We start from the raw sequence: 126,659 nt of genomic DNA, 5'->3' as shown, positions 1-126,659 counted from the left end.
ATTTTCCCAGAGCACAGAACTGAGAACATTAGGGACAGCATGAAAATTGTTTCCAAACCTGTGATTTCATGAGCGCTGACAGGGAAATTGTCTATCACAGCCTTTTAGAGAGTGGGCTGGAATACTGAAAGGTTGTGACTTTCTTAGGGTCACAAAGCCAATGTGTTAAGGAGTACTGACTCTAGATCAGTTCTCTATCCACTATGACACGTAGCCCCCTGTTGACACCCAAAAAACAGCCCCAAACTAGGTGACAAGTTATTTCTAGGCTGCTGAAATAAATTCAGTACCTTCATTGTCCTACCCCAAGTCACTCCCACAAACTAAGAGGCAGGCAGCTACCTGTGCTCCTGAAGTTCATTCCCGGACTGGGGAACTGTGTAGGGACAGGGAACACAAAAGACCTTAACTGGGGTCCCTAGGCTGAGATCACGTCTCACTCAACCATCTGGTGAGGTAGGGTAACCAGTTCAGAGTTCAGACCCCACAAAATTCCCTTCTATCCCAATGTCTCTCTGCAAGGACTATGATGGAATCACAGTTCACTACTGCCAGGAATCAGGAATTTCTTCTCTGAAGACTGGGCCCTGGGGTCACTGACTGCCACTGTCACCTCTTCCTTTCTCCATAAGAGAATAAGCTCAGATACACTCACACACCATGTCCAGTCTTCTTCCTCACTGTAACTAGATGAATTCCCCACACCAGATTGGCCTCATACACTTGTTTCCTGTCTCTTCGTATATTAGTATAGCTTCTTTTCAGTACTAGTCCAAAACTTTTTCCTGTGAAACTTTTCTGAACACTACAAAAGATAAAACGGCTCTCTTCACAACTAGCCAGATTCTATGTTGCTACCCTCCCTAGGTTTTGTCCACAGAATTTTCCTCCACAAGTCACTCCATTTCTGGACCTTATCCCATGACCTAGGTCTGAGGGAGGCTCCCCTGAGTTTCTGCTGCTTTCGGTCTTTTGTAATAGCCTGTTAAAGACCTTTTAATCTCTTTCTAATCTAATGCATTTGTGTGCTCTTTCAATCTGGTTTCTCTACCCTAAACTTTTTTTTTTTTCCAAAATTTCATCTACACCCTCACCCCTTGTCATCCTCTAGTTTTACCAGCCCACACAGGTACTACAGACTTTGGTCCTGTTCCTAGCTTTCCATTTGTTTCTCCCAGGCAAACCTTAAGAGTTTTTTTTTTAATTTTGTTTTTAGTTTGGACTTGTGATTTCACTAGAGAACTTTGGATGAGTAAACTCTGCTAATGCAGAGCAGCATTTTCTAGTCTTAAAACAGTAGCCTGGCAAACTGAACGCCTCAAGGTTACACAGCCAGTAAAGTGTCTGAGACAGGAGGATTTGTACCCATGTCTTAACCACGAGGTTGGCCCTTATACCCACTACATCATGTTTCCTCTCTAAGACAAAGGGCATTCCCATATCTAACAACCAATACATTTTGTTGCTCTACACGCTCAGACTGGGAATATTATATTATGTTGAAGGTGCAGGGTTCTTTTTTGGTCACATTTTCGCCCTCTACTTCCATGCCCATAGCAGAGATCCAGTCCCTGCCCTCAAGTTCCTGCTGTCTAATTGAAGGGATGACAGGGCTGCTAAACTGTCTAGTAATAAAGGGAGGAAAACCCATAAAACAGCATTAAGGAAAAGACCTTCAGAGGAAAAAGACCTGCTTTACCTTCCTGAGATTACAGCTTTGTGTTAGCTTCTTCAGGAGAGGTACTGGCCACTCTTCATGGTCATCTTTGGACAAACCTAGGCTATTGTATGTGGGAAGAGCCTCTTAATGTGTCTCTTACACACCTACGGATTTGTGCATTGGAAAAGAGGAACGGGAACAGCTGCTGTGACCCAAACCAATGTCTCAATTCCTTTGGGTAACCAGACTTATACCTCTTCCTGACTCCAGGGCTGGTCTTCAGTATCTTTGGACTCTGGGGTTTCAGATGTGCCAGCTTCTCTTGGCACTCAGAATGGAATGTGTGTGTCTGCCTCCTCACACCTCTGCTTTCTGCCAGAGGCTGGGCCTGGTGGACCTTCATGTGACTCTAATCTTAGGATCCAGGCCTTATGCCTCTTAGGGAGAAATTCTCATCTTGTTTTCTCCCTTTTTTCTTTGTCTCCCCTCGTTCTCTTTTCTGTTCTCTCCTTGTCACACCATACTTCTTCATATCCTCTCTCTAGTCTCTTTTGACTTTCTCTTTTCTCTGGTTCTCCCCTAATTTTCCTTTCTCTTATAACATTTATCACATAGGCCTTGTCTAACAGGGATTTTTAGATAGATCTGGAATGCTCCATTCCCTTTCTCTGGTGGATTAGATTTCTGTCTTTGCGGACAGTACAATGATGATGGCTGAGACTGGGCAACCACTCCACTCCCCTTTCTGAAGATATAGGCAGGGGAATTGGGGTAGAATCTTATCAGAAGTTTGCTGTCCATAGATAAGAGGTAAGAGGGAGAGAGCATTTGGGACAGAAGTTGGGACAAGGGGAAGGGAATTAGTTCCTCCCAGAACTGGAGGGGAATAGCTTAATCTCTGACAATTTGGCTTCCTCTATATACCATGCCCTTATTACACATACTATAACCACAAATAGCAAGCAAACATTTATCAAAGCAAGCAAGTAAACGATAATCACGGAAGCTACAGATTAGGTAATCGAGGACACTGGAGTGAAGGGGACTTGGTCACCCAGGCATAAGATGAAAGCCCTAATGGGAGAGACTGATTTCACCCTAGGAATCTACTACCAGTCCCTGGGGATCTTAGGCATTGGCAATGAATGTACATGTTGATGTGCTAGCTTTTTCTCCCATGCCTGTGACTTCAGAGGCCTCTCCTTTTCCAGAAGTGTCTCCACCCATCAGGAGTAACATCTTCCTACGTGTATGCAGTGTCAACAGGCCCGTCCTTCAGGAGGTAAACCCAGCTAGGTGGAGTAGGGCTGCACTCTGAAGGCATGCCTACATAGATTTCCCCAACTGGCTGGGAATCCAGACAAGGTACTTTGAGTCAGAATCCAGAGAAACATTGCTTATACTTCCACTTGTATGTTTTTCTACCTAGCCAGGGTACACAATTCAAAGCACGAGTTTTGGGTAGATAGTAAGAAGAGTTGTCAGAAAATATTTCCCACGTAAAACATTGTCTGATAAATATCCTTCAGAAGGAAGAGTGGACAAACGTAGACAATACATATGGTCAGGGCCTAGGTGTAGAGGGAGGCCATACCTGTGAAAGTTCCTCTAATATCAGATCACAATCTATCCCTGCCAATCTTGTGCTCCTTTTGTCCATGGTCTACTGGAGATTGGCCAAAGTAGATCTACCTAACATGATGGGACCCTTACTTGTATTTCCCTGACGTGATGGAGCACTCTGGCTGTCCCCCTGCCAGATCCCATCTTCTCTTCCCATCATACAAGTCCTTGATTACATCTTTTACACCTGTTCTTCTTGGTCCCTGTATATGTTGCTATCGACTCATATCCACCCTTCACCTCTCCCATCGTGATATTTTTTAATTCTTCAAACACTTTTACAGTCTGTACTTTGCTATCATATGAGCAATACCATTGGAAGGTTATTATTTTTTTTTAAAAAGACAAATTTTTATGAGAAGCTTGTGGTCATTAAGAGAGCTTTGCAATTTCCCAAAGGCAATCCATTATTCAGTCCATATCTTCCTCTTATTCAACCTGGGTTCAATTTACTGTCTCTCTATAATGTCTGTCTCAGTTATACTTACTGAAGGACAGGCTCTATGGGTTGTCCATCCAGATTTTTCCTATGTGGACTGTCACACCAAATGCCCTTGGGGGATCTCTTCTAGGAATCTCTGCAATGTTCTTCAGCTACATACATACATCTGAAAGACCTCATCAAGACCAGGGAATCCTGCCACCACAGTGCTAAATCCCTTTTGTAAGCATACATCTCCCTTTTTTATGCCTCACCTGATGTTTATGATTTAAGGGTTGATACATAACAGAGCTGTTACTGTTGTTACATGGTCCAAGGAATTCTGAATGATCTTGATGCATGGATGGAGAGATGCCTTGTAAAAACAGCATGGCAAGGTAGTGTTTGTTCTACCTAGTCAAATGCATTTTCATAATCAACAAATAATAAAAAAAAATTGGGCTCTTCCAGTCTACATCTTTTGATTAATTGTGAAATGGTAAGGAGGTAAAAGTTCTTGTTTCCTGGTTGAAGATGTCCTTGATTCATGGTTCAATGACTCTCAAAAGGATTGTGTATGGATGGTGAGTAGACATGTAGGACTATACATAACTATGCTTTTGACCACATCTTTTTATCATTAACAAGGCCTGAGACTTTTTCTATACTTTTGATATCTTCCCCCTCAATCAGCTACCTTGTCCAAGAACATTTGGTCCAATACAACTGCTTTTCCTTCTTTTTCCACTTCTAGGACTGTGATGTTGGGGAAGAGGGAGAGGGAAAAAGGAACAAGCATTTATTGAGCACATACTGTGTACCAGGCACTGTGATAAGTGCTTTACATCTCCTTTATCTCATTTGATCCCCACCACAACTCTGGGAGGAAGGTGCTGTTATTATTTTAGAGTTGAGGAAACAGATTTGCCCAGGGTCACACAGCTAGTAAGTGTTTGAACTCAGGTATTCCTGACTCCAAGCACAGTGCTCTATGCAGTTCCACACTTAGCTGCCTCTAGAGATCCAATAGGGATGGGGCTATTAGCCTTGATGGAGAAAATAGTTTATTGTAATGAATTTTGCAAATATTTCCCATTTTCTTCTGTTTGTTGTCCTTCTGTTTTCTTTTCATTTTTTTTGACAAAAGTTTTTCCTTATGAATTAGAAAACTATCAGCACATATGAACATTTTCCTGTAAGAGAAGGCCAGAAAAAGGTCCTATTAGATGGTTACTCTATTACATAGGCTTGTTTTAAAAAATACTCATCAACATTCACAGAGTGGTACCAACAATGCCTTGCCTATTTTTGTTACCTTCTGAATTTCCTTCTTTCTTTTGTGTATTTTTAAAATAGTTCGTTGATGCTTTTTTCTTTGTTTTTAATCACTATCAGTATATCCTGATACCCCTGCCTCCCAACTCTGCCACCAGCAAATGAAAGCCCTCCCTTATTATACATAAATATAGTCAAGGAAAACAAATTTGTGCTTTGTTGGTTGCTTCTAAAAATGTATGACCTCCCCTTCATCACCTCTATACCAAGAAGAGAGGAGGCATGCTTCATCATCAGCCTTGTGGAGTCCTGATTAATCATTGCATTGGTCAGAGTTTATTTATACACACACACACACATATATTATATATACATACATAGATATACACATTTTTTTTATTTTTCTCCCCAATTACATGTTAAAACAATTTGTTAACATTTGGGCTTTTTTTAAGTTTTGAGTTCCAAATTTAATCCCTCCTTCCCTTCCCTGAGATGTAAGCAATAAGATATATGTTATACATGTACAATCTTGTAAAGCATTTCCATATTAGTCATTTTGTACAAGAATACTCGAATAAAAGAAAAAGAATGAAAGAATGTAGGAAATGGCATGCTTCAGTCTGTATTCAAACAATATCCGTTCTTTTTCTGGAGGTGGATAGTATGCCTCAGCATTAGTCTTTTGGCATTGTCTTGGTTCACTATATTGCTGAGAATAGTTAAGTCATTCACAGTTCATCATATATGTTACTGTGTATGACATTCTCCTGATTCTGTTCACTTCATTTTGCATCAGTTCATGTAAGTCTTCTCAGGTTTTTTTTTAAAGCCTTATTTTTTTTATTGTCAAATTTAGATAGGTAGGGATGAGTAAGGGACCATAGAGAACATTGCATAGAAGGTCTTGATTTGAGAGAGAAGGAAAGGGACGCCCCACCCCCAAGTGGGAGTGACTTATCCAAGGTGGTAGACCTGGCAAGGGAGAGCCAACAAGGGATTAGATCCTTCTTTGGGGTTGGGAGTAAAGTGGAAGATCAGAGGTATGTTTTTGCCTGACCTTGGGGTGGGTCCTGGCTGAATGCTTCAGAGGACAGGAGGCAGATTTTTTGATTTGGAGTTGCTGGACTGTAGGTTTGGATGTCTTTTGGATCTGTCTGGTTGCCAAGGAAAGCAGAAGCTGACCCCTGGTCCAGCTGAATTCTTCGTCAGCTGCTGTCCTTGGTCCTGTCTCCCAGGGCCTAAACACAAGGTCAGCCTGGGCTGGCCCTGCAGGAACATAATTCCAGATGGACACTCCAAATCTCTGGTAGGTGTCCAGCTTCTTATACTCAGATTCTTTAGTCACCTGGGCATAATAGGAGCGCCTCTGGGTTGGGAAGTGCTTGCTGGGGCTTCTTGGGAGAATGTAGGTATTTCCTGAGGGAAGCAGTGAGGACTGAAAACGATACGCTGATTTAGAACAGAAAGAGAAGGCTTCCATCCCTGGCTCTTTCTGAGACTTCAAGCTTCTGGGCTCTTCCTTGGATTCCATTTTAGTTGTGGGACAAAAACGGTGAACAACGACTCAAATCTATACAGGCTTCAATGAGTTGTGAGTGCTAGTCTGCCCCTGCGGCTTCCAGATCTTCAGGGATCTTCAAGTGCTTTATCAGAGCTCCATTCTGAGTTCTCAGATGCTTGGTGTTTCTCAGGTTTTTCTGAAATCATCCTGATTGTCATTTCTTATAGCATAATAATATTCCATTACAACCATATACCACAACTTGTTTAGCCATTCTTCAGTTGATGGGCATGCCTTTGATTTCCAATTCTTAGCCATCACAAAAAGAGCTGCTATTTTTGTACATGTGGGTCCTTTTCCCTTTTAAATTTTTTAAAAATTTCTTTGGGATATAGACCTAGCACTGGTATTGCAGGATCAAAGGCATGCATAGTTTGATAGCCCTTTGGGCATAGTTATTGGTCAGAGCTCTTAAGTATTTCAAATAGTTTTTCTGGTTCTGATCACTCATCGATTCTTACAGGTTTTTCTAAACCTGTCATTTTTGTCATTTCTTATGGGGCAATAATATTCCATTATATTCCTGTACTATAATTTGTTCATCCATTGCCCAGTTGGTAAGATCTTCGCTACAACAAAAATGTACTGCTATAAATATTTTTGTATATCTGGGTCTTTCTGTCTTTGATCTCTTTGGGTTATATGCATAGTAGAAGTATCCCTAGATCAAATGGCATACAAAATTTATAGTCCCGAACTGATTTCCAGAATGGTTAGACTACTGCACAAGTTCACCAACAGTGCATTAGTATGTCCTTCCTCCTACAGCCCCTCCAGCAATTGTCATTTTTCTTTTTTATTTTGGTCACCTTTGCTAATTTGCTAGGTGTGAGATGAACTTCAGGGTTGTATTTATTTACATTTATCTTATATTTTTACTAATTGGAACATTTATTCAAAACATGGTTGTTGATAGTTTGGCAGCCAGATAGTGCATTAGTTAGAGTGATCTGCCTGGAGTCAGGAAGACCTAGCCTCAGATACTTCCTAGCTGTGTTGGCAAGCTACTTAATATCTCCTGCCTCAGCTTCTCCAACTGTAAAATGAGAGTAAATAGCAGCACCTATCTTCTAGGGTTCTTGTGAGGATCAAATAAGACAATATTTGTAAAGCGCTTACCGCAGCAACTGGCACATGGTAGGTACTTAATAAATGCTTGTTAGTTTCCCTTTCCCTCTTTCCTTAAAAACTGCCTGCTCATGTCCTTTGAGCATTTATCTACTGGGGAGTAGTTCTTGTTCTTATATGTTCATATCAGTTCCTACATCTTGGTTATCAGACCTTAACTAGAAAAATTTGCTGAAAAGATTTTTTTCCCAGTTAACTGTCTCCCTTTTAATTCTAACTGCATTGTTTTGTTCATGTGAAACCTTTTTAATTTTATGTTATCAAAATTGTTCATTTTGTCTCCTGTGGTCACATCTATCATATGTTTGGTCAATAATTTTCTCCCTATTCATAGGTATAAACAATATTTTCTTTCCATCTTCTATAATTTGTTTATGACATGACCCTTTATATCTATGTCATATATCCATTAGGTGCTTATTGTAGCAAGTAGTTTAGATGTTGATTTATGCCTGATTTCTCTGACTGCTTTCTAGGTTTTTCCAGCCATTTTTGTAGAATGGTATGAGTCCTTAACCCAGTGGTTTGTGTCCTTGGGTTTGTTGAACAGCATGGTACTGTGTTCTTCTGTCTTGTGTTCTTGACCTGTTCCACTGATCAACTATTTAAATTTTTAACCAATATCAAATTGTTTTGATGATTTCTGGCGTGCAATATAGTTTGAGATTTGTTCCTGCTAGTATATCTTCTTTTCTGGATCTTCAGATAGATTTTCTTATAATTTTGTTTAGTTCTGTAAACTAATCCTTTGGCAGTTTGATCTGGAATCTATTAATTAATTTAGGCAGTATTGTATTTTTTTATTATAGTAGCAAAGCCCAATTATGATCAGTTAATTCTTCTTGTTATGTTTATGTTTCTGCAAAGAATGTTTTGTAATTTTATTTATATAATTCCTGTCTGTGTATTCATAGGTAGACTCCCAATTTTAAAACTTTAAATTATTTTTAATGGAATTTCTTTTCCTCTCTGTTGAATTTTGTTGGTAATGAACAAAAAGACTGATGATTGGGGGAATATTTTATATCCTGTTACTTTACTAAAGTTATTGTGTCTATTAATTTTTAGTTGAATTTCTAGGATTAGAAAGGATATATTGATTGGTTAAAAACATTGCTTTTTGTTTTTATCCTTGCCTTGGTTCTGGTCTTGAAGGTGCCAAAAAGTTACCTGAAGTAATTGCTCCTTCTGGGAAAAGATCTGTGACTGTTAGAGCTTGATTAAAAACCGAATCAGCATCATGGTCTTCTATGTCCAGTATAATTAAGGAGTGTATACCTCCTTTCCCAAAAAGAGTCAGGGAGGCAAATGCTAAGGAGGGAACACTAGAGTGATTTTGCAGGAGCTATTAGGAGTATCACTGCTCAACCACACTTTCTTAGGCCACAGAGAGAGGTAAAAATGGGTTTTATGTGTTTATGTGTGTGTATAAACACACACACACACACACACACACATAAAAATTTATCAAAGGTTCCCTCACACACACAGGTCTTAAAGCATAAAGATGTGTTTATTCCTTTAGGAAAATTGAAGCTGGCCCAAGGATAAGCCATGACCCTACTGGTCTTTGAAAACAATTTCAAGTCATTCAAAGCTTGAGGCATCTCTGAGGAGTTTGAGTTCTGGCAGTTGAGAAGAGAGCCAGCTGTGGAAGAAGAAACTAGTTTTTGAAAGGGAATCACTCATTGACCCTTGGGAGGAAGGGAAAAGAGACTTCTCTCTTCTTCTCCTCCTTATACCATTGACCATAGCATTTTCAAGCAGAGATGCTTGTCCAGCTGGAGACAGTGTTCCCAGAAGGGCCCAAGGAACCTAGCAGAATGGTGTGTCCAGTGTAGTTGCTATGCCCGGAGGAAACAATGTGAGGACACCATGAAAAGTGGAAGGACACTAAGGTCCTGAAGCATGAATGGTCATGGCCAGATATGTTCCCTAAGTATGTGCCTCAATATGTGTGCTCTCTTTTCCCACAGACACTGTGTATTTTGTGGGAGAGTACACCCCATTTTTATATTTTATAGCCACTGTTCTTACAATGCCAGTTTAGTAAATGCTTTTGCTTTAAGCAAATTTTGCCCTCTGGCTGAATATTAATGGTAAAAACATTGCTAGACGATCATGCACTATAGTTTTCAGAGTGCGAAGTCACAGAGTACCTTGAACCTAGGAACGCAATCTCCTAGTGACCCCTTGGGGATCTGTCTTCCAAGGGTGAGTTGAGGGGAAGGGAATAGCCCAAATTCTACACATGGAGTTCCACAGTCCCTGGCATAGGGGAAAGCAAGAAGAAAAGCTTCAGATAGTCTTTCCAGAGTTGGGGGAACTTTTTGGTACGTAATATTGCATATGGTGGGCAACTCTTGATTTTGCTAAAATCCTTGTTCTTTTCCCCTTAAAAATTAAAACATGTAATGATGGGTTAGTTTGCTGAGTAGGAAAACAGGAAAGGAGAAAGGGGATATATTTAAAAATGCAGGAGATATTAAAAAAAGAGCAATAAAAAGATTTTAAAACTACGAATAACCCTCAGATTCCTAATCCAAAAAAAGGCAATTAGTTATTGGCCCAACTTTCAATTACCTACTTCTTTTTTAAAAATTATTTATTTTATTCTGAATTTAAATAAGTATTTCCATAAAGTAGAATGCTATTCCTTTCAAATATACAACAAAGTTATCATGTAACTTTCTTTTTTTATTTTTAAAAAAACATGATTTGGTATTTTTTTATACCAATAACACTTCCCAGTGACTCCATCCTCACTTAAAACTCTTCCTGGTGACAAAAGAAATCCATCCACTGGTCCTGTCTGATGATGTATACCTCATTCTTTATGTATATAGTCCAAACCCTCTTGAGAAGTGGATTGTCAGTCCTCTGAAGGCACAGAATTCTTTTCCAAATTTCTCTGAATTTTTCTGTCACCTTCAACTCAGGGGACTCCCATGAAGACACTGGCTTCATATGGACCCAAGATAAATCCTGGGGGCCCTGACTTTCCATCAAGAGAGTTAGGTTTCCTTTCTTTGGTTGATTTACTCCACTAGTATTAATACAGAGAATCTCTAAAACCAAGTTTAAGTCCCTGCTTGATTCTGAGTGGCAAATTATGCTCAAAGCAGCTATCACTGGGCACCAGAAGTTCCCTGTATAATCAATAAGGCAAGAGGTCAAATGTGTAACTCAGTGTAAGGTCCATGCTCTCCAACCTCATCAAGCTGGTTGTGGTTTGTGTGAGAAATTCATCAGAGGTTCTCTTCATCTCTCCCGACTACATTCTCCTCCAAGTCAAATATTTGCTATCCTGACAAGTCTATTGGTTGAGTTCTTGGGAACTTTGTTTCCAGCTTTTGGTTAGCAGCGAAAGTACTATAATAGATATTTTTGTAGATATGGGACTTTCTCCTCAGTTTTTGGTCTCCTTGGTATATATGTCTAATAGTAATATCTCTGGATCAAAGGGTATATAGAGTTTAGAGACTTTTCTAGTAGAATTCCAAATTGTTTTCCACAGTGAACAGACAGATTCACAGTTCTGTCTTCCCACAGCCCCTCCAACATTTATCATTGCTTTTTGTCATCTTTAACAGTATGACAGGGGTAAGGTAAAACCTCAGAGCTGTTTTAACTTATATTTCTCTTGTTATTAGTTAGTTCAAATGTTCTTTCATATGGTTTTTGATCGTTTACATTTTGTCTTGAAAACTGCCTGGATTGGGAGTGGAGGCAAGATGGTGGCTGGAAAGCAGGGACTTGCTTAAGCTGTCCGCCAGGTCCCTCCAAACACCTGTAAAAAATGACTGAACAAATTCTAGAGCTGCAGAACTCAAGAAATAGCAGAGGGAAGCAGGTCTCCAGCCCAAGAGAGCCTGGATAGTCACTGGGAAGGGTCTATCCCATGGTGCTGTAGCGGAGCACAGCCCAGCATGGGCCCAGACAGGACCAACCAGACCAGGAGTTGGGTGGGTGGAGCAGGCCTTAGGGCCATGAATCACTGAGCTGTAGCAATTACCAGACTTGTCAGCCCACAAATGCCAAAGACAACAGAGCAGATTAGTGGGAAAACTGCTGGATCAGGGTGAGAACTGTCCAGCCTCAGCCCCAGGGGTGGTGGAGGTGGCACAGCAGCAGTAGCAGGAAGCTCCTGTGGCTGCTGCCAGAGCTCCAGCTGTGGTTGCTTCTGGCCCCAAGCCCACTTGGTGGGAGGAATCCAGCAGCGGATCAGAGTGGAAGTGCAGGGAGTGCTTTGCTGGTACAGAGGCAGAGTTCTCTTGCTTTGTACTGCTTGGATCTGGGTCACAGTCCTGGTTGACGGTTCTTGGGGGAGGAAGAGGGCTGGCGTGGCAGAGCTTGCGGTGACAGTGGAGTAGAAGTAGTTCTGAAAACAGCAGTGTAACCCCTAAAGCTTGGGGCAAAGTGCTCTCTACTCTCTAAGCAGTCATACCCTGACAAAAAGTTTAAGGGTCAAGTAGTTGGCTGGGAACATCGAAAAAGGACTCAGACTCAGATTATAGAATCTTTCTTTGGTGACAAAGAAGATCAAAACATACAGCCAGAAGAAGTCAACAAAGTCAAAGAGCCTACATCAAAAACCTCCAAGAAAAATATGAATTGGTCTTGGGCCATGGAAGAGCTCAAAAAAGATTTGGAAAATCAAGTAAGAGAAGTAGAGGCAATAATGGGAAGAGAAATGAGAGTGATGCAAGAAAATCATGAAAAACAAGTCAATGACTTGCTAACGGAGACCCCAAAAATACTGAAGAAAATAACACCCTAAAATAGATGAACCCAAGTGGCAAAAGAGCTCCAAAAAGCCAATGAGGAGAAGAATGCCTTGAAAGGCAGAATTAGCCAAATGGAAAAGGAGGTCCAAAAGACCAGTGAAGAAAATACTACCTTAAAAATTAGATTGGAGAAAGTGGAAGCTAGTGACTTTATGAGAAATCAAAAAATTATAAAACAGAAGGAATGAAAGGAATGAAAAAATGGAAGACAATGTAAAATATCTCATTGGAAAAACACTGACCTAGAGAATAGATCCAGGAGAGAGAAAATTATTGGTCTACCTGAAAGCCATGATCAAAAAAAGAGCCTAGACATCATCTTTCAAGAAATTATCAAGGAAAACTGCCCTGATATTCTAGAACTAGAGGGTAAAAGAGAAATTGATAGAATCCACCCATTGCCTCTTGAAAAAGATCCCAAAAACAGAACTCCTAGGGATATTGTCGCCAAATTCCAGTTTTCAAGTCAAGGAGAAAATACTGCAAGCAGCCAGAAAGAAACAATTTGAATATTGTGGAAACACAATCAGGATGACACAAGATCCAGCAGCTTCTACATTAAGGTATCGAAGGGCTTGGAATATGATATTCTGGAGGTCAAAGGAGCTAGGATTAAAACCAAGAATCACCTACCCAGCAAAATTGAGTATCATGCTCCAAGGCAAAATATGGATTTTCAAAAAAATAGAGGCCTTTCAGGCTTTCTCAGTGAAAAGACCAGAGGGGAATGGAAAATTTGACTTTCAAATACAAGAATCAAGAGAAGCATGAAAAGGTAAACAAGAAAGAGAAATCATAAGGGACTTACTAAAGTTGAACTGTTTTGTTTACATTCCTACATGGAAAGATGATGTGTACAATTCGTGAGACCTTTCTCAGTATTAGGGGAGTTGAAGGGAATATAGACAGAGGGCACAGGATGAGTTGAATATGAAGGGATGATATCCACAAAAATGAGATAAATTTAAGGGGTGAGAGAGGAATATATTGAGAGAGGGAGAAAGGGAGAGATAGAATGGGGTAAATTATCTCACATAAAAGTGGTAAAAAAAAAAAGCAGTTCTGTTGGAAGGAAAGAGGGGGCAGGTGAGGGGGAATGAGCGAATCTTACTCTCATCGGATTCAACTTGGGGAGGGAATAACACACACTCAACTGGGTATCTTACCCCACAGGAAAGTAAGGAGAAGGGGATAAAAAAGGGGGAATGATAGAGGGGAGGGCAGATAGGGGGAAGAGGTAATCAAAAGCAAAAGCTTTTGAAAAGAGACAGGGTCAAGGGAGAAAATTGAATAAAGTGGAACAGGAAAGGATGGAAGGAAATATAGTTAGCCTTTCACAGTATGAGCATTGTGGATGTGTTTTACATAATGATACTTGTGTGATCTATGTTGAATTGCTTGCCTTCCTAGGGAGGGTGGGTGGGAAGGGAAAAGGGGAGAGAATTTGGAGCTCAAAGTTTTAAAAGCAGATGCTCAAGAAAAAGTTGGTTTTGGCATACAGCTGGGAAACAAGATATATTGGGAATGGGGCATAGAAATCTATCCTGCCCTACAAGAAAGTAAGGAGAAAGAGGATGTGGGGGAGGAGTGGGGTGACAGAAGGGAGGGATAACTGGGGAATGGGGCAATCAGAATATATGCCATCTTGGAATGGGGGGAGGGTAGAAATGGAGAGAAAATTTGTAACTCAAAATCTTGTGGAAATCAATGGTGAAAACTAAAATATTACATAAAATGATAAAAAAAGAAAAAGATCCCCAAAAGAAAACTCCTAGGAATAGTCACCAAATTCCAGAGTTTTCAGGTCAAGGAGAAAATACTGAAAGCAGCCAGAAAGAAACAATTTGAGTATTGTGGAAACACAATCAGGATAATACAAGATCTAGCAGCTTCTACATTAAGGGATCGAAGGGCTTGGAATATGATATTCTGGAGGTCAAAGGAGCTAGAATTAAAACCAAGAATCACCTACCCAGCAAAACTGAGTATAATACTCCAAGGCAAAATATGGATTTTCAATAAAATAGAAGACTTTCAAGCTTTCTTGATGAAAAGACCAGAGCTGAATAGAAAATTTGACTTTCAAATACAAGACTCAAGAGAAGCATGAAAAGATAAACAAGAAAGAGAAATCATAAGGGACTTACTAAAGTTGAACTGTTTTGTTTACATTCCTTCATGGAAAGATGATGTTTGTAATTCATGAGTCCTTTCTCAGTATTTGGGTAGTTGAAGGGAATATATATACACACACATATATATGTATATGTATGTATAGACAGAGGGCACAGGGTAATTTCACATGATATCTGAAAAAAAATGAAATAAATAATACAAGAATCAAGAGAAGCATGAAAAGGAAAACAAGAAAGAGAAATCATAAGGGACTTCCTAAAGTTGAACTGTTTTGTTTACATTCCTACATGGAAAGATGATGTGTACAATTCGTGAGACCTTTCTCAGTATTAGGGGAGTTGAAGGGAATATAGACAGAGGGCACAGGATGAGTTGAATATGAAGGGATGATATCTACAAAAATGAGATAAATTTAGGGGTGAGAGGAATATATTGAGAGAGGGAGAAAGAAAGAGATAGGATGGGGTAAATTATCTCATATAGAAGTGGCAAGATAAAGCAGTTCTGTTGGAAGAGGGGGCAGGTGAGGGGGGATGAGTGAATCTTGCTGTCATCAGATTCAACTTGAGGAGGGAAGAACATACACACACAATTGGTTATCTTACCCCACAGGAAAGTAGGAGGAAAGGGATAAGAAAGGGGGGATGATAGAAGGGAGGGCAGATAGGGGGAGGAGGTAATCAAAAGCAAACACTTTTGAAAAGGGACAGGGTCAAGGGAGAAAACTGAATAAAGGGGGACAGGAGAGGATGGAAGGAAATATAGTCAGTCTTTCACAACATGAGTTTTGCATAATGATACATGTGTGGCCTATGTTGAATTGCTTACCTTCTTAGGGAGGGTGGTTAGGAAGGGAAGAGGGCAAAGAATTTGGAACTCAAAGTTTTAAAAGCAGATGCTCAAAGAAAAAAGTTGTTTTGCATGCAACTAGGAAATAAATATACAGGCAATGGGGCATAGAAATCTATTTTGCTCTACAAGAAAGTAAGGGGAAAGGGGATGGGGGAGGGGAATGGGGTGACAGAAGGGAGGGCTAACTGGGGAATGGGGCAATCAGAATATATGCCATCCTGGAGTGGGGGGGAGGATAGAAATGGGGAGAAAATTTGTAACTCAAAATCTTGTGGAAATCAATGGTGAAAACTAAAAATATTAAATAATAAAATAAGTATTTTTAAAAAAAGAAAACTTTCTGGATCTTAGTCTTATCTATTTTTTACCAATTACTTATGTATCCTGTACAAAGTCTTCCCCCAACTAATAGTTTCTTTTCTTACTTTAGCTATGTTAATTTTGTTTGCTCAAATGGTTCTAAATTTTATTTAATCATTATCTTATATTTTATCTTTTTCGATCACCTCTATCCCTTTTTTCTTTAAAAAAAATTGTCTCCTAGCAATAGTTGTGCAAGGTAACTCTCTTCTAATTTTTTTATATGATGTTTTATATTTAAGGGAAGTTGAGGTGCATGTTCTAAGATTTGGTCCAATCCTAAGTTCTGCCAAACTGTTTTCTAGTTTTTGCATAAGTTCTTGTCAGATACAGAATCCTTATCTTAGTAGTTTGTGTTCAAACTCTAAGCTACTATAGTAGATTATTTTGGGGTATGCTTAGCTAATGGGATCTTCTTTTCCGTTTTTTTCTTTTTTTAAAATTTATTTTACCAGAACACAAATACAGAATAGAGAAAAGAAACAAAAACATTTCATAGACGTAAATATTGAAACTTAAATATAAAGTAAGAAAGAAAAAAAGTATGTCATGTGCATAGCAGAACATAAGAGAGGATTCAAAATATGTAACAAATTTTCATTTCAAGAAAACCTGTATGATAAATAATACACCTTGTGTTGAAAATTGTGCATCTTTTCTTTGTTTCCTTGTGTTTTCTTTTGTTCTCTGCTGTGCACTTTTTAACTTTGTTCTTTTTTCCCCTCCCCCCCACACCCCCAGAAGGTTGTAATATAATTTAGATATGTTTCTCGATATATACATACACATATAGATATATACGTACACTTACACATATATGCATATGTATGTAGACACATACTTTCCCAAACATACTCTACTCCTGATCTTTGTTTTTATGTTTGTACGTATTTCTTGTTTTCTATCCCTCCTGCCTCCTCTACTTTACTTCTACCTGCTACCTTGCCCTCCTATTACTTGCCTTTCCCCCTCCAAGGATCCCTCCCCTATCCTCCCATTCCCATTAATCTATAAACACCCTTCTGTACCCCCCCTTTACCTATTCCCTCATTCTCCCCTCTAAAGATCCCTCCCTTGTTCTCTCCCCACTCTCTATGACCCTACCATTTTATTTCTTCTAAATTTACAAGACTTTCGTACTCTTCTAAATATATGTGTTGTTCCCTATTAAACCCATTCCTGATGAAAGTAGGTTACCAGAACTACCAGCCCCCCTCCTCCATCTAATTCCTCTGTATCCTTTCTTCTTCTTGCGTCTCATTTGTATAAAATAGTTACTCTTTTTAGCTGTTCCTAAATGGTTTTACTTTTTAAAATTCATATCATAGGTTTACCCCAATCTTTCTTATGAGCTTGCCAGTTATTAATAAGACATACATTTTATATTATATAAAAGGTAAACAGTCTGTCCTCATGAATCCCTTATAATTAGTCTTTGGTATATACCTTATGTTTCCCTTGGTTCTTGTATGTCGAATCTTCTATTAAGTTGAGGGTTTCTTTTTTACAAAGTCTTGAAAATCTGAAAGTTTATCAAATGTCCATTTTTTTTTCATTCAAAATAATACTTAGCTTTGCAGGGTATGATATCTTTTGCCAGAAGTCCAGGTCTTTTGCTCTTTGATATATTGTGTTCTAAGACCTGCGGTCTTTTAATGTCTCTGCTGCTACGTCTTGTGTAATTCTGATTGTGGCACCCTCATATTTAAATTGTTTTAATCTTGATGCTTTTAATATTTTATTCTTGAACTGGGGGTTTTGGAATTTGACTCTGATATTCCTAGGAGTTTTCCTCCTAGGATCTCTTTCAAGTGGTATTTGATGGAGTTTTTCTATTTCTACTTTCCCGCCTTGTTCTAATGCTTCAGGACAATTTTCTTTAATTGTTTCTTGTATTATTGTATCAAGATTCTTTTTTTGTTCATAACTTTCAGTTAGTCCAATTATTTTTATATTTCTCTTCTTGATCTATTCTCCAAATCTGTTGTTTTTCTTATGTTTCACTTTCTCTTCTATTTTTTCATTATTCATGTTTTGTTTCATTATTTCTTGATCTCTTATAATTTCACTGGCTTCACTTTGCCCAATTCCAATTTTCAAGGTGTTATTTTCCTCCTTAAGATTATGGATCTCCTTTTCTAATTGGTTAACTTTCCTTTCATAACCTTCTTATTTTTCTTGGATTCTTCTTTTTTTTAAAGTTTTTTTCCTCCATCTCTGTCATTTGATTTTTAAAGTCTTTTTAAAAATCTTCTATAAATTCTTTTTGGGCAGGTGACCATCTGATGTTACTCTTTGGGGGTTTCTTTACTTCAGTATCCTCCTCTGAAGATGAACCTGTGTCATCTGTATTCCCACAATAGGTTTCTATGGTTGGATTCTTTCTCCTTTGCCTGTGCATTTTTGGTGGTAATAGCTTGATTTTTGTAATCACCTCTAACCCTAGGGTATGGGAAATGGTTCCTCTTGCCCCAGATCTTCAGTTCTGCCTTTAGTCTGGAACCAAAGCCAAACCTCCAATTTCCTGTAAGTGCCCACAGCCAGGGGCTTTCTGCCTCACTGCTTCTGCACTCACTGGGCCTTTTAGTGGTTCGTTCTCTCCCCCACCACTCTTCACAGCACAGCTGAGTCTGGCGTTCCTCATCAGCAGAGGTTCCCTCAATCATCCAGGGCTCAAACACCCAGCTCCCCTCACTGTCCTGGGGTGAAAAGTTCTTGTGGCTGGGGCAGAGGCAACCTCTCAAACCAACTAACCCCAAGACTTGCCACTTGTTATTTAAGGGACTTGTGGCTTGTGAAAAGGGAACCTAGCCTGGAGGTGTTTAATTTTCACAGGACTAAACTTCTTCCTGGGATTTTTCTTTGGATCTTCTCAAATTGTCCCAGAATGACCCTGGTTATGCCCCTATTCTTCTTTGTCTCCACCCACACTTTGTTGGCTCTAAGGTGCTATTTTAACTCTTTTGTGGGGGAAAATCTTGAGAGCTTCAAGTTTTCTGACCTACTCTGCCATCTTCCCAGAATCCTTTCCTACTTTTCTATTTTTTTAACCAATGCCAAGTAGTTTTTTTTAATGAGCTTCTATTTAAATTTTTTTCTCAATTACATGTAAAAACAATTTTTAACATTCTTTTTTTTTTATTTTGAGCTCTAAATTTTCCCTCCTCCCCTCATTGAGAATGCATGCAATTTTACATAGGTTATACATGTACATTCATGGAAAACATTTCCATATTAGCCATTTTACAAAAGGAAACACAGACCAAAAAAAAATGTAAAAAATGGTATGCTTTGATCTGCTTTCAGACTTCATCAGTTCTTTCTCTGAAGGTAGATAATATTTTTTAAGTCCTTCAGAACTGTCTTGGATCATTGTATTGCTGCAAATAATTAAATCATTCACAGTTGCTCATCATACATTATTGCTGTTACTGTTGTGGAAAATATTATACTATTTTATATCATTTCTAATTTCAACTAGACCCAGAGCCTGAATTAATGAGTAACTGGATGAAGATCCAGGACCTGGGCTTCTTTGTTCTCTCTAAAAGTTTCCTCAGGCAATACCCTTACCTCTGTGAACAAGGCCAGACCATTAAGGACATTACCCTAACCCCAAGAGAGATTACCTTGCTTAATATTCTACAGGTATATACTATGTTATGGAATGTAATGAGACACAGAGACGCTGGGCTGTAGTTTCAACTGACTTTTGTCAACATCCTTTACAACTCTATTCCATTAAGGAAAATCCTCTTCTCGTATCATGGTTAAACATACATGGGGGTCATAAAAATGAGGTCATACAGGCTTGCTAGCTCTGCTAAAATAACGTATATAAGTTTTCTCATTGCTTTGTTCAGGCAGCCAGAGTTTATACTCTGACTCCTTGTACGTACAAGTAAGCTAGCTCTGCTATGCTTTAAGGGAAAATAATAAACAACATGGATTTTTCTATCACCTAGCTCTGTTGTTTCCTTCAACCAAATTTTCAGGTTTAACAGTTATGGTGCCGATGGAAATGATGGAAACGGGACAATGCAGCCCAACCTTGCCAACGCTTTTGGACGCCATAGGATTAACTTTTCCTGGAATTTTGGCCTTGACAAGGTGGGGGTAAGTTGTCTCTCTTCCCAGCTTCCAAAAAGAACTCCCACAAAATTGGTTGAAGTCTGAAAATTCCCTTTAAGCTAGCTCTGGGGGCAGGGATCAGATCTGCAGGCAAACGCACATAGATCCTCTGGAAACACTGATTGATCTAGAAAGTTAACTATGGATCAGTCAAAAACTAGAATTAGAAGTCCAACCGTTCCTCCACTCCCTTCCGTCCTTCCCTTGGAGGCTCTGGTCCTGGGGAGAAAAACTGCACTTTGCTTTTTCCCTCTCCTTCTGCCTCCCAGGAAGGGCTCTGATCCTGAGGGAGGTAACTCTGTTCTGCTACCATTGCCTCCTCTCTCTCCTCCCTTCCCTCCCTTTCCCCCTTTCCCTTAAGGACTCTGTATTTGCCTTCTGCCCTATTCCTGCTTCCTTCCCTTGAAGGCTCTGATTATGGGGAGGATAAATGCATTTTATCCTTACTCCTCGCCTTCCTTTACCTGTCCTAGTCCTCCTCCATTTCCCGTTTCCCCCTTCCTAAGGGATAGGATATGGAGAGTCAGAAAAATCAGGAACGCCAAGGCTTCCCCAAAGACCATAGGGGTGCTAATAGCTAACTCATGAAAGCTTCTAATTCTCTGTTGTTTGAACTCTGAGTTCAGTCTGTATTTGTTCTGTATTTGTTTTGTTAATTGTCTGTTAACTGTCTGTGTGAGAGTGTGTGCTGTGAAATGTCTATACCGTGTAAAATCTGAAACGCAGGTAGCCAGAGAATTCTAAGGCTGCAGTTAGGGAAACAGAGACTCTATTTCCTTTTCAATGTTTGGCCTGGCCAGCCGAACTTGAAAAAAAATAGAGCTGAAACATTTTAGCATATTCTGGGATTGATTATTCATTAAAAGTTTGGAAATTGGTTAGTTGGAATTTTGGGAGAGAACTCCTGAGACTGTAAAATCCCTCCAGGAGCTCACTCTTGCTAAAACACCCTCCCAATGCTGATCACTTAGGTGAAGTTACTTGAGTTACAATCATTGAGATCTTTCACCATTGTCTTGTCTCTGACCGAGCCAGAGCTGCAGTAAAAGTTAGAGCAGCTAAAACAAACTCCTCTCTTCCCAGATCAGATTAGGAGAAGAGAATGCAGGAGAACTGTAGGGAAAACTTAAATCACCCTTCCCCACCTGGCAAAAGGAGGAGAAGGACAGAATTTCACAGACTGACAGTATTCTGACAGTCCTGTGCCCCTGGGTACTTTTGTAGCTCATCCTTTTTGGCAAAGCTTGGAAATGTCACCCAGGTCCTATGCATTCTGCCCACTCTGTCCTCAGCAGCTGCAAACCGCCCTAGGCTCAGTAACTTCTGCAGTTGTGGGGGAAGGGTGAGGTAGATGGATTTGGACTTTCTGACTCCCAGAATTGTCACCACTGGGATACTAGCTTCTGCTCTAGGTAACTTCGCACTTCTGTGTTCCAATTGCAAAACTGTATTTTAATCTGTTTGACCTGTTTCCTGATTTGTAAAGGGAAAGTAATAATGATGGTTGTTACGGGATCAAAATGATAATGATTGTAAAATGCTTAACATAAAGTCTGGTATATGTTAGATACAACATTATTATTATCTCTCTCTGATATAATGTAATTGTTAACTTTTGAAGTGGTTTTTAATTGCCAAAAGTAATAAGCTGAATAATTTCTATATGTGGTAATCTGGAAATGCAATAGATGTCATCTGAAAATTATTGTTTCTGTATTTCTAAACTTGCATTATGTTCCCAAAATTCTCTTAGATTGTGGAATTTGAGAAGACCATTGTGTGGTAAGAAATGATATTAGAGCAATTTTAAGCTGATTTTGATATATGTGAACTGCGTTTTCAAAGGGATGTGATAAAATTTGGAACTGTATTTGGTTATAACAAGTAAATAATTAATAATACTGATATTTAACCATGAGAACAGACTTTCTGTGTGAAAAAGTTTTCTATTATGAGAATATATCTGGTGATTTAAAATTATAGTTTCAAATAATGAGATGAAAGATTCTCTGTGCAAGGAGATTTAGAAATGTGTTCACCTAAATTGATAAATGGGTTGTTCCAAGTTTTAAAATGCATAATTAGGTTTAGGGCACTGTTACATTTCTAAATTGTGTAATTTGACAAACAGATGTATCAGCAATATTGAAAAATGTGGTAATCTTTTACAATGCTAAGAGTATTGGGCCTTAGAAATTAAAATGTTACCACTAGTGATTAAAATAATTCCTCTTATAATCTGGATGTTGTTAGATTAAGAATTGTAGTTAATTAAGAAATTGAGGTTATTAACTGAAACAAGAACTTTTGAAACCATCTAGTCATGAATTCTTATCAATCTTGTGTGGTTTTCTGTGTAGAGGAATTCTTATGGAAAAAGCTTTTTTAAAGTCCTGGTAAACCTTATTATTGTGATAAGGCTAGTTAATTGGGTATGTAATTATAAAAAACTAAGTGTCCTCCACATTATAACACTTTTTGACTAAGGAACTTGTAATATCTAGGAATTCTGGGCAATATTTGAGAATGAGGACATTTGGCACCAACTTAGTTAATGAATTCCAGTATTTAAGGATTAATTTGCTTTAAGGAAAATACTTTTGGAAAATGTTCTGTAAAATCTTTTTGTATAATTTTAGAAGGCCTGCTGAATTTCCACCTGTAAGCCAATTGGTGCAGTTCAAACCTATTGTGAGTTCTCTGAGTTTCTGGGTGAGAACCTTATTAGAATTATTAGAATTAATGCTTATCTATAGAAGCACCCATTCAATGTCTTATTCAAGGTTCTTTTTTGAGTAAGGAGGTTGGAAACAACAGTCTGAATTCCTTACTCCTCCCCGCCCTTAGTTTAGATAAGAAGATTCACCTTAGCCCACCTGTCAGAAGGGAAGGAAAGGGGAGGGGCAACAATTACTGGGATTTGCGTTTTTAGTGAAAGAAAGAACAGTAGGGGTCAGAAGCCTAAAAAAACCTGGCTTTTTAAAGTCAGCAAAAGTGATGCATTTTTAGGATAAGATTGGGTTTTGAGGAGGATGTGGGTCTTAAGGATACAGTTCTTATTAGTGAAGCTTGCCTTCTGATGGAAAAGAACCCACCCTCAGGGGGAGATGAGATGGCAGATCTCTCTAATAAGTGTTCCTTTCTTTTAGAATGAGTTATCACGAAAAACAAATCCCCTTTTTTTTGTGTCTTTGTGTGTTTAAGAAGCTGGAATGGGATTCCAGTATACACAGTTATGACAATGAAAGTACTAACTTATGAGTTGTTTTGTCTTATGGCTGAAATGAAGGCTGAATAGTGGGTTTGAAAGATTTGGAAAGGTAAACAAAGGTTTGATTGGAAATACAAAAGGCAGATAAGAAAGTTTGGGGACAAATTGGAGTTTGCTAAGCCTCTCCTGTCCGGAGAGAATACTAGTTTCAAATTATTTAAACTGAGAATGTGAGAAAGTATTTTAGAAGACAGAAAAGTTATGCAGCTTGATTTGATTTGATAATTATTAGCTCAATGAAATTTGGGACAGTCCTATCTAAAGGATATTTATTTGCTATTTAAGATTTTATGGGACTACAATTTAATATTGTTTTAAGCTCTGATTACAGGTATAGGTCACGTGAAGCCAGTAATGGTATGACAGGCATTACAGACTGAGAATTCTTAAAGGTGGATGTCTACGCCTGGGAAAAAAGTCTTGAAGATGACCTTGGACACAACCTAGGTAGGATCTTCCTGACTCTATTTCTCAATTCTGCTATTTCCTTTCTGAAAAGGAAAATCCCCACCTGGTTACTCCTAAGCCCTGCTTTCAGCATCTAATGGCTATATGATTGGCTGACAGATATGACTCGTGCCTGGAATCAAACAGAGCTAAGGAAGTTCTTTCCTTCTGTTGAGATACATGAAACTGTCCCTCTTTCCTTTCATAGCAAATTTATATTATCAGGAAGTTTTGTAAGCACAATGCTAAATCTACTAGGTAAGAGATGGATATTGGAATATCTCTGAGTTATTATAATAGGATACAGGAATGAATAGCTTACAATTTTAACCTATGTTCATGACCAAATAAAGATCAGAAGGATATAGAGATAACATCCTCCAAAAGGAGGAAATGATTAGACAAAGTAATAAGGCAAAGATGTAATGTGATCAATGTCTAAGAGAAGGAAGGGATAGCAAATTTTGAAAAAGGCAATTCCCCTAAGAATTATATATGGCTGGCTCCAAAATTTATCAATTCTGGAAATTCGAACTGATAAGTATGTTTTGGTAATAAGATCTTAAATTTGGATTTTTGCACAAGGAAATTGTATAAGATTGTTGCCAGTGAAATTGTATCTCCTTTATTAAGGTATCTGTCTGATGATTTTAAAAGGAAGATGAATTCAATTTATGGTTGGACCTTTATATTTTAAAGGACTCTTATACCAGGTACAAAATTTAGGTAAGGTTAGAAACAGTAGATGATATATGAACTGAAATACTCTGAAGTTAAAAAAAAAGGAGAGCCAAATTTAAGTGATTGTACTAAGTTATATTAAGTAAGTCAGAATTGTTTGAGAATTTCTAGATCTGAACCAGAGAAGCAGAATTCTCTTTTACCATCTAGGGACCAGATAACTACAATCAGGCATCTGGGATTCAAGAAAAAAGTGCCACTTTAAATGGATATTGGAAATATGTAACTGGGATACTGAACCATTTATTGTATTTGTTTGAACTTAGCTCTGCGTGGCTGGGACCTATGTTGTGCTGTTTTCCTCTCAATTATCAAATTATATGTGTTCTGGGAGCTCCTGTCGGATCTGATTACTTCTATAGCTGCCAACATGTGGATATGGACTCCTTGATCCTTCACCTCTGATGATTGCCCGTGCTCCTGAGTGGACATCTGAGCCCATAGGACACCTTGCCCTCCAGTTTCAAAAGAGCCTGAAGGGGACAGCATCGGACACAGGCAACCTTCCCAAGAGACTCTGGGCCAGAACCTGTACGAAGGACAACTCCCTTTCTGAGTCCCTTGCATTCCCAAGACTGTTTACCTGTACTTTTGGTGTCTTTGGCTTATTGCCCCTTGCAACTTTCTCCCCCTGCTTGTTTAACTTTACCCCTGGGGAAGATAGAGGTTTTTCCATACCTTAATTGGTCTTCAGGTGAAGCTTTCAGCTTACCTTTGACCAAAAGGAGGAAATGTGGAAAATATTATACTATTTTATATCATTTTTAATTTCAAGTAGACCCAGAGCCTGATTTAATGAGTAACTGGATGAAGATCCAGGACCTGGGCTTCTTTGTTCTCTCTAAAAGTTTCCTCAGGCAATACCCTTACCTCTGTGAACAAGGCCAGATCATTAAGGACATTACCCTAACCCCAAGAGAGATTACCTTGCTTAATATTCTACAGGTATATACTATGTTATGGAATGTAATGAGACACAGAGATGCTGGGCTGTAGCTTCAAGTGACTTTTGTCAACATCCTTTACAACTCTATTCCATTAAGGAAAATCCTCTTCTCGTATCATGGTTAAACATACATGGGGGTCATAAAAATGAGGTCATACAGGCTTGCTAGCTCTGCTAAAATAACGTATATAAGTTTTCTCATTGCTTTGTTCAGGCAGCCAGAGTTTATACTCTGACTCCTTGTACGTACAAGTAAGCTAGCTCTGCTATGCTTTAAGGGAAAATAATAAACAACATGGATTTTTCTATCACCTAGCTCTGTTGTTTCCTTCAACCAAATTTTCAGGTTTAACACTGTGCATATACTGTTCTCCTGGTTCTGCTCACTTCACTTGGCATCAGTTCATGTAAGTCTTTTCCAGTTTTTTGAAAGCAACCTGCTTGTCATTTTTTAACACAATAGTATTCCATCACAATCATATACCACAACTTGTTCAGCCATTCCCCAACTGATGGGCATCCCCTAAATTTTTTGCCCCCCCAAAAAGAGCTGCTGTAAATATTTTGTACATATATGGTCTTTTTTCTTCTTTTAAATCTCTGGGATACAAGACCTAATAGTAGTGTTGCTTGGTCAAAAGGTATGTATGCACAGTTTGATAGCCCTTTGGGTATAGTTCCAAATTGCTCTCCAAAAGGTTGGATCAGTTCACAACTCTACCAACAATTCATTAATGTCCCAATTTTCCCACACCCCTCCAACATCTGTCATTTTTTTTCTGTCATATTAGCCAATCTGATAGGTGTGAAATGTTATCTCAGAGTTGTTTTAATTTGCACTTCTCAAATAGTGATTTAGAGTGCATTTTCATGTAACTATAGGCTGCTTTGATTTCTTTTTAAAACTGTCTGTTCTTATCCTTTGACTATTTATCAATTGGGGTATGACTTGTATTCTTATAAATTTGACTCAGTTCTCTATATATTCTAGAAATGAAGCCTTTATCAGGAAAACTTGCTGTAAAAAAAATTTTTTTTCCAGTTTCCAGCTTTCCTTCTACTCCATTGCCAGAAGTTTTAATGGTTGAGTAATATGACAGTTTGTGTTCTGATAATCAATTATTTAGCTCTTCATTCAGGATACAACAATCCTAGAACTTCCCTTACTGAAACAGGGTGGTTGTTGTTGTTGTTGGTCTTGGTGGTGGTGGTGGGGTGTGTGTGTGTGTGGTGGGGGAGAAGACTGGGAAACAAGGGTGGCATGAAATTATAAAGGGACTTTAAAACTAAAGAGTAGTTTCCATCTGATAAAGAGAAAATGATGTTTCAGAAAGACTGCTGTCCTCGAAATTGGAAAAATGAGAGAGACTGGAAGGCAGACAACCAATTATTTCAGCAAACTTGTGAGTAGAAGAGGGTGTGGACTCAAGAGCTAGTTGTGGGCAATAGAAAGGGACAAATGTGAATGATATCATGAAGGATTACCAAGATTTGATGAAGAACTGGATAAAAATGATGACTGTGTCCCAGATTTCCGCAAACAGACCAATTTTGAAAAATAAATTCCACTTTTAACAAACTTGGAAAAGGAATGTTCTTGTCAGATCATATATACTGATTTTTGATTAAGATAGATAACACAATAGATATGCAACTTTCCCCCTGTCTTTTTTTTTTCCTTTTTGGAGGAGGGAAGGAAAGGCAGTTGGGGTTAAGTGACTCACCAAGGTCATATAGCTAGTGTCAGAGGCCACATTTGAACCCAAGTCCTCCTGACTCCAGGATTGGTGCTCTATTCACTGCACCACCTAGCTGCCCCTTCTCCCCTGTCTTTACCCAACTTCTTCCCTCCCTTTTTCTCAACCTCTTTCCCCCCCACAACCTCCCCATTTCTTCTTTTGGTAGTGCTTGGCTCATAGTAGCTGCTAAATAAATGTTTGTTCATTGATTGATCTTCCTTTCCTTAACATCTCTGGGCCTCCAGACTTTAGTAATGGATGGCCTCTGAGGTCTCTTCCCCCTCTAGAGCTATGATCCTGTAGAATCCTTTCTCCCTCTCCTCTGTCCCCCTTCACTTCTCCATCTCCCTCTCTCCCTTGGTCTCCCTTTGTTTCTCCCTATTTCTCTACCCATCTCTCCCTTCCCTCGAGTCTCTCATTTCCTTCTCTCGCCCTTGCTTTTTCCTTCTCCTCCTCCTTGTCTTTTTCCTTCCTCTCCTCTTCATCTCTTTCTAATCCATCTCTCTTCCCCTGCCCATCTTTCCCCCATTTTCTTTCCCTTCCTCTTTATTCTTCACCTTCTCCCTTTTTTCTTCTTTTCCTCTCTAGAATCTTTCAACCTTCCCTCGCTTCACTTTGTTTTCCTCTTCACTTTCTCCCCGCGGTGGTGAAGGATTGAAGGGTTAGAGATTGTGATTGAGGGAGCCGAGGGAAAAAAGACCCAGGTTGGAACAGGGTAGATGGGTACGTGTGCTTGACTCTGAGCCGCGCTCTCTAAGGTTGAGCTGCCGACACTTTTTTGGAGAGAGAACTCTGGGGCTGAGAGTCCCTCATTTGTTCAGCAGGGTCTTCCAGGCCCCGCCCAGCCGGGTCCCAACCTATTAAATAGCCGCTACTCTCCCTCCTTCACCACAGTGACTCGTCTCTCCGGACGCTATGGGCCGCTATCGTGTCGGTGTGGAAACTGGAAGCTCCGTCTTCGCGGGGTCCAACAACCAGGTTCAACTGTGGCTAGTCGGAGAGCACGCAGAAGAGGAGCTGAAGCTGCGGCTGCGACCCTCCCGGGGAAAGGTCAATGAGATCTGGGGAGACGCGGGCACTGGCGATCCAAAGACCCTTCGGGGGACGCCGGGGTCTGGGAGGAGGTGGTTTCCAAATGAGATTCCAAGAACCGGGAATGCCTGAATCCCAGAGGGACAAGAATTGGGAACCCAAAGTCTCTAGGGTCTTGGGTCTTGGATTTAGGAGAATTCCTAGGTGGCTTTGGTTCGTCCTGTTTTCTGCTTTTCAGATAATTACCCTCTTAGAAAAGGTTCCTTTTTCACTCCCAAATCAAACTATCTACAAAGCGTCGAAACACCAGATCACTCTTTCGCCCCTTTCTCCAGCCGGACGTCTTTCTCTGACGGTAGAGGGTCAGCCCATTCCTCTTGCGCAGCCGTGTCCAAGCATCCCGCATCCCCTATTCACCGCTCCTATTGCTACATAATTTACTCATTCTCACATCCCTGTCTCGGTCCCCCGGTCTTCATTTCTACTCATAGTATCGTGGCTTTCCCATATCTATCTACATCTTCTTACCTTCCATCATCTCTACCTTTCCATCTTTCTCTCCATCTTAGCCCTCCCTTCCTCTTTTCATGTCTGCCTACCTCTCTTCCCCATCTGAGGCTTAACTGGGGTAAGACCTCTTTCCTGGGGCGGGAGAGGGGGGGTGTTAAGTCTGGATGCTGCGCTCTGCCACCCTTCCAGTCTTCCAGGGATTTCACCAGTTTAGCTGGATCAGGGAGCACCTGGGATGAACCCAGACTTGTGGTATGAAGGCATCTGAAATTAGGAGTCGGGTGGTGTGGAGAGGGGAAGAGGAAGCCTGAGAGGGGAGAGAGATCTAGTAGCATCCCCATCCCTATACTGCCCTTATTCAGACACCAGGGAAGAAAGGAGGGAGGAGAACTGTTAGGTTCTCTCCCTGTCGCTGGAACCTTCTGGGACACAAGCTTCCTCCTTTTGATTCACCCACACACATAAAAACACCCGCCGCGCTTTGAGCTTTATGTTTGGCGTACCCCCTTTCACGAGGCCATAGCAGTCCTATTTCGTTTTACATTAACGTTTCTTAATTGACCCTCGAAGATCCCACGGGAGTCCTTGGCGTCCAGTCTCTTCCCCAGGCAACTCTTCGGAGAAAACCGAGAGACAGCTCCTCCCTCCCCTTTCTTTTTGATCGCTATATCCCCAGAATCTACCACAGCTTACTACCTGCTTCCTGAATTAAACTGAATTTTCCCCCTTCCCCTCTTATATCTCCCGGCCGCAGCCACCCACTCCCGTCTTTACTTCGCTAGAAACAGTGAGACAAGAGTAGAGGGTGGGGAGTGGCATGAGACTCCTTCAACGGGATTCAACTCAGTCGCTCTTCGATCCGACCTTTCCTTGCCTTCCCCACCTCAGGTTGAGGAATTCAGTGTAGAAGTCTCGAAGATCCTGGGTCCCCTCCTGTTCGTGAAGGTGTGCAAAGGTCGCCTCCTCACTGAAGACAGCTGGTTTTGCAACCGAATCACTGTGCAAGGTCCGGGGCACAACGGAGTGGAGGCCACGTTCCCGTGCTACCGCTGGGTGCTGAGTGAAGGCATCGTCTGTCTCCCCGAAGGCACTGGTGAGGGAGCAGCGACCTCTCCAGCCCCGTTTTACATTTCCTCCTTACTCTCTTTCATGTACACTGTAAAGTTCCCCAATCTAGACCTGCCTTTCCTGCCCTCAGGCTTTTGGGCAGAGCCGCCCCCAACACCTGCTCTTATCTTTTGCCTGTGGAAATACCTTCCCAAGACCCGGCTCATACCCGTCTTTACCTATTAAGGCCATTTGCGATAAGATGAGAGATAGGTATTTTGCTGCCTTAGACTCCTACGGAGTTTCCTCTGCATCTTTCCTTTGCTTCTATCACACTCTATATCCTAAAATGTCCCCAGAACTTCTCGAAGGCAGGGTCAGAGTCTCTTAATCCCTCTTTGTACCCCGGGTGCCAGGCACAGTGCCTCCCCATCTAATAAGCACGTATTAAGAGGAACTGAATTGGATTGGGCAGAGACGAAGCTGTTGAGGGCAGTAAGGGAGCTATCTGGAGTTGTGAGACGTTAGGAGCAGTATGTGGGCAGACAGCAGAGGACCAGGGAGGAAGCCTGCCATCTGGGGGCAAGCAAGGGATGTTAAGTGAAGACTTTCCTTTGTCCCCCAAGCCCGGACAGTCAGAGATGACCCCCAGGGATTCTTCAAGACCTACAGAGAGGAAGAGCTAAAGAAGAGAAGGAAACAGTACAGGTGAGAAAGGGCAGCCTCTTCAGCTGTGGTCCTTGAGACTTCACCCTCCCCTCAAAGACCTTTTCCCTCTTTTCAATCCTGAGCTCCCTTCCCAAATTACCCCCCACCCCCCACTCCCATCACTGCCCCCAACCCTTTTAGCCATTATATCACCAGATCCAGTCTGCTTAGGCAATGAGCTCAGATCCTTCCCTACTCTGACCTCTCATTCCTGACTAATCAATCACTGCCATTCTGAAACAAACCTCAATTCTAACCCATTAGATCCTAACCACCCAATTAGCCCCCTTCCAATCCTTATCCCTTAAATCCATATCCCCACTTCAACCACCACAGCTGGCACTCCTGGAAGGACAGTGTAATCCGGACAGTCTCCGGGGCTACTCTGTCTGATCTTCCCTTGGATGAGAGATTTCATGAGGACAAGAGAATCGACTTTGAGTACTCCCTGGCCAAGGGGTGAGTGAGGCTGAACCCATAGGTGTCCAGGGTGGTGATGTAAACCTGGTTGGAAGCTGGGTTCTGGATACTCTTATTCTCAAGAAGAGGAGCCTTTCCTTGGCCCCTTCCCTCACCCTCTTCTCCCCCTTCTCTCCTCCCCCTCCCCCCACTCCAGGCTTAAAGACCTTGCCATCAAGGATACTTTAAACATCCTGAGTTCCTGGAAGAGCCTGGAAGATTTCAACCGAATCTTCTGGGCTGGTCAGAGTAGGCTTGCAGGTCAGTGACACCTACCACTTCCTCCTCATGAATTTCATCACACCATCATCATCATTACCATCTTCACTTACCAAGCATTTTTGCGTGAATCATTTCAATTGATCCTTCAAACAACTTTGTGAAGTGGGCAGGCCAGGTTTTATCATTCCTGTTTTATGGATGGTAACTTATCATCTATAAGTGATGGCCCAGAGACGTGGTATGACTTGCTCACAGTCAAAAAGTGGCGGTGACAGAGTCAGGACTCAGTTCTAAATCCAGTGTTACTTTTATTATGCCTCCCTGAAAGCACTCTTACCCAAAGAATTGACATTATTAATACTTAATCTCCAAGGGCTCAGATTTAAACATACATCTGCCACAAGGCCCAGCGCCCAGCGCATCGGCTCTTACACTGAGCTACACAAATCACATAGGAATTTAAAGCTGAGGGGGACCTTAGAGCTAATTTAATAGGACTACCTCTTTTTATAGAGAAGGGAAGAGGGGCCCAAAGAGGGGAAGTGACTTACTTGTTCAAGGTCACAACACCAGTGAGTGGCGTAGCTAGGATCTTTTGATTACAAACCCATGCCCTCCACCCCCCAAAAAAGGAAAGCTAGGGGCTGAGGGGAAGAGCTGGGCTGTGAGAGGCCCTAAGTCCTCTCTTCAACTTAACTCCCCAGAGAAGGTTCGGGATTCCTGGAAGGACGATGCATTCTTTGGGTACCAGTTCCTGAATGGTGCTAACCCCATGATCCTGAGACGATCTACCAGACTCCCATCTCGACTAAAGTTGCCTCTTGGCTCAGAAGAGCTTCAAGCAGAGCTGGAAAGACATCTCCAAGTACTGACCTTCTTTTATCATACCTTTACTATCGTTTACTTTCTCTTCTGCTGCTGTGAAATAAAAAGGAAAAGCCTGGACTGGGCTTCTAGGATCCTAGTTAGTAAAACCTTTGAACAAAGTGAAGCAGATGAGTTGAAGGCGACAATGGAAGGAGTCTTTCATATTATCCTTATAGACAAGATAAAAAGAGAGGGGGACTAGAAAATAGTACAGGTAAGGTAAGTGGGTTTGGAAATGCTTGAATGGCTTCACCCAAAAAATAATTATTAATTGGGTCAGTGTTAACTCGGAGTGAAGTCTCTAGTGGAGTGTGTCCCCAAAGATCCCTCTTTGACCCTGTGACCAACAGTTTCACCAGTGACTCAGTTGAAGGCACTGATGATATGCTTCTCTAATCTGCATAGGATACTCCATTTCCTGTCTTCATGACTTTGCAGGTGTTCATTCCTCGTGCGTAGGAGGCACACCCTCTTTACTTCTGCCTCTTACAATCCCCACTTTCCTTCAAGGCTTCAAGCTCAAACATGAGCCTTTTCTGAGCCCTGCAACTGTTAGTACTGCCCTGTCCCCAGATACCTTCATGTGTGTATGTGTGTGTGACATATATAAAAATGTGCCTTTAAATTTGATATGTTGTTTCAGTAGAGTATAAGTTCCTTGAACATAGGAATTACTTCAGTATTGTTTTTGTATCTCTAATGCCTAGCAAAGTGCCTGGCACATAGTAGGTCTGCAGTGCATGCTCAGTGATTGGTGACCAAAGCTAGAAGGGATAACTAACATGATTCTGTCATGACAGCAACCAAAGAAAGCTAATTCACTCTTAGGCTGTATTAAGCAAGTGTCTTAGGGTTTGTTCTGTGAAATTTGGACTCAGTCAAAAGGTGAAGGTTCCTCCCCCCACCTCCTGGCCCCAAACATATAAGACAAGGGCTTCCTGTACTCTCTTCTGGTCAGGCTATCTATCTGAACTATTCTGTTGAATTTTGAGTGCCATGTTTTAGGGAAGAAATTGCTAATCTGGAAAGGATACAGAGTTAGGCAGCCAGCTTGATGAAGGGTCTTAAGATCATGCCATTTAATGACTGGACCCCAAACTAGGGATATTTGGCCCAAGGAGAGGGCGGAGAAGGGGGAAGAGAGAGACATGTTTGGTGTCTTCAGATATTTGAATATGGAAGTTTGGAAGAGGTGTTAGATTTGTTCTGTTTGTCACTGAAGGGCAAAACAATAAGCAGTGGATGAAGTGGTAGAGAGTCAGATTTAAGCCCAATGTAAGGGAGAAAAAATCCTGCCAAACAGAGAAATCCCAATGTGGGATGGGCTACCGTGGAAAGAGAGAGGTTTTCCCTCACTTAAAATCTTCAGATGAAGGCTATAAATGACCACTTTTGGGGGGATTGTAAAGAGTCAGGTCTAAGCTGCCAACAGCCTTTTGGGTCCCTTCTGATGCCGAGATCCTTTAATTCTGAAGAACAGAGCAGAGGAACCAGAAACAGAGATACATCAAGAGTCTCTGGAAATGAGGGCAGAAAAACCATGGAGCCGATAATTCTTCGAAAGTCTGCATGTGGTGGCCACAGCGGCCATAAAGCCCTTGTAACTGGCCCTGAGGGGACCAAGAAGAAGAAGACAAGCCCACTGTTTAATGGGGGAGACAAGGTCCCTGCTCAGAGAGCAGAATAGGGCTTGGAAATTGGAAGTGGAAATGAGGTTGTATTTGAGAGGAGAGGCTGGGTTTTGAGGAGGGAGAGTTGATTGGAGAAGGCTCCCTCGTAACCTCCACCTTGCCCTCCTCCCTTCTCTACCACCAACAGGCAGGCTCACTGTTTGAAGCAGATTTCTCTCTCCTGGACGGGGTTCAGGGCAATGTCATCCTCTGCTGCCAGCAGTACTTGGCAGCCCCCCTGGTCATGCTGAAGCTGGAGCCAGACGGGAACCTGCTGCCCATGGCCATCCAGGTAAGAAGGCCCAGCTATCCCTTTACTGAGACAGCGAGCGACTCTCCCACACTAACCTTGATTTGCACAGGGAAGGTATTTTCAACCTCAGATGGATAGGATCACCTCGTCCAACCCCTTCATTTTGGAGATGAGGAAACTGAGTGGCAGAGGCAGGATCTGAACTCAGCTCTCTTTCCATTTCCACTGTGGATATAGGGATATAATATAGGGATATCCCAGGCAAAGAAACTCCTACCAATATAAGTGAGGACCTTCTCTGAAACTTAGTTAGAAGGTTAGAGAGACTAAGGAAGTTAAATGACTTGCCCAGGGTCAGTAGAGGCAGAACTCAACCGAACTTAGCCTTCCTGGCTTTGAGGCCAGTTCTCTGCTGGCTAAATCATCCTGTCTTTGAGCACCACCAATGCCTTTAAAGAAGCAGAGAGAGGTGGGATCAAGGGCACAAGGGAAGGGTTTAGTTAGATCTGGAGGAGGAATTCTTCATCCTCTGGGAAAGGAGGGAAGGAAGAGTGGATTGGCAAAAATACAAAGAGATTTTCAGATAAATGAGGAACTACACAATGGACTGGCTTTGATTTTCACCCTAAATTGGAGGAGTAAATCAAAGAGGGAATGGGAAATGCCTTAGCCAATCCACAAAAGCTAAATAAAATGACTGCTGAGTAGAGGTAAAGGCTCCAATGAAGTTAGATCCTATGATGACCTCAAGCACCTGGCCCATCCTCACAGCCGCATACACACACAATGGTCATTCATCCCCTCTTTTCCTCCACCCCCATCACTTTAGGGACCTAGGCACCCAGGATATTCCTTCTGTTCTAGATCCAGCCACCCTCCTTGAGCTCACCAACACCTCCGGTGTTCCTGCCCTCTGATCCGCCCATGGCATGGCTCCTTGCCAAAGCCTGGGTCAGGAGCGCAGACTTCCAGCTTCACCAACTACAGTACCATCTGCTGAGAGGACATCTGATGGCTGAGGTGATTTCTGTGGCCACTATGAGATGCCTCCCGTCACTGCATCCCATCTTCAAGGTATCACCTTCACACAACACTCAGGAGATAACTGCCCAAGTTCCACAATTTTAGGTGGACAGGGCAAGCATTTTATAGGTATTAGCAGGCATATTCTCTGTTTATAAGGAGGTTCATTGAATCAGTATGCAAATGAGAAGCTGGAGATACTTATCTGAACCTTGCGACTTTTGTTTTGTTTTGTTTTGAACAACATTTATCATTTCATTAGTGCTGGATGGTTGGTTCCAAAGTGAAGGCCCACACAGCACATGGTGTATGTAAGATCACTGTTGAGGCTTTGGAAAGAAAAGTCAGATCAGAGGCGGGGCTTGTCCCTATCTCTGGGATGGGATCTCCATCCACAATGTAATGCTGCATCTCATAGAAATAAATGAACAGTAAATGTTTTCAGACCCTCTCTGTGCAATTAGAAGGAACCATGGAAACGACAGAAAATAAACACAGGCTTCCTTCTCTGGGAAGCCTTAAGAAGTGAGGAAAGAGAAGTGAGGAAACTGAGGCCCGGAGAAGGAAGCCAATGTTTGAGGAGATTGGACTAGATGTCTCCTGCCATCCCTTATAACTCTAAAATCTTCTAATTTTTTTGATCATACAATTTCCAGTGGGGACTGTACAAAGGAAAAGAGGGATGGTAGGGAGTGGGGCGAGATGAGCAAACAACAGAAGGTAGAATTAGGTGGGCTTGTCTCACCTGATTCTAGTGATACATGGAATGAAATAGACATATTTAAAATGAGCTTGGAAACCTGGGCAATTAAGAACAAAAAAGATTTATTGAAAACAATCAAAAGGGACCACCTAAATAAACCTAGATTCCTTGGCCCTTTGAGAGATTTTGTCCTTATCATAAATCACTCCTCTGAAAGGGAGTACCCTTTTCTGAAAGACTATAGTTGTGTCCACCTCTGTTTGTCCTTTGGGGCCTAAGTATCCATTCCTTTTCTCTGTTAACATGCACCCTTTTTGCACAATTAGATTCTGATCCCTCATCTTCGTTACACCATGGAGATCAACATCAGAGCCCGGACAGGGCTTGTCTCTAATGGGGGAGTGTTTGACCAGGTATGAGAAGGAATGGGGAATTATTTGACCAGGTAAGATGGAGTGCAGAGGACAAGGTGTGTGTGGGGAAAACAAGTCTTCCCCCCACCCACTTTTTCCTTGCAAAGTGCAGTGTTTGCATTAAATCCCAAAGTGTGAGTTCAGGGAAATCTACATTGAAGTTATATTGAAAACTCAGCCTATACTTTGAGGACACAATAAGAAAATTCTAAAGCGGGCTGATGTTCTTCTGAACTCCAGTGTCCAATGAATGAGGGATGTTCCCCCTAATCTCATTGACTCTGTTCTAGTCAATACCCACTTCAGGTTTCTTTCCTTACTATTGATCTCAAGATTCCTTCTTATTTGAATTTGAACCCTTTTCAAAGGATTTTCTGTGACTTTCTGATGGTAAAGGCCCCCCCCCCCCCACGCCCCCTGCCAACCTGAGCTTAGTCAGTAATCTCCTGATTTATCACTCATGGCCTCAGGCTCATCCCCACTCTGTGTTCAGGTAGTGAGCACTGGTGGTGGAGGACATGTCACAGTACTCCAGCAAGCAGGGAACTGTCTGACCTATAGATCGCTCTGTCCACCCAATGACCTGGCTGATCGAAGGCTGCTTGGGGTACCATCTTCCTACTACGCTCATGATGCCCTCCGGCTCTGGGACATCATCAAAAGGTAGTGAGCCTTTTTCCTTGAAGATCTGCATCTCTGAGGAGCCAAGGAGGGATGAATTGAAATATATCTGTGCAAAGAGGTTAGGGATCAGAGCCCCCCCAGTCCTACATCCACAATTAACCTGGCTATATTTTCCCTTGGTGGGCAGGTATGTGGAGGGGATAGTCCATCTCTACTATGCAGGAGATGAGGCTGTGGAAAATGATCCTGAGATACAGGCTTGGTGCAAAGAGATCACTGAGGTTGGACTACATGGAGCCCAGGACCGGGGTAAGACACATGTCCCTCCCCTGAGACTTTGCATGGACCTACCTCCTCCCTATGAGTTACCTGCTCCGCCTTTGCCCTTCAGGGACCTTCTTTGTCACCCTATCAATTCCCAACCATCTACCTCATATTTCTTCAGCCAGATATATCCCTAGATATACCGCTGTGTCCGCTAGTCTGGGAACATGCTCTCTCCAACATCTGATTGCATAGGATTTTGAAGTCCTCTTGCTCATTTACATTCTAATTTAAATTATATTTATGTTTGTTGTTGTTTCGTTGTTCAGTTTTTACCCGTGGCACACCCAGCCCCTCTATCCTCCACTCTCTCTCTGTCCAAGTTTGTGTTCAGTTTCCCTGACACTGTCTATCCATCTCCCCCTCTGCTGTCTGTCCCCTTTTCCTTTGGCCTTCAGTGTTTCCCGACATCAGGGTCTTTTCCATTGAGTCCCGTCTTCTCATTATGTGGCCAGAATATTTAAACTTCAGCTTCAGTGTTTGACCTTCCAGTGAATAGCCTGAATTAATTTCTTTAAGTATTGACTGATTTGATCTCCTTGCTGGCCAGGGTCCTCTCAAAAGCCTCCTCCAGCACCACAATTCAAAAGCATCGATTCTGTGGGGCTCAGCTTTCCTTCTAGTCCACCTCTCACAACCATACATTGCTAATGGAAAAACTGTAGCTTTGAGTATATACAGGACCTTTGTTGGCAAGGTGATTATATGTTCTCAAGTCACTTCAACAAACATTAAACATTGGGTCCAGGGAAAAAGATGAAAATCTAAACAGTGAGCCCATAAGGGGCTTGCAGTCTATAAGGAAGGATATGAAATATGCACAAATAGGAATGGTATGAGGGAGGGTGATGAGGGCAAAGAAATCACAGAATTTGAGAGTTGGAAGGGACTTCAGCAGAAATCCAGTCCAACCTTTATCCAAAAGGAATTCCCCACCCTACCCTATCCAACAAGTGGTAACATGCTGCTCATTCAACTTCTGGACAGCTCTAATTGTTAGGAAGGGTTCTCCGCCTCCTTTGATATCATGCCTCCTCTGATATCATGCCTCCTCTTGGCAATTGTTCCCCCATCATCCTCATTTCTGCTTCCTGGGTCCAAAAAAGCAAACCTCCTCTACGTGAGAGATCTTCCAATTGACGTTCACACAAAATGGACTCAAGGCCTTTCATCATCCTGGTTGCTTTCTTCTTAATGCTGTCCAGCTTAACAATGTCTTTCTTCAGTGGTGGCCAGTCAAGATGCTCTAGGAGGGAGGGCCACGCGAGGGGATCCAGAAGATTTGTGCTTTTAGCTATTTTATCTTCTCCCCTGGGAGGCAGCTGCAGTATCTTCAGAAACGGGAAGACTCGGGTTCCAGGCTTATCTAAAACATCAACTGGATGTATGACTCTGGGCAAATCTCTTAGCTTCTCACTGTCCCAGACAACATTCTAAAACTTTAACTAGCAGAACAGGGGACCTGCATTGTAAAGGAAGTTTTCCTCACTGGGTGTGCCATATACCAATGAAATCACAAGATCAGGGCCAATTTTTTTCCTTTATTTGTTTGTAAGCCCTTTGAGGGCAGGGACACTTACTTTGTTGCTTTGTATCTGTCAGCTCCTCTAATCATTCCTCAGATAGCTCATCATTTTCAGCCCTGGTTCTATAAAACTCTGCTAGCATAGAAAACTCTGTCATAGGAGGACCAGCCTAACTGGCTAGTTTGGCTACTGAGAATGAACAACTCTTGAAAACTATCTACTAAGGAGCTATAGCTACAGTGGTGAAGGGTCTTTTCACACAGATGAAATTGCAAAATGTAAAATACTGTAGTATCTAGCCCCTAGCACCTCAAGCATTAAGTGCATTAAATACACAGAAGAGAAGCTTAATGTTTATTGAATGAATAATAGTCACCAAAAGACTGGGTCTGTACCCTCCCCCGAGGAGGACCCACCCAAACACTTCCAGATGTTTCCCTAAAGCGCACCCCTACCCATCAATGATTTCCAACCCTAAAGAACCCGCAAATATTCCCAAGACTTCAACAGGTTGCTGTCTCTGTGTGCCTGCCACAACCCCACCCACTCTCCTCTTCTCATTCCTTCTAGGTTTCCCCACCTCCTTCCGTTTCAGGGAGGATCTCTGCTTCTTTGTGGCCATGTGTATCTTCACTTGTACCGGCCAGCACTCGTCTGTCCACCAGGGACAGGTACACATACTATACTATGAAGCCTAGATTGCTTTTGGATTGAGGTGGAAAGTAGAGTGGGGTTGGACAGGAAACTAAGACACTATCTGCCTGGTTCTCTGAGGGACTCTAGACTCTACGCTGTGTTTCTTCCTTCCAGCTGGATTGGTATGCCTGGGTTCCTAATGCCCCATGCACTATGCGTATGCCCCCGCCCAGTGGAAAGGATGTGACGCTGGAAATGGTGATGGCCACTCTGCCCAATGTCCACCAGGCATCCCTCCAGATGTCTTTAACATGGCAACTCGGTCGAACTCAACCACACATGGTGAGGGGATGGGGTTAAAGCTGGGGGGCAGTCTCTGGGCCTCAGTCTAGGGTGAAGTTGTAGTATGAAAAAACACTGGATTTGGAGATGATCTGGGCTTGAATATCAACTTTGACACCTTTATGATCTTGGACTCTCTGAGAAACTAAGCAGACTGGACAAGAAAAAGCCTTAAGGCTCCTTCCAGTTCTAGTCTATGGTCCATTAGGGACACTTGAGGACCTCTTTGCTGCTCTTTGGGCTGATAAGCCTTATTTTTTCTTTCTGGCTCAGGTTCCCCTGGGACAGCACAAAGAAGAGTACTTCTCCGGATCTGAGCCCCGGGCTGTGCTGAAGCGTTTTAGGGAAGATTTGGCCATCCTAGACAAGGAGATCACAGAGAGGAATGCTAAGCTGGAACTGCCTTATGAATACCTGCAGCCAAGCCGAGTGGAGAACAGCGTCACCATCTGAGCCCTGCTGCCCCCTCCCGCTCACCAGCATTCCTTCAGCACCTTCACTTAGGTCCTAGCCCTCTCTGAGCTTCCCTGTCGCATTTCAGAGCCCTGTTCTCAAAGCCTTCAGGCTGGAGGAGAGGGAAAGATGAATAAAGCCTTTCCTGCACTGAAATGAACACTAGGCTTGAGTCAGGAGTATGAATCCTAACAGCCACTTATTGGCTGTGTGATTGTAGACAAGTCATTCAGGCTCTGGCTCAGTCGCCTCTTCTGTAAAGTGGGGATGCTACACCTTACAGGAAGGTGGTGAAGAAAGCACTAGGCAAACCTTCAAACTCCAGAATAAGGCGGGTTATGTCCCAGAACACATCAATCTGAGCTAGAAAGGGGATTAGAAATCATGACCTACCATGAAAATCTTCATTTTAAAGAAAACTAAAGCTGAAAGGAATCACTTAGTCAGACTAAAGCGGCATGGGAGTCAGGAAGTTAGCCCTGGTTTTATGTTTATTTTTTAATTTTTCTACCTCTCCACCTCGACCTAGAAAAGGCCACTCTTTCACACACACGCACACGCACACGCGCGCGCACACACACACACACACACACACACACACACACTTTTATTTACCAGTTCTTTTACTGGAGGTAAATAGCATCTTACTTCACAATCCTTTGTAGTTGATTTGAGTACTTATAACACTCAGAATAACTTAGTTGTTCAGCTATTCTCTCAACAATATTGCTGTTAGTGTGTCCAGTGTTCTCTTGGTTCTGCTCATTTCGCTCTTCATTCTTTCATGCAAGTCTTTCCATGTTTTTCTAAAACCAGCCTTCTCACCATTTCTTACAGCACAGCAGCATCCCAGCAGTATCATTTAGCCATTCCCAAATTGATGGGTAGCCCCTTAATTTCCAGTTCCCCTACTAAAAGGCTTGAGTCTGCCTGAGGAGACTCACTGGACAGCAGTGGGCAGGGCTCAGAGCAACTTTCCTGTTACTCTTCTCGAAGCAGCCATTTTCTCTAGAAGTGATGGGTCACTACCAGGTGCGGGTGGCCACTAGGAGCTTTGCCTTCTCAGGGTCCAGGGGCAGTTGTGGCAGGTCAGGCTGCTTACAGAAATAGAACTGGGGCTGTGGCTGTGGCTAGCTCAGGGACAGGTCAGTGAGGGAGTGAGGATGTAAAGGGGAGTTCCAAGAATTGGGTAGTCTGGGTGCCACCGACCAGGCCAGCTGAGAGAAGATTGGGAAAGAGCTCTGGGCCGGGGATTTTTAGTGCACTGCTATGCTGATCCCAGACTGGAGAACAGGAGAACAAAGAAGTTGGAGGACAAGGGATACCTGGAACTCTCCCATTCTGGGGAGGAAGAAACCTTGAGAGGGCACAGTCATGTACAATGGCCTTCTGGGATACCCAGGAGAGGCCAGTTACCTCGGAGCCAAAAAGACAGAGGGATTGGGGAGGGAACATGGAGAAAGAATGCTAGACTTGGAGCCAGAAGATCTGGGTCCAGAACCCCTGACTTGGCCACTAAGGAGTTAGTTTGTTACTGGAGGGGCCAAATCGCTTTAATTTTCTGGGAATCAGTTTCCCAGAAGGTAAAATGAGGATAATTGGCCTATCTCCCAGACATGATGGTTTTAGAGGAAGTTGGGAAAAGGTGGTATGGGAATGTGACCTGTTCCTTTTGCTCCCCCTGTGGGCCCCTACACCCTTCCTCTCAATTTTTTTAAAATAAATTCTAGGTTTTTCTGGCTTTATAAAATCTACCTTCTCTCTCTCCCTCCCACCCAAATTTCTATCTTTATAGCAAAAGAAAAACAAAATCTTTTTAAACAAATGAACAAACAAAATAAATCCCCAAATTGACCATGTCTAAATCCTGAATCCAACACTTCTCTACCAGGGAATGGGTAGCATGTTTCATCATGAATCCTCTGAAATCAGGGCTAGGCACTCATTGATTGGGCTGATCAGAATTCTGAAATCTTTCCAAGTTCTTTGTCTGTACATTCTTATTGTTATTGCATAAACTGCTCTGGTTCTGCTCACTTCATTCTACATCAGTTCATGTAAGTTTTCTGAGGTTTCTCTGAAACTCTCCTCTTCATTTCTTATAGCACAACAGTATCCCATTAACTCATATGCCCTCAGGTCTTTCACTGTGCTGACTGACCGCAATACCTTTTCTTTGCCCCATTTTGAAAAGCTCTTCTCTGCTGTCTATCACTTATCAATAATCTAGAATTCAGAATTATATGGAGACATGTAACTGATAGAAGCCTGTCTCTAGAAAGGATCTTGGACGTCACCTCAACCAACTCCCACAGTCCTTTACCTGCTGAAATCCTACTCATCCAAGAAGGCTCAACTCTAATACCACATCATGAAGGTTTCCTAGTCCCTGCCTCCCACCTCGGACATGTCCTATTCTCGACACACACACACACAAATATATGTATACGTATACCTTTTATGAACTTATGTCCCTTAAAGAAACACTGTCATTTATTTAATTGAAATGATCCCTACTCTCTAACCTAGGCAGCTCTGATAGTATCTTCCTTCATGAAGGTTTCCTGTCTTCCATCTTGAAAATGTCATTTCCTTAAGATATATACCTCTCAGTGCAGCCAGATGGCGCGGTTGATAAAACACCAGTTCTGCAGTCAGGAGGACCTGAGTTTAAATCTATCTTTAGACACTAACTAGTTGTGTGACCTGGGCCAGTCGCTTAACCATGACTGCTGCCAAAAAGAGAGAGACTTTTCATGAACTTATATTATTTGAAGAAACACTGACATATTTAAATTAAATCATCCCTACTACCCAGCCCAGGCATCTCTGATAGTATTGGAGAGAGAAGGAAACAATTTACACTGTGATTGGCTAATCCAACTTCTTCACTTTGAAAACGAGGACAATGAAGCCCAAGGTCACACACTGGAGTAAGGAGTGATCTGTCTTGAATACTCCCAATCAAAGCTCATTCCTCAAATCCTTATCTGACAGTGGCCCAGCTGAGCGAGTGGCAGAAGCTGAGAATGTGGTCTTCATCCTCTCCTAAGTGTAAGTGATTGATTTTGGGCTTAAAAGTTTTCCCCCGGGGGCAGCTAGGTGGCGCAGTGAGTAGAGCACCGGCCCTAGGGTCAGGAGGACCTGGGTTCAAATCTGCCCTTACTAGCTGTGTGACCTTGGGCAAGTCACATAACCCCAACTGCCCTGTCTTCCCTCCTCGAAAAAAAGAAAAAATTAAAAAAGTTTCCCCCCTATCTCAGGCTGGAAACTGAGACCCAAAGATGGCATGCTTATCAAACTTAAGATGTTACGCAGCAAAGATGAAAGCAGCAAAGAAACAAATTTAGGGCTAATGGAAGGGAAAACTTCCTGACAATGAGCATGGGCCCAATGGGTAACGAGCTCCCCTGGACTGGAAATCTCCAAGAAAGGGCTGGATGAGCGCTGGTTGGGTAGGTGGTACCCATCCCGTACCTTGGGACAGGCTAACCCCTATCTCAGAGAATCCTTAGTTTCCTTCACGGCTCAGCCTGGGTGCCGGCTCCAACGTGAGACTATCTCAGGCTCCTCTCCGCAAGAGAAATATTTGTATTTACTTGTGAAGTTGTATCCTCCCAATGGAGCATAAGCTCCCTGAGGACGAGGACACTTTCATTTTTGTACCTTGTGCAAGGGTAATGATCTGTCGAGTTGAAGTTGAATTGTTTCTTGTTTAAGTGTGAAAGGGGTGTGTGTGTGTGCAGTGCGGTGTAGACAGTTACCTATAAAGCTTCTTTTCAGTACTCCCATACGCAGGCAGAGTGTTTTGAGGTCAATGGACCTGGTTCAAATCTTACTATATGAACAGTACCTCTGAAGCTTCAGATTCCTCATTTATAAAATCTATAAGAGTACATGACTTTGTGAGTTATGATTACAGTTCTCTACCTCCTGATTCTCCTACCTTCCCCTCCACCCACGCCCTAGATGGAGGATTTTGAAGTTGATGTCTCAGAAGACCTGGGTCCCCTCCTGTTTGTGAAGCTTCGTAAAATCCACCTTCTGCTGAAGGATGCCTGGTTCTGCAACCACATAACTGTTTGGGTCTTTGAGCAGAGCATGGAGAAGGAGATAGTGTTCCCCTGCTACCGCTGGGTGGAAGAGGATGGCATCATCTGCCTGCCCGAGGCCACTGGTGAGAAGGGTGGATTCTGGGGCAAGGAGAGAGCAAAGGACTTAGGGCTGGTAGGGAGCTTAGGGGTCATCCACATTATGTAAAGAAAAAGAAACTGAGGCTCATTCACAGAATGTGACTTGACAAAAGTGGGGTGAGGTTGGAGTTAAAGAATAGAAGAGAGTTGCTGAGGAAAGGACCAGAAGGAAGGCAGAGGATGGAAGGGAGGGAAGGCACAAGGAAGGTAGAGTACAGTGAGGAGGCAGGAGGTCAGAAGTAGAAGGAGCTGGAAGAAAAGTTCTATGACAGTTCTATGACATAAAACAGTGGCTTTACCTGGGGACACGAAGAAGAGAACGTGCAGTATGTGATTCTAGGGAGGTGGTAACAGAGACAGGTTGAAGGCCTCAGAGCAGAAAATGTGAAGAATGTGATTTTGGTATGGGAGGTAGGGGAGAGTGAGGGTTGGGCAGGGACAGAAAATATGACATCCAGAACTAGGGAGGGGTAAGATGGGGATAGGAGGCTTGGGGTGGGGAAGCCTGCCCTAAGACTGGGCAGCAGGTAAGAAAAGGGACAGGGGATGGGCTTGGCACAGAAGCAGAGAGGAACAGAAAATGGAGATAAGACTAAAGAAATTGGTGAGCTGGGGTCAGGGGATAGGGAGCAGCTTGGAAGCACACACATGGAGATGGAGCAGGTAAGTGAGACCTTGTTTCCATGCCTCCCCAGCTTGGATGATGAGAAATGAAGGCCAGGGCCTGTTTCAGAAACATGGACAAGAAGAGCTGGAGGAGAGAAGGACACTCTATCGGTGATGCCCCCGACCTCTGACCCCTCAGTAACTTAAGATCTGACTCCTGGGCCCTATCTTATTTACACTTGACTCTTTAGTGGCCTCTAACTTCCACTGACCCTTGATTTTTAACACATCACTGACTTATTAACTTCTGATTCCATGGACCTCCAGCTGGGCCACCTGGAAGGAAGGGTTACCCTTGTCAGTGGATGCAGCATCAGAGAAAGACCTGCCCCTGGATGTGAGATTCCATGAGGAGAAGAAGATTGACTTTGAGGGGACAAGGGCTGCAGGGTAGGAATGAGACCAGAGGTAAAATCTGGGGTTTAGAGTGGGAGTTCCTAGGCACAGTGGCAGATATGAGGGTTGGGGGGGGTGGAATTCAAACATCTAATTCCCCATTTCCTTCCTTTAATCCTTACCCTAGAATGATCGATATCGCCCTTAAATGTCTGTACACCCTCCTGAGCTCCTGGAATAGCTTGGAAGATTTTGACCAAATCTTCTGGGGCAACAAGAGTGCCCTGGCCAGTGAGTAACAGTCCTATAACTTTCCAATCCAGCCCCATCCTCTCTAATGACCCATCCCTGATGTTCTGCATTTCCCCCTTCCCATATCAATAACACCCAACTTCCCCTGAGTACTCTATCACTGCTGTCTTTCCATTGACCATCTTATCCAGAAATGTCCCTAAAGGTGAGGGTGTCCTGGGCATCTGAGGGTGGGGGGGCGGCTCAAATGCTTGGGACCCTAAGAAGAGTCTGAGCATAGAGGCCCCTGGGTTGCTATAAACTCTGTCTTCTGCTCCCAGAGAGGGTGCATCAGTCCCTGGAAGGATGATGATTTTTTTGGCTACCAGTTCCTCAATGGTGTCAACCCCACACTGTTGAGAAGGTCCACCTCACTCCCCATTCGACTTATGATCCCCCCAGGGACAGAGGACCTTCAGGCCCAGCTGGAAAGAAAACTCCAGGTAGCCCTTTCCTCTTGTTCTCCTCTCTTCTCCAATCCTTTCTTCTTCCTTGTCATCTCTCTGATGATACAAAATTAAAAAGGCTTCAAGGAGCAGCTAGGTGGCCCAGTGAGTAGAGTACCAGCCTTGGAGTCAGGAGGACCTGAGTTCAAATGTGACCTCAGACACTTGACACACTTACTAGCTGTGTGACCTTGGGCAAGTCACTTAACCCCAATTGTCCTGCCTTCCCCCCTAAAAAAAGGCTTCAAAGGATCAAATCAGGTTAGTTTCTAAACACATATAACACATTGCCTTAGGTTTAGGGAAAGGAATAGGGTAAAATTACATAAGGATAACTTGATTTTAAGAATGGAGAAACCTCAAAGAAATCCTGGAAAAGCAATGATCTATTAAAAAAGTACAACCGAAAGAGTCAACAACAGTAACCCCTCCTTCATGTAGAACCTCATTTTGGAGGAAATCTTGAAGATACGTAAGATGCAAGAAAAGGGGCAGAAGAGCAAAAGGATTTTTCCAGAGAACTTGGTGTATAAGAAAAACCAGACTGAAAAAGAGGGAACAGATGGAGATGGGGCAGATTAACAAATAAAGACTCTTCATACAGATCTTAGTACTGGATCTCAGTACACAGAGAGACGAAGAGGGAAGGGAAGGGAGTCAAGAGAGGAAATGATTTAAGGAGTTTCCTGGAGGAGTTGGGAGGGGAGGGCCTGGGAGTTTGGAAGGGTTGAAAGGCTGAGAGGAGGGAAAAGAAATTTTGGGAAAGAAGTGAGAAAAGAGGAAGGGAAATGGTAGAAGGTTTGTTTGGGGAGGGACAAGATTGTGCCAAAGAGAGAAACCAAATAGTTTGGGAGTTTAGATTGGGTGTGGGAGATTAGAAGAGAGAGGAGCATGATCATCCAAACAAAGTGGCCTTTAATCTGTCTAAATATAATGTCAATGAAAAGGGCTCTGGAGTCAGAAGACTTGGTTGGTAACCCCTACTTTGCTTTAGTAGCTGTGTGACCCTGGACAAGTCATTTCTCAGTTTCCTCCACTGTAAAATGAGAGGTAGAACTAGATGACCTCCAAGGTGCCTTCCAGGTTTCATACTGTGTGGGTTTGGGTCTAGTTAAGAATCTGGACTTCTCTTTTAGTCTATTATGCTAATCCTTTGACTGTCCCTGGTACTAAAATTGCTGTTCCACATTAAGCTTTGAACCTAGACCTCAGACTAATATATCCCCCAGGAGGGTTGCCTGTTTGAAGCTGACTTTTCCCTGCTGGCTGGAATCCAGGCCAATGTCATCCAGGGAGAGAGGCAACATCTGGCTGCCCCCTTAGTTATGTTAAAGATGGGAAGCTGCTACCCATGGCCATCCAGGTGAGGGAACCCAGGCATCCTTCCACCCAATTCCCTTATTCACACTTCCTCCACCCCACTGCCTCCCCACCAACCCAGAATACAATCATAGACCTAGAAGTGGCAGGGACCTCAGAGGCCCAGGGAAGGTCAGACAGATAGTGAATGTGGGAGCACTACCAGCCCTCCACCCTCACCTGATTCCTCTGTATTAGTTCTTCCTCTCTTGCCTCATTTGTATGAGATAATCGCTCTTTTTACCATTTTCCACACAATTTACCTTTTTAGAATCACCATACTATCGTCATACCATCATACTAACCTCTTCCCCAATCTTTCTTCTGAACTACCCAATTACTTACTAATGACAATCTTAAGCACATGGTTTACATTTCCAAATAGAAAAAGTAAACAGTTTGTCCTCATTGAATCCCTTGTAAATGGTCTTCGATGTTTACCTTATGTTTCTCCTAGATCTTCTATATCAAATTTTCTATTAAGTTCTGGTCTTTTTGCAACAAGATCCAGAAAGTCTGTCAATCCATTTTTGAATGTCCATTTGTTTTTTCATTCACGATTATATTTAACTTTGCTGGGCAAGTTATCTTTAGCTGTAACTCCAGTTCTTTTGTTCTTTGATATATAGTGTTCCAAGACATGTGGTCTTTTAGCGTAACAGCTGCTAGGTCTTGTGTAATTCTAATTGTGGCACCATAGTATTTGAATTGTATTTTTCTTGTTGCTCATAATATTTTCTCCTTAACATGAGGGTTTTGGATTTTGTCTATGATACTCCTGTAGGTTTTCACCCTGGGATCTCTTTCAGGGGGTGATTGGTGGATTCTTTTTTTTCCTATTTCCACTTTCCCCTCTTGTTCTAAAACTTCAGGGCAATTTTCTTTAATTCTTTCTTTTTTTAATCATAGCTTTCAGGTAGTCTGATTATTCTTACATTTTCTCTTCTTGATCTGTTTTCCAGTTCAGTTATTTTACTTATGGGATGTTTCACTTTCTCTTCTATTTTTTCAACCTTTTTATTTTATTACTTCTTGGTCTCTTATAATGTCATTCATTTCCCCTTGCCCAATTCTATTTTTCAATGAGTTGTTTTCTTCCCTAAGATTCTGGATCTCCTTTTCCAGTTGGTTGACTTTATTTTCATAATTTTCTTGGGTTTTCTTGGATAGTTCTTATTTTTTTTCTAATATTTCCTCAATCTTTAAATCAAATAAGGTTTTTCAAGTCCTCCCAAGCTGCCTCCTAACCCAGCTGTGCTCAAGGCTTTTAAAGTCCTTTTTAAGTTCTTCTCTTCTTGGGCAGGTTTGATGTTACTCTTTGGGGTAGGAGAGGTTTTTTTTTTTGTTTGTTTGTTTGTTTTTTTGCTTCAGTATCCTCCTCTGAGAAGGAACTTTTATTCTCTATTCCCATAGTAATCATCTCTGGTTAGTTTCTTTTTTCTTTGCCTGCTCATTCTTAATTGTGTTTTGTTTAAATTTTTAGCAGGTTGTTATTATCACCTCTAGTCCTGGGATATGGGTTGTGGTGCCTCTGGCCTCAGGTCCATCTTACTGTATTTTTTGAGCTTTGTCCAGGACCCAACCTCAGCACTCCTTTCCCCCTCCAAGCCACAGCTAGGACACACTATGCTGGAAATGCTCATGCTCCCTGAGGACCCTCTGGTGGCTCTAACCTTCAGTTCTCCCCTCTGGCCTGGAACTGAAACCAAGAATTCAGCTCTCCTGTAAGTGCCCACAGCCAGGAGCAAACCACCCACCTACTTCTGCACTCACTGAGTGTGTACTGGTTCCTTCTGTCTTTCGAGGCAGCCCAAGAACCACATCTTGGCAGCACAGCTGGGCCTGGCATCCCTTGGAAGCAGAGGGTCTCCCCTGCTCAGATGTCTGATACTCCCCTACACACACACTGTCTGTGAGGTGAGAATTCCTGTGGGTGCAGGTGAAGCTGAGGCTACCTCCCAACCCAGCTGCGCCCAGGGCTTGTTGTTTCAGTGGAGATAGCCTGAAGATGTGTGCACTTCACTCAGGCTGAACCTCCATCCTGGGGCCTTTTCTTGGATCTTCTCCAGTTGTTCCAGGAGGACCACTGCTCTGCCCCAACTTTGTTTATTTTTGCTGCTCTACATTCACCCTGAGATGTTTTTTGTCTTGTTTGTGGAAGAAGTCTGGAGAGCTTGGAATTTCTGACCCACTCCGCCATCTTCCCAGAGTCCCCTCCCACAAACTCTTCCACTATCCACAGATCTGACAGGTAATTTCTTCCATGCCCCACTAATTTGCTTAAGATTTCCTGCTTTATGTCTAAATCATGAAGCCTTTTTGAGCTTATCTTGATATATATTGTGAACTGCTGGTCTGTGCCTAGTTTCTGCCAGACTGCTTTTTGGCTTTTCCAACAGTTTTTGTCAAATAGAGTTCTTGTCCCAATAGCTGGGTTCTTTGGGTTCATCAAACATCAGGCTATTGTGCTCATTTGCTTCTGTATATGGAATTGCATCGATCAGCCTCTCTATTTTTTACGTAGTACCTAATGGTTATGATGATTATAGCTTTGGGTTACTTAGAGTTAGTTTGAGATCTGGTACTGTTAGGTCGCCTTCCTTCCCATTCTTTTTTCAGGGATTCTTTCAATATTCTCGACTTCTGTTCTTCAAGATCAATTTTGTTATTATTTTTTCTGTCTCTAGAAAGTAATCCTTTGGCAGACCGATTGTATTAGCACTGAATAAGTAAGTTGATTTAGACAGTGCTATGAATTTTACTATATTGGCTTGACCTACCCACAAGCAATTAATATTTCTCTAATTATTTAGATCTGCCTTTGTGTGAAGAATGTTTTGTAACGACATTCATATGGTTACTGTGTGTCTCTTGGCAGGTTGACTCCCAAGTATTTTATACTGTCTGTAGCTATTTTAAGTAGAATTACTCTTTCTATCTCTTCCTGTTAGGTTTTGTATGTAATATACAGAAATGCTTATGATTTCTGTGGCCTACAACTGTGCTTGTTTCACTTTTTTAGTTGACTCTCTAGGATTCTCTAAGTAATTATCATCTGCAAAAACTGATCCTTTTTTTGCAAAAGACAACTCCCCTGCCTAAAATATACTTCCTCCTCAATTCTGCCTTATAGCTGAACCTTCAAGGTTCAACTTGGATGCTCACTGTTCAGAAAAGCTTTCCCAAATATTCCAAGTTATTAATGTTCCCTGCCTTCTGAGATATATAATGCTACAATGTCTAGTTTCTCCTTGGTCTCACTTCACTCTGTAACCTGTATTATTGTACTCTATGTTCATGTAGTTCAAGTGATACTTTTGTTTCCTCTTTATCTATGCCTTCTTTTTTAACTTCTCATTCTTGTCTTATAGCATTTTTACTAAAATACTGAATAGCTATGGTGGTAATGGGCATTCTTGCTTTACCATGATCTTCTTGGAAAGACTTTTAGCTTATCTTCATTACAGATCATGCTTGTTCTTGGTTTTAGATAGATAACTACTTATCATTTTAAGGAAAGCTCTATTTATTCCTATTGTTTCTAGTTTTGTTTTTTGTTTGTTGTTATACTTTGTCAAATGCTTTTTCTGCAACTACTGAAATAAACATAATTTTGTTGTTTTATTATTAATATAATTAATCATGTTTATAATTTTGTTAATATTGAACCATTCCTGATATAAATCCAGCCAGGTCATAGGGTGTTATTTTTATGATACGTTACTATAATCTTTCTGCTAATAAAATTTTTGCATCAATACTCTTTAGGGCAACTGGTCTATGATTTTCTTTCTTTCTTTTGACTCCCTCTATTTAGGTATCAAGATAATATTTCTGTCATATAAAGAGTTTGGAAGAACTTCTTTCTCTGCTTTTCCAACAGTTTATGTAGTATTGAAATTATTTTTTTAATGTTTGGTAAAATTAATTTGCAAATCCATCTAGGGAGGGTTTTTTTTTCCTCTAGGGAGTTCATTTATAGTTTGTTCCAACTTTTTTTCCAGGATAAGGTTATTTAGAGAATCTACTGCCTGTTCTGTTAATCTGGGAAATTTTAATATTTTTGTAAATATTCATGAATTTCATTTTAAAAAGTACAGTTTCTTTAAATCACTTAAGCATTATGTGTTATATTTGACAACAGAGAATCCTGGGAGGTCTCTGGGAAAAGCACTTTTCTGCACCTCTATTGCCTTCTCTGTGAAGTGAAATGAAGTGAACGATGCTTCAGGTTCTTTCTAGTTTTTACATTCTAAGGTTCTATTCCTTAGTCCATGAAAAAGAGTGGAGAGAAAGCAGTCAATTGGAGGATTCCAACAATTTTGTAATAATGAGGAAAATGGGTATATATCAAACACTAATTGGTGACCTGGCATTGATGAAATCTCTGAAGGATTTCAGAAATAATATGAGCTGTGCCTTCATGAGGCTCACAATCTAGTTTAGATTGTGGGCCCACAATCCTAACCAATTAGGTACTCTCTCCTTCTCTCTAATGTCTCCTTGTACAATTTCTCCCTATCATTCCCTCTCTTCCTGTTCTTGCTCTTGCACTCTCTCTTTTTCTCTTTTCTCTTTCACTTGCTTTCTCTTTCTTCCTTTACTTCTAGCAGAAGCAGGAATAAACATGGCATAGGTAAAGAGAAAAGTTTGTGGATCAGGCTACCTGAATTGGAGAGTTTGTGTAGTTAACTTCTTCCTCCTTAGGAGGAAGAATATCAGTAGAGATACGCAATAATTCTCAGGAGACAGAATCCTAGAAAAAATCCATAAATCAAACACACAGCAAAAATGCATGAAGCATGGGTAATAGGCAAAATGGTAAATTAGCACCAATGAGACCTGGAGAAAAACAGCTCACGACAAGAACATGGCCATGGAAAGTTACATTTTAATCAAAAGGTGCCGCGTTCCCCCTAGGCCTCTTCCTGGGCCGGGGGTCGCGGGCAGTCCTCCCCGGGGGACCTCTTCTGCTCCTACACCGAGCCTTCGGTCGTCACCGGCCGGCCTGGCCTCCACCCAGACCGGAATTCACCAGACAGAACGCCAGAGGATCTCGCTCACGGTCTTTATTGGTACATCTTCCACGGCGACTGCTCGACTCTGACTCACTTCCCCTATCCCCGTACATTATATAACCTATTGCAGCCAATCCAGTGGCGAGAGCTATAACATTGCCTTATATGGACGGGCTTCATCCTAAGCCGGCACCGCCCAGCGATATACCCGGAAAAGCGTTATACCCGGAAAGCTGTAGTCCCTGCCCCACCCTCCACCCAGCCCTAAGCGGCGTCCCACCCCCACCCAAATCCCAACAATTCACCCCTTAAACTAAAATTAAAAGGAAGAAGGGGAAACATAGGGCAGTGCTCACAAAGCGGAATCAAGATCCAACCAACCTGAGGGGTCCTCCCCCACACCTACGGCCCGCAGGGCGCGGTAACCAACCCGCTGGCGGCGAGAAAGCAGGGAGATGCGGGCGCAAAGAACGCGGACCGCAATAAGCAGGGCGAGGAAGGCCGCCGCAGCAGCCAGGTAGGGCCACCACCGCAGTCGGCGCAAAGGAGCCATTCCAGCAAGGGGAGAGGTAACATTCAACCTTTGAACAGTTGAGAAGGGGGTCGGAGAGAGATGCGTTGATGAGGAGCCAGAAGAAAGGGGGTTGGACGCAAACGTCCTGGGGGGGAACAGTCTGAGGAGTCAAGGTCCAATTTTTTCCCTCTTTCTCCCAAGAGAGAACCGCCGCTCCCGGTGAACGATGAGGAACCCCCAGAGCAGGCGAAGTCCAGGTGTCGGGCACATGGGGCAGAAGTCCTCGAAGGCCTTTGCGACATAGGCAGGGCCATTGTCCGTCTTGATCTCCGTAGGAACGCCGATGTGTGCGAACGCCTGGTAGAGGTGAGCAATAACACAGCGGGCCGTCTCCCCAGGCTGAAAGGAGGCGCTGACAAATCCCGAAAACGTGTCCACTGAGACGTGGAGAACCCGGGAGCCAATGTGCGTCATGTCCATCTGCCAGAGAGCGTTAGAACTGTCCCCTCTGGGGTTGCGAGCTCTTTCCGGGATGCGGGGCTGAAAGGGGGCGCAAGAGGCACAAGCTTTGACAATGTCTCTGGCCTGCTGTCGAGATATTCCGTACAGATGACGGAGAGATCGGGCGGAGAGGTGCCAACGGGAATGGGCCAATTGGGCCGGATCTTCGGAAACCTCATCCGCGACAGCAAGGAAAGTCTCAGGCGGCGACCTGAGGGCGGCGTCCACAACAGCATTCCCCGAATAGATGGGGCCCGCGGTCGTCCGGTGAGAGTGGACATGGAGGAGGTAAACGCGGGCCGAACGAGTCTGCAGAGCCTGTTGGACCTGTGAAAAGAGTGGGTGGAGCGGTACACCGGGAGAAATAAAGGAGTCTGGGAGGCCAGAAACAAGCTCCACGGCATATTTGCTATCTGAAATCACATTAATAGGCGTATCAGGGAACAACTGGAGCGCCTGAAGGATCGCCCACAACTCACTGGGCTGCACCGAGGGATATGGAGAGCGCAGTCGCAAGCACTGTTGCAAATGGGGGATATACAGCGCCACTCTGTGGTCCTTAGAAGCATCGGTAAAAATCTGGGGCCCCTGTACCGGTTGCGGGCTCACCGGGGACGGGGCGAGGGAGATGGGGAAAAGGGGGATGGTCTCCAAGAGTTTGGGCAAAGGGCCGCCGCCCACCGGGACGTCAAGCAGTGTCACCGCCCACGCCCAGGACGCCTGCATCAGTTCAGGAAGGACGGGAACAAGGTACGGTGCGTCCAGGGTGGGCACACAGCCTAGCAACGCTAGGCAGCGACGCCGGGCTGCTATTACAAGGCGAGCCAAAGCGTCCAAGCGCCCCTCCAGCGAGGAGGCCGCGCCTGAAACATAGATCCACTCAATTACTCCATGGGCCTGATACAAGGCACCCCATGTTAATAGGCCGTCTTGCAGGGGCCTAAAATAAACTGTCTTATTTGGCTCATATCGTGTCAGCGCGGACGTGGCTCGAGCAATGATGCGATGCAGTGCATCGCGGGCTGCAGGGGTCCAAGCTCGAGGAAGATAAGAGCGGACCCACTGCACCGAGCCCACAAGTTTTTGAAAATCATTAAGAGTCTTGCAGCGCGCCTCCTGTAGCACAGGAAAGGGGCGCCGCACGGAGGTCTCCCCCACCACCGAGCCAAGATACTTAGCCGGGACCGTAAGTTGGACCTTCTCAGGATCCAGGAACAGGCCCGCACGGTGTAGCGTCCTCCGAACATCTCTCAAGCAAGGGTCCAACAATTGCTGAGTAGGCGCCGCCACCAGGATATCATCCATATAATGAAGAAGGAGAGCTGAAGGGTGGTCCCGACGGACCGGTTCCAGCACCCCGTCCACATGTCTCTGGCACAGCGTAGGGCTGTTGGCCATTCCCTGCGGGAGAACCTTGAACTCGAACCACCTGTGGGGACGAGAAACATTAGTAGATGGCAGAGAGAACGCAAACTTGGGGGTGTCTTTCGGGTGGAGGGGAATGGAGAAAAAGCAGTCCTTTATGTCCACCACGGCCAAAGGCCATCCAGCCGGAATGGCCGTGGGAGAAGGAAGCCCGGGCTGGAGCTTCCCCATTGGTAACATAATACGGTTGATGGCCCGCAAGTCCACCAGGAGTCTCCAGCGGCCTTTTCCACCGCGTTTTTTAATGACAAAGGCAGGAGAATTGTAAGGGCTAGTGGAGGGCCTAATTTGGCCCTGAAGGAGCAGACCCTGGACAATCTCCTCCATTACGACGAGCTTTTGCAACGGGAGGGGCCACTGGTCTACCCACACTGGCGTGGTAGATGTCCAAGTGATTCGGGGTGTGGGGGTGCCCGTGTCACGATCAGTGGCCCTCAAGAGTTTAAAGTATCCGGGCCGGACAAGGTAACCTCGAGCTGTGCAAGGATGTCACGACCCCATAGTGCGTAGGTGAGACCGGGAACGCACAAAGGGCTAAACTGGCCCTCAAGCGCGTCCCGTCTCCAAGTCATAGGCCTGGCGGCCTCCCATGCCTCCACTACTCCTCCCACTCCCTTTACTGGCTTGCCAGCTCGTCGGCGTGGAATTTGAGGAGGCCACTGGTTGCGGGGCAGCGCGGAGCGATCGGCTCCCGTGTCTACGAGACCCCGCACTGGCTGTCCCTCCACCAGGAGGATCATCATGGGGCGGTCCATTGTGATCTTCTCCATCCAAAGGCAAGAATCAGCCTCTGTGTCCTGGAACGGCACTGCCTGAGCGAGGACCTCACCTGGGAAAATATCAACTAGAATAGGGTGTGGGTTAACTACCAGTAACGGGTCACCGGGGGCCAGCACCTGGGTGGGAACGGTATAGCGGGACTGAAAAGGGTTCCCCGTGGCCAGGAGCACTCCTGCTGGCCCTTGGACCGGGATTTCTATTGCCCCCCACGAGGGAAGGGTGGTTGAGTCTCGGGCCGTAAGGACTGGACCCGGGGGGGGGCGAGTTGCCCGCTTTCCTCGGCCCCCCGTGCTCGTTTCCCCGACTCCTGGGTGGGGTTCCTTTGGTCGGAAGCGGCAAAATTTCGCCATATGGCCAGGCTTTCCGCAGCGGAAGCAATTTGGGGTGCCTCGTCCCGACCCGCAGCTTTGTGGACACTGGGCCCGAAAGTGACCCAGCTGACCACATTTAAAGCACCGACGGTCGGATCCGGAGTCCCGGGAGACCGCGAGGCGGTTCAAAGCCTCTACCAGGGCGTCATTTCTCGCGGCCTCCTCTTTCAAGCGATCCCTCCGGTCCCGTTCTATGGCCGTCGCCAAGACTTCCATGGGACAGGGAGGAGCGAGGGACATCACCTTTTCTATCATTTGGTCCGGGGTGGCGTCGGGGGGCAAGGCCGCCAGAGCTGTCTTCGCCTCCCCCCGGAACCCCTCTCGGAGGATCTGCTTAATGATGAGTTCCCGGCCCGGCCCTGCAAACGTGCTGTCCACGTATCTCCGCACTCGCGTGGCAAACTCAAGTGCGCTCTCCCCTGGCTTCTGGCGCATATATCGGCCAGGCCAGCTGGGGTTCCTGCAGAGGTACGCCCCAGCCTTTGCCATGCCTGTTGATGCAACTACCCGCACATCCTCCAGCTCCTGGTTACTAAAAGTGGCCTGTACCCGGGATCACTGTATTGTCCCCGGCCCAACAACAGGTCTACCCGCCCCGGGGGCCCCCCCGTGCGCGCTTGGAGCGCTCTAGCCTCCGATTCTTTGATAGCCTGGAACGCCGTGTAGTCCACAGGGCTCAGGACCCCCAACGCGAGGTCATCGAAATCACGCGGGGTCCAGACTGTGGAGACAGTCATATTAGAAAGAAGGCGCTGTGCCAACGGGGAAGCGGGGCCATTCTCCTGCACCGCCTGCTTAAATTCCCTAATGGTCTTCAGCGGCAGGGGCTGAAAAACTCGGGTACCATTATCCAGAAATAATGGAAATGCCTCAGAGATTTCTGAGTCCACCACCTCTCCGGACCGCATAGCTTCGCGGATCGCGCGAGGTATCAGAGGAAGGTACCCGCCTGATCTATCCCCCGGCTGAGCCGCTCATAGCGGCTTTCGCTTTCGCCGTCAGAGTGGGGAAAAGAGGAAGTAGATCTGCGTTCCTGTTCTGGAGGGCGGGGCAGTGGGCGGCCCTCTGGCACACCACCCCTCCCTCGCGCCTCCCTTTCCCCCCGCAGGAGGGAATCGCCCGCGACTCCTCCCTCGGCCGGAAACCGGCGCCATCTTTGCTGGGTGCGCCCACCGCTCCAAAAAGTCGAACTGCGCCTGAAGCGTGGTAGCAGTTCTCCGAGACTAGTCTTTTCGTCTCTAAAAGGGGCCATTGTCCTGTATGTTCCGCCTGAGGCCGCTCATTTCCCGCCTCCTGCATATCCTCCCAAGGGTACAACGGGGGAGCAGAGGCCGCGGGCCTTGGCCCAGTTACCACCACCTCAGTCAGATCAGTCTCCCCTCCCGGGCCCCCACCGAGCGGCCGGGTCTCCGTCTGAGTCTCTGCCGTGCTGGTGTCCGGAGGAGGCCTGGGGTCGAGCAACCCCTTAATGGCGGCCATCAAGCCAAAGTCCTCCGGAAGAAGAAAACCCGGGCACTGTTTTTGATAAGACAGCATTTGCTGCTGTAAGACCGGAAAACGGTCCGGCTGAAACCCCGAGTGTATGAGCCACGGAGCCACCACCAGCAACTTTTCCACGAGCCGCTTAGCTGCTCCGTGGAGGCGGACAACCCCCGTTTAGACAAAGCAGTTCTGACCTGTAAAGTTAATAAGTCCCGATCCTCTGGCCGCAGCAAAGGGAGGCTGCGCGCTTGCCCCATCTCCGGGCCTTTCCCCGTTACCTGCACGGAGAAGCTGTCTGGTCCGCCCTAGTCGGGCTAGTCCCCCCTATCACCGGGGCTCTTCCGGAACTCTGCAACGGTCCAGCCGTCCTAGGCCGGTCCCTGTTCGGGCGCCAACCTGCCGCGTTCCCCCTAGGCCTCTTCCTGGGCCGGGGGTCGCGGGCAGTCCTCCCCGGGGGACCTCTTCTGCTCCTACACTGAGCCTTCGGTCGTCACCGGCCGGCCTGGCCTCCACCCAGACCGGAATTCACCAGACAGAACGCCAGAGGATCTCGCTCACGGTCTTTATTGGTACATCTTCCACGGCGACTGCTCGACTCTGACTCACTTCCCCTATCCCCGTACATTATATAACCTATTGCAGCCAATCCAGTGGCGAGAGCTATAACATTGCCTTATATGGACGGGCTTCATCCTAAGCCGGCACCGCCCAGCGATATACCCGGAAAAGCGTTATACCCGGAAAGCTGTAGTCCCTGCCCCACCCTCCACCCAGCCCTAAGCGGCGTCCCACCCCCACCCAAATCCCAACAAAAAGGAAAGTGAGAATAGGGAAAAAGGTAAGAAACATATATTAAGGTCCAAACCTGAATCAGTAAAGTATGGTGCTTCCAGTTTGGGGCCGTAATGGAATGAGATGCTCATGCACCATTATTTGACAACAGTAAGTTCACTCAAACGTAGCACATATAGGATACTCAGCAAAGATAGCGCCTAAGTTCAATAGCTAACTTCACCTTCATATTTGGCATGATTGTTCACACGGTCAGAAAGATGTCTTGAATCACAGGGCACAGGGAAATCAACAAAACCTCAAGAGTACTGACTGCTCATAGGCTGGACTCTAATGGGTCCCCCAACTTTTGTGATCATGTAACAATAATTTTGAACATGTACCTCCAAAATATGTATATTTATTTAGAATTTGTATGCATGCATTTATACTATAATTTATATATGCATTAGTACAGTGTGTTAGTATACTAATAATTATGTGTCTTATAAAACACACAAAAATAGAAATACATAAAGGATGAGATAAAGATGGAATAATTTTTAAATCAAAAGGTAGCTACAGGAGTTTACCAAGCTAAGCAAGGGAGTGACATGTTTAGCCCTATACTTCAAGAAAATCCTTTTGGATGATGTGTGGATGGAATGGAGAGGGAAGAGACTAGAAAAATGGGTGTTAGGGGCCACTACAGTGATAAGACTGAGTGGCCCTGTGAGAGGGGGACTGATGCAGGAGATATCACGGAGGGAGAAATGACAAGATTTGGCAGTTTCTTGGCTATGTGGAATAAGGGAGAGAGAAGAGATCGCAAACCTGGTGGACTGGGAGAGCCAATTTCAAAAGCTTCAGGGAAAGTATAGAATAAGATCCCATGACCTAAAAATATATAGGTGAAGCAGCCCAGGGAGGGTAGGAAGCTCTCAAGAATGAAAGAACAAAACAGAAATAATGCCACGGAGGAAGAAAATACTCGCAATATCTCTTTCGCCAACTTGGCCCTTTAAAAGGCCCTTATTTAATATGGAAAATGGGTAGATAACCAGAGATGGTGTCTAGCACAGAATTACCCAAGTCTGATAATGAAAATTAAGGATAACAAAAGGCTTTCCAACAAATACCAAGGACCAGAAGACTTCACTGATGTTCCCTGCCAGACAGCTTATGGGAAGAGACTTTTGAATCTTAAAGGGACAATTGCATTATCATTTTCTTTTGGGTCTCTGTATCTGTATTTACAAAGGGGACTGCACCCTTTGATTTTTCAATGCGTCGATCAATCCTTCCCATATTTAAGGGGGTGATGATTAAGGAGAAAAATTCAGATGAGAAAGGGAGTAAGGGGATATTAAAAATGTGGAAACAAAAATTTGAATAAAAGAAGAGGGGGAAATTGTAAGAAATGGGAGGAGGAGTTTTGTTTCCACAGAACTAAAGGTGTGCTTCCCTGCCCTCCCCCACCCCAGCTTTAGCAGAGACCAGGCCTCAAGGTCGGTCAGGTGAGAGGTCAGAGGCTTGTACGCATGTGCATACTTTTTGAGAAGGCAGTCTAGGGAATTAGAGAGGCCAAACCCACTTGAACCTGTTCAAACTTATCTAGGGTCTGGTCTTGGTCAAGAATCCAGGCCTAATTTGCATATGTTAAAGAGGGAAAGTAGGGGAAGTAAAAGAATATAGTTTAATCCTAAACTAAGACAAGGAAAATCTAATTAACTTCACTTTTGCTTCTGTATCCTTATTATCCTACCTATATAAACTGTATAACCTAGGAAAACTATGTAAAAAAACAAAGATTGTAAACTAACCATGACTCTAGCAGGAGTGGAGGGAATGGTTACCCCTGCTCCTGCCGCTGTATCAGTGTGAGTGTTCCTGTAAGTACTCTCCCGGGAAGTGTAATAAAATACCTTACTCTGGCCAAAAAAAAAAAAAAAAAAAAAAAAAAAAAAAAAAGGCTTTCCAAGCTACATTTGGGCAAAAAGAACCGAAGAAGAGATAGGATTCATGTTTGGTGGGATGATGATGTGGAGAAAAAAGATCTTGGATAGAAAAGGATAAAAAGGGTGAAAAGGACATTGAAACCCAAGGTAAGTAGGGAGATAGTAGAAGACCTTAGGGTTGTTCAGTCATATATGACTCTTCATTGTTTGTTTGTTTTGGAGGGGGCAAGGCAGGGCAATTGGGGTTAAGTGACTTGGCCAAGGTCACGCAGCTAGTAAGTGTGTCAAGTGTCTGAGGCTGGATTTGAACACAGGTCCCCCTGACTCCAGGGCTGGTGCTCTACTCACTGTGCCACCTAGCTGCCCCCATGTATGACTCTTGTCACACCTATTTGTGTTTTTCTTGGCAAAGAGTGGTTTGCAATTTCTTCCTCCAGCTCATTTTACAGATGAGGAAACTGAGGCAAACAGGGTTAACTAACTTACTATCAATATCTGAGGTCTACATTGAACTCAGGTGTTCCTGACTCCTGACTCTAACCTGGTGCTCTCTACACTTCGCCCCCTAACTGCCCCTAATAGGAAAGCACCTACCTCCTTTGGACAAGTTCTATTCACTAGGCCCAGAGGAATGAAATCCCATGGTCCTAAAGACCTGAAAAATGTTACTGCTATACTAATGTTAGTGATGCACAGAAAGGGGAACGGGAGAGATGCTGCAGGCCTGGAGAAGAACAAAGGTCTCAATTATCCAAAGAGGGAAGAGAGGGTAGAAGACTTGAGAGGAATGGACTTAGCTTTCAGTGTGAAGAGGCGTTAGATCTGTTCTGTGTGGCCACGAGGGGGCAGCACCAGGAGCAATGGGGGAAGTGGTAGAGAAGGAAGACCCGTTTCCTTTGAGGTCAGGAAAAGCTGCCTAACACCTAGAGCTGCCTAAAAGGAAATCGTAGCAGGTTTTCCCAAATAGTGTTCTTTACATGAAGGCAGAATAACAACTTACTGGTGACGATACGATATAGAAAGAATATTTTCCCAGATCTGGGTGAAAGACATGTTCCTTGAATTTTCTTCTAACTAATTCTGTGATTATCGAAGACACCCCCAGCCCGCTCCAGCCTGTAAATTCCTGAAATTGACCTCCCCCTTCCTTCCTCCCTCCTAACCTTCTGCCTTTTCGCTCCTACTCCTGTCCACTGTAGGCCACTACATACAGTCCATGTGCAGATCTAATCTTGATTAAAATGTACGAGAATGTATCACAACACAAAGACTTGTGAGTGGAGGAAGTGATTTATACCTCTAAATCCCTCTAAAAGTGAAGGGAGAAATAAAACATTTGATCATGTAATTTCTGAGAGCCAAAATTTCCCTAAATGCACACATCCCAGGATCTTGGCCACCTCATAGGGACACCAGCCCTTATTTCTCTCTGAGTCGTTTGTTTCTTCTACAAACTCTTCTCTTTTCTACAGTTTCCTGTCTCATTTCAGTCCTGTGCTGACTTCGCCACTTTGTCACCATGTGCATCTTCACATGTACAGCTCAGCACTCAAGCATTAATATAGGGACATGTAATTTAGAAATGTGATTCCCTGAAAGTGGGGGCCAGATACATTCCTTTATAGCAGGGAATAGTCTGGGGGAGAGGAAATGGGGCCAAAATTCCTCAGCCTCTGAGTGACTTCACTGTCTCTCTCAACCACAGCTAGACTGGTATGCCTAATGCTCCACGTACTATGAGGCAGCCAACCACAAAGGATGTAACATTAGACATGGTGATGGCTACATTGCCCAACATCTATCAGTCCTGTATCCAGATGGCTACTGTATGGCTACTGAGTTGGACCCAGCCAGACATGGTGAAAGCCAGGGCCAACAGAGGGAACAGGGCGCAGGGATAAGGGAATAGAATTGGCAGCCAAGGGTCTACAGACACAAAGCTTATGACTGTGAGATGACCCTCTTCTCTGTCTCAGATACCCCTGGGTCATCACAAGGAGGAATACTTCTCAAGACCTGGGCACAAGGCTATACTGAACCATTACCAGGAAGATTTAGGTACTCTGGAAAGGGAGATTGTAGCCCATAATAAAGACCTGGACCTGCCCTATTATTAGTTCACATTTTGCTCCTTGGCAACAGTTCTCTCCCACTCCCCACACATGCTTCTCATTCTCTGGTACTGGTGTTCCTGGAAAGAAATCATCCTCCCTCTGCCTCTCCTCTGGGGGCAGGCAGCCCTCCCATATCATTCTTTTTTTTTCCCAGAAGCCCAAAGATGGGAAAGCTCCCAGTGTAACCAGATATGAATGTTCTAGTCCCCTATTCCCAGCTCTGATAATCCCCCTAGCTATAGTATCTCTCTGCTTCTGTGTTCTTATGTCTCTCTGTCCCTCTGCCACAACCTGCAATGAATAAAGGGATTAATCTATATACTTTAAAGCATCTCAACCTATGTTGCTCAGGGAACAAAATAACTGCAATGCTGGTATAAGGCCAGAAACTAGTACTTTTTTAATATCATCAAGAAAGGTGGTATGAGAAATCATAATCAGCTTCTCTGGCTCAAAAGGTTAGAGTAACTTTTCAAATAGACATTCAGGTCTATCATCTATGAATATCCCTAAACTTCTTTTATCTACCATCATTCTATTTCCATCATCATTCTGCATCACCATTATGGGTAACTGGCTCTACAAAGTCACTGCATATGTGTGTATGTATATGTATACATGTGTGTATATGTATGTATGTGTGTCTCAAACACACATATATAATGCCCTTCATCTTGTTCCAAATTTGTGTCTTTCAAGCTTCATGGGGGTACCCTGCAGGTTTGCTATGGCACTTTCATCAGACCCTGTCTTTATGTTTCCAGAATAAGTAACAATTGTTTTGCAGAGCAATTTATGTACTTTTTAAATGTGATCCTCACAACTCTGAGATAAATAATATACTTGTTATTATCCTTACTTTACACATTTGTAAACAGTCTTAGAAGATAAATTACTTATTTGAAGTCAGACACCTACTAAGAATCAGAGGCAGATTTTGAATCTAGGACTCTGAAATCCAAGTACAGTTTGCTTCTCCCAATGAACTATCCTCACTCTCCAATGAACAACTATAAACTTTTAGTCTGCTCACTTTAACCCAAGCTCCTTTAACCCAACCCAATAATTTTCATATTTTATAAAACTTTAAGACTTATGAAGGGTTTTCTTCAAAACAATTTTTGTGAGATGGTATAAATATTATCATCACTGACAGTTGAGGAAAGTGAAGTTCCTAGAAATAAAATAAATAACCCAAAGTCACAAAGTAAGGGGTAAGAGTTAGGACTGTCACTCCGATGACCTGTCCAAACATCTTCCCACTACAGCTACATTTGGCTTTCCCTGTACCATGTCCAAATCTGTTCTACTTTCCCATAAGTTCATTAGCATGAATTGAATACAGAATTCCAGGTGTGGGCACATGATCCTTCTGTAGGAGGGAAAGCACAGGGGAATGGAAAGATTAGTCACTTTAGAGAACTAGGTTCAAATCCTGTCCTCAGACAACATCTGTGTTACAGTGGATTTAATGGTAATCAGGACAGGACTTTTTGATCTTCTCTTTTGGGATGCTGAGGCTACCAAGTGCCTTTAATGAGTCTGGCCTTTGTTTGAATGGGGCAGGTAAAGTGGGATCTTTTTGTTTGGGGGGGTTTCTCAGCACTAAGGCAATCTGGAGTCATTGACTAGAAACAATGTATATGATGTAGTACTAGTGATTGAAGAACTTTCCCACACCCTGGTGTGAGTGATTTCCCACACCCTAAATGCTAAGTTGGCCCCAGCTCTCAGGGTCCTGAACAGCACCTATGTACTGGAAGGTTAGCGTTTGACTTGGGAGGGGGGTACACTCCTTGAAAGAGTGTTAGTGACAGGACTCTGGGCAAGCTGTTGAAACAACCCTACCGGCTTTGATAACCCAGATGTTGGTGCTTCTCATGTAAGTATGCATTGCTATGGACAGACTGGTTTGTGTTATTTGCTCTATTTATAATGTGTGCTTGTAATTTCTGTTCGTATTTGCCCTGAAGTTCAGGCTGATCTTCCTCCCCTGAACGATGTGAATGATATATGTATGTTTAATGAAACTGAGATTGTTAACCCCTTAAAATTGCTTTCCTTAGAAAAGCAGATCAAAGAACCTGTGCTGGCAGCCCTTCCTGTGTACTGTTGTTGTTGGTCTTTCACCCTCACAACAGCAGCTGTGGTTACAGTGGACAAATTACAACTTTTCTGGGCCCAAGTTTCCTCTCTGGTAAAAGAAGGCATTTGAGTATAATGGTGTTTCAGCTTTAAAGGAACTATATGACATTCTCTAATTGATTTTGACGGCCTTCTTGATGATGCCTAGCCTCTCAATTGGGCCACAGAAGCACACTGACTCCAGGGGCTTAGCATTTAACTTTGAGAAATGGTCAGAAGATTCTCTTCCTAGTTCGCAATTAATTCAAACAAGAGGAAAAAAGATCTTTTTCTCTGGCTATCTCAGTCCCTGGCTCTTCCTACACACATCCCTCTTCTCCTGAAATGTCAGAAGGCCCTCTCGGTAGATATCAAAACTTATGCTATTGCCCTCATCAAACAACTAGGCCTACACTACAATCCACCCAAAGCCAAAGATGGGAATGGCCATCACCATCTTGCCCTCCTCCAGAGCTGGGAAAGATCCTTCCCCAGATCCTCCACTTAAGGGATAAGGACATCCCTTAAGGGATAAGTGGACCATTAACTTGCCTCCCAGAGTGCTTACATCCAGGCCACTTGTGACTCATACCATGGTCAGTCAGGTGAATGCCCAAGGTATTCTCATTCCACCCTCAGTTGGACCCTTTTCTTGGGAAGAGGAGGGAGGGATTTGTAATTTCCCTCAAAACCTGGAAAATAAGACTTTGTGGGAGCTGAGAGTGCTATGAATGTGGTCCCTGCCTCCCCTCCAGTGCAATATTTCTCCTTGCCATCTCCTCCTTTGGGAATGGCTGGTCCCCAGAGTCCCCTCCTCTAATCCAGTGCCTCTCCCCAACCCCGGTGCATTTAGCTCACTCTCCCTACCTTGCGGTCCACTTCTCCCTGCCACTGCAAGGAGGCACAGGCTCACAGACTAATAATATCTTTCACTGTAACAAAAAGAAATGTAATATGCAAGAATATAGTTGCCTTTCCTGGCTCAAAATGTTGCAGTAGCTCTCCAACTAGCCTTTAAAGGTCTGTAATCCATGAATATGAACTTAACTTCTTTTGAAGCTGTACTATCATCATTTTGTATCACCAGAAAGAGTAAAAGGTTTTATGCTTTTCTTTTTGTTGCAAATTTGCTTCTTCCAAGCTTCATGGGGGTAACCCTACAATTCTGGCACAATTTTCCAGAATGAGTAACGGCTCACTTTTAACATTTTCAGAGAATTCATGTATATTATCTTGTGATCCTCACAACCCTTAGATAAAAAGAACAATGATTATGCCTATTTTACACATGGGTATACAGACTCAGAAGCTAAGTGGCTTATCTTATGTTGCCCAACTAGTATCAGAGGTAAGACTTGAATCCAAGATCTGGGTTCCAAATCAACTTTGCTTTTTCCACTGCTCCATGCTGACTCTCCAATGACAAACACTAAACCTTTTGGTCTGCTCACAGAGAAGCTCTTCCAAGCCAATCCTTTCATAACTTATAGTGCTTCAAGGCTAAGAAGGTGTTTGTTTCTTAACAACCTTGTGCGGTAAGAAGCCTGTCATTGACAGATGAGGAAATTGACACTCATAAAGGTGAATCAAATTACCCCAAATCACACAGTGAAGGATTAATGGAACCCAGGTCTATTGATTGCCTGAACAGCCCTCTTTCCACTACAGCTACATTTGGCTTTCTCTGTACCAGCTCCAAGTTTGTTCTGCTACATAGGTCTATAAGTCAGAATTGAATACAGTATTCCAGGTGTGGGTATATGATGGTTTTGTACAAAGGAAAGTGTAAGGTACTGGAAAGGCATTCAGTTTAGAGACCTGGGTTCAAATTCTGACTCTGACATCAACTGTTACAACGGACAAACCACATCCTCTCTGGGCCTAAATTTCTTTCCTGGAAAAATAAGGGGGTTGAATTAGATAATCTCATAGCTTTAGGTTTCCAAAGTAGGTGATACAGCCCCCTGGAGAGTACTGGAAAGATCCAGGGGGTGGTAGTAGCCTTGGGTGCAGGGGCGTTGAATAAAAATAAGAAGACAGTGGAAAGACATAAGAAAAGACATCCAGGCGCTGACAGGACATAAGAAAAGAAGATAAGGAAAGTTTGAAAAACCATTTGTAATTGTTTTGTCTATTGCTTAACTGAGTTAAAGTTGTAGTGATTATATTATTTTCCAAATAAACACACAAAATGCAAGTTATAACTGATCAGTGGTTAAGTCTACTGACAGATCTTAACAAGCAGGTGAACTATAGTGCGTTGTTGGGAAATCCAGCATCCATCCAAAGGAATGTGTGTGTAACAATTTGCTTACAATACTATAATACATGGTTACGTGATACAATATTGTATCATCAAAATTTCAATGTAGGAAAAAACCCCACAAATTTACAATAAATTATTCAATTTAAGATGCATCATTTTTTTAAAATTGTATTTTTTAAATGATGCAAATTAAAAAAAACACTAAAGCATGCTTTAAAGCATGATTTGAGGATTCTGGGAAGATGGTAGAGCAGGTCAGAAAATTCCAAGCTCTCAAGATTTTCCCCCACAAAAGAGTAAAGGTCGGCACCTTAGGGCCAACAAAGTGTGAGTGGAGACAAAGAAGAATAGGGGCACAACCAGGGTCTTCCTGAGACAATTTGAGAAGATCCAAAGAAAAATCCAGGAAGAAGTTTGGTCCTGCGAAAACTAAACACCTCCAAGCTAGGTTCCCTTTTAATAACAAGTCACAAGCCCCTTAAACAACAAGTAGCAAGCTCTGCGGTTAGTTGGTCTGAGAGGCTGACGCTGCCTCAGCCACAGGAACTTTTTGCCCCAGGATAGTAAGGGGAGTTGGGTGTTTGAGCCCAGGAACATTGAGAGAACCTCTGCTGATGAAGAATGCCAGACTCAGCTGTGCTGTGAAGAGTGATGGGGGAGAGAAGGAACCACCACAGGCCCAGTGAGTGCAGAAGCAGTGGGGCAGAAAGCCCCTGGCTGTGGGCACTTACAGGAAATTGGAGGTTTGGCTTTGGTTCCAGACTAAAGGCAGAACTGAAGATCTGGGGCAAGAGGAACCATTTCCCATACCCTAGGGCTAGAGGTGATTATAAAAATCAAGCTAATACCACAAAAAATGCATAGGCAAAAGAGAAAGAATCCAACCATAGAAACCTATTATGGGAATAGAGATGAGCCAGGTTCATCCTTAGAGGAGGATACTGAAGTAAAGAAACCCCCAAAGAGTAACATCAAATGGTCACCTGCCCAAAAAGAATTTATAGAAGATTTTTTTAAAAGACTTTAAAAATCAAATGACAGAGATGGAAGAAAAACTAAAAAAAAAAAAAAAAAAAAAAAAGAATAATCCAAGAAGAACAAGAAGGTTATGAAAGGAAAGTTAACCAATTAGAAAAGGAGATCCAGAATCTCAAGGAGGAAAATGACACCTTGAAAATTAGAATTGGGCAAAGTGAAGCCACTGAAAATATAAGAGATCAAGAAATAATCAAACAAAACATGAATAATGAAAAAATGAATTCACCATCTCAAACATTCTTTAAGTCAAGGTGGCAAAGATTTATTACACTTTACAGCAGGCAAGAGTTCTTGGGGAACCTGCAACCTTACATGGGTGCAGGAAAAGTTTAAATACAAGATTCAGGGGTGAAACATGTCAATCAGGTGTTTTAGGGTGGGATTAGGGAGTGGTTAAGGGGTGGTCAGTTCTTAAAGGAACATGTACTTTTTGTAGCTACTGTGCAGGTATCTTACCCAGAGTTCACTGGAAAATAGCCCAAAGTAGGGGGGGGGGGTGACCTGAAGGTGTGGTTTTTGACTGTGAAACATCACCAAGTCAACCAAAGGTCAGGGCTGACTAGAACTATCCAAGTGGCTTCCATTAAATGTCTTGTTAGACAAGATGAATGTAGGGGAGTGTACATTTGACTATGTCTAGGATACATATCAGGAAGGTCAGTAAGTAGTAAATATTGTTGTGTCCCAGTGCACATCCAATTAGCAATACACAGGGAGTCTAAACTAATAAATTCTATAGCTGCAGCTGGTGGCACTATCAGGAGGAGAGATAAGTGTTTTGCTAAGGCATGCTGCCCTTGAACTGGAGAGGGACTGCTAGGGCCAATGTTTTGAAGCTAGGGAGAGATGTGATTTTAGAACTCGATGTGATTTTGGAATTGAGGTCCAGGCACAGGCACCCAAGCAGAGGCTGAGAAGAAATATTAGAATTAGGGTCTAAGCATAGGCACCCAAGCACCCCCATCACTACCATCCCCATTGGACAACCAGGCCTTACAAGACATCCCATCCAAAGACAAAGGTGGGACTTGGTCTCATTCCTCTCCTAAGATGCACTGCCAGACTATGTCTCAGTCCAATTAAGGAATGAGGGAAATTAGGACATCCAAAAAAGGCGCCTCTAACTGGGAATCCAGAGATCCTCTGGATGTTTGCTAGACTAGAAAGGCTGGCGGGCTCACCTTTGGGGTCATGTGACTCTGCAGTCATTCAATCACGTGATGATCCTCCCTCCCTTCTTATTTCGTCCTCCCGTGGACAGTACCTTGGGGAGAAAGATTCACATTTGCCCCCAGACACTGTGGGAGCTGAAAGTCCTGAGACCTTGTTCTTGGCATCCCCTCATTTCAAAGTTTCTCCCTGACCTTCCCTTCTCTGGGAATGGCCAGTCTCTGGTGCTCTAATCCTGCCCCCTCCCCAGCTGGAGAGGAGTTTCTTCCACGCTGCAAGCCCAGAACTCCCTACAGCAGTTCTTCATGAGTTTTGGGTTTTGAGGTCCCGCTCCCGGGTGGAGGACCCTCTTCTCCCCCAACCTCGCCCCCTAATCCACTCCCACCACCCACCCTATCCCTTCCAGTTTCGAGCTCTGCCCCTCAAAGCCCCGCCCCTGTCCCACCCTCATCCTCCGAGTTCTGGCCCCGCCCCTCCTGGCTCAAGCTCCGCCCTCACTCACGCCCCTCACGTATTCCAGCTAAGCACGGGGAGCTTGAATTTGGTTCCCTGAGATCCCTACTTTGCCTCAACTCCAACACTTCCTGCTCAGTCTCTCCTCTGCTGTGGGCCTGGCCTGGAGTGTGAGGAGACCAATAGGAGGCTTGGAGGGAATGAATGATTGAAACTCTTGGGGTGGGACGGGAGAGCATTTGCTAGGAATCAGGGCAGCAGGTTGGGGGTCACGAGAAAGGAATAGCGGAGAGGCAGGATGAGACTTTGGGAAACTAGAGATCTAAGGACTGGGGTTAGGCAGCAAGCACTTATTAAGTGCCTACTATGTGCCTGACACTGATAAGAGCTGGGAACACAAAAAAAGGCAAAAGATATTTTCTATTTTCTTGGAGGGAGGAGAAGGCAGGGCAATTGAGGTTAAGTGACTTGCCCAAGGTCACACAGCTAGTGTGTTAGGTGTCTGAGGCTGAATTTGAACTCAGATCCTCCTGACTCTAGGGCCCTGTTTTACTCACTGTGCCACCTAGCTGCCCTGACACATCCTGCTTTTAAGGAGCTCAGTCTAATGGGATAAAGTTGAGATTAGGATGAAGGAAAGGTCTGGGGAGTTTGAGTTTATAAAGTAGTTCCTTGAGCTGTAACTTGCGCGCTACAGTGGCGAAGGATCTACTACACGGATGAAATCACAAAGATTTAAAATACTACGGTCTCCATTTACTAGTACCTAATGCATCAAGTGCACAGCAAATTAGAGGAGTTCAATTAATGTTTGTTGAACGAACCTCAAACTGCTTACCTTCTCAATGAAATTGCCTGCCTTCTCAATGAGGGCAGAGAGGATGGAGAGAATCTGGAACTTAATATTTTTTTAAATGGTTTTATATTTTAAAATGTTTTTCTATCTAATTGAAAAAAAATTAAAGTTTCCCAAAAAATGAATCTTGGATACTAGCCAACAACAACAACAACAAAAAAACCCCCCAAAAAACCAACCCCAAAACAAGGATCTATACCCTTCTCCCTCCTTAAAGAAAAACCCTCCCTAAAATAAAGTTAACCTATTGGGAAAAAATACAAAATCTTAAGGAAGAGAATAACTCCTTAAAAACTAGAATTGGGTAAGGGGAAGCAAATGACATTATAAGACACCAAGAAATAGTAAAACTAGAAAAAATAGAGAATCTGAAACATCTCAGTAGAAAAACTATTGATCTAGAGAACTGATGGAGGAGAAACAATATAAAAATTGGAGAAGTACCTGAAAGTTATGATAAAAAAATCTGGATACAATATTACAAGAAACAATTAAGGAAAATTGCCTTGAAGTTCTAGAATAAGAGGGTAAAGTAGAAATGGAAAAAAAAATCTACTATTCACCACCTGAAAGAAATCCAGGAGGAAAACTTACAGGAATGTCATAACCAAGTTTCAAAACTTCCAAGTTAAGGAAAAAATATTGTAAGCAACAAGAAAAAAATTTAAATACTGTGGAAATACAGCTAGGATTTCCCAAGACCTAGCAGCCTCTACTCTAAGAAACTGTAGGTCTTTGAAAATTATATTTAAAAGAGAAAAGAGGTGGGGTTGTACCCAGCACAGTTGAGTGTAATCCCAAATGGAAAAAAAAAAGGATATTTGATGAACTGAAAGACTTTCAGGTATTTGTAACAAAAAGATCAAAACTCAATGGAAAATTCAATATAAAAAATCCAGAAAAAAATATACGGGAAACCTTAAAGACTAATTGTAAGGCACTCATTGAGATCAAAGTATTTACTTATTCTATATATGAAAAAAAATGTTACAAGTATTCTCAAAAGTGTCATCCTTACTAAGGTAGTTTGAAAGAAAGGTTGGGACTGAGTTGTACAGGATGGGGTGATTCTAAAAAACAAAACTGGGCAGGAAAAGATAAAAGGGAGTAATTATAGTATAAAAATAGGACGTGAAAGGAAGAACTAACACAGAGGAAGCAGTTGGGGGTGGAGGGTTGGTAACACTGGAACCTTCCTCTCATGTGGGTTGAAGAGGAAACAACATGTACCTTTGGAAGGGTGTAGAAGCCTTCTAAACACGTACATTAGTGAGAAAACTGGGGGACAAGGTGGGGAACTTTTAGAGGGTGTACAGATGATAGGGACTGGGAGGGGGAACTCTTGGAGGGGTGGGTAGGATGTGGAGTGGGAAGCTGAGGGGGGAGAAGATAAGGTAATAAGATAAAAAGAGAGGCTAAGAAAGAAAATAGTGAGTAAAAATAAAATGGAGGGAAATTCACAAATAGTAATTAAAACTTTGAATGTGAATGGGATGTTTATAGCAGCTCTCTTTGCGGTGGCAAAGAACTGGAAATTGCAGGGATCCCCAACAAGAAAGGCATGGAGAGTTGTACAAAATAGTGAAGAGCAAAGTGAACAGAACCAAGAAAACACTGTATACAGTAACAGCAATATTATTTTGAGTGACTAAGTCACTTTGACTATTATAAATACGCAAATTAAAAATAAAGCTACCTGCATCCAGAGGAAGAACTGATAGATGTATAGAATAATTTTATATGCATATGTGTATACATATTTACTGTGAACCTCTGACCACATCATTTTGAACCCCCATCACCTGAGAAGGGCCTAAAACCTGGATTGGCCAATCAGGGCAAAGACATTTTGGTCCACTCTGAGCTTAACCTACTACAATGCCTCGCATGCTCTGGCATAACAGACATGTTTTGTTTTACTCTCTGAGTGAACCCCAAATGCTCCTTCTTGTGTCAGCAACTGCAAGACCAGATGAAGCTGATCAAGAGCATTCTGGGCAGGACGCCTTGAACCAGACACTATCATGAATAAGAGGGCTTTTTCTTATCTTGGTTTTGTGGATATGTGTTATAGAGGGGTGTGTGTGTGTGTGTGTGTGTGTATGGTCATGTTAATGATAAAAGAAACACAGACATTCTGGATCTATAATTTCAATGGACATGCTCCTATCTAATTGTCTTTATAATCTATCTGATTCAGAAACTCCTTTCGCATATAATGGTTAACACATATAGAAACTATAGAGACTATAATTTTGGCTGACATAGGCATCCTGTGCCAGGAAGGAAGGGGGTGGCGGGGTGGGGCGGTGTTGTTGAGAGGGAATTACTCCAAAGATATAAGATCCCCTTTGGCTATCTGTCCTTGGGCTCATTTCCTACAATGAGCTCCCATGCATATCTTTATATATATGTTCCTCAAGCTTGAAGACAAATAAATGTGCACATGCAGCCTAATTTTGTCTGTCTTCCTTAGAATGAACTCAGTAACGGTGGACAATACATATATATACATATATACCTATTTGTGTCTAATGGTAGCCATCTCTAGGGCAAGATGGGAGGGAGGGAAGAAAAAAGGGAGAAAAAAGAAATTTACATAATAACATTATTGTATATTTAAAAGGAATAGCAAGTTGTACCTAATAGATTTGCACTTTCATGTACAATCATCTTTTTATTATACTATGTTATAGAAGTGCTGGTTTTATTCCATAAATTAAAAAAGAAGCCAACACCTTCCAAATACTTCCCTAAACTGCACCCTCCATCATGTTTCCAAAGCTTCTACCAAATTTAAGAAACCAGAACAGCCCCAAGATTTCAACAGGTTGCTGTCTCTGCGTGCCTGCCACAAGCCCATCCAGACTCCTCTTACAGCCTCTACACCTCTCTTCCTCCATTCCGGGAATGGAGTTCTGCTGCTTCTTCACTTGTACAACGTCATTAAGTCAGGCTGGGAAAGGGACCTGCTCATGGACTGAGGTGGAAAGTGGTGCCAGAAAGGAATCTGAGAGAGCATGTGTTTAGTTCTGAGTGACTCCGAAGATTCTTCTTTCTGTTCCCTCCTTCCGGCTGGACTAGTATGCCTGGGTTCCCAATGCCCCATGCATATGGCCCCACCCAGCACAAAGGATGTGACACTGGAAATGGAGACAACCACTCTACTCATTCGGCAGGCATCGCTTCAGATACTGAGTCAAGTTTAGCCATGGCAAGGGGACGGGCAGTTCAAGTTGAGGACCAGTGGCTGGATCTAAAGCTCAGATGAAAAGTGCAGGACAAAAGTCTCTCTCTACTCGGTCCTCTAGCAGCTAAAGTGATTTTCCTCAAGCTCAGGTGCCATGTCACACCCCCACCCCCATACACACACTCCATAAACCATAAACTCCAGTGGTTCTTTATTACCTCCAGGATCAAACAGAAAATCCTTGCTTAACTTGGGTCTCTTCACTCCCATATTTCCAGTCTTCTTACACCATGTTTTCTACCACATAGAGTTACACTGGCATCCTTGCTGTTCCATGGACAAGATAGTGTAAGGTCCAGGCATTTTCTCTGGCTGTTCCTGAGGCCTGGAATACTCTCCCTCTTCATGTCCTGAATTTCTTCAACTAATTTCTTCAACTAATTTCCCAACTAAAATGCTATCTTCTACAGAAAGCCTTCCCAGCCATTCTTAATCTTAGTGCTTTCATTCTGTTAATTATATCCGATTTATCCTGTACATATTTGCTTACTTGTTTCCACTGCTAGATTATGAGTTCCTGGACTTGAGTATCTTTTGCCTTTTTGCAATTCCGGTGTTTTTAGCATAGTGTCTGACACTTAATGTTTACTGACAAATGCTATGTTTGGAATGAGTTATGGGCTCAACTTGGTACTTCTGTGGTCTTGGACAAGTCCTCTGAGTCTGAGTTTATTCTTGGAAATGAGGAGGGACTGGCTGGACCAGTGAGGGGTGGGGTAGGGGAGGGGAGGAGAACTGGACCAGAAGGAAGGCTTTAAATCTAAGATCCCTTTAGGGAACTTTTTGCTAGTCTTTTGGGCTGATATACTTTTGCTATCTGGCTCAGGTTCCCCCGGGGACAGCACAAAGAATACTTCTCAAACTCTGGGACGCTGGCTGTGCTCAGCCGTTTTAGGAAAGATTTGGATTCCCTGGAAAAAAGAGATCATAAAGAAGACTGTTCAGTAAAACCTGGCCTACGAATACCTGCAGCCAAGCTGAGTGGAGAACAGTGTCACCATCCAAGCCTGCCCCACCCAACCACGCTTTCTCAAGCTTACTAGGACTCCCCCTAAACTTTCTTTAAGTTCTAGACAAAGACCTGTTTAAAAAAGCCTCCGTGTTGGAGGCAAGGGAAAGATAAATAAAGCTTTTGCTTTATTTTGCTGAAATGAACACTAGACATGAGTCAGGAGTACAAATCCTAACGGTCACTTACTGGCTGTGTGATTTTTAGACAAGTCATTTAGGTTCTCTGACTTCAGTTGCCTCTTCTGTAAAGTGAGGATACTACTACTTATGGGAGGATTGTGAAGAAAGCACTTGGGAAAACCTTAAAATCCTAGAAATGAGAATTATGTCATAAAATATAGACAGTATTTGCTGGAAGGGGACATAGAAATCATCATGTCCTACTTCGAAAACCATCTTAAAATAAAAAACAAACAAAAAACCCAAATACAACCAAAACTTAGAGAACTCAGTCAGACTAAAGGGAATTGGGAATTGGGAAATTAGCCCTGGTTTTTATGAGAAGAAACTAAGGCTATTTTCTTTCTGGCACCCATCGGATTGTCTATTGGCTCCCCATATCCCCCCAAAACAAAAAAGGCAGGTTTTCTGTTCCTGATAACCAAGGACTCTTCTTTCTCATTCGGGCCTTCCTAATCATATCCAAAGAAACCCCAGACATCCCCCCCTCCCTTCCCATTTTCCGTGGCAGGTTCAGGCCCGTCCCCCTGGGTGGGGAAAGTAGAAGCTCTAGGAGACTGAGAAGGGTGGGGACTGTAGGTACTCAGGCCCATATGGGAAGAGCTCCTTCACTAAAAGGCTTGAGTCTGCACTGAGGAGACTCACTGGACAGCAGCGGCAGGGCTCTGGGCAACTTTCCCCTTTCTCTTCTCAAAGCTGCCAAAGCCTCCATGAGATGGGTCGCTACCGCATACGCGTAGCCACTGGGAGCTTTGCCTTCTCAGGGTCCACCAACCAAGTGCAGCTGTGGCTGGTCGGGCTGCGTGCAGAGGTGGAACTGGGGCTGCGGCTGCGGCCAGCTCGAGGACAGGTCAGTGAGGGGGTGAAGACGTGAAGAGGAGGTCCGGGAACTGGATAGTCTGAATGCCACGGCCTCAGACAGCTGAGAAAAGGTCAGGAGAGGGTTCTGGGCCGGGGATTTTTAGCTTGCTGCCACGCTGATCCTAGATTGAAGGACAGGAAAATGACCGAAGTTGGAGCATAAGGAACACCTGGAGCTCTCCCATTCCTGGCCAATGGACTTGAACGGGAAGAAAACTTGAAAGGGTATAGTCATGAATTATGGATGGCCTTCTGGGCTCCCCAGGACAGGCCATTTACCTCGGAATCAAACCGTGGAGGGGTGACGAACAGGGGAGGGAACAGGAAACGCTGCCAGACTTGGAGTCGGAGGATACGGGTTAAGATGCCCCTACTCTGCTACCAAGGTGGCCAAATCGCTCCACCTTTCTGGGAATCAGTTTCCTCTCGGTAAAATGAGGGAGACTGCACTACATACCAGACAGACTTGTGACAGGGGAAGTTCTGTAAAGTACTGGGGAAACGTGACACGTTCCTTGGCCCCTTTCCCACTTGTTCTTCTCTTAGAATTTTAAAAATGACTTTAGTAAACAGAAACCATTTTTTTCTCTCTCTCATTCCACACCGCCCCGCCCCCCCACACACACACATAAAAAGGAAAGAAAAATAGGCAGAGTCAAGCAAACCAATTCTTAAATTGGCCATATCCAAAACACAGGTCTTAATCTTCATCCTGAATCCAACAAATCATGCGTCCTCTGAAATGATGGTTGGTTAATCAGTTTTTAAGTCTTTCCAAGGTCTTTCTCTTTACAATGTTGCTACTGTATACTTTTCTGGTTCTACTCGTTTCTTCTGCATCAGTCCATACAAGTCTCCCCAAGTTTCTCTGAGTCTCCAACATTTTTTCACAGCACATTAGTATTCCATTACATTCATCCATCCCAAAGTCAGTCTCTTTGATGACTGATCTCACTGCCTGGCCTGAGACCATTGTGAAGAGCTGTCCTCTGGGGGTTATCACTAACAAATGTTCTAGAATTTATTATTTATAAAATGTGCATGCAGTGTGTATCACAGATTATCTCTAGAAAGGATCCTAGATGGTATCTAATCTAACTCTCATATTCCTTTTACCTCTTGAAATCCTACTCATTCATCAAGGCTCGGCTCCAACACCACATCCTTCACAGGCTTCCCAATCCGTCTTTGCTTCCCCCACTGAACTTGTTCTTTCTCCAGACTAACCACTTTTCATAAACTTATGTCACTTAAAGAAACATTTTCACGTTTTATTTAATTGTATTGATCTCAACTACTCAACCTAAGTATAATCCTATAGCATCCACAATAGCACCTAATGGATACACAAAATATAAGACATGGAAAGAACCTTAGAGATTTAATTCAATTGGTCAAATATTAAGTACCTACTACAAATTTACACTGTGGTCATCTAATCCAACTCCTTCAGTTTAAAAATGAGGAGAATCAAGGCCCAAGCGCATATATGTTGTAAGGGGCAATCTGGACCATCTGATTATCTCCAACAGTAAGATTGTATGAACAGTAAGTTCATTCCTCATGTCCTTATCTGACAGTGACCCCCAGACAGGAGACCAGGGCTCTGGGTTGCATAGTGGACAGTTACCTGTGAAACTCCTTTTCAATACAGAGGCAGAGTGTCTTGACATCAACAAACCTAAGTTCAAATGTTACCATATTTATGGTAAGTCCCATATTAGGCAAGTCCCTTAACCTCTGAAGCTTCAGATTCCTCATTTATAAAATCTATAAGAATACATGACTTTGTGAGTTATGATTACAGTTCTCTACCTCCTGATTCTCCTACTTTCCCCTCCACCCACACCCTAGATGGAGGATTTTGAAGTTGATGTCTCAGAAGACCTGGGTCCCCTCCTGTTTGTGAAGCTTCGTAAAATCCACCTTCTGCTGAAGGATGCCTGGTTCTGCAACCACATAACTGTTTGGGTCTTTGAGCAGAGCATGGAGAAGGAGATAGTGTTCCCCTGCTACCGCTGGGTGGAAGGGGATGGCATCATCTGCCTTCCCGAGGCCACTGGTGAGAAGGGTGGATTCTGGGGCAAGGAGAGAGCAAAGGACTTAGGGCTGGTAGGGAGCTTAGGGGTCATCCACATTATGTAAAGAAAAAGAAACTGAGGCTCATTCACAGAATGTGACTTGACAAAAGTGGGGTGTGGTTGGAGTTAAAGAATAGAAGAGAGTTGCTGAGGAAAGGACCAGAAGGAAGGCAGAGGATGGAAGGAAGGGAAGGCACAAGGAAGGTAGAGTACAGTGAGGGGGCAGGAGGTCAGAAGTAGAAGGAGCTGGAAGAAAAGTTCTATGACAGTTCTATGACATAAAACAGTGGCTTTACCTGGGGACACGAAGAAGAGAATGTGCAGTGTGTGATTCTAGGGAGGTGGTAACAGAGACAGGTTGAAGGCCTCAGAGCAGAAAATGTGAAGAATGTGATTTTGGTATGGGAGGTAGGGGAGAGTGAGGGTTGGGCAGGGACAGAAAATATGACATCCAGAACTAGGGAGGGGTAAGATGGGGATAGGAGGCTTGGGGTGGGGAAGCCTGCCCTAAGACTGGGCAGCAGGTAAGAAAAGGGACAGGGGATGGGCTTGGCACAGAAGCAGAGAGGAACAGAAAATGGAGATAAGACTAAAGAAATTGGTGAGCTGGGGTCAGGGGATAGGGAGCAGCTTGGAAGCACACACATGGAGATGGAGCAGGTAAGTGAGACCTTGTTCCCATGCCTCCCCAGCTTGGATGATGAGAAATGAAGGCCAGGGCCTGTTTCAGAAACATGGACAAGAAGAGCTGGAGGAGAGAAGGACACTCTACCGGTGATGCCCCCGACCTCTGACCCCTCAGTAACTTAAGATCTGACTCCTGGGCCCTATCTTATTTACACTGTGACCCTTGACTCTTCAGTGGCCTCTAACCTCCACTGACCCTTGATTTTTAACACATCACTGACTTATTAACTTCTGATTCCATGGACCTCCAGCTGGGCCACCTGGAAGGAAGGGTTACCCTTGTCAGTGGATGCAGCATCAGAGAAAGACCTGCCCCTGGATGTGAGATTCCATGAGGAGAAGAAGATTGACTTTGAGGGGACACGGGCTGCAGGGTAGGAATGAGACCAGAGGTAAAATCTGGGGTTTAGAGTGGGAGTTCCTAGGCACAGTGGCAGATATGAGGGTTGGGGGGGGTGGAATTCAAACATCTAATTCCCCATTTCCTTCCTTTAATCCTTACCCTAGAATGATCGATATCGCCCTTAAACGTCTGTACACCCTCCTGAGCTCCTGGAATAGCTTGGAAGATTTTGACCAAATCTTCTGGGGCAACAAGAGTGCCCTGGCCAGTGAGTAACAGTCCCATAACTTTCCAATCCAGCAATCCAGCCCCATCCTCTCTAATGACCCATCCCTGACGTTCTGCATTTCCCCCTTCCCATATCAATAACACCCAACTTCCCCTGAGTACTCTATCACTGCTGTCTTTCCATTGACCATCTTATCCAGAAATGTCCCTAAAGGTGAGGGTGTCCTGGGCATCTGAGGGTGGGGGGGGCGGCTCAAATGCTTGGGACCCTGGGTTGCTATAAACTCTGTCTTCTGCTCCCAGAGAGGGTGCATCAGTCCTGGAAGGATGATGATTTTTTTGGCTACCAGTTCCTCAATGGTGTCAACCCCACACTGTTGAGAAGGTCCACCTCACTCCCCATTCGACTTATGATCCCCCCAGGGACAGAGGACCTTCAGGCCCAGCTGGAAAGAAAACTCCAGGTAGCCCTTTCCTCTTGTTCTCCTCTCTTCTCCAATCCTTTCTTCTTCCTTGTCATCTCTCTGATGATACAAAATTAAAAAGGCTTCAAGGAGCAGCTAGGTGGCCCAGTGAGTAGAGTACCAGCCTTGGAGTCAGGAGGACCTGAGTTCAAATGTGACCTCAGACACTTGACACACTTACTAGCTGTGTGACCTTGGGCAAGTCACTTAACCCCAATTGTCCTGCCTTCCCCCCTAAAAAAAGGCTTCAAAGGATCAAATCAGGTTAGTTTCTAAACACATATAACACATTGCCTTAGGTTTAGGGAAAGGAATAGGGTAAAATTACATAAGGATAACTTGATTTTAAGAATGGAGAAACCTCAAAGAAATCCTGGAAAAGCAATGATCTATTAAAAAAGTACAACCGAAAGAGTCAACAACAGTAACCCCTCCTTCATGTAGAACCTCATTTTGGAGGAAATCTTGAAGATACGTAAGATGCAAGAAAAGGGGCAGAAGAGCAAAAGGATTTTCCCAGAGAACTTGGTGTATAAGAAAAACCAGACTGAAAAAGAGGGAACAGATGGAGATGGGGCAGATTAACAAATAAAGACTCTTCATACAGATCTTAGTACTGGATCTCAGTACACAGAGAGACGAAGAGGGAAGGGAAGGGAGTCAAGAGAGGAAATGATTTAAGGAGTTTCCTGGAGGAGTTGGGAGGGGAGGGCTTGGGAGTTTGGAAGGGTTGAAAGGCTGAGAGGAGGGAAAAGAAATTTTGGGAAAGAAGTGAGAAAAGAGGAAGGGAAATGGTAGAAGGTTTGTTTGGGGAGGGACAAGATTGTGCCAAAGAGAGAAACCAAATAGTTTGGGAGTTTAGATTGGGTGTGGGAGATTAGGAGAGAGAGGAGCATGATCATCCAAACAAAGTGGCCTTTAATCTGTCTAAATATAATGTCAATGAAAAGGGCTCTGGAGTCAGAAGACTTGGTTGGTAACCCCTACTTTGCTTTAGTAGCTGTGTGACCCTGGACAAGTCATTTCTCTTCTCTGGGCCTCAGTTTCCTCCACTGTAAAATGAGAGGTAGAACTAGATGACCTCCAAGGTGCCTTCCAGGTTTCATATTCTGTGGGTTTGGGTCTAGTTAAGAATCTGGACTTCTCTTTTAGTCTTTTATGCTAATCCTTTGACTGTCCCTGGTACTAAAATTGCTGTTCCACATTAAGCTTTGAACCTAGACCTCAGACTAATATATCCCCCAGGAGGGTTGCCTGTTTGAAGCTGACTTTTCCCTGCTGGCTGGAATCCAGGCCAATGTCATCCAGGGAGAGAGGCAACATCTGGCTGCCCCCCTAGTTATGTTAAAGATGGAGCCTGATGGGAAGCTGCTACCCATGGCCATCCAGGTGAGGGAACCCAGGCATCCTTGTACCCAGCTCCCCTTATTTATCCTTCCCTCACTCCACTGCCTCCCCACCAACCCATTTCCTGGGACAAAGTCCTCTGATTCTGCTCTGCCTCATCAAGCCCTCTTCCTTTCAAAGACCCAGGGATCTAATGCCCTACCCATGTAGTTCGATAAAAAGAGCAGTGACTGGAATAGAGGCCCTGGGTTCACATTCACTACCTGGCTGACCTTCCCTGGGTCTCTGAGGTCCCTTCTGGTTCTAGGTCTATGACTGTATTGATTCTTTTGTCTTCTAGCTCCAGCTTCCCTGCTCTGGAGCTCCAGACCCACCAGTCTTCCTGCCCTCAGATTCCTCTCTCACTTGGCTCCTGGCCAAGGCCTGGGTCAAGAATTCTGATTTCCAGCTGCATGAGCTGCAAGCACATCTGCTGAAGACCCATTTGATGGCTGAGGTGTTTGCTGTAGCCACCATGAGGTGCCTCCCGGGGATGCACCCCATCTTCAAGGTACTCACCTTATCCTACAGCTACCCTTCACATCTCACCCCTGTGAACCTAGGAGAAAGGACTGCCCAATTCAGTTGGAGGGTGATATTCAGGAAGGGTTTCTTTACACCAATTATGTGTTTCACCCGACAGCAAAGGATCCTGAGAGACAGCTTTAGTACAGCTGAAAGAACAAATCATTTTCTTTCACTGGGCCTTAATTTCCTTCTCTGTGAAATGAAATAGAACTAATGATGTCTCAGGTTTTTTCTGCTTCTTATTTTCTAAGGTTCTAGACTATAGCAATGTGGACATCAGTGTGTACTAAGCACTTATTGTGTGCCTGGCATTCATAAATTCTGTGAAGGATTGAGAAATTATGTGGCCTCTGCCTTCATGAAGTTTGTAACATACATACAAACCTGTAACACAATCTGTAATGAATTAGGTGCTTGCTCTTTCTTTGTAACATCTCCTGACACCATCTCTCCCTCATTCCCTGTCACATTCCTTCTCCTTTGTCCCTTGCTCTCCCCTTTTTTCTTTTCTCTTCCTCCTTCTCTTTCACTTGCTTTCTCTTTTTTCACTTCTAATAGAGACAGGAACAAACATGGCATAAGTAGGGGAAAAAATCTGTGGAGTTGGCTACCTGAATTGGAGAGTCTGTGCAGGGCGGAAGTGAGAGGCTCTTAACGTATTTGGGGCCCAAATCTGTGGAGATCTGGAGGATCATTAAGAACTCTGGACTCTATCCTGGATGAAAATGGATATTTGAAGAAGATTAATCTGCATAGTGTGAGGTGGAGAGAGAGTGGAGACGACAATCATAATTAGGTTGCAAAGTACAGGAATGGGGTGACAGAGAGAAGGGAGGGCAGGATGTGAGATATTACAAAGGAAGATTCCACAGGGCTGAGTGACTATAGATGGAGAATAAGGGAGAGTAAGGAGTTGAGAATGACTGAATGACAGAAACTGAAGAGCTGGTGTGAGTGGAGACACAATTTGAGGGACATATGTGTGTATTTTTAGACAAGCTAATGTGGAGCTCAGAGAAACTGTTGGTACCTAGAAATACAGCAGTGGAGACCCAGTGAAAGGTCCAGGCTGAAGATGTAGACTTGTATAACACAGAGGTGACTGCCAAAGCCATGAAAATATGACTAAGTGTAACAGAAGACCAGGAGAGGATGACAGAACCTTGGAGGGTATCCACTATTGGGGTCAGGAAGAAAAAGAGCCATTAATGGAAGGTAACATAGAAAGAGATTACAGATATAGATGGTAAACAATTCCTCAAAGACCCAAGAAAAACACTTCCAAGATGTGGAGAAAATGAGATTAAAGATGACCAGAAGGGAGTATGCAAATGAACTTGGAATCCTAAAGTTCCTCAGAAATACATATCAGGTGACTCTCTTGCTCAAGACACTACAAGGAATGACTCCTGCTCCCCATCATGGGATTCTATAATTTAGTCTCTCCTCTAATCGGTTTGGTCTTCCCCAAAAATGATAAGCTTAGTCCCACTTTTGTACCTTTACTGCTATTTTTCCTCTTTGGCTCCTACAAAACAACCAACCTCAAATGTCCTACCCTTCCTGTCATCCAAGTTTTTTGTACTTGAAAGAACCTTGAGGTCACCATTTTAATCTTCTTGCCCCTAGATCTGATCTCATCCCATACCAACTATGTAATCTGTCCGCATACATTATAATGCTCCTCGACTGCAGCACCAGCTTTGCTCAGGGTCTGTTGTCCTGTTGGACAGAAGCTTTCTCCACTCTTATTTCCACCAGTCCTTTTCCAACAGCTCCTGATACCTCACTTCCGCTACACACTGGAGATTAACACTCGTGCCCGAACCGCGCTTATCTCTGATGGGGGAATTTTTGATCAGGTATGAAGGGGAGAGACTCAGGAGTTGGAAAAAAGTAGGGGCGTCAGGGAAGAATATGGACCTCCACCTCAGGTCCTTTTCTTTTTTAATCGTAGAAGCACATGAAGACTTTCCCCTCTCACAACCTCAAATCAATGACCTCATTCTATCTTATTTTTAATCCAATTAAACATTCATTAAGTAACTTTATTAAGGCACTGTGACTATATGGATAAAACCAGACATAATCTCTGTCCTTCATAAGCTTACAAAATGGTAGAAGAGAAGAGATATATGCAAATAATTACAAATTAGAAGATGATTTAAGTACAGATGAAGGATCAAACAACAATGTAAGATTCAAGGAAGGAGATCATATCTACCTGGGTATATCAAGGAAGGCATCATGAGAGTGGTAGCACTTGAGCTGGACTTCAAAGGAAAAGAAAAATTTCAATAGTTGGATGCAGAAGGATTGCATTAAACATATGGGGACCCTGTGCCAGTTTAGAACATACATACAGTGTATGAAGGGGGAGTAATGTGAAATAAAGTGAGAAAGGTAGACAGGTTAGGGAGGTCTTTGAATGGTAGGCTGAAGAAGCTGTATTTTATTCTGAAATCATGAGGAACCACTTTAGGTTAGGAGCAAAACAATGACATGATCAAATCTGTGCCTTATCTAGGGTATTCTGGCAGTACTGAAGGATGACCTAGAAAAGAAGGTCCTGTAGGCCAGGAAAGCTGTTAGGTTATTTCAATAAACTGGACCTTAATGGTCTGGTAACTCATTGGAAGTGAGAATGAGGGAAAAGTAAAAAATGACCTGGACTCCCTAAATTCCTCCCATCTTTCTTTCTAATTCTTAAATCTGGCTGCCCAACTCTATTCCATCCTAACTTTCCATTCAACCAACACAGGTGGTGAACACTGGTGGGGGAGGTCACCTGGATATCCTCCGAAAGGCAATGGCCTGTCTGACTTATAGATCCCTCTGCCCTCCTGATGACCTGGCAGACCGAGGGCTTCTGGGGGTTCCATCAGCTCTCTATGCTCATGATGCCCTTCGGCTCTGGGACATCATCTCCCGGTGAGGAGGTGGCACCAAGGGGAGGGATGGACTAGAACAGGGGGAACATGGGACAAGGTATTCCAATAGTGAAGGGGCAGCTGAGGACTGGGAATTAAACAATTAGACAATTAAACAAGATGGCCAAGCCTGAAAGGACATATGAAAGAGTCATGAGATGATGTCCAGGATATGAGAGAAAGGTCATTGGGGACGTTGGAACTGTTTGCATCATCTCTGTTTTGGGGGGAAAAATCAGAGTTCACATTTACATGGCATATTATAGTGCTAAATCACTTTTTTCACAACTACTTGTGAAGTAGGTAGTGCAAATACTTTAATTAGAAATGGTGAATGGTATGTCCATTTTACTACAGGCAAGGAAATTGAGACTAAGCAATATTATACAATTTGTCCTTAGTCACACAGTGATGAGAAATAGTCAGGGCCTATAGAAGAGAGAGAGAAGCAGTTGCAACACAGGAGGAAGAACACCAATAGAGATGCCCAAGATTCACAGGAGAAAGAATCCTAAAAAAACCAATGAAACCAAAACATAAATCCCTCGAACACCTGACACAAATGCACAAAGGATGAATATAATAAGCAAGATTTCAAATTGGCATCAGCAAGACTTACTAAGTATGATTCATGATAAGAACATCTCTATGGAAAGTTATACCTTATTGAAATGGAAGAGGATGGCAGGGGGCAGAAGGTAAAAAAATATTGTGTGTTAACCTCCAACCTAAGTCAGGACACTATACTACTCAGGTTTGGAACTACAATGAGATGAGACACTCATACTCCATATACCATCTGACAAAAGGAAGTTCAGTCAATCAGAACACAGATATGAGCTGCAGAGCAAACCTAGTTCAATAGCTATCCTCATCTCCATATTAGGCACCATGGTGCACATGGTCAGAAAGAGATCTTTCCTCACAGGGCACTCAGAAGTCCACCAAACCTAAAGAGGACTGATTACTCATGGGCTGCGCTTTTATAACTTAGGCCACTGGTCTTCCCAACTCTTGTGATCATGCAACCATTTCAGTAAAAAAAAATTTTTAGCACTCAATTGCAATATATCTATATCAATATTCATTTATATGTGTATATTAGTACTGTATATCGTATAAGTATATAAACTGTGAAAGATAAAAATATAAATAAAAGTATGAGATAAAGAAGAAATAATATTTGAATCAAAAAGGAGCCACTGGAGTTTATTGCTTGAAGCAAGAGAGAAGTGTTTAGATCTGCACATCCTGCCACTGTGTGCAGGATGGATTGGAGAGAGGAGACACTTGAGGCAAATAAACCAATTAAGAGGCTGCTGCAATGGTCAGGCAAGAGGTGATAAGGGCAAATAGAGTGATAAAGGGTGTTAGCTGTGTGAGAAAAAGAACCATGCAAGAGATGTCACGGAGGTTGAAATGACAAGATCTGACAGCTTCCTGGATACATGGGGTGAGGAAGAGAGGAGAGTCCAAGGATAGCACCTAGGTTGCAAACCTGGCTGATTAGGAGAGCAAATTTCAAAAGCTTCAGAGAAAGTATAGAATAAGATCCTGTGATCTAAAACTATAGTCAAAGCTAGCCTAGGAAGGATGGGAAGCTCTTGCAAATGAACATCTGTGGAAGGAAACAGAGACAATGCCAACGAGGAAAAGTGAGACTCATCTAAAGAGACTAAATGCCTCTTTTGCCAGCTGAGCCTTAATTGGAGACGAACACAGAAGAGTAGAACAATCCTGTAAGAGGAGTGTCAAGCACAGCATGACGACTCTGATAATGAATGTTACGGACAACAGGCTAAGTTATGTTTAGGCAAAAAAGGACCAAAGGAGGGTTAGGACTACTGCAGTGATAGACGGCATGATGATGGCGCCAAGGCAAAAGTACTCAACTGTTTTCCTGGCCAAGAAGAACAATCTTAGGATTGGAAAGAAGAGAAGAAAAATGGTGAAAAGGAAAAACCCCACAACGAGTAAAAAGAGAACCGGAGACCTAACTCCTTTGGAAAAGTTCAAGTCATCTAACCCAAATCAATTCCATTGCTACACTACTGTTAGTTGGGAGAGTTAGAATGGGAGAGATGCTGCAGGACTGGAGAAAGAAAAAGGTCCCGACTGTCCAAAGAGGGAAGAAAAGGCAGAAGATTTTAGAGGAATGGATTAGCTTTCAGTCACTTAAAGGAGCAGCAGGTGAAGAGACACTAGATTTGTTCTGTGCCTCAAGGGGCAGCACTGGGAGAAAATGAGGAAAATGGTAGAGAAGGAAGACCCACTTCCTTTAATGTAAAGAGAAGCTACTTAACATCCAGAGCTAGCCAAAAGGTAATGAGATACTGCTAGAGGCAGCAGATTTCCCCTCATCAGTGATCTTCAAATGAAGCCAGAATCACACCTTCTTGGCGATAGACATGATAGAGAAAGGATTTTCCATCAGTTTAGAGTGAAAAAGATGTTCCTTGTATTTCCTTCTAACTCTATGATCCTCGGTGAAGCCCCTGTCCCCCTTTGCTGCTTTTCCTTGACCTCCTTCTTTCTTGGGAACAGGTATGTGCAAGGAATAGTCCATCTCCACTATTCAGAAGATGAGGTTGTGCAAGGAGACCCTGAAGTACAGAGTTGGTGCCAAGAGATCACTGAGATTGGGCTGTGTGGGGCCCAGGAACGGGGTAAGATTTGACATCTCCCATACTGAAAAATCATCTCTCTTCTAAACCCTTCCTAGAGATCTGTCTAAAACCCTCTCTGAGCTCCACTACCTTTATGAAACTGTTTGCAAACCTATGGACCACTTAAGATGATCTCAGACCACAGTCCCCTTACATTTCCCTTTGTCCTGACTCATTATCCCAGGTGTTTACAAACAACACAGAAACAACCCCAGCCCACAAACACAAGGTACCAAGAACCATGTAAGGCAGATGGCACCCCATGGGTTCTGTTGCCAGTAGATAGATCTTAGGATTGCCACCCTCCAACTTCATCACCTCTACTCAAGGATAAAATTTAGGGACATTTCTTCCATCAAAGACTAAGTTCCTCCTTCCTCATCTCCAATCCTCAGCCTTCTCCAGCAGAGAGTACCTTTCTCTCCTACCCCATCTGCTGGTAGGTTACTACATACAGTTCTTGTGCAAATCTAAACCTGTATCTAAATTTACAACGTAAGGGAATTTGTCAGAACACAAAGACTTGTGAGTGGAGGCGGTGACTTACGCCTCTAAATCCCTCTAAAAGTGAAGAGAGAAATGCGACTTTTGATCATACGACTTCTAAGAGCCAACATTTTCCCAAGTCCGCACATCCCAGGATTTTGGCCACCTCGTGGAGACACCAGCCCTTAATTTTCCCTGAGCCTTTTGTTTCTACTACAAACTCTTCTCTCTTCCAGGATTTCCCATCTCTTTCCAGTCCCGTGCTGAGCTCTGCCACTTTGTCACCATGTGCATCTTCACATGTACAGCCCAACACTCAGCCATTAATCAGGGACAGGTAAAATACTTTGCAAATCTGAATCCCTGAGGGTGTGGGGGCCAAATACATTTTTTTATTGGGGGAAGGGAACTAAGGGCTCAGATTCCTCAGTCTCTGAGTCACTTCACTGTCTCTCTCAACCACAGTTAGACTGGTATGCCTGGGTCCCTAATGCTCCATGCACTATGAGGCAGCCACCACCAACCACAAAGGATGTAACATTAGAGATGGTGATGGCCACACTGCCCAATGTCCATCAGGCCTGTCTCCAGATGACTATTGTATGGCACCTGGGTCGGTTCCAGCCAGACATGGTGAGAGCCAGGGCCAACAGAGGCCACAGGGTCCAGGGGTAAGGGAATAGAACCGGCAGCTAAGGCTCTACAGATCTGAAGCTTGACTTTCTTCTCTGTCTCAGGTACCCCTGGGTCATCACAAGGAGGAATACTTCTCAGGGCCTGAGCACAAGGCTGTGCTGAACCGTTTCCAGGAAGATTTAAATACTCTAGAAAGGGAGATTGTGGTCCGTAATGAAGGCCTAGACCTACCCTATTATTACCTTCAGCCAAGCCGGATAGAGAACAGTATTACCATCTAAGCCCAACATCTGGCTGACCACCACTCTGACTGGGTTGGAAAAGCCCCGTTTCCTTTTCTAACCCATCTTTTTACAAAAAGCAGGTACAAAAGTCACAAACTTCAGGCTCTATCCCCACATCTGACCTACCTCACTTTCTCACCCCCCTACTGAGGAGGGGTCTTTCTTCTTCTGGTATAAAGCATACTTAATATCACACTCCAGTGTCAGGGTTCATTAGTTCACATTCAGCTCCTTGGCAACAGTTCTCTCCCACTCTCCGCACATGTTTATCATTCTCTGGTACTGGTGTTCCTGGAAAGAAATCATCCTCCCTCTGACTCTCCTCTGGGGGCAGGCAGCCCTCCCATATCATTCTGCCCAAGGATGGGAAAGCTCCCAGCGTAACCAGATATGAAGGTTCCAGTCCCCTACTCCCAGCTCTGATAATTCCCCTAGCTATACCACCTCCCTGCTTCTGTGTCCTTATATATCTCTACCCTTCTGCCACAACCTGCAATGAATAAATAGATATATCTACATACTATAAGTCTTCTCAACCTATGTTGTTCAGGGAACAAAATAATGCAGTGCTGGCAAAAGGCCACGGGCTAGTACTCACTTCTACTGTACCATCCAGGTGATATTCCAGGACATAGTCATCTTCCCTGGCTCAAAAGACTAGAGTAGTTCTCCAAACAGCTTTTAAAGTCCGCCATCCATGAATATAACTAAACCTCTTTTGAAGCTGTTTCCATCATCTTTCTGTACCACCACTAACAATATTGATTTCATGCCCTTCTTTTTGTTATAAATTTACCTCTTTCAAGCTTCATAGGGATAACTTGTGGTTCTGGTATACATACCACAATTTACAAACTTCAGTCAGATCCTCTCTTCACCTTTCCAGAATGAGTAACAACTTACTTCTAAAACACTTTAAAATTATCCATGGTATCATACGTCCATTATCTTGTGATCCTCGAAAGCCTGAGATAAATAAAACAGGTATTATTATCCCTATTTTACACATGAGTACATAGACTCAGAGGCTAAATAATTTATCTTATCCTATATTACCCAGCCAGTATAAGGGTGACTTGAACTCAAGACCTGGGTTCCAAATCAAGCTTGCTTTTTCAACCGCCCCATACTGACTCTCCAATGACCAACACTAAACCTTTTAGTCCACTCACACAGAAGCTCTTCCAACCCAATCCTTTAATAGCTTATAATGCTTGTAGGCTTGTAGGGTGTTCTCTGCATGGTAGGAAGTATAAATAGTATTATCATCATTGACGTTGGAGGAAACTTAGACTCATAAAGGTGAATCAAATTACCCCAAATCACATAGTAAAGGATCAATGGAATCCAGGTCTACTGGTTACATGTCTAGCCCTCTTTCCACGACAGCTACATCTGGCTTTCTGTGCCAGCTTCTGCTTTTGAATACAGTATTCCAGGTGTGGGTATATGATGGTTTCGTACAAAGGAAAGTGTAGGATAGTGGAAAAGAGCATTCAATTTAGAGACCTGGGTTCAAATTCTGACCCTGACATTGACTCTGTTACAATGGACAAATCTCAACCTCTGTGGGCCTAAATTTCCTTTTTGGCAAAAAAAAGGGGGGGGGGCTGGATTATATGGCTCTCATAGCTTTAAAGCATGGGGCATGTGGCTTTTTCTCTTTGATTGCAACTGCTTTTCTGATAACTCCTAGCCTCTTGGTTGTGTCACAGAAGCACACTGAGTCTAGGGGCTTGAAGATGCTCTTCCTCGTTAGTAACTGCTAAAGAAAAAGAGGGAACAAAGGAGCTTTCCCTCTGGATGTTTAAATCCCTGGTTCTTCCTACACCACCACCCACCCCCTTCTGAAATTTCATAAGACCCACTTGGCAGACCTGAAAATATGTATGCTATCATCCCACTGGACAAGCAGGCCTTACACCACATCCCTTCCAAAGCCATAGCACTCCCTTCATAAGATGCACTGCCGGACTACGTCCCCCTCCACCAGGCTTCCGCAAGGCCCTTCCCCTGCATTCTCTCGTTAAGAGACAAGGAAAACTAGGCCAATATCCAAAAAGGGCGCCTCGAACTGGCAATCCACAGATCCACTCACAGTTTGCTAGACTGGAGAGGCAGGCAGGCGCACCTTCGGCATCACGTGACTCTGAAGTCGTTCAGTCACGTGAAAAGCCCCCCCCTTCTTGTTTCCTCCTCCTTCGGACTGTACCATGTTCATGGGGAGAAAGAGGAGGGACAGATTCGTATTTCCCCCCGGACCCGGTAAATTAGAACTTTGTGGAAGCTGGAAGGGCTGCAGATTTCATCCTCGGTATCCTTTCTTTACGGCGTTTCTTTCTACCTTTCCAATCTCTGGGAACAGCCGGTCTCCGGCGCTCTAAATCGGCTTCCTACCCCTCCCTCTGGTCCCGCCCCTTCCCCCAGTTCTGGTCCCTCCCGGCTCGCGCTCCGCCCTCCCTCCTGGGGAGCTCCCACCTCCGCTCCAGCTTCGCTGAGGTACCTCAAGCCAGGATTCGTTTTCTTGGGACCCGCTCTCCGCTCCAGCTCCTGCACGGACTGTCAGTCCCGGCCAGGGATCGCCATGGCTTCCCTCTTGTGTTGCGGGCCCAAGCTGGCCGCCTGCGGCATCGTCCTCAGCGCCTGGGGGGTGATCATGTTGGTGAGGAGGCGGAGGGAGGGCGCGTCGGAATTGGAGGAATCTCTAGGACGGGGCGCGCGGAAAGTCTGTGGCAGCGAGAGAATGATTGATGGAAACGCTTTTGGAGCGGGACCTGAGACCGCTTTCGAGGAATCGGGGGAGACAGGGATGGTGGGGAGGGGGATGAGAACTTGGGGAACTAGGGGAGGAAGGAATGAAGTCCGGCTGCTGAGCGCCGGGGATTACAAGGAACGCGCACGACAGACCCTGCTGCCGGGGAGCTCAGTCTCATGGGGTGAAGTCGAGGTTGGGAAGAGCGAAAGGTCTGGGGAGCTTGAGGAACAAGAGCTGATTAAGGAAAGCGAGACTCTGAATCTGATAAAAGAAAAACCTGGGGTACAGTCTCCCCTTATTTGTCCTTGGCCTCCGGAATGGGGTAGCAAGTCAAAAGGAGGAAGTCCATCCCGTGGTAGTGACGCCCCTTGGTGGGAGAGAAGGGCGATGTGGGTGACATCTGTGGCTGGATCACTGTGGGCCTGCCCTTTTTGAGTTGGGGGTGGAGGGAAGGTGGTCTCGGTTTCACCCGAGTGACATCCCGAATTAAGCGGCTGATTCCGGTTTAGTCTGAGCACATCCCTAGGTACAGCCAGATCTGAGAGCGGGTAGAAGGGCAGTCAAGGTTGATTCATGTGGAGTGACTGGGAACCCAGATTTCTGGTCTCACCCACCCCTTACCCTCGTGTTCTTTCCCCAGGTCCTTCTTGGAATTTTCTTCAATGTCCATTCTGCTGTGCTAATCGAGGATGTACCTTTTACTGAGAGCGATTTTACCGAGTGAGTTGTAGGGAATGGGAGGGATTTCCCAGGGCCAGAGGCTGGAGACTTGGGCCCCCTGGGAGCTTGGAGAGTTGGCGGAGAACAGAGAGGGCTGGACTCGAAGTAGCCCGGGGACAGTGAGGCCTCGGGAGGCCGAGCCGCTGCCTTCACTCTTATTTCGTCCTCCAGGACTGGTGTTCGGAAGATCTATGAACTGTATGAACAAGTGAGCTACAACTGCTTCATTGCTGCTGGCCTGTATCTTCTCCTCGGGGGCTTCTCGTTCTGCCAAGTCCGGCTCAACAAGCGCAAAGAATACATGGTCCGTTAGGATCCTCCATTCCATTCCGCTCCCGAGGATCTGGGGGTCCCCCTAACCCCTCACCCCATGTCTCTTATTTAAATTCCCTCCTCTTCACCTTCCCCTTAAGTCTTGGGGCCCCTCCATTTCTTTCCCGTTAGGCGCTGAGGGTGTCGCGGGCTCCCCCGGGGAGTGGATGGGCGGGTGGGGGAAGAAGGGCTTCAGTTAGCCCTTTCGCTCGGTCCTTTCACCCCTCCTGCGTGGGGGTGGCTCCACCTTCCCCTTCCTAGCCCCCGGGCCGTCTCTGCTAGTGACAATAAAGCGAAGGTGTTCTCTGCGGTCTCGGTGTGAGTTTGTGCTTGTGGCCCCTTCCTTCTCTAAGCGCCTGGGGTGCTTGTGGGGCAGGCTGACGGAGGAAAAACCCCCGGCGCTTTGGGGGCTAGGAAGGTGGGGCGTAGAGGGAAAGCGAACCCGGAGGGGGGCTAGCCAGAAGCGGAAGTGTGGCGGCGCTTCGCCGGAAGCTGAGCGAGCTCCGCCTCCCGAGCCCGGTAGCAGGGCCGAGCTCCAGTGGCCGCCGCCTTCCCTTCGTGCCCCGTGGACGGAGCGTTCCGTCCGCCCGATGGTGCGGGGGAGGAGCGCGGGCGCGGCGGACTCCAGGGCCCGGTGAGGGGCAGCTCGCCGAACAGAGGGGCGGGACTTCCGCGGCCGTTTGTTGGCCGGGCTGCTCCCGGTCTTTGCTCGCGCGGCAGCTGCTGCAGCTGCGTCCCCGGGAGCTGGCGTCCAGGGCCATGACGTCAGCTTCCACCAAGGTGCGCGCTCCTCCCCCACCCCCAGCCCGGGAGAGACCGAGAGAGCCCTCCCTCCCCTCCCCCCCAGGTTAACGCCTCTCACCGGACTTGGAGAGAGGAATCTCGGGGGGTAGCTTCTTCCCAAGGGAAGGGACTCTTTCCCGACTGACCCCCTGGCCTAGCTCTCTCCCACCTATTCCGGGGGAAGGATAGACCCTGGAGTTGGAGCACCTTCCCCCTGCCATCCCAGGGACCCTCTGGATAGTGGAAAGGGAGGTTGGGTGTCCCTGGTTGTTTCACTTTTCACCCAACGGGGAGAATGGAGAACTCCAGGTTCGTCCCACCTGTTGGGGAGAACGGATGCCCTTATATAATGTATCTAGGGGAAGCCCTAGAGTGGGAAGGGTGGTGAATTGTCTAGCGTTCCACTGCGCCCAACGTAGAAGCATGCTCCAGTAAAGTGCCCCTCAGGGGAAGAGCCTGTGTCCTGGGCATTGTACCCCATAATCCTCTAGTGGTTGGATCCTTCAGGTTGGGGAGATCTTCTCCGCTGCTGGTGCTGCCTTCACAAAGCTTGGTGAACTGACAATGCAGCTGCATCCAGTGTCGGACTCCTCCCCTGCCGGGTATGTTTGAACTGGGAGGAGAAGAGCGAGTGGAGCCGAATCACACTGCCCCCAACCCAGGGAGGGGGGGAGGATCTGGCGTACGTTGCCCTAGGCAAGGGAAGGGACGGGACGGACACTCCGTACCATCACCATTCTCTGACCCCTGGTTCTCAAATTAATGCCCCTCCCCTCGACTATGGGGTCACTCACTATGTGACCTTGAGCACATCATTTAAAGTTTCTGCGCCTGTTCCCTCCTTGTTAAAGGCACAAGTCTTTGGGCTGTTATAAGAATCAAGTGAGATTTATCTGTTTTGTAAGCTTTACAGAATCAAAGTGTTATAGGCGGGCTCTTTGTATGTAGGTTTTTCATACTCAGGGTTGAGGGAGGCAGATCTGGGGGTTTATGCGGGGGAGTTAAAGTTGTTTGGTGAGATGCCCAAAGACACTTAGGGTTTATGGAAAATCTAAGGGTGCTAGGTGACCTTGGAGCTGAGAATCCAGAGCACGTGGTGTACGGGGTGACTTCACCCCTCCTTCCCCTACTCCACCTCCCCATCCCCCTCTCCCCTCCTGACAGTGCCAAGTGGACAGACACCGAGATAGAGATGCTGAGGGCTGCGGTGAAACGATTTGGGGACGATCTTAATCGCATCAGCTGTGTCATCAAGGACCGGACTGTGTGAGGGAGGGTGGTTAGACAGGGAATGGGGGGGGTGGGGGTGGACAGCTTCTCCTCCTCCCACCTTTTCTTTCTCCCTCCCCTTGTGTTACCTTTCTTGCTGTCTCTGGTCATTTTGGTAGGATGCCCCTGGGAATGGGATATAAACAATATGAGAATTACTACATTTGAAGCAGGGATTGTTGAAATATTTTGGTAGGGTTTCCTAGATTACTTCTGAAAGTAGTTTGCTTAGGATCTCCTAAGGTGCTTACAAAGAATGTGCTTATTGTAGGAACCCTCCTAGCCAGTTGCTTATAGAAAGACTTCTGGGATTCTTTGGGTAGGGTGTTTGGGGTTGTTTTCTTATGTTTACGTAGGGTGGGGTTCCCACCTTGTGGATGGGTTTTTTATGGTAGATCTTTATAAGCCAGTGTCCATACCCTCCTGCCTGCCCTCCCCCCAGTCCCCCCAAATGATTCCCTCTTTGGAGTTTGCTGGCATTCCAAATAGAGAAGCATGAAGCCCCCTCCCCTACTTTTTTTGGGCATTTTACTTCTAAACCTCCTAGCTCTTTTCCCTAAGTGGTCCAAACACTTTTACAAGTAAAAAGTAATCAATCCCTCCTTATAAAAAGGTTGGGGATTTCTGAGCTAGAGTTTCCCAGGCCACAGATTAGATTCCCCTGAGTTCCCTAATATCTCATTCCCCATGTGCCCTCTTATTCACGATATCCCTTTGACAACCTTCCACCTTTTCCCATATGCTCTGTCTCTTCTCCTCAGCGCTCAAATAAAGTCTACAGTGAAACGAAAGGTATATGAAGACTCTGGCCTCCCTCTTCCAACTGAATCACCCAAGAAGGGGCCCAAGAAAGGAGCATCTAGTGTCCTGGTTCCTGCTGTACCTGTACCCCCACCCACTGGATCTAGTGTCCCTGAAACTGGGGGCCCTCCCCCGAAGAAGCAGAAGGCTGGTGAGGGCCACAGAGTGGTTTTTGTAGGGGAGTGCTAAGGAAAAAGAAAAGCTCTGAAGCCAAATGAGTGAACTTGTAAATGAGACCAAAAGGGAGCAGTCTCCTCCCTCAGCCTGTGGGGGAAGATTGAGAGAGGAGGAACTGGGAGGAGGGGGAGCTGGGGTTGGGAAGGTCTGGGGAAATTGGGGGGGACCTAGTTGATGCCTCCCTCTCAGATGTGACGCTGAGCGCCCTGAATGACTCAGATGCCAACAGTGACCTAGTGGACGTTGAGGGGCTAGGGGAGGCTCCCCCAGCCAAGAAACTCAACTTCGACCAGGGTAGGAGTCCTTCCCCTCCCCACACTAGTGTAGGCTTGGGATTCGGGGGAGCAGGTTCTCACACCCTGGGGTGGTGTTGTATTTTGGGGTGGGGAAATATGGTATAATGAAAAAGGAGTGGATTGGAGTCACCTGACTGCTTGAGTAGGGGCTTTGCCACTGACCAGCTGTGTGACGTTGGTCAAGTCACTTCCTTTCTCTTCTCTAAAATGAAAGGGTCACATCAGATGTTCTGTACATTTTGTGACAGGTAGGCATTTCTTTGGAGGGTGGGTTTAGGGCTCTCTATCTCTCCTCATTTCATTTTCTGTTCCAGACAGCCTGAAACTAGATTCTGGACTTCTCATGACCTCCACTGATCCTCCTTTGCTCTCCCGATGACCTTCCCATCTCCGACCCCTGTGACCCTTTTATTGTGGACCTGAGTGGAAATCTGTAACAAGGAAAGCTGGAGGAAAATAAATATCTGCCCTACAAACCCTGTGTGAACACATGCCCTCTGCCCGCAATGGACATTTTTTTTACAGAATCAAATAAAAATTTCACTCTTAATTTGGTGGCTTTGTCTCTGTTTCATTAGAGAATAAGGGGTTATACCTCCAGCATTCAGAGACAAAAGGTCTTCTTCCCACAGCTGCTCTAGCCACCCTGTCTGGAGCAGCACTCTCAATACTGGCATGGCTTTCCCTCAGGTGCCAATATTTCTGTGCTGCTAAAGCCAGGGGGGCCCAAGGTGGTGGTAGGAGTGAGGGTGGAGAACAAAGTTGCAGACAGAAGACTTCGTTAGTTGAGGTAGGTCTTTTCCCTGAATGCTTAGGATTTCTCCCATAATTCATTTGGGGGTACATTGTTCAAGGTCTCCTTACAGGTGGATCCCCAAAGATCTTCCCTGGTGAAGAACCCCTGCGTTTTTATGGGGGTCTCTCCATTCTGTTTGTCATATATCCCCCAGAGTCTCCAGCGTGTCCAAGGTATCCTGCTCCAGGGTCCAGGCTGTGGTGACTTCGATGCCTCTCCTACCCTCACTCTAACACCACAGTGTGGTTTGGACTTGGCCACAACACTGAACAAACCACAGTGTGCTGCTGGGGCGGAGGCAGGATGGGATTTGGGGTAGGGCACTGTGGAGAAACAAAAGGATAGTAGACAAGTAGAGAGATTCAGGGAAAAACTAAGAACATAAGACTGGTCAGTGGAAAAACTGGAACCTGGCTTTTTGGGGAGAGCTTAAAAAATGCAGTGGCAATGGGAGGGTGGAGACAGGTAGACAAAATTCTCAGAGAGAATCTGACGAAGAATAGATGGGGCCATCTTCCCTTCCTAGAGAACCCAGCCCAAGACTTTCTTAGGTCGGATCAGGTGGTATATATGAGGCAGTGACCAATTGGAATGGGGGAGGGTAACTGATAAGAACCTCACTTTACTCAGTTCCTGCCCTAAACGAGTGTACAGAAGACACACACACACACACACACACACACACACACACACACACACATCCTCCAAAGGGAGAAAAATACAAAGACAGCCAAAGAAAGGCTGACAGGTGGTGAAAGCCAGTTCTAGATATGGATGGCGCTGGGTCTCAATTGGGAAATCAGAAAACTCCTTGGGACCCTGGCCTGGCACGAATGTCGAAGGAGAGGAGGGAAAGGCAGGAGTTTGGGGGGGGCGGGGTTCGAGTAGGCAAAAGCCTAAAGAGAAGCTACTTTTGGCATTCTCACCTACCTCTATCCCTGCTCCTCAGCTCCACCATGGGTCCCGCTAGGGACCCATGTGTCCTTTTCTACATACTCACCCTCATATTGGTCCCATCAACCAGGCTTAAAAATCCCCAAGGGGAAGCCACGTTGAACATACAAACATTCTCCCCTTTCCTCACCCATGCTCCTCCCCAACCTCCAGGCCCTTCCTCCTGACACGTCCTCTGTCCTCCCACGTCCTCCCATCTTGTCTAGGACACTAGAGGTAATGGGGATGCAATCTTTTTTTTAATCTATATGTGGATCTGTTACATACATAAACCCAAAGCCAAGAGTAAAAATCATTCTTCAGAAAAATAAAAAGTATCTTGCAGAAATATATTTAAAAAAACCAACAACCAAAAAACTAACCCCCTTCTCAATTTTCTAAAAAAAAAAAATTCCAGAAACCAAAAGAACAAAGATGGTGTAAACAGTTTTTCAGGTTTTGGAGGAATCTAGGCACCCCACCCCCCAAACCTCTCTGCTCTCAACACTCCAGAACTCTGGTCTTCACCTACATTACCCCTCAAACCTAAGAACCCCTAAAAAAATCCTCCTTTTAATCATCAGGAGAATTACTTAAAAATTAGAGATGGAGGCCAATGGAAGAGGCAAGGAGGTGTAAGAATCCTTTGGTCTCGACTTTCAGTTTTGAGGTGATAAGTGCTATGAATTTGGGGGTTCAAGAAGTAACCTCAACCTATCGCCCTATCTTCAAAGTCCATACCCCAACTCCACCCATTCCCCCCAACTTCCCCCATTTTGTTCCCAAACAGGGGATACCTCCCTGCCCCCTCTCCACTTACCTCAGCTATTCCCCCCTGGTTCCTGGTCCCCCCTCATTTCTGAAGGGAGCCGATTTGGAAGCATATTCCCCAAGTTAGGGGCCCAGGAGAGAGGAGACACCCCAAGTCGTATCTTCGGCCTTCTCTTTCTCCTGGCTGACTTAAGGAATGGGGAGTGCCTTAAGATGGGAGGAACCCCCCCAAAAGGGTTTAGGAGTGGGGTTTCCCCATTCCAAGTTAGAATTGGGGACACCCTCCCCCCCTCCCAATCCATCCGTCTCCAACTTGGGTGGGAGAGGCAACAGAAATGCCCAAGTCAGATTACACCAACACTACATTCCTCACCCACCCTAGGGGGGTCCAGGGCTCCCCAAAAAATCCCAAAAAAATTAAGGGTCGAGGGGAGACCACCCTTGACCAGCTCTCCAAATCTGGGACACTCAGGTACCCCCGTTTCTCCAGGAAAATTCTTCCTTTTGCTTGCCTCCCGCCCGCCCTGCTCTGTCCTGATGCCAATTTTGGAAGTCACTCTCTCCCTCCTCCTCTCGGGTGCCCCAGCCCGCCCCCCTCCCCCTCCAAGGCTGAGATGCCTGACACCTGGGTCCCTAGTCAAGGGTCTCTCCCAAGGACCTGGGGGACAAGGGACCCAGTCCATTCCCCCTACCCCCTGGGAAGCTGAGAAGCCCGGTTCCCCCTCCCCTCCCCCCCCCGGCTGGGTCCCTGTGGTGGTTTAAAGAAGCTTGGAGGACTGGAATCTGCCACTGCAGTTGTACAGCCAGGTTTTTTTTTGGTGTTGTTGTTTCTGGGCTTTTTGCTTTGTTTTGTTTTTGGTATAAGTTTTTTGGGGGGAGTGGGGTACGGGGGAAGGAGACACAGAAAGAAATCTTGGGTCCCTTGATCCGCCCCCCCCCACCAGATCTTGTTCTCTTTGGGAACCTATCCTTCAATCTAACTCCCTCCAATTTCCTGTGTGCTTCTGGTAATCCCAACGGATTACCAACCTGGTATGGGGTATGGGGGCGGGGTGGGGGTGGGGGGTTGGTAGCTAGCTCTTGTTCAGGCATCGAATTTCAAATCCCCACCCATACTATACTGCCCTAGAAACCATCTTTGGCTTCTGAACCCCACAGCTACAGTGGCTCTTTGTTAGTAGGATCTAGCAATAGCTTGAGTCCCTCAGACACGTATATCCCATAACTAACTGAAAAATGCCCCTAAATCAGCACCCCAAAATATGACAAGAACTTTCAAATCCATACTCTCAGTCCCTGGAACCTCTCCCCCCCCATAAAGTACTCCCAAAATTAAACCCTAAAAACTGATTACTAGATTCTGATACTTCCCCAAACTCTCTCTCAAACTGTGTAAATATGAACCCAATTAACTGCTTCACACCCAAATTGCCTCCCTCACCTTGAATTCTTAGCAGATTCCCAATTTTCAAGCCTTAAGCTCCGGTTCCTGGAACCCCCCAACATCCTAAAATATTTCTTAGCCTCCAAATATGCCTCCTTCCCCTAACTCAGAGAGAGTAAGTCTCCAGTCTGGACTTGTGTTCCTCCTTGGCAAGTTCCAAATCTGTCTCTAACCTAAGGGGCTCCTCAAAACCTGTTTCTACTCCCAATCGGTCAGAATTAACCTCCAAATGATGCCACAGCCCCTGTTTTGTTTCCCCACAAAACTAGAGGACAGTTACTCTTTTCCACCAAGAACAGAGAGGAGACCTGGAAAGAGCCTACTCCCCACCTGCCCCTTCATCCACGCACCTCCTTCCTATGTTCTTTTCTCTCTCCCTGACCCCCTGACCCACTCTGGGATCCCTTACTGGGTCTTTCCAACTTTCCAGTCTCCACTTTCAAATCAGGCCATAAATTATAAATTAATGATGCTTACTTAAGATCTGTAAGGGATTGCATGTAGACAATTAGCATAACTAATTACTAAGAGAATCCTACACACGTCCAGAAACCTAGAAACCCCTACTGAACAACTTGTCCAGCCTGTTGGCTCCACCTTCCTCTTCCAGCCAAGGTAGCCCCAAGCTTGCCAAGTCAGGGAAGAAGCCCAAGCTATCAAGTTTATTAAGCCCCTACTAAGCGCTCGGTGGGGCTTAAGCCATGGTGACACAAAGAAGGTAGAAAACAGTCAGTCCTAGCTCTCAAGAAGCTCGAAGCCTTATGGGGAAGACTATATGTAACCATGTACAAACAAGATGTGGGCAGGATAAATTGGGGATAGTCAATAGAGACACATTCTCACTCTCCCCCCCTTAAGCTCCAGTCTCCATCCCTGCTGGTGAAGTAGGAGGATGGGGTACAGCCGAGGAGTGAGGAAAACACTGGTCCAGAGTCCTTTCCTTTGCCAAGGGCTCTGAGATTTTCTTTAAGGTCCTGTCGCCTCTTGGACGTGGCTGGGACGGCGCAATGCTGCCATCTTATGGATGAAATCATGCACTACGGGGCAGAGACTCCTCACTGGACGAAAGACAAACAAACTTCTACCTAGATCTGGGCAAGCTAGGATCCTGGGTCCCCGAGAACGAGCGAGGGGTGGGGACATGGGAGGGCCCTAGTTTAGATGTGCATCGGTCCAGTACTAGATTCGAAGTCAGGAGAGACCTCCGTTCAAGTCCTGCCTCTAACAGTAGCTGTGCAACCACGGGCTGTTAACCTCTCTGAGCCTTAGTTGTCTTATCTGTGTAAGACTGAAAATAATACCTATTTATATATTATTAGCTAATAACAGCTAGTTTGATTCAGAGTTGTTGTATCAAATAAGGTAATGTATATAATAAGCTTTGCAATTAAATTGATATATAAATATAAGCTATTATCATTATCCTTGAAGAGAAAGGAGCCTGGCAGGAGGGCAAAAGGCAAGAGCTTCGAGTCGGGGAGATGCCAGTGTTCCCTCCGTTTCTCTCCAGACTTCCGCCCAGGCATCGGGGGTTTCCCCACCCCCTCTAGGGGAAGCAGCTGGACGGTCCGTCCTGTCCCAGTACAATGGCAGGAAATGGACTAGAAATCACATCCGCCCCTCCCTTCGCTCCCTCTCGGTATCAGGGCTCCCCTCCCCGACTCTGTCTCCCCGGTTGTCCCGCGAGGCCTGACCATGAAAATTTTCTGTAGCTACGTGGCAGCCACGAAAGGTTTAGGGTCGAGGCCAACCTTCCTGCATCATCAGGGACATGACCTTCTCCTGTTCTCAACAACCCTTTTCCACCTCCGGGGATGGGATGTTTGACTCCAATCGGAATTTTCTCCCTGCCTGGAGGACCCTTTTAGCCGGCTATACCCCAATTATTTCCCTCCCGATATTTGCCTAACCAAGCTCCTTATAGGTCCCCAAAGGCCACCCCCCCCGCCCCAGATATCCTCGAAACCCTAAACATTCTTTTCTTTCAATGAGGCACTTCGATACCTCAGACCTCTCTAACACTAAATCCCGGTCCATGTTAACCACGTCACTCCTCTTGGGCCCAGCAGGATCGCACTTTTCACATGCCACTAACCCCGTTTCCAAGGTCCCACCCCCAGTCTCCACCATCTAGGGAGGCAGGAAGGATACCAACCCAAATACTTCCCCCCCCTCCCAGTTCTCCCGCCCCCAACATCCCGCCGGGATAAAGGAGCCAGGACTGGGAGAGATACCCCGCCCCATCCCAGCAAGAGAAGAAACCGAAGCCCCTGCCGGACAGGGGTGAGAGCCAGAGGGGAATCCGAACTCCAGGGACCCTGAGCGGGGGCAAGTTGGGCTGGAAAAACAGGGATCCCCGGGAATTAGGCTTAATGTATAGGAGAGAATGAGACTAGCAGAACTCAGGGTCGGGATGGGGGCGGAGGGAGGAGAAGATAGGCTGGGGATTTGAGAGGCCGGGGTCTCTGGATGGATTTGGGCAAAGAGCTGGATCGGGGAAATACAGTAGGGTGAGTGAAGAAGGGAGAAACAAGATGCCTGGTTTAGAGCGAAACCCAAGTCTAGGCTTTTGGAATGTTATTAGCCGCCACCCCTTCACTCACAGTAGAGCATCATAAGTAATTGGCTGAGTCTAGTGTCTTCCAAAAGCGGGGTTTTTGAATTCTCTTCCCCTGCATGAGATAGGGGATTGGGGTTCTGGTGGAGGATGGACCAGGACTTGGGAAGAGCCGAACTTTGGCAGATGGGAGGTGGGAGAAAAGGACCTTTGACTTAAACTATATGAAATCCGCAGGGAATGGGGGCGCAGAGGCTGGCATTCAGGAATCCTGTATCTTGAGAAGATGTTGGGTAGGGGAGGGAGGCTGTCCCAGGCTAAGTGTCCCGGCTAGGTGTTTGGCTAATCAAAATCCCGAGGAACTGACAAACATCCTAGGTCTTTGACTCCTACTTCTCATTCACTCTCAGGCCATCTTCGCCATGAACTCAGCCGCGGCCGCAGCGGGGAGTCTGGGCTACGTCCGAGAATTCACACGCCATGCACCAGACGTGCTCTGGAACCTGAATGAATTACGCCTGCGTGGGATCCTTACCGATGTCACGTTGCTAGTGGGAGGTCGGGCCCTCCGGGCTCACAAGGCGGTCTTGATCGCCTGCAGGTTCGAGGGGGCGACTTTGTGGAGAGCTGGGGAGGAAGGTGGTCTTCGATCAGTGGTGAGACCTGACTGGGAGAAGTCCTAAAAAGCGTGGAAGTGGGGGAAGGTCAAGCTATACAGGTGTGAGGATTTGATGAAAGCTTCCCTGCATTGGGCCAGTGGAAAAGTTAGGCTTACTTGGGAGGAGCAAAATGTCACCTAAGCAGAGCCCACGGGTCCAATGTGTGAATCTCAGGGTATATGTAGCAGGGGGTTGTTGTTGTCTTGACTGACTCTGGGAACTGAACTGCCTGCGAGTCAAATACCTGCAATCTCGATTGTGAGGTTGTTTTGGCTCTAGGGAGCAATATGACTCACCTCCTCTTTCTCTGGCCTGCAGCGGCTTCTTCTACTCGATTTTCCGTGGCCGGGCAGGGGTGGGAGTGGACCTACTCTCCTTACCTGGGGGCCCTGAAGCTGGTGGCTTTGCCCCTCTTTTGGATTTTATGTACACTTCACGCCTACTCCTTTCACCGTCCACGGCCCCAGCGGTCCTGGCGGCAGCCACCTATCTGCAGATGGATCACGTGGTAGAGGCCTGTCACCGATTCATCCATGCAAGGTGAGGGTTAGGGTAGGGGTAGGGTGGGGAAGGGGGGGGGCTTGGAGGGAAGAGACTTGGAAGGAGAGGCCCCAGCTGAGTAAGACTGTATTCCTGCAGTGGAGGTCACAAGCGAAATTGAGGAAGAGGGGAACAACCTCAGGTCGAGGAATATTTAAGGAGAGTGAAGGTTGGGAGGTCTTGAAAAAGTAGGAGGTTCCAACACCTTGGAAACTAATCAGCTTACCTCTCTGAGCCTCAGTTTTCTCTTCTATAAAGAAAAAAAAATCCCCATTGGCCTGATGGCAAGGATAGAGTAGTTCTTGTTTGCTGCAGAAGACTCTAAGTTAGCTTCTTCTTACTTAACCAAAAAATAAGCTGTCCATTCCAGTGGACTGACTTGGAGGGCTGGATTCAAAGTCTGGTCAGAACTGGTTAGTCTGTCTCTCCCACTTCTTAGAGTAACTTAGGGCATTCAATCAACAAGTACTTATCATGCATTTGCTAAGTGCCAGAAGACAGTATGTACATACAGAAAATTTAGAGTAATTGTGGGGAGAGGCATCCTGTTGAAGGTGGTGCTTGATCTGAGCTTGAAGGAAACTAGAGACTCTAAGAGACAAGGAAAGGAGGAAGTGTACTAAGAGTAGTGTACAGCACAAAGACAAGGGATGGGATGTTGTAGTAGTGAACAAGGCTGGTTTGGCTGGAGGGTAGAGAATAGGAAGGCGAAATAAGTATAATAAGGCTGGAAAGGTAGGCTGGAGCCAGATTGTGAAAGACTTAAAATGCCCGAGGAGCTTGTATCTGATCTTAGGGGTGATAGAGAAGCCACTGGAGATCATTCAGCAGGGCAGTGACATAGTCAGACCTTGCTTCAGGGATAGCACTTAACCTCTCTAGGCCTCATTTTATCTCATCGGTAAACTGAAGGAATTAAACCAGAGGATCTTTAAGGCCATCTCTTAAATCCTAACTCTTCTGTCTCACAGCTATGAGCCCATAGGCATCTCCTTGCAACCACTTGATTCAGAATCACAGGCACCTCTCATGCCAGCAGCCCCTCCAGAAGGTAGCCCCCGCCGCTTTGAGGGGCACCCGGACCCTCCAACAGAGTCCCGAAGCTGTTTCCATGGTCCTCCCAGCCCAGACAGCCCACCTAGTCTTGACCCCACAGCTCGCAACTGGAAGAAATACAAGTTCATCATTCTCAACTCCAGGACGGCCCAAGCAGGGACCCCAGCTGGGAAGGCTGACGCTGCTGCGGAACCAGCTGCTTCAGCAAAGCCTGCCAATGGCGAGGAAGCCTCTAGCAGCAGCGGGGAGGAGGGTTTCTGTTCCGGAACTGGGAGCAGGTTCGGGGTGGGGGGGGGCCACGTCGGGAACTCTGAGGGTTGGGGGAGGTGTGGCAGGTGACATCTAAGGGGAGTGGCCTCAGTTAAGAAGGTGCGACCCAGGGGTTCCTGGAGGGACCAGGTTCGGGAAGGAGGTGTCTACTGAACACTTTGGGGTATGCCCTCAGAAGTCCAGTCACTAACCTAGGGGAGCACACTCCCAAATACTAGAGGGGAGCTGCAAGCATATTTCTAGTCTAGGCCAGCTCTAGATCAAGCACAGCTTCTAAGGGAGTGAGAGGTGTAGCTTTTTTTTCTCAGGAGGGCTTTTGCTCGCCCTTCCCCCCAGGCTCTCCCCGGCGCTTGATCCCCCCTTGCTGCTCACGCACCCCAGCCAGAGAAACCTCGGATCATCTTCTGAAGCGTCCGGTCCTAGACCAGGTGAGAGCCCTCCCCTTGCCCCGAAATACCAACAGAACAGGCAATTCTCAGAGCATCAAGTTTCTATCCTTCGAGACAACCACAGGACTAGGGTTAGGCGTTTTCTACCGGCTGACACGGAGAGGGAGTGAGATCAACCAGGGACGGAGAGGGCGAGGCTCAGGAACAGAAATCAACCACCACTCGTAGAGACTACCAACTTCCTTCTAACTGGTGAAGCAGAGGAGTCAGAAAAGAAAGGGTATCCTAAAAACCGTTACCCTTATCATTCCCTTCCCAGGGAATAATTTCTTCAGCTGCCAGGACTGTGAGGGAAGGATTGGCTGTCCGGCAGAGGTGGGGTCGCGGGCACTGCCCCCCCTCAGTCCGGGAAACGAAGACAAACCCTACAAGTGTCAGCTCTGCCGATGCGCTTTCCGCTACAAAGGCAACCTAGCCAGTCACCGCACAGTGCACACAGGTACGAGAAGCAAGAGGAGGGAAGAGAGGTCTAGAGGATGGGAGGGAGAGCCCCGACCCGGCCTGCTGTAGAGGAACCTAGAGCCCGGGTTTCCTCTTCTAACCTGTTCTCAGGAGAGAAGCCTTATCACTGCGCCATCTGCGGGGCGCGTTTTAACCGACCTGCCAATCTCAAAACGCATAGCCGCATCCATTCGGGAGAGAAGCCTTACAAATGCGAAACTTGCGGCTCTCGCTTCGTGCAGGTACGGGGATTGCGGAGAGGAAGGTTGGGAAGGTTCTAAGTAAGAATGCTAAAATGACCCAGGGATGGGCAGGCTGCATTTAGCTGGCTCGCTCTGAGTAGGCACACTCAAAGGCCAAAAATTGACTAAGGCTTGGTTCAATATGTGGAGGGTCCGAATGACTAAGAGGCTGGGAGAGGATGGAAGATGGGAAATGAGTTGGAAATATGGCAGAGCCCCAATGCTATCCACTCTTGGTCGCGCAGGTGGCACACCTCCGTGCACATGTGCTGATTCACACTGGGGAGAAGCCCTATCCTTGTTCCACCTGTGGAACTCGCTTTCGCCACCTGCAGACACTGAAGAGCCACGTGCGCATCCATACTGGGGAGAAACCGTATCATGTGGGTATTAGGGGTTGGGGTAGAACCAAGCTCTCTAGGAGAAAATCTGCTCAATAGTGCTCTGAGAGCTCAGCTCTCTGAGTTTGTGGGGGTGATGGATGAGTCGGGAGCAGAGTAGGGGACTTGTAGGTCGGAGAATTCTGGAAGTGAGGTGTGGGAGCAATAGGTAAAGCGTGTTAGGTGGTGTGTGGGGATCAAAGTCTCACTTGAGAGGGGTGTAGGGAGGGTGAATAGAAAATAACTTGTCTTCCAGGAACTAGTTAAGGAATAGAACTGATGGTCTGGGATCAGCACATCAAGTAAAATCCATTTATTGTAGAGTTTAAAAGGGAAAATAGTAGGTTTGACTATAGGCTATGACAGTATTTGCATGAGACCCTGATATGTTCCCATTCTGACTCTCCATTCTCACCCATCAGTGTGAGCCCTGCAACCTCCATTTCCGCCACAAGAGTCAACTACGCCTGCATCTTCGACAGAAACATGGTGCTGCCACCAACACCAAAGTCCATTACCATGTTCTGAGGGCCCCTTGTTGAGGGCCAGGGTTGTGGCCCAGCTTCCTCTTAACCCTTTTCTGGTTCCAGAGCTGATCTTAGTCCAGTTTTTCACCCTGGGGAGAGCAGGGGTAGCAGATCTACTAGATCTGTTTCCATTTTGCTGGTCAAAATCTCTTCCCTTTACAATTTTTTGCCTAATTCCCTAAGTCCTAGTCAGGTTGCCTGACAGGGAACAGAACTCAACCTTGAGCACCTAATTTCAGTTCTTCTGTAAATATAATTTATTGGAGTTACTGGGTGGGGTTGAAGTTTTTCCTCATAGGACACTATTTCCTCATTCCTTTCCTACCCCCATTAGGGAATTATGTGGCTAGAACTGATCCACAGTAAGGTGAGGTCACAGCTCTGCTGGCAGAGCCAAGTCTGGAACCCCCCTGTACCAAAGCTTGAATATTTCATATAATTCCTATTATAGCCATTATACTTAAAGAAACTTTAAAAAAAATCTATTTTACAAGAGGTAGGAACCTCTATTCTGGAGCAGTTTAGGAACCCTATGGGGATAACGAAGCCAAGCCAAACCATTCTAGAAAGTAATGGGTCTTGGATCAAAGCTTCTCTCTGTTCTTGTAGAACAGTCTGACCCTTTGGGTAATCTAGATGTAGAGAAAATAAGCCCTTCACTGTGGCTCTTCAAGAAGTTTTGGGGCTCTGTATTACTCCAAAGTGGGGGCTGGTAACCTCCAGAAATCTCATTGGTCTATACTTAGTCATGTAGAAGAGGGGGACTGGATCCTTCATGGTGATTTTGAATATAAAATTATACATTTTCTATTATCACTGTACAGTTGGGTCTGGGACCTAACCTGACATTTTAAAAATTAGCTCTGGTTGTGCAAAAACTGGGAACCTTCACGTTGGCTCTAGAGAGGAATCTAGAATTTCTTGTTACCCAAGAGTTCAGCCTGCTTATCTGCTGGGCTGCTGGAACTCCGACTGTGATGTTTTCCAGTTCTCTATATTGTCTTCTAGAATGACAAGGACTCAGGGATGGCTGAGGTGACACCTTAGAGTCTGTTTGGGTCTATGACCTCTTTCCTTTAGTGTTTTCTCTTCCAGAGAAGAGAATGGCCATTTATTTTCCCTTGATCCTGGATATATTGCCTCATTAGTCTCCTACTGCAACTAGAAAACTCTCCTTTTGCTCAAGAAGTCTTGGGTGCTGTGTAATACCCTTGTTATTGTTATTGGGTTTTTCTTTTAAACTTAGAAACTGTTCTGGGATATCACTTTTTTATTTTTGGTCATGAACCACAAAAGGCATCAGAGCCTGAGGCTATAAAGAGATGTGGGGAGAGGAGAGGGATACTCTGGCCTTCATGGAATGCAAGATTTTTCTTTGGACTGAGCATTTAAGGGACTGGTTGTCATTTCTGAGTTGAGGTTAAGTGCTTCCAAAAAGATAGTCTGTCAAGGACAGCCTATGGCAGAAAAGTACTTCTGTGTATCTGGGCCCGAGATTAGACAGAGACATTTACTACTGATGTTGGTTTCACAAGCTGGGGCCAAATGAGGCCTGTATTCTGGTCCGCTAGTTGAAAAAAGTGTTGGGAATAAAATCAGTTACTTTCAAGGTAGAGAAGGCCTATTACAGTTACATTTCTTACAAAAAAGCTATGCCGTGGATATTCCCCTATAGGTTATTTGTGGTGGTGTGAGAGGGGTACACCCACTGTAGTTGGGCGACTGAATGTGGTGGGGGGGTTGGGGCTTAAGTTCAGTGGCCCTTCTTCCCCTGTTCCCCCAAGGGAAGATAGGAAGAGGAGAGAGATGAGAAAGCTGAAGTGACATTTAGAGGGAGAATGAAGGAGTAGGGAAAGTGAATGGGAGATGGATCAATGAGTGGAGATCTAAGCTGAGCCTTGGAATAAAAAAACATCCATGTCATTTGGTGTTTGTTGGTTTCTTGGTCAGATTTGGGATGGGGAGCCCGTGCCCAGGGGAATTTTAGCTTATGTTCTCCAGACTAACGACACTAGCCCTTTCCAACTACACTCTCCCCACCTTCTGGCTCATAAAGCTCCGGAGCCACCTGCATCCTGTCCCATATGAGGTAACTTCCTGTATGAGCTGAGGGGTAGAGGAGGAAACCAGAAAGCTACGTCTGTCAAGGGGCAGCAGAACCTTTTTCCTGAAATATTATTAAACATCCTGATTTCTGGGTCTTTTTTCCCTTCTTTCCCATCCACTAAATTCTTGTTCTCCTCCCAGTATCCAGGCATCCCTTCTCAACTTTGTCACTTCAGAATATATGTGTATGCATGTTGAGAGGGAAAGGGAAGTATATTGCATAGGTCAACTCAAGTCAGCAGTTTGATTTATTAAGAGCCTGCTGTGTCAGTTGCAAGCCTAATATGAGAACAACGTGATAACACTTAAGGAAGTTAATGCATTCTTAGGAGAGACACAGTGACCAGGGGTAGGGAGATGATAATCCTGTTGGACTCCATTTGGTGAATACTATGTTTAGTTTTGGGCACCACACTAGGAAGGGAGGTGGTCATGGGGGTTCTCTCAAGGGAGAACATCCAGAGGAGGGCAGCCATGATGGTGAAGGGCCTTAAGTTCATGCTATGTAAGAAGGAACTGGAGATGATCAACATAGAGAAGAGAAGATAGTTCTTCTAAACCCAGCTAACTTATTTGCCATCGCTTAGAAGAGGGGATACAGTTATTCTATTTGGCCCCAGAAGTCAGAACTAGGAGTGATGGCTGGAAATTGAAGAGAGGCTTGTGTACCAGTAAGGTAATAACAATATAGATGATAATCGTCAAAATGCCCATGTAGTTCTGTATTGCAAAATATGCAAGACTCTCCACGTAGAAGGGAGAAGAAGTAAACCATTTATTCAGACACCAGAGGACCAGATCCCATAAGCCATCTGCCCAATCCATCACAGCAGCAAAGAATTTAATACATAATATCACAGCATGGAGCCTCCTCATCCCCAAACCTCTCCACCCCCTGCTGGGGCCTTCCCACAAAACAATCAGAACTTACAGTACAGCTATCACAGGTCAGCTCTCTTTCCCTCAGCTCTAACTGTCATTAACTGCCATAATGGCTCTCTCAGCCTTTCCTGTGACACAACTTCCTTTTCCTCTCAGCAAGCTCCTCCCACCACACATAATTTAGGCTTCTTATGATGTAAGCAGGTCACATGGCCTATTAATGGGTGGGAAAGATCTTCAAATCTAAATTGCTATTACATTCAGCCCCGAGATCTTTCTTATCCATTATGTAGGGCAATGAGAGTTTTGGGATAACTGGTGTCAACAGAACTTTACACAACAATATAACAGGGATAACACAAGATAAGCATATAAAACAATGTCATCATTACCCCCTTGAAGGAATGGGGCTCAAAATCTTGGGGTAAGGGGCAAAGGTCTTGTCCTCCATAGCTTCTTCCTACTGAAATTGGACATAGAGCTGTCCCTGCCCCAAGAGGTAAAGAGTCCTATTTGAGAGGTCAGCTCTTTAGGTGGCATCTGGAACTTGATCGATGCCAGGTCCAAGGGTAACACATCACAGTTGTGGACAGGTCCAAAAGTGGCTTAAGTGTTCAGGCATCTGCAGCAGGTGGATGGTACTAAGCCCACAGGAAACAAATCTCACAAACAAATTTAACAGAAAAAAGCCAAAAAGAAACAAACTATCATAGATAGAATATATGAGTCAAGGATACAGTATCATAATCATTTTCTCCTGGGTAAACAACTGTTACAGTATTATCTTTCCCATGTACTATAATTTCCGCAGCCTTTGGAATGTCATCTGGCTTCCATTTCACCCATACTTTAGCTCACAATTTTATTCTATCAGTTTGATTTGTCTGGCTGATGTTTCAGCCCCTCCTAGTCTTGTGATAGTAATAGGAGTTCCATGCTTAAGTTTGTCAGGGTTTCCATATATCAAGGTGGCCTCTGCCCCAGTGCCCTTGTTATAGTATTTGAAGCATTTTTCCAATATATAGTCAGATTAATATGGGGTCTGTAATCCTGTCTGTGTGTTTCTTTAATCTGAGCTGGGGCTCGGCCTATTTCCTAGTTCCCTGAAGGAGTGACTCACTTGGATACAAGGATTCAAGATCTGTAGGATTTGTAGGGGCAGTTCTTACTTCTCTATTCCATCTGCTGTTAAGCCTCTTATCTCAGTACATTTTGTATAGCTCCTTAGTTGGAATACCATCTATTCTTCTAAAACCTACCCCTGCTCTCAACAGAGTAGTAAACATTTCTTTTCTTGTCACTCTATTCTGACATTGAATCTGCTGGCTTTTCACCCTTCTCTCTCAAGGAAATTTATCTTTTCCCCAGTCTCCTAAGTCAATTAACTGTGAAATCTTATCCAGCACCTCTGAAAGAGGGTTCCCTACTTCTGCAATTAGCAGAGTCAGAGTTAGGTGTTTATAAGCAGTGGGGGAGATGGGGGTGGTGGTATGGTGGTGCCATTTTAATGCTCAAATTTCTGTGAAAGATTCCCAAGGGAGTGTCATGTATCTGTGCTCTCTATCATAATAGCAGTCTTCATTACCTCCTCCTTTACCTTTCTCATACGGTCCATAAGTGAATACCAGGGTCTATCTGCAATAGGCCACAAAGAATCAGCAAGATATTCTCTCTTACAACCAGCAGCAGCTAAAGTTAACAGATAGATTCTTTGGTTACCTCCTTGCAAATGATAATCCCTAAAAACTTGCTGTACAAAAGGATTCTGACTAATACTTATGAATCTCATACAATCCACGGTGTCTAGAGACACTTCTGTGGCCCCTTCATCACTGATTCTCACCATCCAAGATATTAATGATTCTCCCATTCTCTGGGTGAACCTACTCAAGATATCTATGATTTCCTGCTGTGTAAAATCCTCCAGCATCTCCTAACTGTAACTTCTTTCAAACTGTTTTCCAAATCTCTAGGTTCTCCCCTCTGTAGCTTCTGTTCCCAGTTTTCACACAAATCGGTGCCCTTAGACCATTCCCTTGCTTGAGAGGAATAAGTTACATCATCCCATTTCTTCCTCTAAAGCCTTTCTACCTCCAAATAGAGATCTTATACCTTGTGATCCTGTTCATGACATCAAATGTATTAGTAACGCGATAATAACAAGGTAGATGATAATTATTAAAATGCCTATGTGGTTCTGCATCACAAAGTATATGAGACTCTCCACCTAGAAGGAAGAAGAAGTAAACCATTTATTCAGACACCGGAGGACCAGATCCCATAAGCCATCTGCCCAATCCATCACAGCAGCAAAGAATTTGATACATAACATCACAGCATGGAGCCTCCTCATCCCCAAACCTCTCCACCCCCTGCTGGGGCCTTCCCACAAAACAATCAGAACTTACAGTACAGCTATCACAGGTCAGCTCTCTTTCCCTCAGCTCTAACTGTCATTAACTGCCATAATGGCTCTCTCAACCTTTCCTGTGACACAACTTCCTTTTCCTCTTGGCAAGCTCCTCCCACCACACGTGACTTAGACTTCTTATGATGTAAGCAGGTCACATGGCCTACTAATGGGTGGGAAAATCTTCAGATCTAAATTGCTATTACAGCTTGATGTCAGGATAAACCTTCCTGATTAAAGCTATCCCCAAGTAGAATGGACAGCTTCAGGAGATCATGCATTTCCACTTTCTGGAAGTCTTCCCACAGAGGCTAGGGATTCATTTTCTGGTTGGGGCTGACCCAAATGGCCTCTAAATTCCCTTCCAACTCTGAGATTCTGTGATTCTACCTGCAGTATGCTGTGCTAGGCACTGGAGCAGGTACAAAGGTCAGATAAGGAAGGGTCCCTTACCCACCTGGTGGATCACATAGACTAAGAGGAATTCATAAAGGACAGAGGATCTTGACTTTCTTTCTGAAATGAAACCCTTTGGCAGCCTGGACTCCTCAGAATAATAAATGATCAAACCTTTTTTTTAAAATAAAGCATTTATTAAGCCCTCTATGCAAAGCGCAAAAAATGCAAATAGAAAAGTAAGACAATCCCTATTCAGGGAATTCACATTTCCAATGTGAGAAACAACACACATGGAAGGTTTCAGCAGTTAGTTAGATGGAAAAGTCCCATGGTTCTTAGGTGCATATGCTAATGTCTCTTCTTTAATGGCATTTCCACTAATAAAATGATACCAGTTTCTGATGTTGAAACATTTGACAGTACCAAGAACTTTGGTGGCAAGAACTTTTTTTCTCTGGGGTTTCAGTAGCTAAAGTGCCTGCAGGGATCATTGCCAGGAGGCATCTCCATAGAGCTTGCTTTCCAGGATGATGTCTGAGGGCATTGAGCTGGAAGCATTTCTATTCCCATGGCTTTGGGGTCCAGGGTTCCCACACTCACGGACTTCAGGCTAAGAACCCTTGATACAGGGGAGCTAAAACACAAAAATAATTACAAGTACATGAAAGAGGTCGTAAGTGCTATTCAAGTTCCAAGGAAGAAAAGGCCATTACTCCTTGGGGAAATCAGGGAAGGCTTCATGGAAGAGATGGCCTTTGAGTTGAACTTGAAAGATTAAATTAAAAAATTAGAGGAAGTGGGTGACACAATTCCAAGGCATAGGGAACTGAATGAACAAAGGCATACTAGCTGGAAATCTCAGGATGTGTGGACCAGATGGTAAGTAGGGAAGTTTGGCTGGAGTGATTATTTCCAGTTTATTCTGTATCTATCTCATTTGTACATAGTTTGCATGTAGTCATCCTTATTAGAATATGAGCTCCTTAAGAGCAGAGACTGTCTTTTTCGTTCTGTGAATCCCCAGCACTTAACACATAGTTAGGTGCTTCATAAATGTTTATTGACTGACTTTAGGGTGGTGGGAATTAGTATGAAATTGTGATACCTGAGTAGCCAGCTATTGCTAAAAACCCTGCCCCCAGCCCCTAATCGCAAACCCCAGTCTGCATAAGAAAAAACAGACTGAGGTCCGAGTGTCCTGGGCCCCTAAGATATTTCCATGGAATGTAAGCTAGTTACCAGGAAAGCCTAACGATCTTCCTTTACCTAACTAAGTTGACTGAATTACAACTTTATCTCTTGTCTCAACAAAACCCAGCTGGACTATTTGTCCCGGTCTGCCTATGGCCTTGAAGGATGAAAGCCTCAGCCCCGGATATTCCTTTCCTTATGTGATTGCTCCTAGCTCTTATCTCATGCTCCCGTGGGATGTATGGCAGATTGGACGAAGAGATACTGGGTTGTAATTCAGTCAACGCTTAAGTCAGCTATCTGATATATTGTATTTACAATCTATTTAGGGGGTTCCTTTCTTTCTGTAAAGTTAACAAAGGCTTATTGAGCCTGCTAAAAATAACATGTGAGTTTCAAGAGATAACTAACATCTGTACTTAGATTTTTGTATAAATACTGCTTCTTCACTGGCATCGTGGCCGTTTTGATTTGGGAGACTCTATTTCCCCGAACGGTGGCCGGCCAATAAACTTCTCCATTTAAAACTTAAACTCTTGTCGTGTGTCTCACTCGCTTCTGGTATAACAAAATAAAGCCCTTGTTGACCACTCTCCCCATCTCTCAAATTCTCAAAAAGTACTACACACATCCTTCCCCTTTTCTCATCAGAAATGATATGAAGTTCTGATCATTATATCTTTCTCTCCCCCACCTCATTCTGACTACCCTTCAGTTTAGGAAGTCCTGTGCTGAACACTGGTGGGGAGATCCCAAGGATACATCGACCTTGCCCTTGAGGAGCTCAGAATCCAAATGGGGCAGTCAATACTAGAACAAAAGGGTTGAGGGATAGAAGAGGAATTAGAGGAGATTAAAGAAGAACAGGGGCCTGGGTGGGGAGGGGAGCAAGAGCTGGGAGGGAAAGTAGACCAGTATTATCAAGAACTCAATTATTAAGGGTCCTGAGGAAAGAGGATCTGTTGGTTCACTGCCCATCTTTCTTTCCAAGCTATGAGGAATCACAGACAGGACAGAGAATTAATGGAAGGGCCCTTGCCCTGTAGCAGAGGGAAAGGTTCTCACTCCCGAGAACACGGGAAAGAGGCAAAGAAAGGCAAGAAGCAGGGTAATTGGGGATGGGGGATGTAGCCCTGTGGGTGCAACCACCACCACCCTTCTCAGTTGTTTTTATTCCCTTTGCTGATTTCCTGTTTCTGAGAACAGAAGTGATAGGTCCAGTCATAGATAGGTCCATAGAGAGGATTTGGGGGTTCTATCCCCCAAGTCCACAGCTCTTCCTTTCCCTCTTCCCCTCAGAAAGTGAACTTTAGGAATCAAAACTGTCTTTGTCCTGATTGTTTGGGTGGAACCTTCTACCTCTTATTTCCCTTCAGGAAACATTCATAGTTCCCTCCCTTCCCCCTCCACTGCCATACCCTCTCACAGGAAAAAAAAAAATGAAGTACTTCTGCACACTTACCAGTCTAGTGACCAGAAACAAGTTTACCTAAATCTGTCCCTCCGTACTTCTCTATTTCTACTAATGGCACTACCAGCCTCCCAGACACCCTATAGAAACCTCAGGGTTAAGGCTTCTCTTAACCCTCATTTCCCACATCCAGTCAGCTGCCAACTCTGTCTATATTGCCCCTACCACATCTCTAAATTTGTCTCTACTCCATTTTCAGTCACCACCCAAGTTCATGTCCTTCCCAATTCTCTCATGGACTATTGTAATGGCTTCTTAATTGGCCTTCCGGTTTCTAGTCTCTCCTCACACTAGTCTATCTTTAACACAGCTGAAAAAATAAACTTCTAAGGCACAAGTTTGTCCACGTCACCACCTTGCTCAAATACCTTCCAGAGTTTGCCTCTAGAAAAAAATAAAATAAAATAAATACATAAAATAAAACTCCTCAGTCCTGCATTTAAGGCACTCTACTCTCTGCTTTCAACCTCCCTTTCTGAGCTTATTTTGAAATATTTTCCCTTACTCCCTCCCTACCTTTTTTCCCTATTGATTTATGGAACCTTATTTTTTATGTGGCTGGAAGAAAGTTTATTATGCCTCACTTTAATTTTTAAAAAGACCAGGAATCAAAATTATTATCTCACATGAAGCAAATAGTAAAAATGTGTCAAGAGACCAACAGGGAAACTATACCATAGTTTACTCAACTTATTAAAGAATAAAGAAATTAAGCATCCATTGATCATGTGTTTATTGTGTGTTCAGCACTATATTAAATAGTATGTTGTATATAAATTATTAGCTCTAATAAAACTTAAATGAAAATTATGAAAATTTTAATACTTTATTTTGGAATAAGAGGGATATTTGACTTCTAATTTCTGTTTTCAAAAAGAGGTTATTCCTCTATTGGTATGCATTGTTCTAGATGTGGGTACAGAAAGTCACTCAAGGGAGAAAGTATCTTCATAGAACTCCTGGGACCCATGACAGCAGAGAAGAGAGTTTTCTATTGACTTGAGAGAGGTAGCCATCGCAGCTGAAAGTTGAGTTGTAGAGAGGTCAAATCCTAGGAATCCAGCTAAGCAACCTGTCCAGAAGAGAAAGGGCCTGCATGATACCTCTACAGAAAGAGAAAGGCCTGCAAGATCCTGCAGTGCCAGGAGTTGTGAGGTCAATCAATAAACATTTATTAAGTGCCTATTATGTGCCAGCCACCAGGCAAACTGGTGGGGATATAAATGTAAGACAAAAGATAGACACGGTCACTATGTTTGACCCAACTGCTTTCTGTAGACACGTGTACATATGTGAATTTTGGGGAGAAATGTTTTATAGCTACCATTTTCACTCTGCCATCCTAGTAAATACCTTTGCTGAAAGCTAATTGTATCCATTAGCTGAATGTTAATGGGATACACACCGGTGGGGACTTATGTGCTATAGTGTACCTGGAGTAGGTACTCATAGTGTACCCTCTAGAACCTGATAGTCACAACCACCCTCTAGGTCAATGGTGTCAGATTCAAATAGAAACAGATCCCTACCTGCTACATATTGACTTAGAAAATCATAAATTAACATTACCTATGTTTTGTTCTATATTTATGTACTTTATTAAAAACTTTCCCAATTACATTTTAATCTGGTTTTATTGGGTGAGTTTGACACTTCAGCTCTAGGGTCAATGAGTGACAATTGGGAGAGTACCCCAAGGGGAGTGCTACACATAAATGTAATGGGATGTTACTGTGTCTATCTAAGAAATAATGAATATGAAAAATAAGGAGAAGCATGAGAAGACTTATTTGAAATGATACAAAGTGAAGTAAGCAGAACTAGAAAAGGACATACAAGATGCGTGCAAAATATGCGTAGAAATAACAACAACAAAAAGAAAGATAAATAGTAATTATTATTGCCAAACTTGCCTGGGAGAAGAGTTAAAGAAATGTACCTCCTATGAGTTGTTGTTTTAGTTTTGCTGAAATGCATTTTCTCTTTTTTATCTTATTTTTTATTCTTTGTAATAAGGGATGGCTCATTAAGTAGGGGGAAAGGAAAGGGAAAGATTCAGAAATGAAGGTAATGGGCCAAGAGTTCCCACCCCTAGGCATATGCCCCCAATTACTCTCCACTATCTTCTGTTCTTTGGAGAAGGAAATGGCAAACCACTCCAGTATCTTTGCCAAGAAAACCCCAAATGGAACCATGAAGAGTTGGACATGACTGAAAACAGTTGAACAACAACATTCTCTGTTCTTGAGTCCTTTCCTCACTTAACCTGTCACCATTCACATTGGTAAACCCTAAGTTCTTACCCTTCAAGCACAGAGCTAGAACCTCTTACTGGGATAGGAAGCTCTTGGAGCAGCAATTTGTTATAGCCTTTTGAATGTACAGGTTGTCTTCCCCATGAGAATGTAAATTCCCCTTCTTCCACATTTCCATTCCCTTTGGTAAATCACAAAATCATTCTGACCCAATCCTGATGAGGAATGCTAGATATTCTGGGTCAGAAGTGATATGGACCAGTCCAGTGACTGAGGTTCAAGTCTGGAATGAAATAAGGTATTTGTAGAACATCTAGCTATTAAGAAAAGGCAATTTGCATAGTCATAATATGGAAAGGACATTTAGCAAAGATGTAATTGAGACAGTTAGATGGGTCATTGGATACAGCACTAGGCCTGGAGTTAGGAACACCTGAGGTCAAATTCAGCCTCAGATACTCCCTAGCTGTGTGACTCTGGGCAAGTCACTTAACATCTGTTTGCCTTAATCCACTGCAGAAGGAAATGGCAAACCACTTCAGACTCTTTGCCAAGAAAACCCCATAGGAGGTCACAAAGAGTTGGACATGACTGAACAACAACAAACACAGTTGGGGGCAGCTTTTCTGCCTCTGCATTTGCCATGGTGGCTTTAGGGCTGTTACTGGATGGTTCTGACTTTGGGAAGGCAATAAGCCTATTATAGGCAGTATTGGAGGTGACAGAATAAGAAAAACAAACAGCAGAAGAGACAACCAGCAATATAATGGCCCCCTGAGAGAATGTCTAAATATATAGACTAGTTTCACCTTTCCTCAGGGCTATAGGGTTAAGCTCTAAGAGTTAGGAAAGTTATCTGGGGGGTGGGGGTGGGGAGCTAGGTGGTACAGTGAGTAGAGCACCAGCCCTGGGACCTGAGTTCAAATCTGGCATCACATTTGACACACTTACTAGCTCTGTGACCTTGGGCAAGTCACTTAACCCCAATTGCCCTGCCTTCCCCCCTCCAAAAAAAAAAGAGGAAGATTTTCTCAAGAACCCTGACAGATGTTCTTCTTAACATAGTTATTGCTTGTCATAGACTAGCCAGACATATTTAATTAGCTTTTAGAAATAGATATTTGCTATGGTCATAAAGCTCACACAAAACATCTCCTCAAAAGTCTGTGGCACTTTTCCACCAGTAGGTACAGAGTCCAGGGGAAGAGACCTCAAGCTTAGTGAGCACGTATGGCAAAGGGTTAATTTACAGCTCCTGGAAGTCTCTTTTGCTGCATGCTCTCTTTGATGATCCAGGCATACTTTATTTTACTGAACTCCATTCTATTGCATTTCTCAGATATCATGGTTTGTGTGGTTTTTTAAAATTACAAATTGAAGGTTTGTGACAACTCTGCAAGTCTACCAGCACCGGTTTTCCAGCAGCATGTGCTCATGCGATCCTATCCTGTCTCTATGTCACATTTTGGTAATTCTCACAATATTTCCAACGTTTTCACTATTATCCTATCTTTTATGGTGATCTGTGATCTCTGATGTCACTATTGTGATTGTTTTGAGGTGCCATAAACTATGCCCATAAGAAAGACAGCAAACTTAATTGATAAATGTGTGTGTTCTCACTGCTCCACCAATCGGCTGTTCCCCTATCTCTCTCCCCCTCCTCAGGCCTCCCTCTTCCCTGACACTCAACAATATTGAAATTAGGCTAATTAATAACCCTGTGACCTTTAAGTGTTCATTAATTCAGCAAACTCGATTGTTGTCTTGTTTTATGGAAAAACCACCCTAGCCTTCAGAAACTACCACCCAGATCACTCAGTAGAAATAAGTGAAGGCTCGAATAATGGTTAGCATTTTTTAGTCAATCAAATATTTCTTAATTAAGGTATCTACATTTTTTAGACAATACTATTGCATGCTTAACAGAATACAGTATAGTATAAAGTAACTTTTACATGTACTGGGAAGCCAAAAAATTTATGTGACTTGCTTTATCGCTATTTTTCCTTTGTTGCTTTATTGCTATATTTGCTTTATTGCAGTGGTCTGGAATCAAACCCACCATATCTCCAAGGCATGCCTATATAGCTTTTCTCCTGGACTCTGTAGAGCCTTGAATTTTCATTCAGTCTGTCCATGGTTCCAGATATAGGTATTGCCATCAGCTATTCTGAGAGTACTGCTAGGATGACATTGGGAAAATGGGAAATCCAAAATCTTCTGGTCCTCTGAAGTTCATGAGGTGCTCCTCTAGTCAAGGGGTGGGGAGTGAATGAATGAGAGAGAGAGGGAGTGAGAGATGGGGAGAGATGGGAAGAGATGGGGGAAGAGAGAGAGAGAGAGAGATGGGGAAAGAAAGAGAGAGGTGGGAGGGAGAAGGAGAGGGGGAGAAAGATGGGGAGAGATGGGGAGAGATGGGGAAAGGAGGAAACAGGCGAGCAAGACTGAGGCCAGGACTTTGCCCAAGTGATTCCTTCTCAAGGGTTTAACTGGAACATTCAGGAACATTTCCTAGTTCACAATGTGCTAAATTTGGATTTGCTAAGTCCCTCAGCCAATCTAAACAGACTTCCTATCAGCAGGTATTCAGGTCACTTCCATGTCTAGTGAGCCATTAACAAATCTTCTCCCAAATAAATGTATCAGAGCTTAGCATCTTGACACTTTCAGTGGAGTGGGGGATGATTAGATTGATTTACTAAATTGAACCCTCCTGTTGTAGTGAACTGACTGACACAGGAACTCATTTTTTACAAAGCCATATGTGCACAACTCCATCTTTCAGCCACCTACAAAAGAGACAAAGCATTGTTCCCATCTGGACTTTCTTATTTAGCTGACTTTGCAAAACTAAGTCTTCATGCGCTTCCCTAGCTGATGGAACTTATTAGGCCCAGAAGACCATGCTTTCAACCGTTTTCCAGTGATTAATGAGGTTGTTGTTTAAATTTCTCTTGCATCATCTCAAGTTTCTGTAATGCAAGCCCACCCACCTTCTGATCCGCTTGTCAAATAAGGAACAGTAACAGAGTAAACCTGACATTCTCTTATTAGCAGGGCAAGTTCATAGTTTTCAGCCTCACTTCCCTTATGCCTCTGATCTCAATGGGGATTTAACACATTTTCCAGCAAGACCTCTAGGTCTGAGATCGTACTGATTCCCAGCTATGGCCTCTCTGTCCCTACCCCATCAACACTGCCATGTTTCAACTGTGTTGTTACTAAGTCCATGAATTACTTTCTTGAGTTTATCCATAACTAATATTCTGCAGTTCAAGGGGTCATGTTTATTGAAGCTGTTTCTTCTTTCAGGCGACTATCCTATCCTTTCACACCCATCAGTCCTCAGTGTGTCTGTCTGTTCCCAGCTGAATAACTGTCTCCTCCTGGTCTTGTCTCTCCATTACCAATGTGGAATGTTAACTTTCTGCTACTATTACTCCAAGGACCCTAAAGCTGTTGCTCCCAGACCTTTCAAAATTCACAAGATCAACTGAACATTTCCAACTCAGTATACTTAATCAAATAAGGAAATGCAAAGGAGGCAGCCCAAACTTGGCTTAGCCTTTGTGGATATAACTCTTGTCCCAGAGACCATTGGTTATGGGACTCACTCCTTATTGGTGTGGATGAATGCTGTACCCTGTGTGAGAGGTAGGGTAGAGTTGGTGAAAGGTGAGAGAGCTTCATTTCTCAAGGAGTCCCCCTCTGGCACTCTTGGCTTCCAGCTTCAAGAGGGAAGTTGGAAGAGGACAGCTCCACTTCATGTTGCTGAAGGAATAGACCCTTGAAAGACATGAGAGGAGCCAGAAGTCTCCATCATGTCTCTGTCCTCAACTTGCTACACTGGAGATTTTGGAAAGTTTCCCCTTGGGTAAGATCCAGGACACTCTCTCTTGGTGGAGCTGAGTTATCTCAACCCCAATGGAAGAGTTCCTTCCCTCTACATTGTCTGGTATGTATTCTTCTACATTTACCTTCTCTGATTTCCGATTTGCTATGATTTGGATAAATGTGTTTCTTGCCTATTTACTATGTGCATTCACTGTGGAACTGGTATTGGGTAGGAAAGGGGTCAAGTCTTGGTTATAGAGTTTGGGGTCCTCCTTCTCCCTCCCCAAAATGACAAAAGAATCAGAAGTTAGATTGAAGGATTTTTACAGAGCCAGTCTCTCACCTGAGAATGCTTGGAGCCAAACAAAGTAGGCATAGAGAGGGGAGTGCCAGGAATCTATTAGTTTAATTAATCAATTTCAGAGTGAGGAATGTTCTGTTAGCTGAAGTAAAAGCACAGGTTAGATACTTAAATCACAGCTGGGGAAGGTGGATTACAAACAATCATTTAGTGCTGTCCTACAAGAAACCATAAGTCCTACGATGCAACAATTCTGGAGTCAAGTTTTGGGGGTTGTGACCACCTCCACTAGGGTACAGAACCAGAATTCTGTGACATGAACAGGTTCTACAATCTTTGATTCACTTCACTTAAGGCCCAGTGATTGTGAGCATTGTCTGAGTTTCGATTAAGCAGTTCAAGATGCATTGTGAGCTCTGACTCCCAAGACTGAGAGGCAGCTCTTGAGAACTAAATTATTGGTATATTCATTACACATAGCATATCAATTAATATGAAAGTTACAAATTCCCTTCTCAAACTCAATCATATCCCCTAGACCAGGGGTAGGGAACCTGCAGCCTCAAGGCCGTATATGGCCTTGTAGGTCCTTGAGTGTGGCCTTTTGACTGAGTCCAAGTTTTACAAAACAAATCCTTTTATTAAGGAGATTTGTTCTGTGAAGTTTAGATTCAATCGGAGGGCCACACTTGAGGACCAAGAGGGCCACATGTGGTCTCAAGGCCAACCCTGCCCTACTCCTGGCCTTGACTCACACTATTTAAGGGAGTAGACAGATATACTTCTACTCTGATACCCTGTAATATCAAGTTGGGTGTCTTTGATTGAGTCTTACTCGGTGCTAAACCCCAGGCCCAAACCCCTATCCACTGGGTGCTAAGCCCATATGGGCGTGAAGCCCTCAGGGTCCTAAGGGGAGTTGCTAAGACCAGAGCCAATAGTAGGAGCCTAAGGTCTGGTTGCTCAGATGATGTTTGATGACGGCTAAAGAGGGTATAAAAAGCTAGAACAGAGCTATTTGCCAGGGCTCTCACTCTTGGAGGCGTGTTGAAGTGGAGACTCTAGGCATCTATAGTTAACAGCTCTCCAACTTGTAAACCTGGATGTTCAAACTTTGTTAAACTCTGGTAACTATGCATTGAGATTTGAATGCTAGGTTATGCAGTCAGAGGAGCACTGGCCCTGGAGTCAGGAGGACCTGAGTTCAAATCCAGCCTTAGACACTTGATACACTTACTAGCTGTGTGACCTTGGGCAACTCACTTAACCCCAATTGCCCTGCCTTTCCCCTCTAAAAAAAAAAAAAAGAAAAAGAGATTTGAATCAGACATGGTCTTTCTGTTGATGTTTGTAATCTGTTTGTATTTGCTCTGAAGTTCATGGTACTGGCTTTTTCCCCTTAACTAAGTGAATGATATTTGTATGTTGGATTAAAGCAAGATTGTTAACCCCTTAACATTGCTTTCCTTAGTAAAGCAGATCAAAAGAACCTGTGTTGGCAGCTTTCTGTGTGCTGGTTGTTGGTGGGTCTTACACCCCTTCAGCAGCTGTTAGCAGATTGTTGCAACATATTCTCTTTGAGGAGAGCAGAGTAGCCTCAGGCCTCCAACTTCCTGCTTCTCTTCCTGGCATTAAATTAAAGTCTCCCTTAGAGAAGAGTAGGGGGAGAAGAGGCTAGAGATAAACTTAGTCTGCCTCCCTTCTAGCCACACATAGACAGCCCTTGCTGCTGGTGGACCACTTTTCCACACAAGAAGCACTAAGCTTACACTAGGCCACACGGATGTGCTCCAACTGAATGGAAGCCAGTTGAGAGAATGAGATATGCTACTCATGCCACCACTTGGCCCTCATGACGCAGCTCAAAGTCATCCTCATGCTTTGAAGTCAAAAGGAAGAGTAAGGTGTATGGGAGTGGGGGGCGGGGCGGGGTTACCTGTGTTGTTGAGTTCTGGCTCAGCAGTCAATTGTGGAACTTAGTCATCTCCCTTTGCAAGCCCCTGAGTCAGCAGTTCTGCTGATGAAGCTCAGCAGCCAATTAAAGGACTTTTTACCATCACACAGTGGCTAGAAGAACCTCTCCCCCAAGCTTCCATTCAGTGTGCTGGAAACAGGCAGAGAATATCTGACCTTGCTCTGTCCAACACATTACAAAAGACAGAGGCTGGGATATGAATTGCAGCCATGATTTAATTTTTCCTTTTGGGCTGAAAAAGATAGCAGGAGTGGTGCTCCAGGTGGTGCTCTAGAGCAGTGGCATCAAACTCAAATAGCAATGGGCCACTAAACCATATGTAAGATCCCTGTGGGCTTATTTATTAGTTATTTAATTATTATTTATTGTCCCTGTATTGACTTAGAAGACCACATAATAATATATTTTTTGTATTTTTATTTATTTTGTTCACAATTGCATTTTAATCTGGTTCCTACCACTCAGGAGAATTGTGGGTCGTGTGCTGCCCCTGGGCAGCATTTGATACCTCTGCTCTTGGGAAATACCCTATTGCCATAGCTGCCCACCCTGAAATGCCAGCCTACCATTACTCTGCTTTTCCCTTTTGGGTCTCAGCCAGCATGGGGTGCTGAAGTTCTGCTCCTTCCTTCAAGCCACTGTCTGCTTTCTTGTTTTTGTTTTTGTTTTTGTTTTTTTTTGGCAGGGCGATTGGGGTTAAGTGACTTGCACAAGGTCACACAGCTAGTACATGTGTCAAGTGTCTGAGGCCGGATTTGAACTCAGGTCCTCACTTCAAGGCCGGTGCTCTACTCACTGCGCCACTTAGCTGCCCCACTGTATGCTTTCTTAGCAGAAGTTTTCTCTCAAAATCAAAAGACCTGGAAATATGGGGAACTCTAGGTAGGGAATACATGCTGCTTAACAAGTCTGCATGAGAACATCTCTGTAGGTAAGGCAATTTCATTCAGGTCTCAAAAAGGGTTTTTGTTTTTTTTTTAAGTCATAATGGGGATTTCAACAGTGTAAGGAGCCCCTGGTAAGATACTTCCTCTATCTAAAAAGGATCCATATGTACAAAACTATTTATAGCAGCTCTTTTCATGGCAAAGAATTGGAATCTGAAGGGGTGCCCATCAATTGGGGAACAGATTAACAAGTTATGGGATACAAATGTCATGGAACACTACTGTCCCATAAGAAAATGATGAACAGGCTGGTTTCAGAGAAACCTGAGGATTGTATGTGCTGATACAAAGGGAAGTAAGCAGAACCAGGGGAACAATTTATACTATGACAATAATATTGTAAAGACGAACAACTTTGAAAGACTTAGGAGCTCTGATCAAAACAACAACCAACCACAATTCCAGAGGACTTACGATGAAACGTATCTCCAGATAGGTCATGGGCTCAGAGTTCAGATTGAGGTATACATATACATACACACAGAGTTATATAAGTATATATATATGTATACATATAGAGATATATACATACATATGTGTGTACACATATATTATGTGTATACATACACAATACATATCTATATTATAGATGTATATTGTATATGTATATACACATACACACACACACAAACTTCAGGCCCCTTTCTAAGTTGTAGAAGGTTTATTTCTCATCTCAAGCCCTTCCCCTTATATGTGTGTATATATGTATAATATTTACATGTGTGTATATTTATGTATGTGTGTATATATCCCTCAATTGAACTCTGAGTCCATAATGTAAGTGTGTGTGTATCACACACACATACACACACACACACACACCTGGATATAAGACTAATGCAGGCAATCATTTTTCTTGACTATACATATTTGTAACTGGTTTTATTTTTCTTGCTTTTTCCATGTGGAGCTGAAAATAAAATAAAATTGAATTTTTTAAAAAAGGAAGCAATTTTCTCTATCAATGCAGATGAGAACCATCTCTGTATCTCACATAAAAGTGGCAAGAAAAATCAGGTCTGTTGGGAGGGAAGAGGGGGCAGGTGAGGGGGAATGAGTGAATCTTACTCTCATTGGATTTGACCTGAGGAGGGAATAACATACACACTCAATTGGGTATCTTACCCCACAGGAAAGAAGGAGGAAGGAGAGAAAAAGGGGGAGATGATAGAAGGGAGGGCAGATGGGGGAGGAGGTAATCAAAAGCAAACATTTTTGAAAAGGGACAGGGTCAAGGAAGAAAATTGGATAAAGGGGGATAGGATAGGAAGGAGCAAAATATAGTTAGTCTTTCACAACATGAGTATTGTGGAAGGGTTTTGCATAATGATACACATGTGGCCTATGTTGAATTGCTTGTCTTCTTAGGAAGGGTGGGTGGGGAGGGAAGAGGGGAGGGAATTTGGAACTCAAAGTTTTAAAAGAAGATGTTCAAAAGAAAAGTTTTTTCATGCAACTAGGAAATAAGATATACAGGAAATGGGGCAGAAACATCTATCTTGCCCTACAAGAAAGTAAGGGAAAAGGGGATGGGGGGAGTGGGGTGACAGAAGGGTGACTGGGGAACGGAGCAATCAGAATATATGCCATCTTGGAGTGGGGGGGATGGTAGAAATGGGGAGAAAATTTGTAATTCAAACTCTTGTGAAAATTAATGCTGAAAACTAAAAATATTAAATAAATAAATAATAATTTTAAAAAAATGAAACTTCTCTGTAATTTATAGTCTTATGGAGCTGCCTGCGGGTAGTGAAAGGTTAGTTGACTCATACCGATCTGAACCAGTAGGTGTCAGAAGTGGGATGGGAACCTAGATCTTCTAGATTCCAAAGCCAGTTCTCTCTTCAATCCACTATCTGGGCCTCTCTGCAGGAAGTTTAACTGATGTAAATCATCATTACAAAGAGAATGATAAAAATAACCTCCTCCCACTTGGCACTGGCAGGTTAGGTCCCAGGGAGGTAATTTACTACACCACTGGTCTGAGTCAGGCAGGTTGCTCACTGGGTTCCGCCTCTACCAAGCAGGTTTGTTCATCCACTGGCTTGCTGCCACACTGGGCCAAGCAGGTCATTTGGCCTCTGGGCAGCTGCTGCCTGACTAGTCTGAGCAGGTAATTCAACAGATGATTCAGGTGATTTTCTCAAAGTATGGTGTCTCTGATAGACAGATTCACTGGATTCCCTTGACTAAATGAGAAGCCTCAGTCTTTAACCACCTTCAGCCTTCAGCTGGGTGGCAGGAGCCTCTTCTCTTAGACTCTCTCAGAACCTCAGAGATCTAGACTCTAGCATGTCTATTAGGTGATGCTTCTTTGTTTATAGCCAGTTTTCTCAGTAAGGTACTGTGCTTTGGCTTTTGGTAATCCCTCCCAAATGAGTCAGTTACATTTCCCAGGTTCCTTTTTGTAGATGAGTGGCTAGGGACACAATGTAGTCTGTGCCGAGAGGCAAGTTCTACACACACACACATACATATATATACACAATTTCCTATTCAAACTTCAGACCCCTTTCTAAGGTGTGTAATGTAATGTTTATTTTGCAACTCAAGTCTTTCCTCTTTAGATTTTTTTGTGTTTTTAAAAAATATTTAAATAGATATTTTATGTATATTTTTTCAATCAGCAAAAATCTGCATTCTTACCTTCCCATCCTCAAC

The 126,659-nt window shown here is 44.3% G+C and overlaps 5 protein-coding genes, 1 long non-coding RNA gene and 1 pseudogene across 10 annotated transcripts; 6 read left to right on the top strand and 1 right to left on the bottom strand.

Annotated features, from left to right (window-relative positions):
- The first annotated feature begins 27,990 nt into the window (after positions 1 to 27,990).
- Positions 27,991 to 40,027, top strand: LOC118856898 (polyunsaturated fatty acid lipoxygenase ALOX15-like). Its single transcript, XM_036767447.1, has 14 exons — positions 27,991 to 28,131; positions 29,512 to 29,716; positions 30,297 to 30,378; positions 30,715 to 30,837; positions 30,995 to 31,098; positions 31,764 to 31,924; positions 33,745 to 33,888; positions 34,714 to 34,923; positions 35,902 to 35,988; positions 36,482 to 36,651; positions 36,800 to 36,921; positions 39,033 to 39,133; positions 39,273 to 39,440; positions 39,714 to 40,027. The coding sequence occupies exons 1-14, from the start codon at positions 27,997 to 27,999 to the stop codon at positions 39,891 to 39,893; spliced, it is 1,992 nt and encodes a 663-aa protein (XP_036623342.1). The 5' UTR covers positions 27,991 to 27,996; the 3' UTR covers positions 39,894 to 40,027.
- Positions 40,028 to 43,862: 3,835 nt separating this feature from the next.
- On the top strand, positions 43,863 to 52,797 carry LOC118857940 (annotated as a pseudogene).
- A 20,634-nt stretch (positions 52,798 to 73,431) lies between these two features.
- LOC118856524 lies at positions 73,432 to 90,187 on the bottom strand. Its single transcript, XR_005010870.1, has 5 exons — positions 90,145 to 90,187; positions 88,889 to 89,012; positions 88,173 to 88,337; positions 75,112 to 75,449; positions 73,432 to 74,186 (listed from the first exon to the last, which is right to left on the bottom strand). It is a non-coding gene; the product is annotated as an uncharacterized LOC118856524 (long non-coding RNA).
- LOC118856523 (polyunsaturated fatty acid lipoxygenase ALOX12-like) lies at positions 75,182 to 88,043 on the top strand. 2 transcript variants are annotated; one of them, XM_036766842.1, is made up of 15 exons: positions 75,182 to 75,316; positions 77,182 to 77,398; positions 77,519 to 77,522; positions 78,114 to 78,182; positions 78,347 to 78,469; positions 78,603 to 78,706; positions 78,970 to 79,130; positions 80,376 to 80,519; positions 80,818 to 81,027; positions 82,820 to 82,906; positions 83,806 to 83,975; positions 86,519 to 86,640; positions 87,363 to 87,463; positions 87,592 to 87,759; positions 87,864 to 88,043. In XM_036766842.1, exons 1-15 carry the CDS (start codon positions 75,182 to 75,184, stop codon positions 88,041 to 88,043), a joined length of 1,995 nt encoding a protein of 664 aa, XP_036622737.1. The 2 variants fall into 2 exon arrangements, with proteins under 2 accessions (XP_036622737.1, XP_036622736.1); XM_036766841.1 differs by lacking the exon at positions 77,519 to 77,522 and having other exon boundaries at positions 77,182 to 77,389; positions 78,101 to 78,182; positions 80,376 to 80,541; positions 80,840 to 81,027.
- A 311-nt stretch (positions 90,188 to 90,498) lies between the features above and the next one.
- RNASEK (ribonuclease K) lies at positions 90,499 to 92,144 on the top strand. The gene is made up of 3 exons (XM_036766840.1): positions 90,499 to 90,708; positions 91,442 to 91,521; positions 91,693 to 92,144. Exons 1-3 carry the CDS (start codon positions 90,631 to 90,633, stop codon positions 91,832 to 91,834), a joined length of 300 nt encoding a protein of 99 aa, XP_036622735.1. The 5' UTR covers positions 90,499 to 90,630; the 3' UTR covers positions 91,835 to 92,144.
- Positions 92,145 to 92,347: 203 nt separating this feature from the next.
- C7H17orf49 (chromosome 7 C17orf49 homolog) lies at positions 92,348 to 95,709 on the top strand. Of its 4 annotated transcripts, none has more exons than XM_036766837.1 (6): positions 92,348 to 92,613; positions 93,124 to 93,218; positions 93,781 to 93,882; positions 94,647 to 94,837; positions 95,053 to 95,157; positions 95,478 to 95,709. In XM_036766837.1, exons 1-6 carry the CDS (start codon positions 92,593 to 92,595, stop codon positions 95,480 to 95,482), a joined length of 519 nt encoding a protein of 172 aa, XP_036622732.1. In that variant the 5' UTR covers positions 92,348 to 92,592; the 3' UTR covers positions 95,483 to 95,709. The 4 variants fall into 4 exon arrangements, with proteins under 4 accessions (XP_036622732.1, XP_036622731.1, XP_036622733.1 ...); XM_036766836.1 differs by having other exon boundaries at positions 95,474 to 95,709; XM_036766838.1 differs by lacking the exon at positions 93,781 to 93,882 and having other exon boundaries at positions 95,474 to 95,709.
- Positions 95,710 to 101,332: 5,623 nt separating this feature from the next.
- BCL6B (BCL6B transcription repressor) lies at positions 101,333 to 108,146 on the top strand. The gene is made up of 9 exons (XM_036766067.1): positions 101,333 to 101,386; positions 102,071 to 102,261; positions 102,638 to 102,859; positions 103,831 to 104,193; positions 104,522 to 104,613; positions 104,894 to 105,073; positions 105,187 to 105,317; positions 105,563 to 105,700; positions 106,120 to 108,146. The coding sequence occupies exons 2-9, from the start codon at positions 102,083 to 102,085 to the stop codon at positions 106,237 to 106,239; spliced, it is 1,425 nt and encodes a 474-aa protein (XP_036621962.1). The 5' UTR covers positions 101,333 to 101,386; positions 102,071 to 102,082; the 3' UTR covers positions 106,240 to 108,146.
- Positions 108,147 to 126,659: the final 18,513 nt, after the last annotated feature.

The sequence above is a fragment of the Trichosurus vulpecula genome, chromosome 7, assembly GCF_011100635.1.
Source record: "Trichosurus vulpecula isolate mTriVul1 chromosome 7, mTriVul1.pri, whole genome shotgun sequence".
Classification (NCBI taxonomy): Eukaryota; Metazoa; Chordata; class Mammalia; order Diprotodontia; family Phalangeridae; genus Trichosurus; species Trichosurus vulpecula.
The sequence above is the reverse complement of the archived record's forward strand: the minus strand, read 5'-3'. Positions and strand labels throughout refer to the sequence as shown.

Excerpts from the sequence above, each read along its gene's own strand:
- LOC118856898 (XM_036767447.1), top strand. The coding sequence starts at position 27,997 with ATGGGCCGCTATCGTGTCGGTGTGGAAACTGGAAGCTCCGTCTTCGCG. Across the intron at positions 31,925-33,744 it reads AGCTGGAAAGACATCTCCAA|GCAGGCTCACTGTTTGAAGC; the intron begins GTACTGACCTTC and ends TACCACCAACAG. Across the intron at positions 33,889-34,713 it reads TGCTGCCCATGGCCATCCAG|ATCCAGCCACCCTCCTTGAG; the intron begins GTAAGAAGGCCC and ends CTTCTGTTCTAG.
- LOC118856523 (XM_036766841.1), top strand. The coding sequence starts at position 75,182 with ATGGGTCGCTACCGCATACGCGTAGCCACTGGGAGCTTTGCCTTCTCA. Across the intron at positions 78,183-78,346 it reads GAGAGAAGGACACTCTACCG|CTGGGCCACCTGGAAGGAAG; the intron begins GTGATGCCCCCG and ends ATGGACCTCCAG. Across the intron at positions 87,760-87,863 it reads GTCGGTTCCAGCCAGACATG|GTACCCCTGGGTCATCACAA; the intron begins GTGAGAGCCAGG and ends TCTCTGTCTCAG.
- RNASEK (XM_036766840.1), top strand. The coding sequence starts at position 90,631 with ATGGCTTCCCTCTTGTGTTGCGGGCCCAAGCTGGCCGCCTGCGGCATC. Across the intron at positions 90,709-91,441 it reads CCTGGGGGGTGATCATGTTG|GTCCTTCTTGGAATTTTCTT; the intron begins GTGAGGAGGCGG and ends TTCTTTCCCCAG. Across the intron at positions 91,522-91,692 it reads ACTGAGAGCGATTTTACCGA|GACTGGTGTTCGGAAGATCT; the intron begins GTGAGTTGTAGG and ends TTCGTCCTCCAG.
- C7H17orf49 (XM_036766836.1), top strand. The coding sequence starts at position 92,593 with ATGACGTCAGCTTCCACCAAG. Across the intron at positions 93,883-94,646 it reads GTCATCAAGGACCGGACTGT|CGCTCAAATAAAGTCTACAG; the intron begins GTGAGGGAGGGT and ends TCTTCTCCTCAG. Across the intron at positions 94,838-95,052 it reads CCCGAAGAAGCAGAAGGCTG|ATGTGACGCTGAGCGCCCTG; the intron begins GTGAGGGCCACA and ends CCTCCCTCTCAG.
- BCL6B (XM_036766067.1), top strand. The coding sequence starts at position 102,083 with ATGAACTCAGCCGCGGCCGCAGCGGGGAGTCTGGGCTACGTCCGAGAA. Across the intron at positions 104,614-104,893 it reads AGCGTCCGGTCCTAGACCAG|GGAATAATTTCTTCAGCTGC; the intron begins GTGAGAGCCCTC and ends TTCCCTTCCCAG. Across the intron at positions 105,701-106,119 it reads CTGGGGAGAAACCGTATCAT|TGTGAGCCCTGCAACCTCCA; the intron begins GTGGGTATTAGG and ends CTCACCCATCAG.